The following is a 144,179-nucleotide window of genomic DNA, read 5'->3' on the forward strand; positions in this document are numbered from 1 at the left end:
AGCTGCTGCTGATTTAATAGAGAAATCGTTAGCTAGGCCAGTGTTCTGTGTCCACTCCAGTCCTCAAAGACTCATCTGATCTGCTGTAAGGACAGCGTCCTGACAGCACCTCAAAAAGCCCATTTTAGGGCTAGTACATCAGTCTGCTTTTTTTTTTTTCTCTGTAATCTAATTGCAGTTGCCTGCCAGCGTGTGTATCAGGCCCACAGCTTGTACTGTCCCCAGTGCTGCCAGTGCCCAGTGCCACCACTCATATCTGGTGTCACAGTAGCTTGCATTTAAAAAAAAAAAAAAAAAATTCAATGTAATATAATTGCAGTTGCCTGCAAGCGTGTGTGTCAGGCCCACAGCATGTACTATGCCCACTACTGCCAGTGCCCAGTTGCACCACTCATATCTGGTGTCACAGTAGCTTGCATTTAAAAAAATAAAACAATTTTTTCACTGTAATATAATTGCAGTTGTCTGCAAGCGTGTGTTTCAGGCACACAGCGTGTACTGTGCCCACTACTGCCAGTGCCCAGTGCCACCGCTCATATCTGGTGTCACAGTAGCTTGCACGCATAGTACAACTAATTGAAAAAGAAATGACAGGCAGAGGCAGGCCACCCCGCAGGGGCCATCGTGGTGCTGTGATTTCCTTTGGCCCTAGAATAATGCCCAGTGTTCAGAGGCCACGTACCCTGAACTCGAAAAGTTCTGAGGACATAGTTGACTGGCTAACACAGGACACCCAATCTTCTACAGCTTCCGCTCGGAACCTTGACGCACCATCCTCCGCCAGCTCAGCTCGGGCACCTCTCAAGATACCACTTGCCCGCCTGCCGCCACCACCAACATTAGCACCACAGCTGCTTCACTTGATCTGTCAGAGGAGTTATTTACACATCAGTTGAAAGAAATGAGTGATGCGCAACCATTATTGCCAGAGGATGTAGATAACAGGGATATGTCTCAGTCAGGCAGCATTACACACATGGACGTACGGTGTGATGATGATGATGTTGTACCCGCTGCTGCTTCCTTTGCTGAGTTGTCAGATACAAATTAAGCGGTTGATGATGACGATGTGTCTGTGGATGTCACGTGGGTGCCCGCTCGAAGAGAAGAAGAACAGGGGGAAAGTTCAGATGGGGAGACAGAGAGGAGGAGGAGACGAGTTGGAAGCAGGGAGAGGTCGTCGCAAGGAGCTAGTGGCACAGTCAGACAGCATGTATCGGCACCCGGGGTCAGCTAGACAGCATGCCAATCAACGCATGCTGTTGCCACCACCAGAATGCCGTCATTGCAAAGCTCAGCAGTGTGGCATTTTTTTTGTGTGTCTGCCTCTGATAACAGCGATGCCATTTGCAACCTGTGCCAAAAGAAACTGAGTCGTGGAAAGTCCAACACCCACCTAGGTACAACTGCTTTGCGAAGGCACATGATCTCAAATCACAAACGCCTATGGGATCAACACATGAGTACAAGCAGCATACAAACTCAAAGCCGCCATCCTCCTCCTGGTCCAGCATCTTCAGCCACGTCAACCACTGCTGTCCTCCTTGCCCCCTCTCAACCATCCGCCACTCCGCCTCTCGCCTTAAGCAGTTCCTGCTCATCTGCCCACAGTCAGGTGTCTGTCAAGGAAATGTTTGAGCGTAAGAAGCCAATGTCACAGAGTCACCCCCTTGTCCGGCGTCTGACAGCTGGCTTGTCGGAACTCTTAGCCCGCCAGGTTTTACCATACAAGCTGGTGGAGTCTGAGGCCTTCAAAAAATTTGTAGCTATTGGGACACCGCAGTGGAAGGTACCCGGCCGAAATTTCTTTTCACAAAAGGCAATCCCCAACCTGTATTCTATTGTGGAAAAGGAAGTCATGGCATGTCTGGCACACAGTGTTGGGGCAGGGGTCCATCTGACCACTGATGCCTGGTCTGCAAAGCACGGTCAGGGCAGGTATATCACGTACACTGCGCATTGGGTAAACCTGCTGACGGCTGCCAAGCATGGAATGCATGGCTCTGCAGAGGAGTTGATGACACCGCCACGAGTTTCAGGCAGGCCTGCTGCCACCTCCTCTACTCCTCCTACTCCATCCTCTTCGCTAACCTCCTCGGCTGAGTCCTCTTCTGCTGCTGCGTCTTGCTCCACATCAACTGCACCCCCCCAGCTCCCCAGGGGCTATTCCACATCCCGGATACGACAGTGTCACGCCGTCTTGGGGTTAACTTGTCTGAAAGCAGAGAGTCACACCAGACCAGCACTCTTGTCCGCCCTGAACGCACAGGTGGATCAGTGGCTGACTCCGCACCAACTGGAGATCGGCAAAGTGGTGTGTGACAACGGAAGCAATTTGTTGGCGGCATTGAATTTGGGCAAGTTGACACATGTGCTGTGCATGGCACATGTGTTGAATATGATCGTACAACGCTTTGTGCATAAGTACCCAGGCTTACAGGACGTCCTCAAGCAGGCCAGGAAGGTGTGTGGCCATTTCAGGCGTTCCTACATGGCCATGGCGCACTTTTCCGAAATTCAGCGGCGAAACAACATGCCAGTGAGGCGCTTGATTTGCGACAGCTCGACACGTTGGAATTGAACACTCCTAATGTTCGACCGCCTGCTCCAACAAGAAAAAGCCGTCAACGAGTATTTGTATGACCGGGGTGCTAGGACAGCCTCTGCGGAGCTGGGTATTTTTTTGCCATGTTACTGGACGCTCATGCGCAATGCCTGTAGGCTCATGCGTCCTTTTGAGGAGGTGACAAACCTAGTCAGTCTCACCGAAGGCACCATCAGCGATATCATCCCATTTGTTTTCTTCCTGGAGCGTGCCCTGCGAAGAGTGCTGGATCAGGCCGTAGATGAGCGTGAAGAAGAAGAGTTGTAGTCACCATCACCACCAGAAACAGCCTTATCAGCATCGCTTGCTGGACCTGCGGCAACGCTGGAAGAGGAGTCTGAGGAAGAGGAGTCAGAGGAGGAATGTGGCTTTGAGGAGGAGGAAGACCAACCACAGCAGGCATCCCAGGGTGCTCGTTGTCACCTATCTGGGACCCGTGGTGTTGTACGTGGCTGGGGGGAAGAACAGACCTTCAATGACATCAGTGAGGACGAGGAACGGGAAATGAGTAGCTCGGCATCCAACCTTGTGCAAATGGGGTCATTCATGCTGTCATGCCTGTTGAGGGACCCTCGTATAAAAAAGCTAAAGGAGAACGACCTGTACTGGATGGCCACGCTACTAGACCCCCGGTATTAGCAGAAAGTGGCTGAAATGTTACCGAATTATCAGATGTCAGAAAGGATGCAGCAGTTCCAAAACAAGTTAAAAAGTATGCTTTACACAGCGTATAAGGGTGATGTCACAGCACAACGGGAATCTAACAGGGGAAGAGGTGAAAGTAATCCTCCTCCTACCACGACCACGCCGGCAAGGACAGGACGCTTTACAGATGTGTTGTTGATGGAGGACATGCAAAGCTTTTTAAGTCCTACGCATCGCCACAGCCCTTCGGGGTCCACCATCAGAGAACGACTCGACCGACAGGTAGCAGACTACCTCGCCTTAACTGCAGATATCGACACTCTGAGGAGCGATGAACCCTTTGACTACTGGGTGTGCAGGCTTGACCTGTGGCCTGAGCTATCCCAATTTGCGATAGAACTTCTGGCCTGCCCCGCTTCAAGTGTCCTGTCAGAAAGGACCTTCAGTGCAGCAGGAGGTATTGTCACTGAGAAGAGAAGTCGCCTAGGTCAAAAAAGTCTATATTACCTCAACTTTATTAAGATGAATGAGGCATGGATCCCGAAGGGACGGACAGTGGGCGATACATTTGACTAAAAATGGCCTGATCATGAAATGAGCTGCCTAGGGCTAAAAATGGTCCACACGCTGCTGTATTTTATCTCTGCATGCTGGATGACTTGCGTGACTTCTCCGCCACCAACTAGGGTTCAAGTCAAAATGTTTTAGTGCACTTTCTACCTGCAAAACATCAATTTTTCCGGCCGCTGCTACAGCGGCTGCAAGAATACCTAATTTTTCAGGCATGTGTACATGCCAAATTTTTCTGGCCTCTGGTGCTGCACTGTGGCTGTAAAAACAAAACAAAAATAAAAGGCACATACATGTGTCAATTCCCCTTCGTGATCGTTACCTTGTTGTGGTGAAGGGGCTTGCGTATCACAATGAAGCGATCACCTCTATGAGTGTTTTGGCAATGGCAATGTTGGCACACCCCAGATGAGATAATTTCGTTGCTTCATTGTGAACAGACCAAAAGCGATCGGCTGGATAATTTTTCATAGAAAAAACATTAATTTTCTTTGTGATCATCTAAGGTGATCATTAAAGCCTACTAGGCCAACAATGGGCCCACACTGCAGAATCATTGTTTTCTGGGCCACTTAACTGTCACTGAACTACCTCAGCACGACCATAGGCTTTGAAAAACCGCCATCGCCTGCAATCTGCCAAACGTGCGCATGAGCACAGTCATCACTACACCAAGATTGACGCATAGAGGAATAAAATTTATGTCATGAGTGTGTCAACTATTGACAACTCTTTGCGGTTGTCTAAACTCTATACCATACACGTCCCCTGATAGGGGACGTAACAGGGATTAAACTGATAGGGATTGTACTACTTAACATAGCACAGTATATTGCACGGCGCACGCACAGTGCCCCAAATTGGAAGTGAGAGGACCGACCAAGCATCTTTTTCCATCTCCCGGTTCCTAAAATCTATTCCATACACGTCCCCTGATAGGGGACGTAACAGGGATTAAACTGATAGGAATAGTACTACTTAACATAGCACAGTATATTGCACGGCGCACGCGCAGTGCCCCAAATTGGAAGTAAGAGGACCGACCAAGCATCTTTTTCCATCTCCCGGTTCCTAAAATCTATTCCATACACCGGCCCCTACTTAACATACCACTCATATCTGGTAGCACAGTAAATTGCACGGCGCACGCGCAGTGCCCCTAATTGCAAGTAATAGGACCAACTGTCACGGCGGACAGGATACAAGATGCACAGAATATAAACAAACAAATGTCTAGGCAAGAAGCTGGGGATGAAGGTCACCTCCTGACAAATCCTTACCAGCTCTCCCTAGACTTCTATGCCCACGTTCAGACCCTGAAGGTGGGAATGACCGTGTCCCCGTGCCTAGGCTGAAGATATCCTAAAATCCCTAAGATGGTGAAAGGGGGAAAGAGGCAGCCTGCTCCCTCAGACCTGGAGGGGGCAGGTGTCTCCCTAACAGCCTAGACAGTCAACCACAAGAAAGCAACACCAACTTATCTTTCTGAGCAGGAACAGCAAATCCTTCCTTCCTTCCTCTGAGCCAGACAAAAGCTATAGCCCGCACAGGACACTGGGAGTGGGGGCGTAATTTAAACTCAAACCAACAACCCCACCCAGTGCACCTGAAGGGAGGCGGATATAGCTCAACTCCAAACAAAAACAAAAGGCTACACACGTGCTGCTAATCTGGCAGTCCTCCGCACATAGCCTGAGCAGGGCATGACACCAACCAAGCATCTTTTTTCATTTCCCGGTTCCTAAAATCTATTCCATACACCGGCCCCTGATAGGGGACGTAACAGGGATTAAACTGATAGGAATAGTACTACTTAACATACCACTCATATTGGGATTGCATAGTACATTGCACGGCGCACGCGCAGTGCCCCAAATTGGAAGTAAGAGGACCGACCAAGCATCTTTTTCCATCTCCCAGTTCCTAAAATCTATTCTATACACCACACCGGCCCCTGATAGGGGACAAAACAGAGATTAAACTGGTAAGAACAAATTTTTTTAATAAAAAAAAAAAGAGGACAGCCTCTGCGGAGCTGGGTATTTTTTGGCCGCGTTACTGAACGCTCATGCACAATGGCTGTAGGCTCATGCGTCCTTTTGCGGAGGTGACAAACTTGGTCAGTCAAACCCAAGGCGACATCATCGACCTCATCCCATATGCGTTTTTTCTGGAGCGTGCCCTGCGAAGAGTGCTGGATCAGGCCGTAGATGAGCATGAAGAGGAAGAGTTGTGGTCACCATCACCACCAGAAGCAGCCTTGTCGTCGTCGATTGCTGGACCTGTGGAGTCTGAAGAAGAGGAGTCAGAGGAGGAAGGTGGCTTTTAGGTAGTGGAAGACCAACCACAGCAGGCGTCCCAGGGGGCTTGTTGTCACCTTTAGGGGACCCTTGGTGTTGTACGTGGCTGGGTGGAGGAAGAGACTTTCAATGATGTCAGTGAGGACAAGGAACGGGACATGGCTAGCTTGGTATCCAACCTTGTGCAAATGGGGAGTTTGCGGTTGTGCAAATGGACTGTTTGCGGTTGTTTGCGGTGTGTTAAACGGGGAGTTTGGTCTGTCACTGTGGAGCGGGTGTAACCCTTACACTACCTGATCGATACAACATAATACCTGATGTTTTAAATCACGTTATTGCAAACAATTTTGGAATGTTAGGTGATTTATGCCCTTTATGGATTAAAACCCGACTCTGCGTCAACTACGTAATTTTCCATGGGAGTTTTGCCATGGATCCCCCTCCGGCATGCCACAGTCCACGTGTTAGTCCCCTTGAAACCACTTTTCCATCACTATTGTGGCCAGAAAGAGTCCCTGTGGGTTTTAAAATTCGCCTGCCTATTGAAGTCTATGGCGGTTCGCCCGGAAAGTCGCGTTCGCCGTTCGCGAACGAAAATTTTATGTTCGCGACATCTCTAACAGTGACCTGTAATACTCACAGCAAGTACTGTAATACGCACAGTGATTCGACAGCTAACAGAAGGAATTAAAAAGCATGTGTCTGGACTGCCACAACATGAATTAAAATAACTTTTTCTCCACTACTTTATTGGCTCCATTTCTTTATTTGCTTCCACTAAGGAGCCATTTGGACACAGCTTCTGCCGGGGGCGCGCACATTTTTTTAGTTTTATTTTTTATTTTTTGTTTTTGCTTTACTGAAGGGTGCTGTATGCTTTTCGTTTGTTTAACATGAGGGATTATCTATGAATCTTGCCTCCTGCAGTCTCACTGCACTCTCCCTGCAGTTTAAGTTCCAAGCCTTAACATTGAGATTGGGCCACCAATGGAGAGCGCATGTCATTAGGCAGAGTGGCCTGGGTATACCTGATTTCTCAGGATTCGTGATGAATTAATTTAGAATGAATTGAATTTCTTGAAGAACTTCAGTGAATCGTCCAAATCAAATGTTTCATCTCTACCTTTGTTGTCACCACGTTGGTGTTTTTTTTTTCTTTTATGAAAATAAAACTTTGTTAACTTCTGAAAACTTGTGTTTCTTTGGTGATTAAGAGGTACTGGGATGGTGGGATAACATGAGCACATAATGTTAACAGATAAAATGGAACTTTGTCCTTTTGTATGTGTAAGTGTGTAAGCAGTGTACCAAACGAAAGTAGGTTGTTCCCATGCCTCACATTCTGTGCTTGCTGCTTTTACCTCCAGTTTAGATGGGCATTGTAAACTGCTATTTGACATGCTAAGGTAGGATAACCACATTCAATTTCAAAATGTATTCTAATTTTACACATTTCATACAAAGCGTATTCACACTGGGAAGTACGTTCTGAGTGACAGCATCATTTTCTGGACTGAACACTGCTCTTCCTACATGAACTGACAGTATCATAATGATGCCGCAGGTGTGGCAGTGTGTCACTCTATAACAAAGGCAGAAATCCCGAATCTGCATGCTTATAGATACTGGTCTTCCATGCAGCGTAGCATTCAAAAGGTCTGTCGAGGACGGGATACTTTGTGGAAGATCTTCCACCGACATGGATCCTGTGGGTTGGATTTAAAAAAGCCAATTAAATGTATCTGTTTTAACATCCATTTTTAATACACATTATAAAAAATGTATGCAAAACACAAGTTAAAAAATGGATAGACGGCCAAAAAATGGATGCACACACTGATGCAAAATGGCCATAAAAAATTGCAGGTAGGAAAAAATTATTGGGAAACTATAAATTGATTATTATGTTGTGTATTTTACTGTTTGTTCCTGTCTGTCACTACTAGCAAGGAATATTTGGCAAAAGTTGGCAGGAACAGGGTTAACCACCTTGTTTATCCTTTTTGATAGGAGTGGGCTGGTCCTACTTCCTGACAAAAAGGGGAGTTACTGCCTAGAAACACAGAGGAGATAACCTGCAGTGCTCCTCATACAGATTCTCTAGAGAGAACTACTTCAATTATCCTCAAGTAAACCTTTGAGATTCCAGACAGCAGTGTGAACTGCTACATCAGCATCTACAAACACTGCTGTGTAGTGAGAGACTACAGCCAAGCCACCTATCACCAAACAACCATTAGGCCAGTATCACCTAATTACTGAATTGCCACTTACCAACCTGCCTTCATATCCTTGCTGGTGCCAGATAAGAACTGCACTAAAAGCCTGTTGATACTGTATGTATTTCAAGTTCTATGTTGCACTTAGTTTTCCACTGCACCGATTCCCAGGGAATAACGGCCTGAGGTAGTACACCATGACACAACACTTCATCAGGGCCACTAATACTCCAATCCTCAAAACCGGCTCCTCAGGGGGTCACTGCAGTGCCAGTCTTTGAGCCAAAGTCAGTAAATCCAACAGACAGGAGAGACAAAAGTCTCTTTTTTATATTTTTTATTCTTTTCTCTGACCCACTTCTTTCTTTAGCTCAAAATATTCCACAAAAACCTAAGTGTGAACCCACCCTAATGTGGGGTTTGCAATATTTCATGTTTGTCACAGTGTGGCATTGATGAAGTGCATCAAAAACATTTCAAGTGTAAAGATATTTACGAAGACCCATGTCATAACAGCATTAGAGAGAAATATATACAGAATAATGGCTACAATACAGATATGTACAACACACCAAATCAAAATAGAAAAGTTTAATTGCAAATGGAACCAGTTTACTTACAACTTGTATAAACTAAGAACTTTAAAATATACATGATAATACATGATAACAAACTTGATCAATTAGAAATAAAATATATCAGACTTGACAGTTGACATTTGCAGCAGTAGTAGTCAGTGTGATTATGGTATACTGCTTCTACCTTCAGTTATGCAACATAAGTAATGTGTCTTTTTATCGATATCATAAACTGTAATTTTGGTTGCACACATAGAATATATACAGTGGATATAAAAAGTCTACACACCCCTGTTAAAATGTCAGGTTTCTGTGATGTAAAAAAATGAAACAAAGATAAATAATTTCAGAACTTTTTCCACCTTTAATGTGACCTATAAACTGTACAACTCAATTGAAAAACAAACTGAAATCTTTTAGGTAGAGGGAAGAGAGAATATAAAAATAAAATAATATGGTTGCAAAAGTGTGCACACCCTTAAACTAATACTTTGTTGAAGCACCTTTTGATTTTATTACAGCACTCAGTCTTTTTGGGTATGAGTCTATCAGCATGGCACATTTTGACTTGGCAAGATTTGCCCACTCTTCTTTTGCAAAAACACTCCAAATCTGTCAGATTGCGAGGGCATCTCCTGTGCACAGCCCTCTTCAGATCACCCCACAGATTTTCAATTGGATTCAGGTCTGGGCTCTGGCTGGGCCATTCCAAAACTTTAATCTTCTTTTGGTGAAGCCATTCCTTTGTTAATTTGGATGTATGCTTTGGGTTGTTGTCATGCTGAAAGATAAAGTTCCTCTTCATGTTCAGCTTTCTGGCAGAAGCCTGAAGGTTTTTTGCCAGTATTGAATGGTATTTTGAACTGTTCATAATTCCCTCTAGCTTAACTAAGGCCCCAGTTCCAGCTGAAGAAAAACAGCCCCAAAGCATGATGCTGCCACCACCATGCTTCACTGTGGGTATGGTGTTCTTTTGGTGATGTGCAGTGTTGTTTTTGCGCCAAACATATCTTTTGGAATTACGGCCAAAAAGTTCAACCTTGGTTTCATCAGACCATAACACCTTTTCCCACATGCTTTTGGGAGACTTCAGATGTGTTTTTGCAAAATGTAACCTGGCTTGGATGTTTTTCTTCGTAAGAAAAGGCTTTCATCTTGCCACTCTACCCCATAGCCCAGACATATGAAGAATACGGGAGATTATTGTCACATGTACCACACAGCCAGTACTTGCCAGATATTCCTGAAGCTCCTTTAATGTTGCTGTAGGCCTCTTGGTAGCCTCCCAGACCAGTTTTCTTCTCGTCTTTTCATCAATTTTGGAGGGCCGTCCGGTTCTTGGTAATGTCACTGTTGTGCCATATTTTCTCCACTTGATGATGTCTTCACTGTGTTCCATGGTATATCTAATGCTTTGGAAATTCTTTTGTACCCTTCTTCTGACTGATACCTTTTAACAATGAGATCCCTCTGATGCTTTGGAAGCTCTCTGTGATAGTTATTGCTGAGGGATGCGACTAAGAAAATTTCAGGAAAGACCAAATAGAGCAGCTGAACTTTATTTGGGGTTATTCAGAGGCACTTTAAATGATGGCAAGTGTATGCTGACTCCTATTTAACATGATTTTGAATGTGATTGCTTAATTCTGAACACAGCTACATCCCCAGTTATAGGAGGGTGTGCACACTTATGCAACCACATTATTTTATTATTATTATTTTGTTTCTTCCCTCCACCTAAAAAAATTCAGTTTGTTTTTCAATTGAGTTGTACAGTTTATAGGTCACATTAAAGGTGGAAAAAGTTCTGAAATTATTTATCTTTTTTCTAATTTTTTTACAGCACAGAAACCTGACATTTTAACAGGGGTGTGTAGACATTTTTCTATCCACTGTAAAAACTGAAAGGTTATTTAAAGGGATTATCCAAGTTTAGACAGACCTAGTCCCAGCTGCTGCGTTCGGTGGCTAATAATTCTGGGCCCGTTCTTCCTTTCCCTGCTGCACTGAGATCAACATCCGTTGACGGGGGACACACATGACTACTGCGCTACTGGTCACGTGACACACAAGGTGAGCAGGTCACCGCTGCAGCCTTAGATTAGCTGCTGCGGCCATGGGTTCCCAACATTAATGGAAGTTGATTTCAGCACAGCAGAGAGAGGAAGAGTTGGCCCAGGAGTGTTAGACATCGAACCCAGAGTTGTGAACCAGGTAAGTACTGCAGGTTGGCCATTCTCGGAGGTCTGTCTGATTCTTGGATAACTCTTTTAAGAAATAACGAAAAGGAAACAATAAACAACAATGAATCTGGATTATAGATTGCTGATCCTTATCATGCCCTTAGAGGTTGGATCTCATTATTGTGTCAGAACCAGTGTTGAGCGAACTTGTGTTTTCAAGTTCGGCATACAAGGTTCGGGTTATCTAAGAATTCAGTTATAATTCTCTCGTAACCCGAACTAGAACTTTGTACGCTGAACTTGAAAACACAAATTCCCTCATCCCTAGTCAGAACCCAATGAAAAAATCATGTGAAGAGGGGAACAATATACATGTTCTGTATCAAACACACTGCTACAGTATAATAGCAATGCAGAAACATTGCCTTATTATGGATTTAAGTGGCCATATCAGGTTGGTTGTCCATATTCTCTTAAAAGTACAGTAGCAAAACTTCAGCTCTTTGCTTCTCATCAGAGGTAGAAAGGGTTTCATATATGGTCAAGTCCAAGGAGTTCCTTGCTGTATGAACCCAAATTCACAGCAGTTATGCACCAACGCATATTGGTAAACCAAGGTGTGAACCACCCTGTGTAATTAAATAGGTAGCTGTCGTAGTGTTTTTGCCATTTTCATTCTTCTAGAAGGTTATAGTGAGGTGACTTTGCATCCACTCTATTAGAAGACAAAATTGATATTTGAGTCTAAAGCATAGTCTAGAGATGATTTACGACATCATAGTTTTTAAACTGAATATATTAAACAGTTCCTATACATTTATTTGATGTAGCTCACTTCTTGCTTAAATTGTACTGCCCTTCTTTAGAGCTATGGCTTTTCAAAATACTACAAGATACACTTGTCATTCTGATAAGGTGTATGTAGCAAATCATTAGAGAAAATATATAATATATTCTTGACTGTATGCAATTGTATGCAAATAAAGGAGGAATTCATCATGAGGGTAATATTTAGGCCCCTTGCAGACGAGCATGTTCGGATTAGGTCCGGATGCGTTGCGTCTGCGATCAGGGAAAATCATGCGAGTAGGTACGCAATTGCAGTCAGTTTTGACTGCGATTGCGTTTCGATGTTCAGTTTTTATTGCGCGGGTGCAAAACGCACGCGCGTGATAAAAAACTGACTGTTCGGGTTTGGGATCGGTGTTCTGTATATTTTATTATTTTCCATTATAACATGGTTATAATAAAAAATAATAGAATTCTTTCATTCAGAATGCTAAGTAAAAGGTCCATTGTGGGGTTAAAAAAATAAATAAAATGTAACTCACCTCATCCACTTGATCACGCAGCCGGACTCGTCTTCTTTCTTCTTCTTCTAAGGTTCTATCTTCATTCAGCAGGACCTGCGCTGACGTCACCGCGCTCACCACGTTATGAGCGTGATGACTTCACTGAAGGTCCTTTTCCAGTCAGATGCTGCAAGAAGAAGAAGAAAGAAGACGAGCCTGGCTGCGTGATCAAGTGGATGAGGTGAGTTAATTTTATTTTTATTTTTATCCCTACAATGGATCTTTTACTTAGCATTCTGAATTAAAGAATGCTATTATTTTCCATTATAACCATGTTATAATGGAAAATAATAAAGTAAATGGGGTCCCGGGTAACTCATCCCTGGTCTCCTTAGCAACCATGCATGAAAATCGCATGGCATCCGCAATTGCTTGCGGATGCTTGCGATTTTTATGCATCCCCATTCATTTCTATGGGGCCTGGGTTGCGTGAAAAACGCACAATATAGAACATGCTGCGATTTTCACGCAACGCACAAGTGATGCGTGAAAATCACTGCTCATCTGAACAGCCCCACTGAAGTGAATTGGTCCGGATTCAGTGCGGGTGCAATGCGTTCACCTCACGCATTGCACCCGCACGGAATTCTCGCCTGTGTGAAAGGGGCCTTAAGGTTCTTTTTGCCTGGTAAACCTACTACTTTTGTCTAGAAATGCTACTTTTTCTATGATACACGGTACTGGATTGGGTTTGTTACTTTTTTGGTGGCTTTTTTTTTAAGTCTCAATGATAAATTTAGAGTAAGGCCTCATGCACACGACCGTTGTTGTGGTCCGCATCCAAGCCGCAGTTTTTGTGGCTCGGATGCGGACCTATTCACTTCAATGGTGCCGCAATAGATGCGGACAGCACTCCGTGTGCTGTCCGCATCCGTTGCTCCGTTCCGTGGCCCCGCAAAAAAAATATAGCATGTCCTAATCTTGTCCATTTTGCGGACAAGAATAGGCATTTCTACAATGGGCCGCCTGTTCCGTTCCGCAAATTGCGGAAGGCACACGGGCGACTTCCTTTTTTTGCGGATCTGCGGTTTGCGGACCGCAAAAAACTGAACGGTCGTGTGCATGAGCCCTAATACTAATTAATATAGCTAACCATGCCCACTTTCCCACCCACTTTTCAAAACTGGAGCGAGTGGTGTAAAAATGCAAAAAGTCGCAAACTTTTTGTGCGAGAAAATCCAAATGGTCAGAAAGCCCTATTTTGCAACTTTTTGAAGCAATAATTTGTGTGCATGGTGTGATAAACTCAAAGAGGGAGATTTATCAAACTGGTATAAAGTAGAACTGGCTTAGTGTCTCATATCAACTAATCAGATTCCATCTTTTATTTTCCAAAGGAGCTATGAAAAATGAAAGGTGGAATCTGATTGGTTGCCATGGGCAATTAAGCCAGTTCTACTTTATACTAGTTTGATAGTTCTCCCCCAAAGTGTCCAGCGTATACACTGAAAGTTATATTGTGTAGAGCAGGCATGCTCAACCTGCGGTCCTCCTGCTGTTGCAAAACTACAACTCCCAGCATGCCCGAACAGCCTACAGCAGGGCATTGTGGGAGTTGTAGTTTTATAACAGCTGGAGGGCCGCAGGTTGGGCATGCCTGGTGTAGAGGATACAAGTATATTAATTTGGACTAGAGATGAGCAAACCAGTCAAGATTCGTTTCAGGTTTGGTTCGGACCCAAATCTGTTTGGGGCGAACCAAAGTTGCTCTAATTGCCCTGAAAGTTGCTATATAACCCCCTATAACCTCCTAGGACTCAGAATTTTTAGAGTGAATACAGAGGGTTCACCACAAGTTGTAAACCATTGGTGAGCCTCACAAACAGGAAGGCCAGATTAGAGTTTGCCAAACGACATCTAAAAAAGCCTTCACAGTTCTAGAACAACATCCTATAGATAGATGAGACCAAGATCAGAGTGATGGGAAGAGAAGAGTATGGAGAAGGAAAGGAACTTCTCATTATCCTAAGCATACCGTCTCATCAGTAAAGCATGGTGGTGGTAGTGTCATGGTGTGGGCATGTATGGCTGCCAATGGAACTAGTTATCTTGTATTTATTGATGATGTGACTGCTGACAAAAGCAGCAGGATGAATTCTGAAGTGTTTCAGGCAATATTATCTGCTCATATTCAGCCAAATGCTTCAGAACTCATTGGACGGCGCTTCGCAGTGCAGATGGACAATGACCCAAAGCATACTGCAAAAGCAACCAAAGAGTTTTTTAAGGGAAAGAAGTGGAATGTTATTTAATGGCCAAGTCAATCAGCTGACCTGAATCCAATTGAGCATGCATTTCACTTGCTGAAGACAAAACTAAAGGGAAAATGCCCCAAGAACAAGCAGGAACTGAAGACAGTAGCAGTAGAGGCCTGGCAGAGCATCACCAGGGATGAAACCCAGCATTTGGTGATGTCTATGCGTTCCAGACTTCAGGCTGTAATTGACTGCAAAGGATTTGCAACTAAGTATTAAAAAGTGAAAGTTTGATTTATGATTATTATTCTGTCCCATTACTTTTGGTTCCTTAACAAGTGGGAGGCACATATGCAAACTGTTGTATTTCCTACACCGTTCACCTGATTTGGATGTAAATGCCCTCAAATTAAAGCGGACAGTCTGCAGTTAAAGCACATCTTGTTTATTTCTTTTCAAATCTATTGTGGTGGTGTATAGAGCCAAACATGTTATAATTGTGTCGATGTCCCAATATTTATGGACCTGACTGTATAACCGCTGCACTGACTAACTGCTACAGCCGCTAGTTCTGTGAACCCCTGTACCACTACTTCCCGGCCAGGTAGGCTGCTGTGAAGCAGGTGCTCTACCCCGGGCACGTTTGGCTCCCAACCTCCCACTGCTGCCACCCTGCTGACTCCCAGCCTTGCTTTCAACACATATAGCCACCGACATGAACTGAGAATATATGTTTCTTTTTGTACTAAAATAGGCCAGTAAACGCTTTCAGCAGAAATAAATGCACCAGTGAAGTGCGTACCGTATTTTTCGCTTTATAAGACGCAACTGATGATAAGACGCACCTAGATTTTTGAGGAGGAAAATAAGAAAATATTTGAACCAAAAGGTGTGCTTTTGCTGGGTTTTGAACTAATGGTGGTCTGTGGATGACGCACTGTTATGGGGGGACCTGTGGATGACACTGTTATGGGGGGATCTGTGGATGACGCACTGTTATGGGGGGACCTGTGGATGACGCACTGTTATGGGGGGACCTGTGGATGACACTGTTATGGGGGGACCTGTGGATGACACTGTTATGGGGGGACCTGTGGATGACACTGTTATGGGGGGACCTGTGGATGACGCACTGTTATGGGGGATCTGTGGATGACGCATTGTTATGAGGGGGATGTGTGGATGATACACTACTATGGGGGATGTAGCATCATATATAGCATCTTATGTAATGGGGGTCACTATTCACACAGGGACAATATACTGTGACACATATGATACTGTGACCAGCATAAGATCATCTTATGCTGGTCACAGTATCATATGTGTCACAGTATATTGTCCCTGTGCGAATAGTGACCCCCATTACACCACAGGGCACACAGTAGACTTTATATGTAAAATCTTTTAATGGCTCTGCTTTCTTCTATACCAGTACTCACTATAAAAGCAGCAGTCCGGCCAGCACGTGACGTCACTCACTCAGTCACGCTCCTGCCAGCTTCATTAATGAAGTGGGAGGAGCATGACCGAGTGAGTGATGGACCGCTGCTTTCATAGTGAGTACTGGTATAGAAGAAAGCAGATTGTAATGAAGCAGTTTTTATATGTAAAGTCTATAATCTTCAAGCAGTATCTCTGCTTTTAACTAGGGCAATCCTCTGTAGTGCAACTCACTATGAAAGCGTCAGGCAGGGCGGCAGCGTAACCTCGCGATGCTCACTCATTCACGCTCCTCCCACTTCCTTAATGAATGAGTGAGCATCGCGAGGTTACGCTGCCGCCCTGCCTGCCGCTTTCATAGTGAGTTGCACTACAGAGGATTGCCCTAGTTAAAAGCAGAGATACTGCTTGAAGATTATAGACTTACATGTGAAAATTGCTGTGAGCGGGGCCCGATGTATTACAGTACAGTGACTGCATCGGGCCCCGCCGCGAGTGTTGCCAGCCTCCGTCCCCTCCTCCCACCCCTTTGATACATCGCGGCTTGCGATGTATCAGCGTCAGCAAAGTAAACATGGCAGTGTTCGCTTTATAAGACGCACTGCCATTTCCCCCCCACTTTTGGGGGGAAAAAAGTGCGTCTTATAAAGCGAAAAATACGGTATATACTTTTCTTTCTGTACTGAAATAGGCCACTGAATGCTTTTGCCGCAAATAAGTGCACCAGTGAAATGCGTATATATTTTTATTTTTTTACTGTAATACACCCCTATACGCTTTCAACAGAAATAGCTGCATAAGTGAACTGAGCATATATTTTTGGACTGAAATAGGCCACTATAAGCTTTCACCAGAATTAACTGCGGAAAAGCACTGAGAATATATTTTTCTTTTTTTTACTGTAATATGCGCCTATATGCTTTCCCCAGAAATAACTGCAACAGTGCAGTGCGTATATATTTGTCTTTTTTTTATGAAATACGTCCTATATGATTTCACCAGAAATAACTGCAGAAGTGACCTGAGAATATATATTTCTTGTTGGAATGAAATAGGCCACTATACACTTTAACCAGAAAACAATTAAATAGTGCAGTGCGTATATATATATTTTATTTTACTGAAGTAGACCACTATAATTTTCACCAGAAATAACTGCAACAGTGCAGTGCATATATATTTGTCTTTTTTTATGAAATACGCCCTATACGCTTTCAACACAAATAACTGCAACAGTGAAGTGAGTATATATTTTTCTTATTTTACTGAAATATGCCCCTATACGCTTTCACCAGAAATAACTGCAACAGTGCAGTGCGTATATTTTTTTCTTATTTTACTGAAATACGCTCATATACGCTTTTACCAGAAATAACTGCGCAGTGCGTATATTTTTTTCTTTTTTTAATGAAATACGCCCTTATACGCTTTCACCAGAAATAACTGTAGAAGTGACCTGAGAATATATATTTCTTGTTGGAATGAAATAGGCCACTATACGCTTTAACCAGAAAACATCTAAATAGTGCAGTGCGTACATATTTTTCTTATATTACTGAAATACACCCCTATAAGTTTTCACCAGAAATAACTGCAACAGTGCAGTACGTATATATTTGTCTTTTTTTTATGAAATACGCCCTATACGCTTTCAACAGAAATAACTGCAACAGTGAAGTGTGTATATATATATTTTATTTTACTGAAATATGCCCCTATACACTTTCACCAGAATTAACTGCAGAAATGCACTGAGAATATATATTTCTTTTTTTACTGTAATACGCCCCTATTGCAACAGTGCAGTGCATATATATATATTTCTTGCTGTACTGTAATATGCCATTATACGCTTTTAACAGAAATAACTGCAGAAGTGAAATGCGTATATATATTTTTCTTGTCGTACTGAATAAGATACTAAAATATAAGCCACTAAAGGCTTTCCAACATAACACTTGCAGCCCAATAACAAAAAGCTGCACTTGTAAATCACTTTTCTATCAATGTCCCTAGCGCCTTCTGCTGTCTCTCTCTGCACTAAGATGCTGTGAAATAATTCCTCCCTAAACTTTCCCTGCACTTATAAACCCTTTTTTTCAGTTTTTTTTTTTAAACATAGAGGTTTTTCCAATAGCTGTCTCTAGCGCCTTCACGCATCTGTCCCTGCACTCTGAATGCTGCCATATTTATAGGGCTGTGACATCACAGGGCTGGCTGCTGATTGACATGCCTGCATGCAGCCAATCTAGGTGATCCTGCCTTCCCAGAGTTCCATGCCCTATGTCCTCAGTCCTCACACGTGTAGCCGCCATTTTAGGAAAATTGTGATTTGTTACCACGAAGCACAAGGAAATTCGCATTCGTTGTGAATCAAATTTTTCCTGAAATTCTAAATGAATTCCACTTTGTCAGCTTCAATTCACTCATCTCTAATTCCAACCGTGTGCACATGGGATTCTCAAAAAGGGACGATTGAGGCTTGACACTCAATTTCACCTTAACACTCACAAGAAGATTGCTGCCCTAACCTTTGTACTGATGTAGTGATCATGTATATGTTCTGGTTTAATTAAATTTAACAATTTCTCCCCAAAAAATTACATTTTGACAGTATGGAAATGAAATTCATGGAAACGGATGACTGAGGCCTGACACTCAATTTGTTATTATCTATGCTATATAGTCCAAAAAATATAAAATTATGGAGAAATAAATGAACATTAACGGATGATTAAGGGCCAAGCGTCACAATCAAAATCACATTTGACTTACACTCACCTAAAGAATTATTAGGAACACCATACTAATAAGGTGTTGGACCCCCTTTTGCCTTCAGAACTGCCTTAATTCTACGTGGCATTGATTCAACAAGGTGCTGATAGCATTCTTTAGAAATGTTGGCCCATATTGATAGGATAGCATCTTGCAGTTGATGGAGATTTGAGGGATGCACATCCAGGGCACAAAGCTCCCGTTCCACCACATCCTAAAGATGCTCTATTGGGTTGAGATCTGGTGACTGTGGGGGCCATTTTAGTACAGTGAACTCATTGTCATGTTCAAGAAACCAATTTGAAATGATTTGAGCTTTGTGACATGGTGCATTATCCTGCTGGAAGTAGCCATCAGAGGATGGGTACATGGTGGTCATGAAGGGATGGACATGGTCAGAAACAATGCTCAGGTAGCCCGTGGCATTTAAACGATGCCCAACTGGCACTAAGGGGCCTAAAGTGTGCCCAGAAAACATCCCCCACACCATTACATCACCACCACCAGCCTGCACAGTGGTAACAAGGCATGATGGATACATGTTCTCATTCTGTTTACGCCAAATTCGGACTCTACCATTTGAATGTCTCAACAGAAATCGAGACTCATCAGACCAGGCAACATTTTTCCAGTCTTCAACAGTCCAATTTTGGTGAGCTCGTGCAAATTGTAGCCTCTTTTTCCTATTTGTAGTGGAGATGAGTGGTACCCGGTGGGGTCTTCTGCTGTTGTAGCCCATCCGCCTCAAGGTTGTGCGTGTTGTGGCTTCACAAATGCTTTGCTGCATACCTCGGTTGTAACGAGTGGTTATTTCAGTCAACGTTGCTCTTTTATCAGCTTGAATCAGTCGGCCCATTCTCCTCTGACTTCTAGCATCCACAAGGCATTTTTGCCCACAGGACTGCCGCATACTGGATGTTTTTCCCTTTTCACACTATTCTTTGTAAACCCTAGAAATGGTTGTGCGTGAAAATCCCAGTAACTGAGCAGATTGTGAAATACTCAGACCGGCCCGTCTGGCACCAACAACCATGCCACGCTCAAAATTGCTTAAATCACCTTTCTTTTCCATTCTGACATTCAGTTTGGAGTTCAGGAGATTGTCTTGACCAGGACCACACCCCTAAATGCATTGAAGCAACTGCCATGTGATTGGTTGACTAGACAATTGCATTAATGAGAAATAGAACAGGTGTTCCTAATAATTCTTTAGGTGAGTGTATATACGTATATATGCTGGTTTAATTAAATTGAACAATCCCCCCCAAAAAAATAAAAAATTCTAACCGCGTGGATATAGGATAAATGGAAATGGACGGTCGAGGCCTGATGCTCATATTCACGTTAACACTCTCAGGTAAATTGTTACCCTAGTATGTATTGGTGTACTGATCATCTATATGCTGGTTTGAGTAAATTCAATAACCCCCTCCCCCAAAAAAAAAATAATAATAATTAGGGGAGTCAATAAACTGATTTAACCCTAATATTTTGTTCTCATGCACTCATCACTGATATGGTTTTTCAAACTAGAACAAAAAATAATAAGAAAATGTGAGATTTGACTAGCTTTCAATATGCTATGCAAGATTGATGGTAGAACATACAGTTTTTGCTTATACAAAATATGTATATCTATTAAAAATTTTCTATTAAAAATTGTCATGTTTAAAGAATGAACCTAAAGGCATTCTATTATGCATACTGTTGTTGAATTGCATTATGTTCTTTCGTAACAGAACCCATAAAGCAATTCAGAGTAAACCCGAACTCGAACTTCAAAAACTGAAGTTCGCTCATCCCTACTCATATAAACACTTATTTAAGGCTACTTTCACACCTGCAATAGGTGCGGATCCGTCTGGTATCTGCACAGACGGATCCGCACCTATAATGCAAACGCTTAGATCCGTTCAGAACGGATCCGTTTGCATTACCATGAACAAAAAAAAAAAAAAAAAAAAATTAATTTTTTTGTTCATGATAATGCAAACGGATCCGTTTTGACTTTACATTGAAAGTCAATGGGGGACGGATTCGTCTGAAAATTGAGCCATATTGTGTCAACTTCAAACGGATCCGTCCCCATTGACTTACATTGTAAGTCTGGACGGATCAGTTTGCCTCCGCACGGCCAGGCGGACACCTGAACGCTGCAAGCTGCGTTCAGGGGTCCGCCTGCTGAGCGGAGCGGAGGACAAACAGTGCCAAACTGATGCATTCTGAGCGGATCCGCATCCACTCAGAATGCATTAGAGCTGGGCGGATCCGTTCGGGGCCGCTTGTGAGAGCCTTCAAACGGAACTCACAAGCGGAGCCCCGAACGCTAGTGTGAAAGTAGCCTAAGCCATATTCTTATCAAACTGATCAGAATTAAGCTATAATGTATTTTGTTAAGTGTAAGCACAATCCTACTTCATGCTGTTTAAATGCAGTTCTCTAAAAGTGAGTCACTCGTGGTATGTTATACATTTAAGTATTAAAGAAATTATTCAACTTACATTATGAACTGGTTTTGACTCTTCAGTATATTTTTTTGTATCTGTAATAGAAAATAAAAAAGTTATGAATCTACAGTTGATTCTGCTCAAGTAAGGACTACATATACTGTAATTTATGCAGCATCAGATTATACCACAATCAAAAGAGATAATACTCCTGGGGTTTCCATTATTTATGGACTTCTACTACTACATCCCTAGTGAGCATATCCCAATCAAAAATTCCATCCAAAGAAACTGCATGGTTGTAGCAATGCTATTATTCTGACTCTGTATTGTGATATTACTTTTACTACTAGGCTACCTGCACACATTGCTGATTACACACATTTTTTCCACGCTGATTCAAAACTGCAGCATAACACAGTACCAGCGAAGTACAGTATATAGTATATAGGATTACACAAATCTCACGTTTACTTTGTTTTTTCCTCACGTGGGGAAATTGACCAGCCTTCCGGATTCTTAAATCTGCAGCATGTCAATTCTTTGTGTGGTTCTTTTGTGTGGATTTCACACTTTCAATGCAACGATAACATCTAGCAAAACCACATCAAATCTGCACCAAAAACTGTAAGTAACACATGCAGAAACCCACAGAAATGAGCATGGCAATTTGTTTGATATTTGTGAAAGAAAGCCAAACCCAAGTGCAGGCAGCCTTATGCTTTAATTCTTTTGTAGGCTTCTTATGCCAGTTTTATGCAAAGTGTATTGATTAACCCCTTAAGGACTTAGGGCGTACCGGTACGCCCTATTTCCCAAGTCCTTAAGGACTCAGGGCGTACCGGTACGTCCTAACTTTTAATCGTGATTGTGGCGCGGCGGGGGTTAATCCGAACAGGATGTCCGCTGAAATCATTCAGCGGGCATCCTGTCACAACGCCTGGGGGGGTCATGTGACCCCCCCGCATCTGCGATCGCAGAAAACCGCAGGTCAATTCAGACCTGCGGTTTGCTGCGTTTCCGGTCCATTCGGGTCTCCGGTGACCCGATGAACCGGAAAAAGACTGTGATCGGTGGTGTGATTACACACCACCAATCACAGTCCATGCATTTGGGAGAGGCGGTGCTGGCCGTGGTGCTGATGCCTGCTGTCCAGGGTGCTGATTGGTGCAGGGAGAGAGGCGCGAGATTCAAACTTCCAGCGCTCCTCTCTCCCCTCCTCTTCCTGTTCAGCACCTGCACCCTGCAGCACCGTCCTCACCAGGCTCCTGCGATTCCCCATCGGCACCCATCACCCTCCTGCACCCATCACCCTCCTACCCTCTAGGTAGGTTAGGGTCAGTGAGGGAGAGGCACCGTTAGGCAGGGATAAAAGGGAAAAGTTAGTTCGGAAAAATAAAAATCACTTTTATCTAAACTTTTTTTTTTTCAGCTTTGAGACCCTAGACCCACCCTGCCACTTGCCCCCCCCCCCCCCACCACATTTTTTTTTGCGTGCGCTGACTGGCCAGCACTCTTAACGACCGGCCACTGTTAGCGCATCGCCCGCCCCACCGCTGATCAGCGTTGTACCGCTGATCAGCAAGTTTGAACTTTTTTTTTTTCTAACACTTCTCCATTTATTTATTTTTTTACTTTTTAGTACGCGAACACCCATGCCCCCACACACACGCACATACAATAAAGGTTTACACGCACGCACATACACACGCACATACACATACCCATGGTCTGCCGGATGTTCTCGGTGGAGGAGGCATACGCCCAGATTGCCTCCGACTTCGAGAGCCCCAGTGAGGATGACCCCACGTTCCTCTTGTCATCCGCATCCTCCTCATCATCATCTGATGACGATGAGCCCCCAAGGCGGCGGAGACGCCGCCAGGCGGAGCCAGGGGCCCCACATGCTAGGGACCCTGTGGCCCACCCTAGTACGAGCCGCCCTGGGGCTCATACTGGTTTCCCGGCCCACCAAATAAGCCCACCGGAGCCCCCTGCCGGTAAACTTAGCTGGTGTCCCCCAGTGGATTTTGTTGGCAATCCAGGAATCCAGATTCCCACAGTGGGGTTTACTGAAATGGACTTTTTTAGTTTTTTTTTCAGTAACCCATTTGTGAATCTGATGGTGGAGCAGACGAACCTGTTCGTTGCTCAGCACCCGGGCTCATTTTTGGCTAGACCCGGTGGCTGGACGCCGGTCAGTGCAGCCGAGATGAGGACATTTTGGGGCCTCGTGCTGCACATGGGTCTAGTGCAAAAACCCAGTGTCAGGCAATACTGGAGTTGGGACGTCCTCTACCAGACCCCACTCTACAGTATGGCCATGACACGTCCCCGGTTTGAGGCCATCCGGAAATGTCTGCATTATTCAGATAATGCAGCATGTCCCCCCCGAGGTGATCCTGCCCATGACCGTCTGTATAAGATACGGCCGGTCATCGATCACTTCGGGGCCAAATTTGTGCAGGCCTACGTACCTGGAAGGGAGGTAACGGTTGATGAGTATATCGTTGCATTCAAGGGGAGACTCAGTTTCCGCCAATACATTCCCGGGCGAGGTATGGCGTGAAAATGTACAAAATTTGTGAGAGTACCTCAGGGTACACTTACAAATTTCGTGTGTACGAGGGGCGAGATTCCCGTATTGATCCCCCAGAATGTCCCCCCACTCTGGGTGTTAGCAAGAAACTCGTGTGGGACCTTATGTACCCACTGCTAGATAAGGGTTACCACTTGTACATGGATAACTTTTATACTAGCATTCCCTTGTTCAGGTCCCTTGCCACCAGATCCACATTCGCTTGTGGGACCGTGCGGAAAAATCAACGCGGCCTCCTTACCTACCCCCCTCCAGGTACCTAACCCCAGAGGTGTGACCCGTGCCCTTACCAGTGAAAACCTGTTGCTGGTCAGGTATAAGGACAAGAGGGATGTCTTTTTCCTGTCCACAATCCACGGTAACAGCACCACCCCCGTCTCTGTGCGAGGTACCACGGCAACGGTCCTCAAGCCCGATTGTATCGTCGACTACAATAGGTATATGGGAGGAGTTGATCTCTCTGATCAAGTCCTCAAGCCATATAATGCCATGCGCAAAACACGGGCATGGTACAAAAAAGTTGCGGTCTACTTGGTGCAGGTTGCCATGTACAACTCTTTTGTACTATCCCGAAGCGCTGGCAGCACAGGGACATTCCTCCAATTCTATGAGGCAGTCCTCAAGGACCTGATCATTTCGGACCGGGAAAGAGCAGGCCGGAGTACCTCGGGAATTGGAGGCGCCCGGATCGTCCCTGGCCAACATTTTCCAGGTGTGGTCCCCCATACTGGAAAGAAGGGACGAACCCCAAAAAAAAGTGCAGAGTGTGTCGCAGTAGGGGGATACGGAAGGACACCACCACTCAGTGTGACACGTGCCCCGATCATCTGGGCCTCTGCATTATCGATTGCTTCAGGGAGTATTACACTTCCATGGAGTACAACATTTTTATAATCCCCAACAGTCCCCTAGAGAACATAAAAAACTATGTCTCTCAGAATTTGGAGACACGGAAACAATTTTTTTCCCCCAAAAAAATATTTGTTTTAGTGCAGGCATCCTCAAACTGCGGCCCTACAGATGCTGTAAAACTATAACTCCCAGCATGCCTAGACAACCTACAGCCATCAGCAGGGCATGGTGGGAATTGTAGTTGCACAATATCTGGAGGGCCGCAGTTTGAGGATGCCCAACCCCCCTCATCCCCCCCGGATGAACAGCATTAAAAAATAAAAAATGTGTAAAAAAAAAGCCATTTTTTGTCACCTAACATCACAAAAAGTGTAATAGCGAGTAGAGTTGAGCAACACCTGGATGTTCGGGTTCGAGAAGTTCGGCCGAACTTCCCGAAAATGTTCGGGTTCGGGATCCGAACCCGAACCGAACTTCGTCCCGAACCCGAACCCCATTGAAGTCAATGGGGACCCAAACTTTTGGGCACTAAAAAGGCTGTAAAACAGCCCAGGAAAGAGCTAGAGGGCTGCAAAAGGCAGCAACATGTAGGTAAATCCCCTGCAAACAAATGTGGATAGGGAAATGAATTAAAATAAAAATTAAAAAAATAAAAATTACCCAATATCAATTGGACAGAGGTCCCATAGCAGAGAATCTGGCTTCACATCAGCAGAGAATCAGTCTCTTCATGCCATAGCAAAGAATCTGGCTTCATGTCAGCAGAGAATCAGTCTCTTCATGCCATAGCAGAGAATCTGGCTTCATGTCACCCACCACTGGAACAGGCCACTGTCACATATTTAGGCCCCGGCACCCAGACAGAGGAGAGAGGTCCCGTAACAGAGAATCTGGCCTTATGTCAGCACAGAATCTGTCTTCATGTCATAGCAGAGAATCAGGCTTCACGTCACCCACCACTGGAACAGGCCACTGTCACACATTTAGGCCCAGGCACCCAGGCAGAGGAGAGAGGTCCCGTAACAGAGAATCTGGCCTTATGTCAGCGCAGAATCAGTCTTCATGTCATAGCAGAGAATCAGGCTTCACGTCACCCACCACTGGAACAGGCCACTGTCACACATTTAGGCCCAGGCACCCAGGCAGAGGAGAGAGGTCTCGTAACAGAGAATCTGGCCTTATGTCAGCAGAGAATCAGTCTTCATGTCATAGCAGAGAATCAGGCTTCACGTCACCCACCACTGGAACAGGCCACTGTCACACATTTAGGCCCAGGCACCCAGGCAGAGGAGAGAGGTCCCGTAACAGAGAATCTGGCCTTATGTCAGCACAGAATCTGTCTTCATGTCATAGCAGAGAATCAGGCTTCACGTCACCCACCACTGGAACAGGCCACTGTCACATATTTAGGCCCCGGCACCCAGGCAGAGGAGAGAGGTCCCGTAACAGAGAATCTGGCCTTATGTCAGCACAGAATCTGTCTTCATGTCATAGCAGAGAATCAGGCTTCACGTCACCCACCACTGGAACAGGCCACTGTCACACATTTAGGCCCAGGCACCCAGGCAGAGGAGAGAGGTCCCGTAACAGAGAATGTGGCCTTATGTCAGCACAGAATCTGTCTTCATGTCATAGCAGAGAATCAGGCTTCACGTCACCCACCACTGGAACAGGCCACTGTCACACATTTAGGCCCAGGCACCCAGGCAGAGGAGAGAGGTCCCGTAACAGAGAATCTGGCCTTATGTCAGCGCAGAATCAGTCTTCATGTCATAGCAGAGAATCAGGCTTCACGTCACCCACCACTGGAACAGGCCACTGTCACACATTTAGGCCCAGGCACCCAGGCAGAGGAGAGAGGTCCCGTAACAGAGAATCTGGCCTTATGTCAGCGCAGAATCTGTCTTCATGTCATAGCAGAGAATCAGGCTTCACGTCACCCACCACTGGAACAGGCCACTGTAACACATTTAGGCCCAGGCACCCAGGCAGAGGAGAGAGGTCCCGTAACAGAGAATCTGGCCTTATATCAGCACAGAATCTGTCTTCATGTCATAGCAGAGAATCAGGCTTCACGTCACCCACCACTGGAACAGGCCACTGTAACACATTTAGGCCCAGGCACCCAGGCAGAGGAGAGAGGTCCCGTAACAGAGAATCTGGCCTTATATCAGCACAGAATCTGTCTTAATGTCATAGCAGAGAATCAGGCTTCACGTCACCCACCACTGGAACAGGCCACTGTCACATGTTTAGGCCCCGGCACCCAGGCAGAGGAGAGAGGTCCCGTAACAGAGAATCTGGCCTTATGTCAGCACAGAATCTGTCTTCATGTCATAGCAGAGAATCAGGCTTCACGTCACCCACCACTGGAACAGGCCACTGTCACACATTTAGGCCCAGGCACCCAGGCAGAGGAGAGAGGTCCCGTAACAGACAATCTGGCCTTATGTCAGTGCAGAATCTGTCTTCATGTCATAGCAGAGAATCAGGCTTCACGTCACCCACCACTGGAACAGGCCACTGTCACATATTTAGGCCCCGGCACCCAGGCTGAGGGGAGAGGTCCCGTAACAGAGAATCTGGCCTTATGTCAGCACAGAATCTGTCTTCATGTCATAGCAGAGAATCAGGCTTCACGTCACCCACCACTGGAACAGGCCACTGTCACACATTTAGGCCCAGGCACCCAGGCCTAGGAGAGAGGTCCCGTAACAGAGAATCTGGCCTTATGTCGGCACAGAATCTGTCTTCATGTCATAGCAGAGAATCAGGCTTCACGTCACCCACCACTGGAACAGGCCACTGTCACACATTTAGGCCCAGGCACCCAGGCAGAGGAGAGAGGTCCCGTAACAGAGAATCTGGCCTTATGTCAGCAAAGGATCAGTCTTCATGTCATAGCAGAGAATCAGGCTTCACGTCACCCACCACTGGAACAGGCCACTGTCACACATTTAGGCCCCGGCACCCAGACAGAGGAGAGGTTCATTCAACTTTGGGTTGCCCCGCAATATAATGGTAAAATGAAATTAAAAATAGTATTGAATGAGGAAGTGCCCTGGAGTAGAATAATATATTGTTAAGGGGAGGTAGTTAATATCTAATCTGCACAAGGGATAGACAGGTCCTGTGGGATCCATGCCTGGTTCATTTTTATGAACGTCAGCTTGTCCACATTGGCTGTAGACAGGCGGCTGCGTTTGTCTGTAATGACGCCCCCTGCCGTGCTGAATACACGTTCAGACAAAACGCTGGCCGCCGGGCAGGCCAGCACCTCCAAGGCATAAAAGGCTAGCTCTGGCCACGCGGACAATTTGGAGACCCAGAAGTTGAATGGGGCCGAACCATCAGTCAGTACGTGGAGGGGTGTGCACAGGTACTGTTCCACCATGTTAGTGAAATGTTGCCTCCTGCTAACACGTTCCGTATCAGGTGGTGGTGCAGTTAGCTGTGGCGTGGTGACAAAACTTTTCCACATCTCTGCCATGCTAACCCTGCCCTCAGAGGAGCTGGCCGCGACACAGCTGCGTTGGCGACCTCTTGCTCCTCCTCTGCCTTCGCCTTGGGCTTCCACTGGTTCCCCTGGGACATTTGGGAATGCACTCAGTAGCGCGTCTACCAACGTGCGCTTGTACTCGCGCATCTTCTTATCACGCTCCAGTGTAGGAAGTAAGGTGGGCACATTGTCTTTGTACCGGGGATCCAGCAGGGTTGCAACCCAGTAGTCCGCACACGTTAAAATGTGGGCAACTCTGCTGTCGTTGCGCAGGCACTGCAGCATGTAGTCGCTCATGTGTGCCAGGCTGCCCAGAGGTAAGGACAAGCTGTCCTCTGTGGGAGGCGTATCGTCATTGTCCTGTGTTTCCCCCCAGCCACGCACCAGTGATGGGCCCGAGCTGCTTTGGGTGCCACCCCGCTGTGAACATGCTTCATCCTCATCCTTCTCCACCTCCTCCTCATCCTCGTCCTCCTCGTCCTCCAGTAGTAGGCCCTGTCTGGCCACATTTGTACCTGGCCTCTGGTGTTGCAAAAAACCTCCCTCTGAGTCACTTCGAAGAGACTGGCCTGAAAGTGCTAAAAATGACCCCTCTTCCTCCTCTTCCTCCTGGGCCACCTCCTCTTCCATCATCGCCCTAAGTGTTTTCTCAAGGAGACATAGAAGTGGTATTGTAACGCTGATAACGGCGTCATCGCCACTGGCCATGTTGGTGGAGTACTCGAAACAACGCAACAGGGCACACAGGTCTCGCATGGAGGCCCAGTCATTGGTGGTGAAGTGTGTCTGATCCGCAGTGCGACTGACCCGTGCGTGCTGCAGCTGAAACTCCACTATGGCCTGCTGCTGCTCGCACAGTCTGTCCAGCATATGCAAGGTGGAGTTCGGGAAGGCCGAAGTTACGCTGTAGCGCAGACAGGCGAGCAGCGGCAGGGTGTGAACGCCGGAAGCGCGAACAGACGGCCCGCACTTTATGCAGCAGCTCTGACATGTCGGGGTAGTTGCGAATGAACTTCTGCACCACCAAATTCAGCACATGCACCAGGCAAGGGATGTGCGTCAAACCGGCAAGTCCCAGAGCTGCAACGAGATTTTGCCCATTATCGCACACCACCAGGCCGGGCTTGAGGCTCACCGGCAGCAACCACTCGTCGGTCTGTTGTTTTATACCCCGCCACAACTCCTGTGCGGTGTGGGGCCTGTCCCCCAAACATATGAGTTTCAGAATGGCCTGCTGACGTTTACCCCGGGCTGTGCTGAAGTTGGTGGTAAAGGTGTGTGGCGGACTGGATGAGCAGGTGGAAGAAGAGGAGGAGGAAGCTGAGTAGGAGGAGGAGGAGACAGGAGGCAAAGAATGTTGCCCTGCGATCCTTGGCGGCGGAAGGACGTGCGCCAAACAGCTCTCCGCCTGGGGTCCAGCCGCCACTACATTTACCCAGTGTGCAGTTAGGGAGATATAGCGTCCCTGGCCGTGCTTACTGGTCCACGTATCTGTGGTTAGGTGGACCTTGCCACAGATGGCGTTGCGTAGTGCACACTTGATTTTATCGGACACTTGTTTGTGCAGGGAAGGCACGGCTCTCTTGGAGAAGTAGTGGCGGCTGGGAACAACATACTGTGGGACAGCAAGTGACATGAGCTGTTTGAAGCTGTGTGTGTCCACCAGCCTAAATGACAGCATTTCATAGGCCAGTAGTTTAGAAATGCTGGCATTCAGGGCCAGGGATCGAGGGTGGCTAGGTGGGAATTTACGCTTTCTCTCAAATGTTTGTGAGATGGAGATCTGAACGCTGCCGTGTGACATGGTTGAGATGCTTGGTGACGAAGGTGGTGGTGTTGGTGGTACATCCCATGTTTATTGGGCGGCAGGTGCCAACGTTCCTCCAGAGGCAGAGGAAGAGGCTGAGGCGGCGGCAGCAGCAGCAGAAGAGGCCGAGGCGGCGGCAGCAGCAGAAGAGGCCGAGGCGGCGGCAGCAGCAGAAGAGGCCGAGGCGGCAGCAGCAGAAGAGGTAGCAGGGGGAGCCTGAGTGACTTCCTTGTTTTAAAGGTGTTTACTCCACTGCAGTTCATGCTTTGCATGCAGGTGCCTGGTCATGCAGGTTGTGCTAAGGTTTAGAACGTTAATGCCTCGCTTCAGGCTCTGATGGCACAGTGTGCAAACCACTCGGGTCTTGTCGTCAGCACATTGTTTGAAGAAGTGCCATGCCAGGGAACTCCTTGAAGCTGCCTTTGGGGTGCTCGGTCCCAGATGGCGGCGGTCAGTAGCAGGCGGACTCTCTTGGCGGCGGGTGTTCTGATTTTGCCCACTGCTCCCTCTTTTGCTACGCTGTTGGCTCGGTCTCACCACTGCCTCTTCCTCCGAACTCTGAAAGTCAGTGGCACGACCTTCATTCCATGTGGGGTCTAGGACCTCATCGTCCCCTGCATCGTCTTCCACCCAGTCTTGATCCCTGACCTCCTGTTCAGTCTGCACACTGCAGAAAGACGCAGCAGTTGGCACCTGTGTTTCGTCATCATTAGAGACGTGCTGAGGTGGTATTCCCATGTCCTCATCATCAGGAAACATAAGTGGTTGTGCGTTAGTGCATTCTATCTCTTCCACCCCTGGGGAAGGGCTAGGTGGATGCCCTTGGGAAACCCTGGCAGCAGAGTCTTCAAACAGCATAAGAGACTGCTGCATAACTTGAGGCTCAGACAGTTTCCCTGATATGCATGGGGGTGATGTGACAGACCGATAGGCTTGGTTTTCATGCGCCATCTGTGCACTTTCTGCAGACGACTGGGTGGGAGATAATGTGAACGTGCTGGATCCACTGTCGGCCACCCAATTGACTAATGCCTGTACCTGCTCAGGCCTTACCATCCTTAGAACGGCATTGGGCCCCACCAAATATCGCTGTAAATTCTGCTGGCTACTGGGACCTGAGGTAGTTGGTTCACTAGGACGTGTGGCTGTGGCAGAACGGCCACGTCCTCTCCCAGCACCAGAGGGTCCACTAACACCACCACGACCATGTCCACGTCCGCGTCCCTTATTAGATGTTTTCCTCATTGTTCCCGTTCACCACAATTTTGAGAATGGCAAATTTGGGAATAGTTTTTTAACCCAGAACAAAAAGTGTGCTTTTACGGTCACTACAAATAACTTGACCAGCTAAAACAGTACAGATTTGGTTGAATAGAAATGTGAGGCCTGTTTTTTTTTGCGCTGTGTGACAGGTATAGGTTTAATCACATAATCAGACTTCTATCTGCACGGTAGCGTGTGTCTTAGGTTTTTCTAAATGACACTATCAGCACCTTCAATGTAAGATATCCTTTTTGGGATAGATTTCAAGTAGGCCTCATATAGTAGAAACTAGTTATTTTGAGAATGGCAAATTTGGGAATAGTTTTTCAACCCAGAACAAAAAATGTGCTTTTACGGTCACTACAAATAATTTGACCAGCTAAAACAGTACAGATTTGGTTGAATAGAAATGTGAGGCCTGTTTTTTTTTGCGCTGTGTGACAGGTATAGGTTTAATCACAGAATCAGACTTCTATCTGCACGGTAGCGTGTGTCTTAGGTTTTTCTGAATGACACTATCAGCACCTTCAATGTAAGATATCCTTTTTGGGATAGATTTCAAGTTGGCCTCATATAGCAGAAACTAGTTATTTTGAGAATGGCAAATTTGGGAATAGTTTTTCAACCCAGAACAAAAAGTGTGCTTTTACGGTCACTACAAATAACTTGACCAGCTAAAACAGTACAGATTTGGTTGAATAGAAATGTGAGGCCTGTTTTTTTTTGCGCTGTGTGACAGGTATAGGTTTAATCACAGAATCAGACTTCTATCTGCACGGTAGCGTGTGTCTTAGGTTTTTCTGAATGACACTATCAGCACCTTCAATGTAAGATATCCTTTTTGGGATAGATTTCAAGTAGGCCTCATATAGTAGAAACTAGTTATTTTGAGAATGGCAAATTTGGGAATAGTTTTTCAACCCAGAACAAAAAATGTGCTTTTACGGTCACTACAAATAACTTGACCAGCTAAAACAGTACAGATTTGGTTGAATAGAAATGTGAGGCCTGTTTTTTTTTGCGCTGTGTGACAGGTATAGGTTTAATCTCAGAATCAGACTTCTATCTGCACGGTAGCGTGTGTCTTAGGTTTTTCTGAATGACACTATCAGCACCTTCAATGTAAGATATCCTTTTTGGGATAGATTTCAAGTAGGCCTCATATAGCAGAAACTAGTTGTTTTGAGAATGGCAAATTTGGGAATAGTTTTTCAACCCAGAACAAAAAATGTGCTTTTACGGTCACTACAAATAACTTGACCAGCTAAAACAGTACAGATTTGGTTGAATAGAAATGTGAGGCCTGTTTTTTTTTGCGCTGTGTGACAGGTATAGGTTTAATCACATAATCAGACTTCTATCTGCACGGTAGCGTGTGTCTTAGGTTTTTCTGAATGACACTATCAGCACCTTCAATGTAAGATATCCTTTTTGGGATAGATTTTAAGTAGGCCTCAAATACCAGAAACTAGTTATTTTGAGAATGGCAAATTTGGGAATAGTTTTTCAACCCAGAACAAAAAGTGTGCTTTTACGGTCACTACAAATAACTTGACCAGCTAAAACAGTACAGATTTGGTTGAATAGAAATGTGAGGCCTGTTTTTTTTTGCGCTGTGTGACAGGTATAGGTTTAATCACAGAATCAGACTTCTATCTGCACGGTAGCGTGTGTCTTAGGTTTTTCTGAATGACACTATCAGCACCTTTAATGTAAGATATCCTTTTTGGGATAGATTTTAAGTAGGCCTCATATAGCAGAAACTAGTTATTTTGAGAATGGCAAATTTGGGAATAGTTTTTCAACCCAGAACAAAAAGTGTGCTTTTACGGTCACTATAAATAACTTGACCAGCTAAAACAGTACAGATTTGGTTGAATAGAAATGTGAGGCCTGTTTTTTTTTGCGCTGTGTGACAGGTATAGGTTTAATCACAGAATCAGACTTCTATCTGCACGGTAGCGTGTGTCTTAGGTTTTTCTGAATGACACTATCAGCACCTTCAATGTAAGATATCCTTTTTGGGATAGATTTCAAGTAGGCCTCATATAGTAGAAACTAGTTATTTTGAGAATGGCAAATTTGGGAATAGTTTTTCAACCCAGAACAAAAAGTGTGCTTTTACGGTCACTATAAATAACTTGACCAGCTAAAACAGTACAGATTTGGTTGAATAGAAATGTGAGGCCTGTTTTTTTTTGCACTGTGTGACAGGTATAGGTTTAATCACAGAATCAGACTTCTATCTGCACGGTAGCGTGTGTCTTAGGTTTTTCTGAATGACACTATCAGCACCTTCAATGTAAGATATCCTTTTTGGGATAGATTTCAAGTAGGCCTCATATAGTAGAAACTAGTTATTTTGAGAATGGCAAATTTGGGAATAGTTTTTCAACCCAGAACAAAAAATGTGCTTTTACGGTCACTACAAATAATTTGACCAGCTAAAACAGTACAGATTTGGTTGAATAGAAATGTGAGGCCTGTTTTTTTTTGCGCTGTGTGACAGGTATAGGTTTAATCACAGAATCAGATTTCTATCTGCACGGTAGCGTGTGTCTTAGGTTTTTCTGAATGACACTATCAGCACCTTCAATGTAAGATATCCTTTTTGGGATAGATTTCAAGTAGGCCTCATATAGCAGAAACTAGTTATTTTGAGAATGGCAAATTTGGGAATAGTTTTTCAACCCAGAACAAAAAGTGTGCTTTTACGGTCACTACAAATAACTTGACCAGCTAAAACAGTACAGATTTGGTTGAATAGAAATGTGAGGCCTGTTTTTTTTTGCGCTGTGTGACAGGTATAGGTTTAATCACAGAATCAGACTTCTATCTGCACGGTAGCGTGTGTCTTAGGTTTTTCTGAATGACACTATCAGCACCTTCAATGTAAGATATCCTTTTTGGGATAGATTTCAAGTTGGCCTCATATAGCAGAAACTAGTTATTTTGAGAATGGCAAATTTGGGAATAGTTTTTCAACCCAGAACAAAAAATGTGCTTTTACGGTCACTACAAATAACTTGACCAGCTAAAACAGTACAGATTTGGTTGAATAGAAATGTCAGGTCTATTTTTTAGGCGCTGGGTGACAGGCTCAACTTGCCCCTGATGTAGTATATGGCCAAAAAATAACCACACTATTGATGGTTAAATGCACTTGGGTGACACAGGCTCAGCCTGCACCAGATGTAGTATATGGCCAAAAAATAATTAGACTGTTGATGGTTAAATGCACTTCGGTGACACAGGCTCAGCCTGCAGCTGATGTAGTATATGGCCAAAAAATAACCAGACTGTTGATGGTTAAATGCACTTCAGTGACACAGGCTCAGCCTGCAGCTGATGTAGGATATAGCACAAAATAACCACACTATTGATGGTTAAATACACTTGGTGATAGCTTGTGCTGGCGCACCACAAGTCACAAAATGGCCGCCGATCACCCCAGAAAAAAGTGATCTAAAAACGCTCTGGGCAGCCTCAAAAAAGTGAGCAAGTCGATATTAGCACTTCAATGATCCACAGCTGCAGATCGATCACAGAATGAAGTCTTTTGGAGGAGTTAATCTGCCTAATCTCGCCCTAACGTCGCAGCTGCAACCTCTCCCTATGCTTGAATCAGCAGAGTGACGTGCAGTGCTACGTGACCCAAGCTTATATAGAGGCTGGGTCACATGCTGCACTGGCCAATCACAGCAATGCCAATAGTAAGCAAAGCTGTGATGGCCTCTTGGGGCAAGTAGTATGACGCTTGTTGATTGGCTGCTTTGCAGCCTTTCAAAAAGCGCCAAGAAAGCGCCGAACACCGAACCCGAACCCAGACTTTTACAAAATTGTTCGGGTTTCGGGTCCGTGTCACGGACACCCCAAAATTCGGTACGAACCCGAACTATACAGTTCGGGTTCGCTCATCCCTAATAGCGAGCGATCAAAATGTCATATGCACCCCCAATTAGTGCCAATAAAACCGCCATCTCATCCCGCAAAAAATGAGCCCCTACATTAGATAGTCGTGCCAAAAAAAATAAAAATAAATGTAGCTCCCAGGCTATAGAGATGCTAAAATAATTTTTTTGGGTTCCTAAAATGATAATATAGTGTAAAATCTAAATAAATTTTTAAATGTAGATATATTAGGTATCGCCGCAACCGTAAGAATCTGCCCTATAAAAATAACATTTGACCAAACCCCTCGGATGAACGGTGCCAAAACACCAATTTTTGGGCAAAATTTTCATTTGAATCCTTTTTTTCCGGTAATAAAGTAAGGGTTAACAACCAAACAAAACTAAATATTTATTTCCTTTATTCTGTAGTTTGCAGAAACGCCGCATATGTGGTCGTAAATGGCTATATAGCCACACGGCAGGGCATAGAACAAAGGGAACTCCATATGGTTTCTGGAAGGCAGATTTTGATGGACTGGTTTATTTACACCATGTCCAATTAGAAGCCCCCCCTGATGTAGCCTAGACTAGAAACTCCAAAAAAGTGACCCCATCTAAGAAACTACACCCCTCAAGATATTCAAAAGTTACTTTACAAACTTTGTTAACCCTTTAGGTGTTCCACAAAACTAAATAGCGAATGTAGAAACAATTTTAGAATTTACATTTTTTGTTACCTTGCCTCAAAAAAGTGTAATATAGAGCAACCAAAAATCATATTTACCCTAAAATAGTCCCAAAACAACAACCACATTATCCCGTAGTTTCCTAGATGGGGTCACTTTTATGGAGTTTCTACTCTAGGGGTGCATCAGGGGGCTTGAAAGGGTACATGGTGTAAATAAACCAGTCCAGCAAAATCTTCCTTCCAAAAACCATATGCGTTCCCCTTCTTCTATGTCCTGCCGTTTAGCCAAATAGTAGATTACGACCACATATGGGGTGTTTCTGCAAACTACAGAATCAGGGCAACCCATATTGAGTTTTGTTTGGCTGTTAACCCATTTTTTCCAGTAATTAAGTAAGAGTTAAAATGGAAAATTTTCCAAAAAATTGAAATTCCAAAATTGTTTCTCCATCTGCCATTAACTCTTGTGGAACACCTAAAGGGTTAACAAAGTTTGTAAACCTAGTTTTGAATACCTTGAGGGGTTTACTTTTTTAGATGGTGTTACTTTTTTGGAATTTATATTCTCGGGGGTGCAACGGGGGGCTTTAAATGGGACATGGTATAAACAAAACCAGTCCTACAAAATCTGCCTTCCAAAACCCATATGGCGTTCCCCTCCTTCTATGTCCTTCCGTTTGGCGAAACAGTAGTTTAGGACCACATATGGGGTGTTTTTGCAAACTACAGGATCAGGGAAACCCATATTGAGTTTTGTTTGGCAGTTAACCCTTACTTTATTACTGGAAAAAATGGGTTAAAATGGAAAATTTTCCCAAAAATTGAAATTTCTAAATTGTTTCTCCATCTGCCATTAACTCTTGTGGAACACCTAAAGGGTTAACAAAGTTTGTAAACCCAGTTTTGAATACCTTGAGGGGTTTACTTTCTTAGATGGAGTCACTTTTTTGAAATTTCTATTCTAGGGGTGCAACGGGGGGCTTGAAATGGGATATGGTATAAACAAAACCAGTCCTGCAAAATCTGCCTTGCAAAAACCATATGGCGTTCCCCTCCTTCTATGTCCTCCCGTTTGGCCAAACAGTAGTTTACGACCACATATGCGGTGTTTCTGCAAACTACAGAATCAGGGCAACCCATATAGAGTTTTGTTTGGCAGTTAACCCTTGCTTTGTTGCTGGAAAAAATGGATTATATTGGAAAATTTTCCCAAAAATCTAAATTCTTAAATTTTATGTCCATTTGCCATGAAGTCTTGTGGAAGACCTAAAGGGTTAACAAAGTTTGTAAAACCAGTTTTGAATACCTGGAGGGGTGTAGTTTCTAAAATGGGGTCATTTTTGGGTGGTTTCTATTACGTAAGCCTCACAAAGTGACTTCAGACCTGAACTGGTCCATAAAAAGTGGGATTTGGAAAATTTCTGAAAAATTTCAAGATTTGCTTCTAAACTTCTAAGCTATGTAACATCCCCAAAAAATAAAATATCATTCCCAAAATGATACAAACATGAAGTAGACATATGGGGAATGTAAAGTCATCAGAATTTTTGGGGGTATTACTATGTATTACAGAAGTAGAAAAAACTGAAACTTTGACATTTGCAAATTTTTCAAAATGTTTGGTAAATTTGGTATTTTTTTATGTAAAAAAAAATAAAAATTTGACCCAATTTTAGCAGTGTCATGAAGTACAATATGTGACGAAAAAACAATCTCAGAACGGCCTGGGTAAGTAAAAGCATTTTAAAGTTATCAGCACTTAAAGTGACACTGGTCAGATTTGCAAAAAATTGCTAAGTCCTTAAGGTGAAATAGGGCTGAGTCCTTAAGGGGTTAAAATTTAGAAGAACTGCGATTTTCATTGACATTTTTCATTGGCAAAATGGGATGTGGTCCCTGCATGTTTTACCTAGAGGCCTTCACAGACCATGATCCAGCCATGAAATTATTAATTGACAAAAAAATGGTCCCGTATCCTCTATTTCAGGGGTACTCAACTAGTTTTATTAAAGGTCCACATACCTGGGTCTGCAGTCAGGTGAAGGTCCGAGCTGAACGCCAACAGTAAAGATGCCATGCGATCATGTGATCCATGCGCGTGGGGCGCTCTGAAGTTATAGTGGAGCGCCCCGGGTAAGTCCCAGAATTAGTAATGGCCACATTAGTGGCCAGTAAGAATAATGCCCCCAGTAAGAGTAATGCCCCCTTTAGTGCCCCCCTTCTCTGCTTTTGCAAAAAAAAAAAATAATTTGCATTCACCTGGCTGCGGTGAACATTCGCTGCTGACTGCAAGCTCAGGACCGGTGCTCCAACGTGATGACGTCTTATAGGTCCTGTCCTAGTCAGCAGGGAGTGTTCTCCACAGCGTGAGCAAATGGAGGTGGAGGTACTGTAATTTTATTTATTTTTTTACTAGCACAAGTAGCGGTGGAGGTAAAGGCTGTACTAATGGGCGTTCCATGATGGAAGCGCTCATTAGTAAGGGTACTTTCACACTTGCAGCAGGACGGATCCGACAGGCTGCTCACCCTGTCAGATCCATCTTGCCACTACTTTGCCGTGCCGCTGCTCTGTGCCCATCGACTATAATGGGGATGGGGGCAAAGCTACGGCGCAGCACGGTGAGAGGCCGCCAGACTAAAAGTACTACATGTCCGACTTTTTCGTCTGGCAGCCTCACGCCGTGCACTGCAATGCTGCGCCGTAGCTCCACTCCCGCTATAGTCAATGGGGAGTGGCGGTCCGGCGAAATAGCGGCAGGACGGATCTGACAGGGTGAACAGCCTGTCGGATCCGTCCTGCCGCAAGTGTGAAAGTAGTCTAACAGTCCTTACAGGAAAATTCTGACACCGGCAAGGGAACTAAAATACCAGCCTTGCTGGTGAACTACTGGCCGGGTGGCAACCCAAGCCACAGAACAGACATATGATAGTTTTGTTCCGCATCCAATTCCCATTATTGGGGGATTAGATGCGGCTCCTTAATTACAATGGGGCCACAAGAGATGCAGACAGCACACTGTGTGCTGTCTGCATCTTTTCCGCTCCATTGAAACTAAGGGGTCCGCATCCAATGCCCCAATAATGGGAATAGGATGCGGAACAAAACTATCATGGTTTGATGGGGCTTTATCACTTTATTTAATCAGGTTACCTTTAATTTCAAAGAAGATGGCCCAGGATAGATGGGAACACGACACTGACTGGAGTCCTTTCCTGCAGTCAGTGACGTGTTCCCGCCTCTCTGTAGCCCTCTCCACGCCCCCCTTCCTTCCCAAATGTGACATTTATTTCATTGGTGGCAGCGGTGATGTCCCTCCCCTCTCCAGCAGCACGTAAGTGTCCTTTGGAGCTTGAAGCTCCCTTACGTGCTGCCGCTGCTGCAGGGGAGGAGGGACCTGTGAGCGCACTGAGGGAGAAAGCTCCCTCCACCTGCAGGTGCCGGATGAAAGCACCGGTGCCTGCATGTGGAGGGAGCCGTCTCTCACTGCGCCCCTGGGAAGGAGGAAGTGCGCCGGTAAGCTCCTCCTCCTGCATGTACCAGAGTGTGCAGGAGAGGAGGAGCGCTACATGTTTCACTGCGCTCAGCGCTCTGGGAGTGGGACAGGAGGAAGTGTGCCGGTAAGCTCCTCCTCCTGCACGGTACAGTGTGCAGGAGAGGAGGAGCGCTCTGAAGGATGGCCGGGGTCCGGACAACTGGCGGCCGCGGTCCGTATTTGGACCGCGGTCCGCCAGTTGAGTACCCCTGCTCTATTTGAATGGCGCAAAGGTCATAATACCTGCAGATTGCCACTCCATTTCAAGTCTATGGGAGTAATGAATATACGTCATTTAATCAAAGCGGGATCTGTTGTAGGAAATTAAATTCAGTTCACCTCCATAGACAAAATATCATGGATTTGTGAGGGAATATAAGTTCTCCGAGTCATGCAATCATTTTATCAGAACGGTTTTGTTCCCAAAGGGAGCCATTCTAAAATTATGTATATACTGTATGATTCTTCTATGACAACACTGTTATTACAAGTGCCTAATATTTTTATGATTGCTGTAGTTTTCACTTTACTGTGGTTGTAGTGAGTAAATCTTACCTTTCTTGGCCAACAGAACCCAGTAGATTAAACCAATAATTACAAGCAATACGGCTATCCCAGCACCAACTCCAAAGGCTATTAGCCATAACAAAGATCCTTCTGAGGAAAAAAAATACAAAGTCAAATCTTTATAGGGAGATTAACCACTTCAGCCCCCAGTGCTTAAACACCCTGAAAGACCAGGCCACTTTTTACACTTCTGACCTACACTACTTTCACCATTTATTGCTCGGTCATGCAACTTACCACCCAAATGAATTTTACCTCCTTTTCTTCTCACTAATAGAGCTTTCATTTGGTGGTATTTCTTTGCTGCTGACATTTTTACTTTTTTTGTTATTAATCGAAATTTAACGATTTTTTTGCAAAAAAATGACATTTTTCACTTTCAGTTGTAAAATTTTGCAAAAAAAAACGACATCCATATATAAATTTTGCTCTAAATTTATTGTTCTACATGTCTTTGATGAAAAAAAAATGTTTGGGTAAAAAAAAAATGGTTTGGGTAAAAGTTATAGCGTTTACAAACTATGGTACAAAAATGTGAATTTCCGCTTTTTGAAGCAGCTCTGACTTTCTGAGCACCTGTCATGTTTCCTGAGGTTCTACAATGCCCAGACAGTACAAACACCCCACAAATGACCCCATTTCGGAAAGTACACACCCTAAGGTATTCGCTGATGGGCATAGTGAGTTCATAGAACTTTTTATTTTTTGTCACAAGTTAGCGGAAAATGATGATTTTATTTTATTTTTATTTTTTTCTTACAAAGTCTCATATTCCACTAACTTGTGACAAAAAATAAAAAGTTCTATGAACTCACTATGCCCATCAGCGAATACCTTGGGGTCTCTTCTTTCCAAAATGGGGTCACTTGTGGGGTAGTTATACTGCCCTGGCATTCTAGGGGCCCAAATGTGTGGTAAGGAGTTTGAAATCAAATTCTGTAAAAAATGACCTGTGAAATCCGAAAGGTGCTCTTTGGAATATGGGCCCCTTTGCCCACCTAGGCTGCAAAAAAGTGTCACACATCTGGTATCTCCGTACTCAGGAGAAGGTGGGTAATGTGTTTTGGGGTGTCATTTTACATATACCCATGCTGGGTGAGAGAAATATCTTGGCAAAAGACAACTTTTCCCATTTTTTTATACAAAGTTGGCATTTGACCAAGATATTTATCTCACCCAGCATGGGTATATGTAAAAAGACACCCCAAAACACATTCCCCAACTTCTCCTGAGTACGGAGATACCAGATGTGTGACACTTTTTTGCAGCCTAGGTGGGCAAAGGGGCCCATATTCCAAAGAGCACCTTTCGGATTTCACAGGTCATTTTTTACAGAATTTGATTTCAAACTCCTTACCACACATTTGGGCCCCTAGAATGCCAGGGCAGTATAACTACCCCACAAGTGACCCCATTTTGGAAAGAAGACACCCCAAGGTATTCCGTGAGGGGCATGGCGAGTTCCTAGAATTTTTTATTTTTTTTCACAAGTTAGTGGAAAATGATGATTTATTTTTTTTTTCCATACAAAGTCTCATATTCCACTAACTTGTGACAAAAAATAAAAACTTCCATGAACTCACTATGCCCATCAGCAAATACCTTGGGGTCTCTTCTTTCCAAAATGGGGTCACTTGTGGGGTAGTTATACTGCCCTGGCATTCTAGGGGCCCAAATGTGTGGTAAGGAGTTTGAAATCAAATTCTGTAAAAAATGACCTGTGAAATCCGAAAGGTGCTCTTTGGAATGTGGGTAAGGAGTTTGAAATCAAATTCTGTAAAAAATGACCTGTGAAATCCGAAAGGTGCTCTTTGGAATATGGGCCCCTTTGCCCACCTAGGCTGATAAAGTTGGCATTTGACCAAGATATTTATCTCACCCAGCATGGGTATATGTAAAAAGACACCCCAAAACACATTCCTCAACTTCTCCTGAGTACGGAGATACCAGATGTGTGACACTTTTTTGCAGCCTAGGTGGGCAAAGGGGCCCAAATTCCTTTTAGGAGGGCATTTTTAGACATTTGGATACCAGACTTCTTCTCACGCTTTGGGGCCCCTAAAATGCCAGGGCAGTATAAATACCCCACATGTGACCCCATTTTGGAAAGAAGACACCCCAAGGTATTCAATGAGGGGCATGGCGAGTTCATTGAAAAAAAAAAATTTTGGCACAAGTTAGCGGAAATTGATTTTTTTGATTTTGTTCTCACAAAGTCTCCCTTTCCGCTAACTTGGGACAAATATGCCCCTCAGCGAATACCTTGGGGTGTCTTCTTTCCAAAATGGTGTTATTTGTGGGGTGTTTGTACTGCCCTGGCATTTGAGGGTCTCCGCAATCATTACATGTATGCCCAGCATTAGGAGTTTCTGCTATTCTCCTTATATTGAGCATACGGGTAATGAGATTTTTTTTTTCCGTTCAGCCTCTGGGCTGAAAGAAAAAAATGAACGGCACAGATTTCTTCATTCGCATCGATCAATGTGGATGAAAAAATCTCTGCCAAAAAAAGAAAAAGGAGGGGAAAGGCGTCTGCCAGGACATAGGAGCTCCGCCCAACATCCATACCCACTTCAGCTCGTATGCCCTGGCAAACCAGATTTCTCCATTCACATCAATCGATGTGGATGAATAAATCATTGCCGGGATTTTTTTTTTTATATATACAAAGTGTTTGCCAAAGTATATGAACACCGCCACCTCCTCAGCTCATATGCCTCGGCAAACGTATCTTTTACTGCAGAGGAGAAATCTCGTCTTGCAGCGCCGCATACACCGACTTGCGTGTAATCTGACAGCAGCGCAATGCTTCTGTCCGAATGCACATCAGTGCTGCAGCTAGTCGATCGGTTGGTCCACCTGAAAGGTAAAAAAAACAAAACAAAAAAGAAAAAACCAGGCCGCAAAGCAATAACTTTATTAACTGTTGAACAGAACATAGAAACTTTTTTTAAACTTTTTTAACTGAACGTTTAACTTTTTTACTTACTGGTATTTTTTTTTTTGTTTAGTTTTTTTTACCTTTATAGAACAAACCTCTCCTTCCCCATGGGACAATGTGCAAAGCGCAAATCGCCCAAAGATGTGGCGAAGTACGTTATGCACTTTATCCCAGGTGAAAGGAGAGGTTTGCAGCAGCTGTGAGTGAATGGGCCCTAATAGCCCTGTGTGCCTGTCCTGGTGAGATGTGATCCCTATGCTAGGTGTACCTGTGTGTGGTACTTCCGGAAACACTCTCCATAGCATAGGGCAGGGTGGTCAGCACAGTCAGGACAGAAATAGCGGGTGTCACGCCTTATTCCACTCCTGCTACAGACACGACATCTTTTTCGGGGTGACGGTTGGGTTGAGGTACCAGGAACGACACTGGGGAAATGTCGCTCGTGTAGACGGCTAACTACACTGGTGGATGGGGCCACGGAACCTCCTGGGTAAAGGAGGTTCTCGATGATCTCTTCCTGGAATTTGAGGAAGGATCCTGTTCTCCCAGCCTTACTGTAGAGAACAAAACTATTGTACAGCGCCAATTGAATCAAATATACAGACACCTTCTTATACCAGCGTCTGGTTCTGCGGGAAACTAAATACGGAGACAACATCTGGTCATTGAAGTCCACCCCTCCCATGAGCGCATTATAGTCGTGGACACAGAGGGGCTTTTCAATGACACGAGTTGCTCGCTCAATTTGGATTGTCGTGTCTGCGTGAATGGAGGAGAGCATGTAAACGTCACGCTTTTCTCTCCATTTCACCGCGAGCAGTTCTTCGTTACACAAGGCAGCCCTCTGCCCCCTTGCAAGACGGGTGGTTACAAGCCGTTGGGGGAAGCCCACGCGACTAGTTCGCACGGTGCCACAGGCGCAAATCCGTTCTAGAAACAAATGCCTAAAGAGGGCCACACTTGTGTAGAAATTGTCCACATAAAGATGGTACCCCTTGCCGAATAAGGGTGACACCAAGTCCCAGACTGTCTTCCCACTGCTCCCCAGGTAGTCAGGGCAACCGACCGGCTCCAGGGTCTGATCTTTTCCCTCATAGATCCGAAATTTGTGGGTATAGCCTGTGGCCCTTTCACAGAGCTTATACAATTTGACCCCATACCGGGCACGCTTGCTTGGGATGTATTGTTTGAAGCCAAGGCGCCCGGTAAAATGTATTAGGGACTCGTCTACGCAGATGTTTTGCTCAGGGGTATACAAATCTGCAAATTTCAGGTTGAAATGGTCTATGAGGGGCCGAATTTTGTGGAGCCGGTCAAAAGCAGGGTGGCCTCTGGGACGGGAGGTGGTGTTGTTGCTAAAATGCAGAAAACGGAGGATGGTCTCAAATCGTGTCCTGGACATAGCAGCAGAGAACATGGGCATGTGATGAATTGGGTGCGTTGACCAATATGACCGCAATTCATGCTTTTTTGTCAGGCCCATGTTGAGGAGAAGGCCCAAAAAAATTTTAAGTTCGGAAATTTGGACTGGTTTCCACCGGAAAGGCTGGGCATAATAGCTTCCCGGGTTTGCGGTTATAAATTGTGTGGCATACTGGTTGGTCTCTGCCACGACTAAGTCCAAGAGCTCCGCAGTCAAGAACAGCTCAAAAAATCCCAGGGCCGAACCGATTTGAGCCGTCTCAACCCGAACTCCAGACTGGGCGGTGAAAGGGGGAACTACTGGTGCGGCTGAAGTTGGTGACTGCCAATCAGGATTTGCCAGCACCTCAGGGACTCTAGGGGCTCTACGGGCCTGTCTGTGCGGTGGCTGCGACGGGGTAACTAGTGCACGTGCCACCGTACCAGCTTCAACTGCCCTTCTGGTGCTCGCTACTTCACCAGGTTGTACGGCAGTGCTGGTACTAGGTCCAGGAAGGGCTGCGCTGCTGGTGTATGCCTCACCACGTGATCCGGCAGCGACAGCCCTACTCTGCTGCTCTTGAAGCGGATCCTGCGTAACCTGTGGTCTAGCGACATGGGGCCGGGTACGCCTGGTGCTGCCAGGGACCTCCACCTCCTCGTCCGAACTTTGGGTCAGAGAGCCACTGCTTTCCACAGGTTCATATTCTGACCCGCTAGATTCGTCAGATGAGGGTTCCCACTCCTCATCCGACTGGGTCAGAATCCTGTAGGCCTCTTCAGAAGAATACCCCCTGTTTGACATTTTGGACTACTAAATTTAGGGGTATTCCCTGAGACTACCCAAGAAAAAAAAGCAAGCCTGTCTTACAAATGGGAGGCTAGCGAAGTACCGGAAGCCGCTGCGGTTGATAAAAAATATCAAAACTGATTTTTTTATCGCCGCAGTGCGTGTAAAATGAATGTGCAGTGATCAAAAAATATATATTTTTTGTCACTGCGGTGGGGCGGGCGTGGGTGAACGCACGTGTGGGCGACCGATCAGGCCTGATCGGGCAAACACTGCGTTTTGGGTGGAGGGCGAGCTAAGGTGACACTAATACTATTATAGATCTGACCGTGATCAGTTTTGATCACTTACAGATACTATAAAAGTACAAATGCTGATTAGCGATACGCTAAACAGCGAATAAAAGTGACTGCGGTGCGGTGGGGTGGGCGCTAACTGACGCTAACTACCTAACCAAGGGGCCTAAACTATCCCTAAAACCTAACAGCCAATACCAGTGGAAAAAAAAAAGTGGCAGTTTACACTGATCACTTTTTTTCCTTTCACTAGTGATTGACAGGGGCGATCAAAGGGGTGATCAAAGGGTTAATTGGGGTGCAGGTGGGTGATCTGGGGCTAAGGTGTAGTGTTTGGTGTACTCACAGTTCAGTCTGCTCCTGTGCTGGATCCAACCGACGAAAAGGACCAGCACAGGAGCAGACAAGCCATATAACAGATCATATTTACTAATATGATCTGTTATATGACTTTGGATTGGATTTTTTGAAAATCGCCAGCCTGCCAGCCAATGATCGTTGCTGGCAGGCTGGTGACGAAATACTTCTTTTAATTTTGCCGGCCCGCGATGCGCATGCGCGGGCCGGCTTTGAGCGAAATCTCGCGTCTCGCGAGATGACGCGTATATGCGTGACTCTGCGCAGCGCTGCCACCTCCGGATCGCAATCCTGCGTTAGGCGGTCCGGAGGTGGTTAAAGTGGTTTTACTGGAGTACAATATTGATTTCCTATACTCAGGATAGGTCATCAATATCAGATCAGTGGGGTCTGACTCCTAGCACCCCGATCAGCTTTTTGAAGAAGTCACAGGTATTTGGTGAGTGCTGTGGGGCCTCCAAAGACCAGTGCCATCTCGTTCATCACCACATGGCCTATGTGCAGCTCAGTACCATTTAAGTAAATGGGCCTAGGCTACAGTACCAAGTACAGCCACTATACAGTGTATGACACTGGTAAGAGACAGTGCCGAATGTCAGACCACCTCAATCAGATATTGATGACCAATCCTGGGTTCCTGGAAAACTCTTTTAAAATCCTTGAATTAAGCTTCAAACACAATTTCTATTAGTCATGTGTTGATTAAAGGGGTTGTCCAGGGTTTTTTGATGACCTATTTTCAGGATAAGTCATCAATATCAGATCGGTAGCAATCCGACACCAGGCACCCCCGCCTATAAGCTGTTTGAAGAGGAGGTGGCCCTCCATGAGAGCACTGCTTCCACTTCATTACACAGCATATCATCTCACTTGCATCGGCGGCATAATTTTATTACAAGTACTCACTCCATTCAAGTGAATGGAACGAGTACTTGTACTTACACTGTGTTCCGAGACAATGGGCAGTGTAATGAAGAGGAAACAGTGCTCTCAGTGCTGATTGAGGGGGTTGCTGGAAGTCAGACCCCCACAGATCAGATATTGATGACCTATCATGAGGATAGGTCATCAATATATATTGATGCACAACCCCTTTAATTATCAGAATTACTGTTAACATAAGGAAGTTTCTTACTTGCTACCACAATAATCTCAATTTGAGGACTCTTTGGTGACAGCAATGAGCGTCCCTTTATTTCTGCTGTGTATTGGCAGAAGTACTTGATAGTTGAAGTGCCATTGCTTTTCCTCATGTTGATGGTTACTGCTGCTGGTCTCTTTTTGTACGTGGGTACAGTTGTTATTTCATCTTTATCATTGAAAAAGTGGAATCTAGTTCTTTCATACTCCTCAGGGGCTGTACAGTATAATGTTACATTGCCTCCATCCCAGATCCTACCACTAGGAGGATCTACAAAGAACAATGGGGGGCGTAAAGGATCTGTCAATGAAAAGAAAGGCACAAACATCAGGCTAACACAATAATCAATGTAATCATGTATAATGGCTTTGTGAGATGTCCACATCAAAAGCAGAAAACTATTATCCCATTTTAGATATGGTGGCCATTGGCCAACATTTACTAATGCTAGTAAACCTAGATTTTGACCTAAATAGCACCACAAAGTGACAAATGTTGCTGCATCCAGGTTTAGAGATAGCTTCTGCAGTTAGTCCGAAATGGGGTGTGGATAAACTAGAAAGGGTATACCTTTTATAGAAGGGGTATGGCCTATTATTATGTGCCATTTTGTACTGTAAGCATATCATAAGATATTGTGATTAATCTGGTGCAGGTCTAGACACCCGAAGTTTACGCCATCTATAGAATTAGTAAATCTGCCCCAGTCAGCTCCAATCATTATAAATAATATTTTACTATTACTTTTTAGCTATGTCTTTTAACTGTCCCATAGCTGAAAGTAAGAAGCCTAGTTGAATGGTAGGTGCATACATTTGTAGTCTCATGACAGAAGATTGAAATGTTGCACTATTACATCGCACCTACATAATGTTAGTGAATGTAGTCACGTTTAGACCTGAAAGGTGTCACGCCCATGACCCGACAGTCGGCAGAAATACAACCTTGCTGGATTTGTCCTGGATTTGTAAGGCTACTTTCACATTAGCGTTTTTTGCGGATCCGTCATGAATCTGCAAAAACGCTTCCGTTACCATAATACGACTGCATGCATCCGTCATGAACGGATCTGGTTGTATTATGTCTTCTATAGCCATGACGGATCCGTCATGAACACCATTGAAAGTCAATGTGGGACGGATCCATTTTCTATTGTGTCAGAGGACACGGATCCGTCCCCATTGACTTACATTGTGTGTCAGGACGGATCCGTCTCGCTCCGCCACACATCGTGGACAGAAAAACGCTGCAGGCAGCATTTTGGTGTCCGCCTCCAGAGGGGAATGGTGACTGAACTGATGCATTCTGAGCGGATCATTTTCCACTTAGAATGCATTAGGGCAAAACTGATCCGTTTTGGACCGCTTCTGAGAGCCCATGACGGATCTCAGAAACGGAAAGCGTGTGAAAGTAGCCTAATTCACTGTTATTAGCTGTGACTGGCAGTATGACCCTTGTGATCTTAATGTGAGTAAAAGGTGATTCTAATTTTACAAAAGTCGCTGTGTAGACCTAAAGCTTTATCACTATATCCGTAAAAAGACTTTCTAATATATTTTCAGCATTTGCCATTTTCAAGATATTTCTACCATATTCAACATACACTCACCTAAAGAATTATTAGGAACACCTGTTCTATTTCTCATTAATGCAATTATCTAGTCAACCAATCACATGGCAGTTGCTTCAATGCATTTAGGGGTGTGGTCCTGGTCAAGACAATCTCCTGAACTCCAAACTGAATGTCAGAATGGGAAAGAAAGGTGATTTAAGCAATTTTGAGCGTGGCATGGTTGTTGGTGCCAGACGGGCCGGTCTGAGTATTTCACAATCTGCTCAGTTACTGTGATTTTCACGCACAACCATTTCTAGGGTTTTGTCACGGCGGACGGGGAACTCAGACACACAGATAAACCAACAACCAGGCTCTAGGCGAGAAGCAGGGGAAGGGTAAACCCTGACCTCTTTCCCTGCACTGCTCAGCCCACATTCAGACCTTGAAGGTAGGAATGATGTGTCCTCGTGCCTGGGCTAAAACACCCTAGATTCCCTGAGATGGTGCAAAGGGGAAAAGTAGCAGCCTGCTCGCACAGAACCTGGATGGGAAAGATGACACAAACACAACCTAGACAGCAATCAACAAAAACTGAAACCACACTTATCTTTTCTGAGCTGGAACAGACAACCTTCCTTCCTTGCTTCCAAAGCCAGACTGATTTCTATAACCCGCTCAGAACACTGGACTAGAGTGATATTTAAACCAATGACCCCACCCAGTGCACCTGATGGGAGGCTGGACCAGCACGACTCCAAAACAAAACAAAACTAAACACGTGCTGCTATTCTGGCCGACCTCCGCACATAGTCAGAGCAGGGCATGACAGTACCCCCCCTTCTACGGGTGACCTCCGGACACCCCGGACCAACCTTATCTGGATGGGATCTATGAAAAACCCTTACCAATCGGCTGGCACTGACATCGAGCACCGGAACCCACGTCCTCTCCTCAGGGCCGTATCCCCTCCAGTGTACCAGGTACTGAAGGGAACCCCGAAGAACTCTAGAGTCGAGAACCCTAGAGATCTCAAACTCCAAATCGAACTTCCATCGACCAGAACGGGAGGAGAAGGCTATGGCGATGGTTCCACCGGTTTCACGTATTTTTTTTAGTAAAGACCTGTGGAAAACATCATGGATCCTCCAAGTCTGTGGAATATCCAGCCGAAACGCTACTGGATTGATCACCGCAGATATTTTGTACGGACCGATAAATCTTGGACCCAGTTTCCAAGATGGCACTCTCAATTTAATATTTTTAGTGGACAACCACACCAGATCACCCACACACAGGTCCGGACCAGTCACACGTCTCTTGTCAGCCATTCGCTTATACCTCTCACCCATCTTCTCCAAATTTCCTTGGATCCTCCGCCAGATAGAGGACAAGGCAGAAGAAAATCTCTCCTCCTCTGGCATCCCAGAGGAACCAGTCCCAGAAAAGGTACCAAACTGAGGATGAAAACTGTAGTCATCAAAAAATGGTGACTTACCCGTGGACTCCTGCCTACAGTTATTCAAAGCAAATTCTGCAAGAATGAGGACCAGTCCTCCTGATTCTCAGCCACAAAGCACCTCAAGTAGGTCTCCAGGTTTTGATTAGTACGCTCTGTCTGTCAATTCGACTGCGGTTGAAAAGCCGAAGAGAACGAAAGTTGAATGCCCAGCCGAGAACAGAACGCCCTCCAAAACCTGGAGACAAACTGCATGCCCCTATCAGAGACCACATCCGAAGGAATACCATGCAATTTCACAATATTATCCACAAAAATCTGCGCAAGAGTCTTGGCGTTAGGCAGACTAGTTAAAGATATAAAATGAGCCATTTTACTGAAACGGTCAACTACCACCAAAATTACTGTTCTCCCGGAGGAACTCGGCAGATCCGTAATAAAGTCCATAGACAAATGCGTCCAAGGACAAGACGGAATTGACAATGGAAGAAGTGAACCAGCCGGTCGAGTATGAGCAACCTTTGACCTAGCACAGGTCTCACAAGCTGCCACATAATCTTTAATGCTCTTACATAATCCTGGCCACCAGAACCTCCGAGACACCAGATCACAGGTGGACTTACCACCAGGATGTCCAGCAAGGACAGTATCGTGATGTTCCTTGAATACCTTGTATCGCAGGCCTTCAGGAACAAACAACCTCCCTGGGGGACAAGAACCTGGAGCCCCCTCCTGAGCTCCCAACACCTCCATCTCCAATTCGGGGTACATCGCGGAGACCACCACCCCATCAGCTAAAATCGGAGCAGGATCCTCTGAATCACCTCCCCCAGGTAAGCTGCGAGACAAGCAATCCGCCTTGACGTTCTTAACCCCTGGGCGAAAGGTAACCACAAAATTGAACCTGGTAAAAAACAGTGACCATCTGGCCTGTCTAGGGTTCAGACGCTTGGCAGATTGCAAGAAAGCCAAATTCTTATGGTCTGTATATAACGTAACGGGATGAGACGCCCCCTCCAACCAGTAACGCCATTCCTCAAAGGCCAACTTGATAGCCAGCAACTCTCTATCTCCAACATCATAATTCCTCTCGGCGACCGAGAGCTTCTTGGAGAAAAAAGCACACGGGACCCATTTGCCAGGAGATGGACCCTGTGACAGCACCGCACCAACCCCCACTTCAGATGCATCAACCTCCACTACGAATGGCTGAGACACATCAGGCTGCACCAGAATGGGAGCAGACGCAAAACACTCCTTAATAGCCGAAAAGGCCTGCAATGCCTCATCCGACCAGACAGAGACGTCGGCGCCCTTCTTAGTCATATCAGTGAGAGGTCTTACAATGGTAGAATAGTTCGAAATACATTTTCTATAATAATTAGTAAACCCCAGGAACCTCATCAAAGCTTTCTGATTCTCTGGTCGGTCCCACTCCAGAACCGCCCGGACCTTTTCGGGGTCCATACGAAAATCAGAGTCAGAAAGCAGATATCCCAAGAACGGAAGCTCCTGCACCGAAAACAAACATTTCTCCAATTTAGCATATAATTTATTCTCCCGAAGGATCGTCAAGACCTGTCTCACATGATCCTGATGGGTCTTCAGATCAGGAGAGTAAATTAAAATGTCATCCAAATAAACCACCACGAATCTCCCCACCAAATGATGAAAAATATCATGACGAATCGCTGAAATACTGCTGGCACGTTCGTCAACCCAAAAGGCATTACCAGATTCTCAAAATGACCCTCGTGCGTATTGAAGGCCGTTTTCCACTCATCCCCCTCCTTGATTCTGATCAGATTGTAGGCCCCTCTCAAATCCAATTTGGAGAACACCTTGGCTCCAACAATCTGATCAAAAAGGTCAGAGATCAAAGGCAGGGGATATGGATCCCGGACCGTAATGCGTTTCAATTCTCGGAAATCCAAACACGGTCTCAGCGATCCATCCTTTTTTTTTTACAAAGAACAAGCCTACTGCCACCGGAGACTTAGATGACCTAATATGACCTTTTGGCAAACTCTCGGCGATATACTTTCGCATGACCTCTATTTCGAGTTGAGAAAGGTTGTAAAGCCGAGACTTTGGCAACTTAGCCCCTGGGATGAGATTAACTGGACAATCATAGTCATGATGAGGGGGCAATTCCTGAGCCCCACCCTCCGAAAAGACATCCGCAAAATCTGAGAGATACTGAGGTAAAGCCGTAGTGGACACACCAGCGATAGATGTGCCAAGACAATTATCCAAACAAAACTCACTCCAACCAATGATTTGTCTCGCTTGCCAATCTATAATTGGGTTATGTTTAGTCAACCATGGTAACCCCAAAACTATAAGAGCTGGCAAATCCTTCATGACAAAACAAGACATAATCTCAACATGTGAATCACCCAACCTTAAGTGAATACCATGAACAATGTGAGTAAGACTCCTTTGAGAAAGAGGGGAAGAATCAATTGCAAAAACCTGAATCTCTTTTTCTAAAGTGCAAGTACTTAGACACAGATTTTGAAGAAAAAGAGAGTCAATTATGTTTACCCCAGCACCACAGTCAAGGAATACTTCAACAAAAATCTTTCTTGACTTTAGCGCCACCACAGCTGGAAGGAGAAAACGGGAACTGCAGGGAGCTTGCATACCTGCCTGCTCCACCACACCATTCACGCCACCAAGAGTCAGGAAAGTTTTTTTTTTCTTTTTCTCTTCCACCTGCGGTTTAACAAAAGGACAAGCAAAAATAAAATGACCACTTTTCCCACAGTAGTAACACAGTTTGTGCAATTTTCTAAAGTCTCTACTATCAGAACGGCAAGAAACCTTACCCAGCTGCATGGGTTCCTCCGCTACCCCAGAGCTACCTGTAACATCACCCTGGGAAGCAGTAGAGACGAAACCACTCACAGAAGGGATCCCTAGCGCGGAGGGAGCCCTACACCTTTCTCTAATACGTCTATCTAACCGTACTGCTAAAGACATTGCATTCTCCAAAGAATCTGGGTACTCATGAAAAGCAAGGGCATCTTTCAATCTCTCAGATAACCCCTGACAAAACTGACTACGTAACGCCTGATCATTCCACTCTGATTCGGTAGCCCATCTCCTAAACTCAACACAGTAAGCCTCTGCAGTATGTTCATCCTGAAATAAATTACGGAATCTCGATTCCGCCATCGAGACCCGATCTGGGTCATCGTAGATTAATCCCAGGGCCTTAAAAAATTTGTCCACCGACCAGAGGGCCTGAGAACCGGGCGGCAGAGAAAAGGCCCAGGATTGCGCGTCCCCTTTAAGCAGAAAAATGATTATACCTATCCTCTGACTCTCATCACCTGACGACGATGGACGCAGCCGAAAATACAATTTGCAAGACTCTCTAAAACTGATAAAGTCATCCGTACCCCCTGCAAATCGATCAGGAAGAGCCACTTGTGGCTCCACACAAATTTGACCTGCACCTGAAGCCAGATCATTCTGACACCGTGTGACCGAACTACGCAGACCCGCAACCTCTATGGATAATCCCTGCATGCGGTCAACCAGTGCATCAATTGACGCCATCACAAAACCACAGAGTAATGGCAGTCACAGTATGGCGGGTTATAATGTCACGGCGGACGGGGAACTCAGACACACAGATAAACCAACAACCAGGCTCTAGGCGAGAAGCAGGGGAAGGGTCACCTCCTAGCCAAACCCTGACCTCTTTCCCTGCACTGCTCAGCCCACATTCAGACCTTGAAGGTAGGAATGATGTGTCCTCGTGCCTGGGCTAAAACACCCTAGATTCCCTGAGATGGTGAAAAGGGGAAAAGGAGCAGCCTGCTCGCACAGAACCTGGATGGGAAAGATGACACAAACACAACTTAGACAGCAATCAACAAAAACTGAAACAACACTTATCTTTTCTGAGCTGGAACAGACAACCTTCCTTCCTTGCTTCCAAGGCCAGACTGATTTCTATAACTCGCTCAGTACACTGGACTAGAGTGATATTTAAACCAATGACCCCACCCAGTGCACCTGATGGGAGGCGGGTCCAGCACGACTCCAATACAAAACAAAACTAAACACGTGCTGCTATTCTGGCCGACCTCCACACATAGTCAGAGCAGGGCATGACAGGTTTACAAAGAATGGTGTGAAAAGGGAAAAACATCCAGTATGCGGCAGTCCTGTGGGCAAAAATGCCTTGTGGATGCTAGAGGTCAGAGGAGAATGGGCCGACTGATTCAAGCTGATAGAAGAGCAACGTTGACTGAAATAACCACTCGTTACAACCGAGGTATGCAGCAAAGTATTTGTGAAGCCACAACACGCACAACCTTGAGGCGGATGGGCTACAACAGCAGAAGACCTCACCGGGTACCACTCATCTCCACTACAAATAGGAAAAAGAGGCTACAATTTGCACGAGCTCACCAAAATTGGACTGTTGAAGACTGGAAAAATGTTGCCTGGTCTGATGAGTCTCGATTTCTGTTGAGACATTCAAATGGTAGAGTCCGAATTTGGCGTAAACAGAATGAGAACATACATCCATCCTCTGATGGCTACTTCCAGCAGGATAATGCACCATGTCACAAAGCTCGAATCATTTCAAATTGGTTTCTTGAACATGACAATGAGTTCACTGTACTAAAATGGCCCCCACAGTCACCAGATCTCAACCCAATAGAGCATCTTTGGGATGTGGTGGAACGGGAGCTTCGTGCCCTGGATGTGCATCCCTCAAATCTCCATCAACTGCAAGATGCTATCCTATCAATATGGGCCAACATTTCTAAAGAATGCTATCAGCACCTTGTTGAGTCAATGCCACATAGAATTAAGGCAGTTCTAAAGGCAAAAGGGGGTCCAACACCGTATTAGTATGGTGTTCCTAATAATTCTTTAGGTGAGTGTAGTTCTACCACCTTGCAAATTAGTAGTCAGACTGCTCAGTCAGTACTGCGTACAGTTACATAAGTTTCAAGTAAGGCTGGGTTCACACGAGCGTGTCCGGATTAGGTCCCGGTGTGTTGCGGCAAACCCGCGCGAGAAGGAATGCAATTGCAGTCAGTTTTGACTGCGATTGCGTTCCGATGTTCAGTTTTTATCGCGCGGGTGCAATGTTTTTTGCACGCACGTGATAAAAAACCGACTTTGGTACCCAGACCCGAACTTCTTCACAGAAGTTCGGGCTTGGGATCGGTGTTCTGTAGATTGTATTATTTTCCCTTATAACATGGTTATAAGGGAAAATAATAGCATTCTGAATACAGAATGCATAGTAGGTGATCAATTGAGGGTTAAAAAAATAAAAAAATTAACTCACCTCCTTCGCGTAGTTCCCGGTCTCTTCTTTACTTCTTTAATGATGAGCTGTCGGCTAAAAGACCCAGGGCCGTTTCTTGGGGCGGGCGGGCCGGGCAGCCGCCCGGGGCGCTGTCAGAAGGGGGGCGCCGGCGGGGCACAGCAGGAGATGAGCGCTGCGCTTCCATTGTGGAAGCGCTCACTCATCTCCAAAGTCATCTCATCTGTATCGCCGTCCTCAGGACGGCGATACAAATGTCTGTAATGCGGCAGGGCAGGGAGAGGTGTGTCCCCTCCCTGTTCCTCTGATAGGCTGCCAGCACTAGGCCAGCAGCCTATCAGAGGCCGGTCGCGGCGCGATGACGTCATCGCGCCGCCAGAGCCAACGAGGGACACATCCCGGAAGAGGCCTGCATCGCATCCTGGAGGAGGTAAGTATAAGTTTATTATTATTTTTTTATATGTAAAAATCACAATCCTGGCACATAAGGGGGGCTGCTGGGCTGGCACAGACATAAGGGGGGCTGCTGGCACATAAGGGGGGATACTGGCTACTGGCACTTAAGCGGGGCTGCTGGCACATAAGGGGGGCTGCTGGGCTGGAACAGACATAAGGGGGGCTGCTGGCACATATGGGGGGCTACTGGCACATAAGGGGGGCTACTGGCACATAAGGGGGGCTTCTGGCACAGACAGGAGGCTGCTGGCACAGACATAAGGGGGGCTGCTGGCACATAAGGGGGGCTACTGGCACATAAGGGGGGCTACTGGCAAATAAGGGGGGCTTCTGGCACAGACAGGAGGCTGCTGGCACAGACATAAGGAGGGCTGCTGGCACATAAGGGGGGCTACTGGCTACTGGCACATAAGGGGGGCTACTGGCAAATAAGGGATAAGGGGGGATACTGGCACATAAGGGGGGCTACTGGCACATAAGGGGGGCCACTGGCACATGATAGGAGGCTACTGGCACATAAGGGGGGGGCTACTGGCACTTGATAGGGGGGCTACTGGCACATGATAGGGGGGCTACTGGCCCTTGATAGGGGGGCTACTGGCACATGATAGGGGGGCTACTGGCCCTTGATAGGGGGGCTACTGACACATGATAGGGGGCTACTGGCACATGATAGGGGGGCTACTGGCACATGATAGGGGGGCTACTGGCACATGATAGGGGGGCTACTGGCACATGATAAGGGGGCTACTGGCACATGATAGGGGGGCTACTGGCACATGATAGGGGGGCTACTGGCACATGATAGGGGGGCACTCAGGCTACTGGCACATGATGGTGGGGGGCTCTTATTAATGGCACATGATTGGGGGGCATCTATGGGGGCACATCTTACTGGCACATCATTTGGGGGCACATCTTACTGGTACATGATTGGGGGGCATCTATTGGGGCACTTATTACTGGCACATTATTGGGTGGCACTATAGGGACATCTACATAGGCTGAAAAGAAGGGGAATTTTATATGGGGGCTCTGTATAGGGGCATTTTATACTGGGACACATTATGGTGGGTACTATGGGGAAGGGGGGAGGAGTACTATGGGGTCATCTATTTTATATTGGCACATTATGGGAACATTAGCTCAACTGGGGGCATTACAAGGGGGTATGTTTTGCACATTATAAGGAGAATTATTACTACTGGGGGGGCATTATGGTGGGCTTTATTACTCCCCCATGGTATGACCCCCTAGTAGCAGCACCAGCCTCTCTCTGCTCTGCTATCCCTCTGCCCCTCAATCCTTATTATGAAATCTTTCTCATTAGGATAAAACACATCAGCTCCACCGAGCCCCCGGCCAAAGTGTGGAAGTGGCGTCCGAGATCCCCAAGGGCCAAGCCAAGTAACTGTAAGTTTTCATGTGAAATATATTTATGTTATACACACATAGCCTACACTGTGCCACACAATATACAGTATACCTCTACACTATGTAGGGGTTAGGCTCCATTTCACACGTCCGCAAAATTGGTTCGCATCCGTTCCGCAATTTTGCGGAACGGGTGCAGACCCATTCATTCTCTATGGGGACGAAATGGATGCGGACAGCACACAGTGTGCTGTCTGCATCCGCAATTGCGGAGCGCGGCCCCGATCTTCGGGTCCGCAGCTCCGCAAAAGATAGAGCATGTCCTATTCTTGTCCGCAGCTGCGGACAAGAATAGGCATTTCTATAGGGGTGTCGGGCGGGTGTGTTGTGGACCCGCAATTTGCATAAAAAAAAATATATATATATATATATATATATGGTGAGACGGTTGCAAGTACTCTTCTGATATGATTTTATCGAGCAGTTTTTTTGACACTCGCCCTGAGAGAAATTTTACCTAGAAACTGCACTGAAAAGACCTTTGGTGACGTCAGATCACATGCTCCAATCACATGGTACATAACCACGGTGATGGACCATGTGATTGGAGCATGTGATCTGACGTCACCAAAGGTCCTTTAGCCGACAGCTCATCAGAAGAGACTGGGAACTACGCGATCAAGAGGAGAAGGTGAGTTAATTTGTTTATTTTTTTTTAACCCCTCCAGCGCTATTTTACTATGCGTTCTGTTTTCAGAATGCTATTATTTTCCCTTATAACCATGTTATAAGGGAAAATAATACAGTGAATAGACTGTCACCTAGCAACCATGCGTGAAAATTGCACCGCATCTGCACTTACTTGCGGATGCTTGCGATTTTCACGCAACCCCATTCACTTCTATGGGGCCTGCGTTGCGTGAAAAACGCAGAATATAGAGCATGCTGCGATTTTCACGCAACGCACAAGTGATGCGTGAAAATCATCGCTCATCTGAACAGCCCCATAGAAATGAATGGGTCCGGATTCAGTGCGGGTGCAATGCGTTCACCTACCGCATTGCACCCGGGCGGAAAATCTCGCCCGTGTGAACGCAGCCTAAGACAAAGCAGAGCTTGAGCAGATTCTAAGGATAGGAGTACAAGTAATTAATGGAATGAGTGGAAAAGTTATCAAAATTGGCGTTATTGAGTTAAGAAAATATCTATGAGGAAATATATTAAAAAATAGATGTAAATATATTGAAGGTCCATATGGATGCAATGATTTATTTATACCCAGGAATATATAAGGAGGAATTTACTATATCTAGAGAAAAAAACTTGGTGTCTACATTGTAATAGAAGATTCTTCAGTGAGATGTTCAGGCCTTGATAAAGTGTTAGATTACTGGAAGTGGGTTGTTGATCTCTGTTGATTATGGCTGGCAAGTAAGATTTTGTTCCTTTACTGAAGTATAAGGCACAACAATAATTTTTGTGCTCTGATCATTGGTTGTTAAATGTGACCTCTGGATTGTAGGTTGATCACCCCTGAACTGGATGTGTTTATGTCTTCTTTCAACATTACTATGCCAGTAAATGAGAACATTTTCTGTTATATCTAGTGGATGAAAACCTGTACAGGCTCAGTCCTATTTCAGCATCACCTGTATAAAAAAAAATCAACAGAAGTTGCAAAATCTCAGCTAGTTTGCCAATCGGTGTCCTGACTGTTTAGGTCACAAGCATTGCCTACAATAGATACAACTGTATTTATTTTTCAGAACTAGATATATATAGCTAGCAAATACAGTCAGGTCCATAAATATCACAAATCTTACATTTTTGGCTCCATACACCACAACAATGGATTTGAAATGAAACAAACAAGATGTGCTTTAACTGCAGACTGTCAGCTTTAATTTGAGGGTATTTACATCCAAATCAGGTGAACAGTGTAGGAATTACAACAGTTTGCATATGTGCCTCCCACTTGTTAAGGGACCAAAAGTAATGGGACAGATTATAATCATAAATCAAACTTTCACTTTGTAATACTTGGTTGCAAATTCTTTGCAGTCAATTACAGCCTGAAATCTGGAACACATAGACATCACCAGACGTTAGGTTTTATCCCTGGTGATGCTCTGCCAGGGCTCTACTGCAACTGTCTTTAGTTCCTGCTTGTTCTTGGGGCATTTTCCCTTCATTTTTGTCTTCAGCAAGTGAAATGCATGTTCAATCGGATTCAGGTCAGGTGATTGACTTGGCCATTGCATAACATTCCACTTCTTTCCCTTAAAAAACTCTTTGGTTGCTTTTGCAGTATGCTTTGGGTCATTGTCCATCTGCACTGTGAAGCACCGTCCAATGAGTTCTGAAGCATTTGGCTGAATATGAGCAGATAATATTGCCCGAAACACTACTGAATTCATCCTGCTGCTTTTGTCAGCAGTCACATCATCAATAAATACAAGAGAACCAGTTCCATTGGCAGCCATACATGCCCACGCCATGACACTACCACCACCATGCTTCACTGATGAGGTGGTATGCTTAGGATCATGAGCAGTTCCTTTCCTTCTCCATACTCTTCTCTCCCATCACTCTGGTACAAGTTGATCTTGGTCTCATCTGTCCATAGGATGTTGTTCTAGAACTGTGAAGGCTATTTTAGATGTCGTTTGGCAAACTCTAATCTGGACTACCTGTTTTTGAGGCTCACCAATGGTTTACATCTTGTGGTGAAACCTCTGTATTCACTCTGGTGAAGTCTTCTCTTGATAGTTGACTTTGACACACATACCCCTACCTCCTGGAGAGTATTCTTGATCTGGCCAACTGTTGTGAAGGGTGTTTTCTTTACCAGAGAAAGAATTCTTCGGTTGACCACCACAGTTGTTTTCTGTGGTCTTCCGGGTCTTTTGGTGTTTCTGAACTCACTGGTGCGTTCCTTCTTTTTAAGAATGTTCCAAACAGTTGTTTTGGCCACGCCTAATCTTTCTCTCTGATGGGTTTGTTTTGTTTTTTCAGCCTAATGATGGCTTGCTTCACTGATAGTGATAGCTTTTTGGATCTCATCTTGAGAGTTGACAGTAACAGATTCCAAATGCAAATAGCACACTTGAAATGAACTCTGGACCTTTTATCTGCTCATTGTAATTGGGATAATGAGGGAATAACACACACCTGGCAATGGTGTGTGTTAGAAAAAAAATACTTTTTTGGCAATCTACAACATCTGTATTAGTCAGTGTGTAATTTAAGGTAGAAATACACCCATCATTTTGTGGGGTTTGAAAAACACACTTTTTTTTTTCCAAAAAAGAGTATTTTCCAGATATGGAAGTGTTAAATTCAAGTTTAATATATGCAGCTTTCATATTCTGTTAGCAAAAAATGACTTTTTTTTTGCAATCTACAACATCTGTATTAGTCAGTGTGCAATTTAAGGTAGAAATACAAACATCATTTTCTGGGGTTTGAAAAACTCACTTTTTTGACAAAAAACACTATTTTCAGGCCTTGCAGCATCAGCACGTGTGAAATTACAGGCTTATATACTGCTGTCAAATTCAGTTTTTAAACAAACATTCATTTGGTCATAAAAAATTTAGTTGGCAGCCTTTGATGCAGATGTCATTGTGCGATACACACTTAATACATTTGGGTTACATTCAGAGATTTTAAATACCGCCATTTGGTGCACCAATATTGAATTCAGGCCTACACTGGTTCAGGCCCTGTGAGATACACGCTCTACATACAGGGGTTTGAATTAGACATTTGAAATACAGCCATTTGTAATACAGCCATTTTGTGCAAAGATATATTTACTGCAGGCCTACATTGGTTCCGGGCGTGTGTGATCCCCCCTATATATACACAGGGGTTTGAATTAGGCATTTGAAATACAGCCATTTCAAATTCAGCCATTTTGTGCAAAGATATATTTACTTCATGCCTACAGAGGTTTAGGCCCTCTGAGATACCACCTCTACATACAGGGGTTTGAATTAGGCATTTGAAATACAGCCATTTCAAATACAGCCATTTTGTGCAAAGAAATATTTAATTGAGGCCTAGTCTGGTTTAGGCTGTGTGAGATACACCCTTTACATACTGTCGTTCTTTTCTACTATTAATTAAACACCCATTTAGGGCAAGATCCTAAATTAAAAAAATATGAGGAGAGCGTCAAATAAGGGACGTGGCCCAGGTCGTGGTGCTGCTGGCGGAGCTCCTGTTGCAGGGAGAGGACGTAGTCGATCTGTGCCAGCTACCTGCACAATTGAAACCCCTTCCTCAGGTGTGAGTAGGCGACAAAACCTGCAGCGGTATTTGGTCGGGCCTAATGCTGCTCTACGAATGGTGAGGCCTGAACAAGTACAGGCGATAGTAGATTGGGTTGCTGACAGTGGATACAGTTCCTTCACATTGTCTCCGACCCAGTCTCCTGCTGAAAGACCACAGTTGGCACCTGCAGCCGATGTCCATCAGTTTTTCACCTCACCCCCTTGCAAATCAGCCAAGCAGTCTTAGCCCCAAGTCATGCAGCAGTCTCTTCTGCTTTTTGATGACTCTGTTAGCAGGGTTTCCCACGGCCATCCACCTAGCTCTGCCCCAGAAGTGGAAGATATTGAGTGCACCGATGCCCAACCACTTATTTTTCAAGATGAGTTCATGGGAGGACCATCGCAGCACGTCTCGGATGATGACGAAACACAGGTGCCAACTGCTGGGGCTTTCGAAAGTGCGCAGACCGACAAGGAAGTCAGGGGTGAAGACTGGGTGGAAGATGATGTGCATGACGATGAGGTCCTCGACCACACATGGAATTATGGTCATGCGAGTTACCGATGTAGTTCGGAGGAAGAGGCGGTGGTTGCACAGAGCCACCAGCACAGCAGAAGAGGAAGCAGGGTGCAAAAGCGGAGCGGCCGTCCCCTAGACAGTAGGCCTGCTACTGCCCACCGCAGTAAGGGACCATGCACACCAAAGCCAGCTCCAAGGAGTTCCCTGGCGTGGCAGTTCTTCAGACAATGTGCTGATGACAAGACACAAGTGGTTTGCATGCTGTGCGATCAGAGCCTGAAGCGAGGCATAAACGTTCTCAACCTAAGCACAACCTGCATGACCAGGCATTTAAGTGCAAAGTGCGAGCTGCAGTGGAGTAAACACCTCAAAAACCAAGAAAGGTCTGTGGCTCCTCCTGCTTCCTCTTCTGCTGCAGTCGCGGCCTCTTCATCCACCTCTGGAGTGACAGTGCCACCTGGCACCCCACAAACAGAGGCTCTGCCAGCAACAACAACACCTGGGTCACCAAGCATCTCCACAATGTCCCACGCAAGCGTTCAAGCTCTCCATATCCCAAATGCTGTAGAGGAAGAGGAAGTACCCTCCTACCCACCCGCGATCCCTAGCCCAGAATGCCAGAATTTCTAAATTACTTTCCTTTGAAATGCTGTCATTCCGTCTGGTGGAGATGGATAGTTTTAAAGGCCTTATGGCGGTGGCTGTCCCACAGTACGTCGTGCCCAGCCGCCACTACTTTTTAAGACGAGCCATCCCTTCCCTGCACAACCAAGTAGGGGACAAAATCAGGTGTGCACTGCGCAATGCCATCTGTGGCAAGGTGCACCTGACTACGGATACGTGGACCAGTAAGCACGGTCAGGGCCGTTATATCTCCATAACAGCACAATGGGTAAATTCAGTGGCGGCTGGGCCTGAGGCGGATAGCAGTTTGGCGCATGTCCTTCCACCACCGAGGATTGCAGGGCGCTACAGTTTGCCTCCTGTTGCTTCCTCGTCCTACTCTGCTTCCTCATCCTCTACCAGCTCCTCATCCGGTCAGCGTAACACCTTCACCACCAACTTCAGCACAGCCAGGGGTAAACGACAGCAGGCAGTTTTAAAACTTATCTGATTGGGGGACAAACCCCACACCGCGCAGGAGCTGTGGACGGGCCTTGAACAACAGACTGATGAGTGGTTTGTGCCAGTCAGCCTCAAGCCCGGCCTAGTGGTGTGCGATAATGGGTGAAATCTCGTAGCAGCTCTGGGACTAGCCGGTTTGACGCACATCCCTTGCCTGGCGCATGTGCTGAGATTCCTTAAAAATTACCCCGACATGTCAGAGCTGCTGCATAAAGTGCGGGCCACCTGTGCACGCTTTAGGCATTCTCACCCTGCTGCTGCTCGCCTGTCAGCGCTGCAGCGTAACTTCGGCCTTCCCGCTCACCGCCTCATATGCGACGTGCCCACAAGATTAGACAGGTAAAAAAACAAAAACATTTGTCAGTTACATTTTAGGGTCAAATTCACCAATTTTTGGGTGTAATATACCCCACCTCTACCTAGTTGACAGCTTAATAAATTTCAATAATTTTTATTTTACATTTTCGGATGACAATAAACAATTGTTTTCTGTCATAGACCCCTGCTCTACCAAGTAGACAGGTTAATTAATTTCTGTAATTTTTCTGTTACATTCTTGGGTTGACATTATACAATTTTAGACGTGAATAAACCCCTGCTCTGCATAGGTGACAGGGAATAAAATTTCTGAAATGCTTCTTTAATTGATGCGCGCCACCTCCTTTGATTCAATGCTTAAACTTAAGCATGTTGTACCACATTTAAGCTTCAATACTTTGTCCCACATTTCCACTTTACTCTTTTGGTCAACATTTGCACCTCAATAGCTTTTCCCACAATTCCGCTTGACTCTTTTGGCCCACATTTGGGCTTCTGTAATTTGTCCCACATTTGCGCCTCAATAACTTTTCACACATTTCTTCTTGATCCCAAATTTTTAAAAAAAATTTATCTCCCTTAAATTTTGTCTCTTTTTCTCACGCTCCCTCTCCGGCCTGGAACCCTGATTCACCGCCACCCGTAATTTCCATGGTAGGCGCATAAAAGAACATCGAAAGTTGATAGAGCAGATATCAAATTGGATTGTGAACATCACGGGGACGTGCGACATGGTGGGTGGGGCAGTAAGTATGCACACGCCTACACAAACTAACTGACAGGGGTCAGCCCCTGCAACTTCTGGGTCTCCAAATTGGGCACATGGCCTGAGCTTGCCCTTTACGCCTTGGAGGTGCTGGCCTGCTCTGCAGCCGGTGTATTGTCTGAACGTGTGTTTAGCACGAATGGAGGGTTATATTTCCCAATGTTTTGGGGTGTACCCTAATTTAAAAAATAAAAATAAATTTAAAACCAAAAAGCAGTGTAGGCTACCTCCTCCTCCTCCACCGCCACTTCCACCTACACCGCCACATCCACCACCTCCTCAACCTCCTTCTCCATATGGACCTGGTCCTCCTAGATCAAGATTATTATTTTTTATTTTTACGTATTTTATGTTATTTTAAGTCATTTTCCTATCCACATTTGTTTGCAGAGTACTTGCCATTCTCTTAACCACATTTTGATTACATTTGCAGCCCTCTAGCCCTTTCCATTACATTTCTGCAGCCATTTTAGCGCTCAAAAGTTCGGGTCCCCATTGACTTCAATGGGGTTCAGGGTTAAGTTCGGTTCAAGTTCGGGTCTTGAACTCGAACTTTTTTCCGATGTTCGGACGAACCCGTCGAACCCGAACATCCAGGTGTCCGTTCAACTCTATTCCTGAGATATTTCTCAAAAAATGCAGTAGCCAATTGAAGCCTGGTCACATGACCCTTATCAGCCAATAGAAGCTTGCAGGCTCTTAGTCTACACATTCACACAGTTTTACACCAGGTTTCCATATCAACCCAGCCATTTTTCTTCACTGATGTAGGTCAGCTTTAAATGGGCAGGGCCCTGTGGATGACACTGTTAAGTGAGCGGAGTGCTGTGGAGGTCACATTCCAGGGGCAGGTAGTGTGGCCTTTCAGGCCACCCTCAAAAGATGGACTTAAAAACCCCACCCCGAGGTCCCACTAAGCCATGCCCCGACCCGGTTAGGCCACTCCTCCTCCCACTCCGCAACCGACGGGGATTGAAAAAATTAAGGTAAAAATAAACTTCTGTCAGCTGCAGGGGTGGTAGGGAGGGTGACTTTGTCCCTGCAGCTCATGCTTAGACAGCACAGTGCTGCTGTCTGAGAGTGAGCTGTTCAAAAGGACATCCATGTGTCCATTCAGGCCCTGTTCTGGACGGAGGACAGGGAGTCCGAAAGCAAGACTGTCCAGCCTAAAACCGGACCTCTGGCCACCCTAGGGGACGTTCCGCTATGGAAGTCAGTGTTAAGGGGCAGATTGCTGTAGAGGCCACAGGGGCAGGGAATGGTGGAGGTCACAGTTAAGGCGATGGTCCGCTATGGAGGTAAGTGTTAAGGGGCGTGGTTATGTAGAGGTCACTGTTAAGGGGGAAAGGTGTTGTGGAGGTTACATTTTAAGGGAATGGAGCTCTGTGGAGATCACTGTTAAGGGGGCGGATTATTGTTGAAATCACTGTTAACAAGTCGGGGTACTAGGGAGGTTACTAATAAAGGGATGGCCGCCGTGGAGGTCACTGTTTAATGGGAGGCCGATGTGGAGGTCACTGTTAAAGGGGCGGGGTACTGTAGATGTCACTGTTATAGTGGATATTGTCGATATCTTTTAACGACACACACAAACATTAAATGAAATTGATGAAATATACCCGTCCAAAGCTGGGTCCTTCTGCTAATATATATATTTTTATATATATATATATATATATATATATATATATATATATATAGTTATACACTCAACCAAAGTTGTAAAACTTGTCATTTAAACAGGGATTAAAGGGCTTTTCCATTAATTACAGTGGTGCCTGAAAGTTTGTGAATCCTTCAGAATGATCTATATTTCTGCATAAATGTGACATCTGATTTTCTAAAAGTACTAAAAGTGAATAAAGATAATTAAATAAAAAATGTGTCAAAATATAAGTCATTTATTTATTGAAGAAAGTGATTTGATATCACGTCTGTGAGTGACAAAAGTATGTGAACCTTTAGGATTAACAGATAATTTAAAGGTGAAATTCAGGTGTTTTCAATCAATGGGATGACAATCAAGTGTGAGTGGGAGATCTGTTGATAGATCAGGGATCTCTCAAAGTCTTATCTTCACAACACGTTTGTGGAAATGTATCATAGCACAAACAAAAGATATTTCCAAGGACCTGAGAAGAGGAGTTGATGATGCTCATCAAGAGTTAAGCAAATTCAAGGCCATTGTTGGTCAGTGACTGGTGTTGATCGAATCGAAGTGAAACAAATTGAATTTGATCCAAATTTCAGGAAAACTTTGATTCACAATGAATACGAATTTCCTCTTGCTTCGTTCTAACAAATAAATTTTCTTCTAAAATGGCGGCTACATATGTTACAAAGGGAAAGTAAGAAGCCCAGGAAGGAAATATAACCCATAATGCTGTGCAGCCAGCCAATCAGCCATCCGCTATGATGTAACAGCCCTATAAAAATCCTAATGCCGCCCGCTTTCTGCCATTTTACAGTGAACTGAGCATAGGGACAGATGTGCCAAATACTAGGGACAGATCTTGCATAGGGACAGTGTAAGGACAGTGTAGGGAGATCGTAGGGAGAGTTTTTAGACACTGTAGGGAGAGCATAGGAAGAGCATAAGGAGACTGTAGGGACAGTGCAGTGACAGTGCAGGCTCTGTGTAATCACCCTCTGCATCTTAGTTCACTGCTGTGCCATTCATTCTAATCTGTTCTGTTATACATAGACTGTGTATCAGTCTTAATCTCAACAGCCAGTCTAATATATAGGCGTGTGTACCTAGTTAATCTGTTGCGCCTTTAATAATAAATCTGTTCAGTTATACTTAGACATATGGTGCATCAGACTCATTGTCAACAGGTGGTGTAATATAGGCATGGTTATATAGTTAATCTGCTGGGCAATTTATATTTAATCTGTTGTAGTCGGTTGGTTGCTGCCTCAGCGCCCCATCGCCCATCCTCACGAAGGTCTAACCGGGGGAACTCTGTGAGCTCACGCTCCACTGCCATGACTGCTGGAGGTGGGGTGAGGGGCCAGGAGCAGCACCAGCTCAATCAGCAGCAACTTAATTAACTCTTAAGTCTCTGATGAGCACTTTTCTTCACCTGCCTAGTGAAGAGACCACTCAGCAGCGGCAGCATGACATGGAGCAGAACCTGAACCAGCAGGTGGTGTCATATAACCTGTCAACCGAGATCCAAGATCCTCTGAACTAATGGGCAGCCTACTTGTGGCCGCCTCTAGCCGAGTTTGCCCTGAGCAAGCTTTCTTGTCTGGCCAGTAGTGTGGCATCAGAGCGGGTGTTTAGTCCCGCGAGTGGCATAGTTACCCCACAGAGAACTTGCCTTTCAACCCAAAATGTTGAGAGACACCGGTGCTTGATACAACAGACTAGATAATTCTGGCAGTAATGATCTGATTGTAGTGTATGGTCACACCAGAACATGGTGACAAATAACCTGTTACTTCTGCCCATGTCCTGCTGCCACTATTATTGTGACCCTTCATGCTGTTACCACCCTCACTACTCTTTTACGGGGACGCTTTTTTGAATCTTTATGCTGTTGCCACCCTCACCAATCTGTTATGGGGCCACTAATGTTCCTGTTTGGCCATGTTGACATCACTGTTTATTCTTCTGTTCTTCTGATCTGTCAGAAGAACATAAAAATAACCACAAAAAAAAGTCCTGTCGTTTCAGAATCCAGAAGGCTTCTATCACATGGTCAGTATTTTACATCAAGATTTGATCATGATTTGGAAGTCAAAAGCAGGAGTGTGTCTGAAACACAGAAGAAATGCAAATTTTTCCATCACATGTTATCTCTGTTTTGGACCCACTCCTGTTTTGCCTTACCAATACTGATCAAATGGTGACCAAATACTGATGGTGTGAAGATGGATGCTCAAACTACAGGATCCACAGGATATTTTGGGACGTTCTTCTGACGTATCAGAAGAACGGAAAAATAAACTGTGATGTTAACACAGCCTTACTGCTGACACCCTCCCTACTGTCATGGGGGCACTCCTTGAATTTTGGGCCACTGCACAGTTAAATCCACGTCGATAAATTAGAGCTGGCTCTAATATTGACCTGTAAGGTGGAGTTCCCACTTCTGTTATTTGGTCACTTATTTCCATCACCAATTGTGAGGCAAATTCAGAAGCCAAGCATACTCTTTGATTATGTATCAAGAATAGATCTGCACCTGTGGTTTTGACCTCCACCTGCTTTGGGCTGACAATTACTGACCAAAAAAAATGAAGCGTGAACTATGCCTAATAGTGACACAGAGTCATTCTACACCTAACAGAAGGGATTCAAATGCATGTGTTTGCACTGCCATAACATAACTTTATTGGCGCTGCTTCCATGTCCTTATTTTGTTTCATTAAAGAGTCATTGGGAGACCTTCCGGGGTGAGCAGTGTTTCTTTCTTTTTTTTTTGCTTTACTAAAGGATTTTGTATGCTTTTTTTTGTTTAGCTAGGGGTTAGCTAGGAATATTGGTGGCCTGCACGATGATGTGCACAGCCATGTATGTGGTATTCCTGTCATTTAGACTGCAGGCTGGGATCGACCGGATTTAACACTCTTTATGATGAATTAATTTGGATCAAAGCAATTTTTTCAAAATATTTTGGCGAACCGACTAAATCGACCAGAAAGGACTAGCTATGCATGTTGCTGCGCTGCACAGTGATGTACACCAGGATATATTTTCCCTAAAGTTTAACTGCAGGCTGAGATCGACCTGATTTAACGCTCTTTATGATGAATTAATTTGGATCGAAGCAATTTTTTCTAAATATTTTGGCGAACCGACTAAATTGAATTTTTGAAAACTTCACTCATCTCTATTAGTCAGCCACACCCAAGGAGTGGTTGACCAACAATGAAAAACATCAAGGAGTATTAGGCTAGGGCTACACAATGATATTTATATATAGACTATCATTATAAAAATTGTCGCGCGTCATTGGCTAGGGCTAGGGCAACACTGTGACATTTTGTAGCGTGACTGATTGATTTTAACTATTGAACTAGAGCTCCAGTCGACAGGACTGCAGCTGTAGTTCAATAGTTAAAATCAATCAGTGTAGCCCTAGCCTAATAGTCCAAGAGGTTGTAAAGGAACCCAAGGTATCCTTTAAGCAATTAAAGGCCTTTCTCACATTAGCTAATGTTAATGTTCATGAGTCCATTATCAGGAGGACACTGAATAACAATGGTGTGCATGACATGTGCTGCCCGTGACCGCATTTGCGGATGCAATACACGGGCGCCGTTCTGTGGGCATTCCGCATCACGGATGCGGACCTATTCACTTCAATGGGTCCGCAAATCCGGAAATGCGGAATGGTGCGGAACGGAAGCACGGAATGGAACCTTACGGAAGCACTATGGTGAACATGTCCTATCTTTTTGTGGAACGGGTGGATCGTGAACCCATTAAAGTGAATGGGTCCGCAATCCGCTGCGGCTGCCCCACGGTTGGTGTTCGTGCATTGCGGCCCGCAATTTGCGAGCCGCAGCACAGCCACGGGGCGCACACGTTCGTGTGCAAGAGGCCTAACAAGGAGAATGCCACTGCTGCCTGTATAAATATCACATTTCAAGCCAAGACGATTGAAAAAATGTTTTGTGAATGGGTGAGACCAAAATAGACATTTTTTATTTAAATGAGAAGTGTTATGTTTGGAGAAAAATCTCATCCCATCTGTAGAATACAATAGTGGTGATATCATAGTTAGGGCCAATTTTGCTGTGTCTGAGTCAGGACCGCTTGCTATCATTGATGAAACTGGGGAATTCGGAATTATACCTGCAAATCGTAAAGGAAAATGTCAGGACATCTGTCCATGAGCTGAATCTCAAGAGAATGTAGGTCATGCAGCAAGCTGACCCTATGTGCAAAAATCGTTCTACCAAAGAATGGTTAAGGAAGAAGTTAAGAATTTCACCCTCGGTATTACAATAACATGATACACTGCTGGAGGGGACCACACACAAGCCATGAGTTCCTCTCTCAAGAACTGGGAAAGCTGAGTGAGAACCTATGACCCCCCCCCCCCCCCCCCCCAATCACACACACACACACAAGAGCAGGGACCCATGATCGATGAATATAACTTTATAATGTTTTATTTAGGCTACTTTCAAATATGTGATTTCCTTTCCGGTTTTGAGATCAGGCAGAGGATCTCCTAAGGACACCGATACAGTTGAATATTGAGAGGGGTTTTTCCTTTCTATGCACTTTCTCTGTACAGAGGCACCCGGGCCCCCCTTAGCCCTCTGCGTCTGGGGCACATGTTCCGCCTGCCCAGACTCACAATGCCCCTGGTGAATGGAAGGAAACCTACGAACATAACAGAGTTGGAGCTGTTTTATATTGAGAAATGGACATGGCAACCTCTTCATACAGAAAAAAATAACTATTGGGCAACACCTGGAAGGTGGGATGTCAGGGGACACTCGAGGGAGGAGGCCCGAGTTGGGTGGACAGGCCAAGGCCTATGGTGCACTTAATCTGCAGCTGCTCACTTTACCTATGCCCTCTTGCCTGCATTGCTATTGAAAGATTCATACATACTGCTCTCAACCACACCAGTCCTGTGTGGCTCCCATTCCTCTATTTTTGAGTCTCCAGCTTGCTTTCTTCCAGTGAGCTGCCATTGACTGGCTTCGGTGGTGATATATTCCCAAGAGAACAGGAGCCAGAACACTGGATATCATGGCAGGAAGCAGGTTCTGTAAGCATGGATGTTTCAATAGGCGATGTAGGCTACAAGGCATAGGTAAAATGAATATAATTACTGGAAAACCCTTTAATCTTTTACACAGGCTAATTATCAGGAAGAGAGTTTATACAAACGCTCATCCCTGATAATCTGCCAGATAATCCATCCATGTAAAAGGACCCTAAGGCCAAGTTCACACGAACGTGTGTGACCCGTGCCTGTGCTTTGGAAAATAGCGGGCCACAGTGCACAATCGCCGACCGTAGGTCAGCCGCATCGGATCGCGGTCCCATTCACTTTAATGGGTCCGCGATCCGCCCGTTCCGCTAAAAGATAGGACATGTTCTATATTTTTGCGGAACGGAAGTATGGGACGTAACCCCACGGAAGCACTCCATAGTGCTTCCGAGGCGTCCCGTCCCGTGCGGCCGTTCCGCGATTCCAGATTTGCGGACCCATTGAAGTGAATGGGTCTGCATCCGTGATGCGGAATGCGCACGGAACTGTGGCCGTGTATTGCGGCCCGCGATTTGCGGGCTGCAATACGGCCACGGATCACACACGTTCGTGTGAACTTAGCCTTACAGATGAAATCTCATCAGTGTATCATCTGTATTGCATCGGTGTTACTGATCAGAAATACTGACCTTGAGAGAAGGACCGACACTCACTTAGTAGTTGAATCTTATTTCTGTTATTGTCACATGGATACAATATAGTGATGCATTTTTGGCCCTTACAAGAGCCTTCTTCAAACATACAAGATGTAGAACACGTGTCTCTATATTGTATCCATGTGACAGTAAAAGAAATAAGATTCAACTACCAAGTGTCCTACTCTCAGAATTAACCTGTGGGATGCCTTCCCTTGACACATGCACCATGCCATCCATGAAGTGCCAACTGAAACTCCTGGCACATAAATACTGTCTTCTAGGCAGGAAATTGAACTACATCAGAAATAAGATACTTTGAAAAATGGATGCAATATGGCTGAAATACTGATACAATACAGATCAAATATGGATGCAACTGTATTTTAATAACTCTTCCAGAGACGTCATTGGGAATTGAATGGACGGATGAAAGTAGTGCATGCTAGGGATAGATGAAATACTATGAAAAATATGTTCATGTGAAAGTGACCTCAGAGATATAGTTATATGCTTCTTATAAATACAGTATTTTTTGGACGATAAGACTCACTTTTTTAGCAAGAAAAACGCTTGCTAAAAAGCGTCTTATAGTTATCAATCAGGGTTCTACAGCAGTTTAAGATCCCTCTGGCTGCTTCTGACTGTGTATTTAACATGTGTTGCAGTCTTGTGCATGTATACCATGCATGCCAGAGAGCTGTGTGTGTGCGTGCTAGTATAATGTCGCGGCCATGGATAAAGTTAATGAAATACTTATATAACGATCATTGGCAAGATTATAACATAGATCATGACCCCTCACCTATTACATAAAGCTCTTTTGTAGGACTCTGAGTGGATGGGATCTCTCTGTTGCTTTTTGGGCTCCAGTACATACAAGTATACTCGGCTTCATCTTCTTTCGTGATGTTCTGCAATGTGTAGATTCCTCTGTGTGATGACGGCCCTTTCAATTGCTCTCCCTCCTTGTAGAAGCGATACAGAGTAACATAAACTGGTGAAGGAGCTTCACATTCCATGGTTAGGTTTTCTCCATTTATAAATGTTCCGTAGGAAGGCTGGAACTTCAACAACGGGGAACTAGATAAAGCTGGACAATGATTTCATACTTAGTTTAAAAAGCAGCAAAACAATTGTATTATGAAAGCACAAATGACATTTTGACTATTCTGCCTCTACCTCCATCAAATAGTAACACAATAAATGTATGAACTAACACACAAAGGAGAAGAAAGTAAAAAAACATTGGTGTATTCTAGTAATATCCAATCAATGTGTCCTGAAACTATCCTTTTAATGTGATAAAGTGTTTATAGATGTCAACCATACATTTTTCTTTCTTTGAATGGCAAATGTATGATGTGTGTGAATAAGAAAACATTATTTTCTAGGCACATATTGGTCTTCCCCTATAAAAACTAACAGGAGAACTTATCTTGTTGCCCATAGTAATTAATCATAGGGTCAGATTTGCTTTGTATCATATTTATCAAGGCATTTATTAGGCAGTTTTGCAACCTTTTTATGCCAATAAGGGGAATGACTTAACCAAAGGGGGCATGGCTTTAACACGCCTTCATACGGCAAAAAAATGCTACAAAATTTGGGCCCAATTTTGGATGAAAACTAAGCCAACTTATAGGTGGCATACACTTAAACTAGAAAGTCTAAGGTTGTTTAAGGCTGTCTAGTCTAGGTTTACAATGATTTACTTTTAGACAACATTAGTAATCGCGATGCTGAGTCATCTGCTATCTCCCCAGTTAGTGGTAAAAATATCAAAGTTCTAAAACTTGGAGAGAATTCTGGAGTGAATTTCGCACATCATTTGTGATACGTGAAATTTATAAAGGTCCATGCACCTGAATCATAAATTTGTCTAATGTCAAGACTGGGATTTGTATTCTTGGACCGTGCAAAGTTTAACAGCATTAATAAATCTGCCCCATGGTGCTTTCACTTTGAGATGTAACCCTTAGGCCACCCGCGGCTAAACGCGCATAAAATCCATACAAATTTTTTTGGGGAATTATGTGCGTTTCTGCAACATAGCTGCATCAAAATCTGCAATGTCTACTTGCAGGTTTTGGGGCGTATTAGATGCGGTTTTGGCACAGATTTTACCCTTCCATTGAAAAGCATGAAATCCACATCAAAAACCGTAAACATAATTGACATGCTGCAGATTTGGAAGTCTACACGGCAGTTCAATTTCCGCACAGAAAAAGTCTGCACAAGTGTACATGACATTTGTGTGATCCCATACACTTTGCTGGTACTGTAATATGCAGCGTTTTTTCCGCACAGGAATCCACATGGAAAAACACATGTAATCCACAATGTGTGCAGGTGGCCTTAACACAAAATGACATGCACTTATGGCAAGTGTCAGAAGTGTAAGGCCCCTTTCACACGGGCGAGTATTCCGCGCGGATGCGATACGTGAGTTCAACACATTGCACCCACACTGAATCATGACCCATTTATTTCTATGGGGCTATGCACACGAGCGGTGATTTTCACGCATCACTTGTGCGTTGCGTGAAAATCGCAGCATGTTCTATATTCTGCGTTTTTCACGCAACGCAGGCCCCATAGAAGTGAATAGGGCTGCGTATAAATCGCAAGCATCCGCAAGCAAGTGCGGATGCGATGCGATTTTCACGCACGGTTGCTAGGAGACGATCGGGATGGAGACCCGATCATTATTATTTTCCCTTATAACATGGTTCTAAGGGAAAATAATAGCATTTTGAATACATTCTGTATTCAGAATGCTATTATTTTCCCTTATAACCATGTTATAAGGGAAAATAATACAATCTACAGAACACCGATCCAAAGCCCGAACTTCTGTGAAGAAGTTCGGTTTGGGTACCAAACATGCGCGATTTTTCTCACGCGCGTGCAAAACGCATTACAATGTTTTGCACTCGCGCGGGAAAAATTGTGCATGTTCCCGCAACGCACCTGCACCTTTTCCCGCAACGCCCGTGTGAAACCAGCCTAAGGGTACGAACACATGGCACGGTCATGATGCTGTCACGATGCAGGTAGGAACCAGAGGATCTCATTTCCCAGCAGAAGTTAATGGGAAAATAGGTTTCTGACATAGACCTGGCACTTTCAAAGTTGTGATGACTGCACCTGATTGACAGCACGTAAGACATGTCCTGCTGCTTGCAGCTGCTGACGGCATGAGAAATACAGTTGAGTAGCCGCTTGCAGTATTCGCTTTACACAGTTGTTATTATTTGAAGTTAATTAGAATGCTAAAGATCCAGGGAAATTCACAGTTCAAGCAACAGTGACAGACAAAAAAACGCACCCTAAATGCATGATTGGGCATGTGGTAACTGTATGAACTCGGACGGATGCGTGTGGTTGTACACTTATACAGCTTACACCCACCCCCAGTGACCAGAATCTGAGATAACTTCTATACTGGTCATTTAATCATCAGATGTTGTGGTCAATAGTGCACGGTAAACGCTGTAAAAGTAAAACCCAAAATATCATGGCAGAATTGCATTTTCTGCAATTTTCTATTTCATCCCACAAGCAACGTTTTCCCATTTTTCAATAAAAGATATGGTAAATTAAATGGTGCCATTAAAAAATACTACTTGTCCGGAAAAAAAAACAAGAGAACAGTGAACAGAACCGTAACAAAGTTATGGCCCTTGGAAGGCTTGGAACAAAAAACAAACATGAAAAAACTAAAATTTGTCAGATCCCTGGGTGACAAGGAACATTTTTTTTTTAATGAGACAAAATGTATTTTTGCTTGTGATGGTTTTTTATGTGTATTTTTGACTCCAAAGCCATTTTCATGCTTCAATTGCTGTTTTTTAGGTATATTTTTCTTATAGACACCCCCTGCAGCTTTTGATCCATGTTTAGGTCACTGGACACACACTGCATCATAAGAGACACATACGATGTATGAAAAAAATCACAGCTCATAAAAAAAATAAAAAAACAGGTGCATTTTTTATATTCTTTTTTCCAAAACATCCATCTATAGGAGAAAATGCCAGAAAAATATCACATCTGATAAAAAAGACACATATTTCTCCAGCAAAAACAAAAGTATATAAGGAAAATAAAAGTGGTAAAATATGGTGCAGAGGTCTAATCTAGCCTAAGGCTCAGGTCTAAAAATACACAGCAAAAATGTCTTATAGGTTCCTTTCCCTCAGCTTTTCCACCAAGGCAGTTGAAAACTTTATTCAAGAGACGGATATAAGAAAAGGTTCCTAAAACTACTGTATTTCAATAAAAAAACTGTTATAAATGTGGTTTCCTGCTATGTATTTTTCCCTTTGAAGACAAAGGAGAAGAAATGCAGAAAAGTAACAACAAATAGGCCACTTTCATGGATTTCACACAGATGAAAAATACGGTTGTGTGCATGGAGTCTAAATGTGACAGCATGAGTACTTGCTAGCAGTTCACGAACCACTGTTGCCAAGTCTACTGTCCAACCTCTGAGGTGTCTCCTGAAAAGCTTCCAAGCAGGAGAGAATTCAGGTATTGTATGAATACTTCGCCAATAGTGTCACCTGATGTCCACTTGCATTTCCCATGGTCACATCTAAATTTCTGTCAGGAGATTAGATTTTGTGGAAAATCAGAGGTACTCTTAAATTATTCTGTTACAAAACATAAGTATAATGTAAATGGAAATATAATTTACATTTGTGTAGCATTTAGAGGTGATGTACCCTAGAATGGAACTTGTATGGCAGTGAACGGACCCTATACTGCAACTTTAGTATGGAATACTACAGTTATTGTGAACTGCTGTATAGACTTCATCAGATTGCCTGTATACAGAGATATTTTCATTTAGAAGGGTACTTTGAGGGGAAAATACGACAGATAAAGAGTCTGAAGGTGTATGACACTATTTTTTTTACATACAAATACGTTTTTGCCAGATACGTACCTGTGTGTTTCTGCATGAAATTGGAGTTATACAGAAGTATAGAAGAAGACTCATGCACCTTTATGGAAGCCCTACTATCACTCCATACAAAACTGAGCCCTAATATGGCCATAGAATTCAAATGTGGAAGGTTGGACTGCGCACCCCAGTTCTTGGGATCTTGGCAGTGCAACTGCTGAGACAAAATTATATGCCATAAATGTTCTTTTAGATTTATCTTAAATATGCCCTATGATTTTTATTTTACTAGTTTTGATTTTAAGAAAAAAACTATGTAGATAAATAGAAATGTAAAGGAAACAATAAATGACAAAAAGAAAGCAGTTAAAATCACAAAATAGAAGGGTAGCAAGGGAGCATTGAAAAACTATAAAGAAAAAAATTTAATATGTAAATGACAAATAAAAGCAAACAAACTTGAGACAGAGATATTCATTGCCAAATAGAATAAAACTAACCGTAAAATGTTCTTCAATTATATAAATGGTAAAAATTTTAAATCTGAAGGTGTCGGCACTTTACAGAGCAATGAAGGGAGAGTTGCAGAGAGCGATGAGGAGAAATTACATCTGTCATGGATAAACTGTTTGAAGGTTTTCTAAGAGATGCTATCTTGGAGTACCTCAATGAAAATAAGCGAATAACACCGTATCAGCATTGCTTCATGAGGGATCGGTCATGTCAAACTAATTTAATCAATTTCTATGAGGAGGTTTTAGACTTGACCGTGGTGAATCAATGGATATCATATATCTTAACGTCTCCAAAGTATTTGATACTGTGCCACATAAAAGGTTAGTATATAAAATGAGAATGCTTGGGCGGGGAGAAAATGACTGTATGTGGGTAAGTAACTTGCTCAGTGATAGAAAACTGAGGGTGGTTATTAACTGCACACACTCAGATTGGATCACTGTCACTAGTGGAATACCACAGGGGTCAGTATCGTCCCTATTCTCTTGAATATTTTTATTAATGATCTTGTAGAAGGCTTGTACAGTAAATAGTGTTGATCGAGCACCAAAGTGCTCGTGTGCTTGAGTAGAACACTTTGTGATGCTTGGGTGCTTTACCGAGCACAATGGAAGTCAATGGGAGAACCCAAGCATTAAACCAGGCACCCCCTGCTCTGAATAGGGGAGGGTGTTGGGACTCTAGTTTGGCTTAGGAGTCCCTGCTCTGACTCCATATATAGCTATGTTCATATATGGAGTCAGTGCTTGGGGACACCCCAGTGTATTTAAATCTAATTTAACCTGTATTTCAGAAAAGTTTCTGCCAGAAATTGAACTCGCGACCTCTGTATCATGCACATCATGATTATTGTCTCTAATGCAAAAGGTTGTGAGTTAAAATCCCGGCAGATGCATTTCAAAAATAGAGATTAAATATATATATTTTATATGTTATTTAGTAATTTAAAAAAAAATGTATGGCACAAAATAAATGTGTAATAAAAAATAAAAAAATAAATATATATATATATATATATATTTTTTTTTTTTAAAGTAATTAGTAATTACTAAACAAAAAAAATATATATTATATATATATACCTGTATATATATTTTTTTTGTTTAGTAATTACTAATTACTTAAAAAAATATATACAAACCGGATTCCAAAAAAGTTGGGACACTAAACAAATTGTGAATAAAAACTGAATGCAATGATGTGGAGATGGCAAATGTCAATATTTTGTAATAGAACATAGATGACAGATCAAACGTTTAATCCGAGTAAATGTATCATTTTAAAGGAAAAATACGTTGATTCCAATTTTCACGGTGTCAACAAATCCCCAAAAAGTTGGGACAAGTAGCAATAGGAGGCTGGAAAAAGTAAATTTGAGCATAACGAAGAGCTGGAAGACCAATTAACACTAATTAGGTCAATTGGCAACATGATTGGGTATAAAAAGAGCTTCTCAGAGTGGCAGTGTCTCTCAGAAGCCAAGATGGGTAGAGGATCACCAATTCCCACAATGTTGCGCAGAAAGATAGTGGAGCAATATCAGAAAGGTGTTACCCAGCGAAAAATTGCAAAGACTTTGCATCTATCATCATCAACTGTGCATAACATCATCCGAAGATTCAGAGAATTTGGAACAATCTCTGTGCGTAAGGGTCAAGGCCGTAAAACCATACTGGATGCCCGTGATCTCCGGGCCCTTAAACGACACTACACAAACAGGAATGCTACTGTAAAGGAGATCACAGAATGGGCTCAGGAATACTTCCAGAAACCATTGTCAGTGAACACAATCCACCGTGCCATCCGCCGTTGCCAGCTGAAACTCTACAGTGCAAAGAAGAAGCCATTTCTAAGCAAGATCCACAAGCTCAGGCGTTTTCACTCGGCCAGGGATCATTTAAAATGGAGTGTGGCAAAATGGAAGACTGTTCTGTGGTCAGACGAGTCACGATTCGAAGTTCTTTTTGGAAATCTGGGACGCCATGTCATCCGGACCAAAGAGGACAAGGACAACCCAAGTTGTTATCAACGCTCAGTTCAGAAGCCTGCATCTCTGATGGTATGGGGTTGCATGAGTGCGTGTGGCATGGGCAGCTTGCATGTCTGGAAAGGCACCATCAATGCAGAAAAATATATTCAGGTTCTAGAACAACATATGCTCCCATCCAGACGTCATCTCTTTCAGGGAAGACCCTGCATTTTTCAACAAGATAATGCCAGACCACATTCTGCATCAATCACAACATCATGGCTGCGTAGGAGAAGGATCCGGGTACTGAAATGGCCAGTCTGCAGTCCAGATCTTTCACCTATAGAGAACATTTGGCGCATCATAAAGAGGAAGGTGCAACAAAGAAGGCCCAAGACGATTGAACAGTTAGAGGCCTGTATTAGACAAGAATGGGAGAGCATTCCTATTTCTAAACTTGAGAAACTGGTCTCCTCGGTCCCCAGACGTCTGTTGAGTGTTGTAAGAAGAAGGGGAGATGCCACACAGTGGTGAAAATTGCCTTGTCCCAACTTTTTTGGGATTTGTTGACACCATGAAATTCTGATTCAACATATTTTCCCCTTAAAATGGTACATTTTCTCAGTTTAAACTTTTGTTCCGTGATTTATGTTCTATTCTGAATAAAATATTAGAAGTTGGCACCTCCACATCATTGCATTCAGTTTTTATTCACGATTTGTATAGTGTCCCAACTTTTTTGGAATCCGGTTTGTATATATATATATATATATATATATATATATTTTCTAATTACACATTTATTTTGTGCCATATATTTTTTACAATAAAAAAATATATAAATTTAATCTCTATTTCTGAAATGTACCTGCCGGGATTTGAACTCACAAGCTTTTGCATTAGAGGCAATAATCTTAACAACTGGGCTATGCAACCCAATGATATAGTGTGCTGGAAAAACCTCATAGTAGTTTTTGTATCAGTAAATCATACAGAAGTTGTGAGTTCAATTCCTGGCAGAAACTTTTTGGAAATACAGACTAAATTAGATTTAAATACACGGGTGTCCCCAAGCACTGATATATGGACATAGCTATATATGGAGTCAGAGCAGGGACTCCTAAGCCGCGGACTCACACTGAGGGAATCCCTCACTGTACAGCAATATTCTGCATAGAAATAGAGGCTAAATTAGATTTAAATACACTGACTCGATCAGTTTGGTCAAACTCCGCAATGTGCCGAGCTGAACTGGTGTGATCGCTCAACACTAACAATAAACTATAAATTTTTGCAGATGACACTAAATTGTGTAAAGTAGTTAACGCGGAAGAGGGCAGTATACTGCTACAGATGAATCTAGATAAATTTACTAAAAGAGTCCAGGGGCCTGGAATATTTCTAAAGTATAATATCACAGGTTATAGTAGTTACTAGAATTCTAAAGAAGGGTCGTTGATCCAGGGAGTTGTTCTGACTGCTTCGAGTCAGGAAGGAATTTTTTTCCCCTTATATGAGGAAAATTGGCATCTACCTCGCAGAGTTTTTTTTTACCTTCCTTTGGATCAACTTGCAGGATAACAGGCTGAACTGGATGGTCAGATCTATTTTTCAGCCTTACAAAATATATTACCATGTTACTTGTCATACCTGTGACCGTAATAGTTTGTTGAGTGCTTTTGCCAGATGGGATTGTCCTCTGGTGTCCTAACACCAAGTATTCGCAGTCATAAGTACCAGAATCCTTGGTAGTCAAGCTGGAAATGTGGTGTTCAGACTTTGATGTGTCAAAGTAACTGCTTAGTCTGTTTGTATCTTTGTAAAAATAGTAGGTAATCTGGGAATTTATGCTTGGATGTTCACAATCCAATGTCGCAGCTTCTCCTTCAAAGTACAGGGCTTGTTGAGGCTTGACCAACAGAGAAGGTGTAGATGGCTGATCTGAAAGAAATAAAAGAAAGTCTAAGGCAGTCACACATAGTTCTCTATGCACTGAAGTCTATGCAAAATATCAAATGCAACAAACATGCATTTTTTGGTAATGCAACATTAAAAAAAATTTCATTAACACCTAGTGCTAAAACACACTATACAGTATAAGCAAAACATCTGAAAAAACTCAAAAAGATAACACAAAAAGCTTCAAAATCAAGAGTTTTTATTTTTTAAGACTTTTTTTGGCCACAAAAATGCCAGGAGAAAAAAAGGAGGGTTAAGGAGTCCTAAATGTCACAGTACACAGTGCACCATATGAAGAATTAGCTCTTTCCAATTGTGAAACAGAGCCATTCTAATGCATTTATGGCTAATCATAGTTATTAAGCAATAGGAGTGTAAAAACATAATATTTATTGAGAATGATACTATAATATAAAAACATAAACTACACTATAAACATAGGCTCTGTATCCCCCTAGGGCACCTGTGCAGAAGAATATACTGGAGTACAATAGAGGTGTATCTTCTATCACTTTCTGCAACCTTCCCCTTGGCCTTTCATAGGGTTTCTCCCTCTTAGTGCCTACATAAGGCTACCTTTAGACTTACGTTGTTGTTTTCCAGTATTGAGATCTGGTAAAGGATCTCAATACCGGAAAAAAATGTTTCAGTTTAGTCCTCATGCATTCTGAATGGAAAGAGATCCGTTCAGGATGCATCAGGATTAGAGTTGAGCGAACACCTGGATGTTCGGGTTCGAGAAGTTCGGCTGAACTTCCCGGAAAAGTTCGGGTTCGGGATCCGAACCCGACCCGAACTTCGTCCCGAACCCCATTGAAGTCAATGGGGACCCGAACTTTTCCTCACTAAAAAAGCTGTAAAACAGCCCAGGAAAGAGCTAGAGGGCTTCAAAAGGCAGCAAAATGTAGTTAAATCCCCTGCAAACAAATGTGGATAGGGAAATGAATTAAAATAAAAATAAAATAAATAAAAATTAACCAATATCAATTGGAGAGAGGTCCCATATCAGAGAATCAGGCTTCATGTCAGCAGAGAATCAGTCTTCATGTCATAGCAGAGAATCAGGCTTCACGTCACCCAAAACTGGAACAGTCCATTGTCATATATTTAGGCCCCGGCACCCAGACAGAGGAGAGAGGTCCCATAACAGAGATTCAGGCTTCATGTCAGCAGAGAATCAGTCTTCATGTCATAGCAGAGAATCAGGCTTCACGTCACCCACCACTGGAACAGTCCATTGTCATATATTTAGGCCCCGGCACCCAGACAGAGGAGAGAGGTCCCATAGCAGAGAATCTGGCTTCATGTCAGCAGAGAATCAGTCTTCATGTCATAGCAGAGAATCAGGCTTCACGTCACCCACCACTGGAACAGTCCATTGTCAGATATTTAGGCCCAGGCACCCAGGCAGAGGAGAGAGGTCCCATAGCAGAGATTCAGGCTTCATGTCAGCAGAGAATCAGTCTTCATATCATAGCAGAGAATCATGCTTCACGTCACCCAACATTGGAACAGTCCATTGTAATATAATTTAGGCCCCGGCACCCAGACAGAGGAGAGAGGTCCCATAACATAGAATCTGGCTTCATGTCAGCAGAGAATCAGTCTTCATGTCATAGCAGAGAATCAGGCTTCATGTCACCCACCACTGGAACAGGCCACTGTCAGATATTTTTAGGCCCCGGCACCCAGACAGAGGAGAGAGGTCCCATAACATAGAATCTGGCTTCATGTCAGCAGAGAACCAGTCTTCATGTCATAGCAGAGAATCATGCTTCACGTCACCCAACATTGGAACAGTCCATTGTCATATAATTTAGGCCCCGACACCCAGACAGAGGAGAGAGATCCCATAACATAGAATCTGGCTTCAGGTCAGCGACTCGGCAGAGAATCAGTCTTCATGTCATAGCAGAGAATCAGGCTTCATGTCACCCACCACTGGAACAGGCCACTGTCAGATATTTTTAGGCCCCGGCACCCAGACAGAGGAGAGAGGTCCCATAACAGAGATTCAGGCTTCATGTCAGCGACTCAGCAGAGAATCAGTCTTCATGTCATAGCAGAGAATCAGGCTTCATGTCACCCACCACTGGAACAGGCCACTGTCAGATATTTTTAGGCCCCGGCACCCAGACAGAGGAGAGAGGTCCCATAACAGAGATTCAGGCTTCATGTCAGCAGAGAATCAGTCTTCATGTCATAGCAGAGAATCAGGCTTCACGTCACCCACCACTGGAACAGTCCATTGTCACATATTTAGGCCCAGGCACCTAGGCAGAGGAGAGAGGTCCCATAGCAGAGAATCTGGCTTCATGTCAGCAGAGAATCAGTCTTCATGTCATAGCAGAGAATCAGGCTTCATGTCACCCACCACTGGAACAGGCCACTGTCAGATATTTTTAGGCCCCGGCACCCAGACAGAGGAGAGGTTCATTCAACTTTGGGTTGCCCCGCAATATAATGGTAAAATGAAAATAAAAATAGGATTGAATGAGGAAGTGCCCTGGAGTACAATAATATATGGTTAAGGGGAGGTAGTTAATGTCTAATCTGCACAAGGGATGGACAGGTCCTGTGGGATCCATGCCTGGTTCATTTTTATGAACGTCAGCTTGTCCACATTGGCTGTAGACAGGCGGCTGCGTTTGTCTGTAATGACGCCCCTTGCCGTGCTGAATACACGTTCAGACAAAACGCTGGCCGCCGGGCAGGCCAGCACCTCCAAGGCATAAAAGGCTAGCTCTGGCCACGTGGACAATTTGGAGACCCAGAAGTTGAATGGGGCCGAACCATCAGTCAGTACGTGTAGGGGTGTGCACAGGTACTGTTCCACCATGTTAGTGAAATGTTGCCTCCTGCTAACACGTTCCGTATCAGGTGGTGGTGCAGTTAGCTGTGGCGTGGTGACAAAACTTTTCCACATCTCTGCCATGCTAACCCTGCCCTCAGAGGAGCTGGCCGTGACACAGCTGCGTTGGCGACCTCTTGCTCCTCCTCTGCCTTCGCCTTGGGCTTCCACTTGTTCCCCTGTGACATTTGGGAATGCTCTCAGTAGCGCGTCTACCAACGTGCACTTGTACTCGCGCATCTTCCTATCACGCTCCAGTGCATGAAGTAAGGTGGGCACATTGTCTTTGTACCGTGGATCCAGCAGGGTGGCAACCCAGTAGTCCGCACACGTTAAAATGTGGGCAACTCTGCTGTCGTTGCGCAGGCACTGCAGCATGTAGTCGCTCATGTGTGCCAGGCTGCCCAGAGGTAAGGACAAGCTGTCCTCTGTGGGAGGCGTATCGTCATCGTCCTGCGCTTCCCCCCAGCCACGCACCAGTGATTGGCCCGAGCTGCGTTGGGTGCCACCCCGCTGTGAACATGCTTCATCCTCATCCTCCTCCACCTCCTCCTCATCCTCGTCCTCCTCGTCCTCTAGTAGTGGGCCCTGTCTGGCCACATTTGTACCTGGCCTCTGCTGTTGTAAAAAACCTCCCTCTGAGTCACTTCGAAGAGACTGGCCTGAAAGTGCTAAAAATGACCCCTCTTCCTCCTCCTCCTCCTGGGCCACCTCCTCTTTAATCATCGCCCTAAGTGTTTTCTCAAGGAGACATAGAAGTGGTATTGTAACGCTGATAACGGCGTCATCGCCACTGGCCATGATGGTGGAGTACTCGAAACAGCGCAACAGGGCACACAGGTCTCGCATGGAGGCCCAGTCATTGGTGGTGAAGTGGTGCTGTTCAGAAGTGCGACTGACCTGTGCGTGCTGCAGCTGAAACTCCACTATGGACTGCTGCTGCTCGCACAGTCTGTCCAGCATGTGCAAGGTGGAGTTCCACCTGGTGGGCACGTTGCATATGAGGCGGTGAGCGGGAAGGCCGAAGTTACGCTGTAGCGCAGACAGGCGAGCAGCGGCAGGATGTGAACGCCGGAAGCGCGAACAGACGGCCCGCACTTTATGCAGCAGCTCTGACATGTCGGGGTAGTTGTGAATGAACTTCTGCACCACCAAATTCAGCACATGCGCCAGGCAAGGGATGTGCGGCAAACCGGCTAGTCCCAGAGCTGCAACGAGATTTCGCCCATTATCGCACACCACCAGGCCGGGCTTGAGGCTCACCGGCAGCAACCACTCGTCGGTCTGTTGTTCTATACCCCCCCACAACTCCTGTGTGGTGTGGGGCCTGTCCCCCAAACACAGTGGCGTCTCTAGATTTCAAATTTTGGGGGGGCACACTGGGGGCCAGAACAAAAGTAGGGGGGACAGCTATAACAACGATACATTTACACAAGTACGCTTAGAAATGCTGCGATACTTTACCCAATACCTAAAACCGCAACAGGGAAGAAAAGTCCTGCTGTCTGTGGTTTAAAAAAAATAAAAATAAAAAATCACTCAGATTTCAACATGTCCTAGCTGCCTGTGCATGACACTTTTATAGGGAGGGGGATCTGTGGATGACACTGCTATAGGGGGGATCTGTGGATGACACATACCGTATATAGCATCTTATGCTATATGTGTCATCCACAGATCCACCCCATGACAGGGTCATCTCCATTTCCCCCTCTATAACAGTGTCATCCACAGATCCCCCTCTCTATAACAGTGTCATCCACAGATCTCCCTCCCCGCCGCTCACAGGAGTGTACATTTGACATTTCTAAACTGTAATTCATATCCTGCAGTAACTAACTTTAAATCCGGATTCAAGGGCCGCTCATCTCTACTAGTACCTTAACCTTACACCACTCGGCTAGCTTCGGTAACAGGGCCAGGCTACAGCCTTCAGGTACTGTCTGTTAGTTGTTACCGAGCGAGTGCTGATTTCTGCAGGTCAGAGGATACGGATTACAGTTTGGAAGAAATGTACACTCCTGTGAGCGGTCCAGTGGCGGATCCAGAGCCTGGTCTCGGGAGCAGCACTTCCAGATTATTTTCTGTCCACCGCCACAGAACAAGGGTGCTTATAGAACAGACTCCACAGTGTAGAGGTATACTGTATATTGTGTGGCACAGTGTAGAGGTATGTTGTATATTGTGTGGCACAGTGTAGAGGTATACTGTATATTGTGTGGCACAGTGTAGAGGTATACTGTACATTGTGTGGCACAGTGTAGATGTATACTGTACATTGTGTGGCACAGTGTAGAGGTATACTGTACATTGTGTGGCACAGTGTAGCGGTATGCTGTATATTGTGTGGCACAGTGTAGAGGTATAGTGTATATTGTGTGGCACAGTGTAGCGGTATACTGTATATTGTGTGGCACAGTGTATCGGTATACTGTACATTGTGTGGCACAGTGTAGCGGTATACTGTACATTGTGGGGCACAGTGTCCCGCGCTGTATGGCTCAGGCGGCGCGATGACGTCATTGCGCCGCCTGCGGCCTCTGATAGGCTGCCGGCCTAGTGCCTGCAGCCTATCAGAGAAAGGGGAAGGGACACGCCTCTCCCTCCCCTGACTCAGCACACAGGTCGGCAGATGAATATGGAGATGAGCGCAATGGAAGCGCTCATCTCCCTGGCTGTGCCCGACTGCGGCGGCTAACTTGGGGGGGCACGGGCATTTTAGTTGGGGGGGCACAGCATGATGTAGGGGGGGCCGTGGCCCCCTCTGGCCCCCCCCTGGCGACGCCACTGCCCAAACATATGAGTTTCAGAACGGCCTGCTGACGTTTACCCCGGGCTGTGCTGAAGTTGGTGTTGAAGGTGTGTGGCTGACTGGATGAGCAGGTGGAAGAAGAGGAGGAGGAAGCTGAGTAGGAGGAGGAGGAGACAGGAGGCAAAGAATGTTGCCCTGCGATCCTTGGCGGCGGAAGGACGTGCGCCAAACAGCTCTCCGCCTGGGGCCCAGCCGCCACTACATTTACCCTGTGTGCAGTTAGGGAGATATAGCATCCCTGGCCGTGCTTACTGGTCCACGTATCTGTGGTTAGGTGGACCTTGCCACAGATGGCGTTGCGCAGTGCACACTTGATTTTATCGGATACTTGGCTGTGCAGGGAAGGCACGGCTCTCTTGGAGAAGTAGTGCCGGCTGGGAACAACATACTGTGGGACAGAAAGCGACATGAGCTGTTTGAAGCTGTCTGTGTCCACCAGCCTAAATGACAGCATTTCATAGGCCAGTAGTTTAGAAATGCTGGCATTCAGGGCCAGGGATCGAGGGTGGCTAGGTGGGAATTTACGCTTTCTCTCAAATGTTTGTGAGATGGAGAGCTGAACGCTGCCGTGTGACATGGTTGAGATGCTTGGTGACGCAGGTGGTGGTGCTGGTGGTACATCCCATGTTTGCTGGGCGGCAGGTGCCAACGTTCCTCCAGAGGCGGAGGAAGAGGCCGAGGCGGCAGCAGCAGAGGAGGTAGCAGGGGGAGCCTGAGTGACTTCCTTGTTTTTAAGGTGTTTACTCCACTGCAGTTCATGCATTGCATGCAGGTGCCTGGTCATGCAGGTTGTGCTAAGGTTCAGAACGTTAATGCCTCGCTTCAGGCTCTGATGGCACAGCGTGCAAACCACTCGGGTCTTGTCGTCAGCACATTGTTTGAAGAAGTGCCATGCCAGGGAACTCCTTGAAGCTGCCTTTGGGGTGCTCAGTCCCAGATGGCGGCAGTCAGTAGCAGGCGGAGTCTCTTGGCGGCGGGTGTTCTGCTTTTGCCCGCTGCTCCCTCTTTGTCTTTTGCTACGCTGTTGGCTCGGTCTCACCACTGCCTCTTCCTCCGAACTGTGAAAGTCAGTGGCACGACCTTCATTCCATGTGGGGTCTAGGACCTCATCGTCCCCTGAATCGTCTTCCACCCAGTCTTGATCCCTGACCTCCTGTTCAGTCTCCACACTGCAGAAAGACGCAGCAGTTGGCACCTGTGTTTCGTCATCATCAGAGACGTGCTGAGGTGGTATTCCCATGTCCTCATCATCAGGAAACATAAGTGGTTGTGCGTCAGTGCATTCTATCTCTTCCACCCCTGGGGAAGGGCTAGGTGGATGCTCTTGGGAAACCCTGCCAGCAGAGTCTTCAAACAGCATAAGAGACTGCTGCATAACTTGAGGCTCAGACAGTTTCCCTGATATGCATGGGGGTGATGTGACAGATTGATGGGCTTGGTTTTCATGTGCCATCTGTGCGCTTTCTGCAGAAGACTGGGTGGGAGATAATGTGAACATGCTGGATCCACTGTCGGCCACCCAATTGACTAATGCCTGTACCTGCTCAGGCCTTACCATCCTTAGAACGGCATTGGGCCCCACCAAATATGGCTGTAAATTCTGGCGGCTACTGGGACCTGAGGTAGTTGGTACACTAGGACGTGTGGCTGTGGCAGAATGGCCACGTCCTCTCCCAGCACCAGAGGGTCCACTAACACCACCACGACCATGTCCGCGTCCCTTACTAGATGTTTTCCTCATTGTTACCGTTCACCACAATAAGAAAAATATTATTCGGGCCAATGTATTGAATTCAAATTCAGGCCTTTTTTTTACAGACACCTAACACTATCTGGCTATCTATTTAGGTACCGTATAACACTAATACAGGCACACCAGTAATGACAGATTTAGCTGAATATAAATTTGAGACCTATTATTTAGGCGCTGGGTGACAGGTATACGTTTACGGACAGAATTAGACTTGGATCTGCACAGTAGCGTGTGTGTGAAGTTTTTGAGAATTACCCTATCAGCACCTTGAATCTAATATACCCTTTTAGGGATAGATTTAAAGTAGGCCTGATACAGCAGAAACCACTAATTTAGAGAATTGCAAAATTGGGAATTGTATTTCAACCCAGAACAAAAACTGTGCTTTGACGGACACTAAATAACTTGACCAGCTAAAGCAGTAATGACAGATTTGGATGAATAAATAATTGTGAGGCCTATTTTTTAGGCGCTGGGTGACAGGTATACGTTTAATCACAGAATTAGACTTGGATCTGCACAGTAGCGTGTGTGTGAAGTTATTGAGAATGACCCTATCAGCACCTTGAATCTAATATACCCTTTTAGGGATAGATTTAAAGTAGGCCTGATACAGCAGAAACCACTAATTTAGAGAATTGCAAGACACAGTTTTACCATTTTCAATGGAAACAAGGCAAATTAACTGTAATTGGTTGAAAATTTGGACTCGAGGTGTGTCAGGGGAAGAACAGTCATGTTTGTTCAGTGCTTTATTTTTTTATTTTTTAAACGCATTAGTTAAAGTAATGGATAAAAAGGATTCTATTGTATGAAATGGTGTGCAAGCTGCTTTCTCTTCAAAGTTTACCTGCATGCCGTCTCCTTTATGTCAGCGGAGCAGTGTAAACACAACAACTGCTTCCCCTTTCACCTAAGTGTGATGGGCAGTTGTAATTATACTGCACAGCCTCTACACTGGAGACAATGCACAGGTAAACTTTGAAGAAAAAACAGCACTCACACAAGCACAAGACCTCTTCATACAGCAAATCAACGAGGGTGCTGAGAAGATATGAGTGAACCAGTCGGGATTCATTTCCGATACGGTTTGCCGTTCGGACCGAACCGAAGTTGATCCAATTGCCCTGAAAGTTAGTACATAACCCTCTCTAGGAAAACTTGTCTCTTTTTGTTCATTTTTTGTAATTTGTTTCTCTTCCCCTTCCCCATACTCTGGAAGGCAATGGCAGCAATAGTAAATGATGTCTGAGTGACACTGACATACATAGTTATGGGTAAACGTACACTTGATGTTGTTATCATACAGCATGTTTAACCCCTTAAGGACACATGACGTACTGGCACGGCATGTTTCCCGAGTCCTTAAGGACACATGACGTACCGGTACGTCATGTGTTGTTCCGATCACCTCCGCCCGGCGGTCTGTGATCGGAACAAGGTGCCTGCTGAAATCATTGAGCAGGCACCTCGGCTAAATGTGCGGGGGGGTCCCGTGACCCCCCTGTGTTGGCGATCGCCGCAAACCGCAGGTCAATTCAGACCTGCGGTTTGCGGCTTTCTATAGTGCGGCGGCGGTGCCATTGGGTCCCCATGGGGCTGTGGGGGGGACCCGATGGCATGGAAGGCAGCGCTGCCTTCCGGTGAAGAGCATGTGAGATTCCAATACTTCTTTATTGGAATGCATTGTAAAGGAATATACCCCCAAAAGTTCAAGTCCCAAAGTGGGACAAAAAATAAAGTGAAAAAAAAAGTTGAAAAAATAAAGTTTTTCCCAAAATAATTAAAAGTTTCAAGTAAAAATAAACAAAAATGTCATTTTCCCCAAATAAAGTTAAAAAAAATTGGTAAAAAATAGGGGGTAAAAAAGTATACATATCAGGTATTGCCGCGTCCGTATCGACCGGATCTATAAACATATCCCATGACTTAACCCCTCAGATGAACACCGTAAAAAATAAAAAATAAAAACTGTGGTAAATAAACCATTTTGGGCTTTTGCCCACCAAAATTGTACCAATCTAACCGTCACCTCATCCCGCAAAAAATGAGCCCCTACCTGAGACAATCGCCCAAAAAATAAAAAAACTATGGCTCAGAATATGGAGACACTAAAACATAATTTTTTTTATTTGAAAAAAGCTGTTATTGTGTAAAACTTACATAAATTTTAAAAAAGTATACGTATTTGGTATCACCGCGTTCGTATCGACCGGCTCTATAAAAATATCACATTACCTAACCCCTCAGATGAACACTGTAAAAAATGCAAAATAAAAACTGTGCTAAATAAACCATTTTTTGTCACCTTACATCACAAAAAGTGTAATAGCAAGCGATCAAAAGGTCACACACACCCCAAAATAGTGCCAATAAAACTGTCATCTCATCCCGCAGAAATCATACCCTACCCAAGGTAATCGCCCAAAAACTGAAAAAATTATGGCTCTCAGACTATGGAAACACTAAAACATGATTTTTTTTGCTTCAAAAATGAAATCATTGTGTAAAACTTACATAAATAAAAAAAAGTATAGATATTAGGTATCGCCGCATCCATGACAACCTGGTCTAAAAAAATATCACATGATCTAACCAGATGAATGTTGTAAATAACAAAAAATAAAATCAGTGCCAAAACAGCTATTTCTTGTTATCTTGCCTCACAAAAAGTGTAATATAGAGCAACCAAAAATCATATGTACCCTAAACAAGTACCAACAATACTGCCACCCTATCCCGTAGTTTCTAAAATGGGGCCACTTTTTTGGAGTTTCTACTCTAGGGGTGCATCAGGGGGGCTTCAAATGGGACATGGTGTAAAAAAAAACAGTCCAGCAAAATCTGCCTTCCAAAAACCGTATGGCATTCCTTTCCTTCTGCGCCCTGCCGTGTGCCCGTACAACTGTTTACGACCACATATGGGGTGTTTCTGTAAACTACAGAATTAGGGCCATAAATATTGAGTTTGGTTTGGCTGTTAACCCTTGCTTTGTTACTGGGAAAAATGGATTAAAATTGAAAATTTGCCAAAAAATTGAAATTCTGAAATTCCATCTCCATTTGCCAATAACTCTTGTGGAACACCTAAAGGGTTAACAACGTTTTTAAAATCAGTTTTGAATACCTTGAGGGGTGTAGTTTCTTATATGGGGTCACTTTTATGGCGTTTCTACTCTAGGGGTGCATCAGGGGGGCTTCAAATGGGACATGGTGTAAAAAAAAACAGTCCAGCAAAACCTGCCTTCCAAAAACCGTATGGCATTCCTTTCCTTCTGCGCCCTGCCGTGTGTCCGTACAGCGGTTTACGACCACATATGGGGTGTTTCTGTAAACTACAGAATCAGGGCCATACATATTTAAATGGTTTGGCTGTTAACCCTTGCTTTGTAACCGGAAAAAAATTATTAAAATGGAAAATCTGCCAAAAAAGTGAAATTTTGAAATTGTATCTCTATTTTCCATTAATTCTTGTGGAACACCTAAACGGTTAACGACGTTTGTAAAATCAGTTTTGAATACCTTGAGGGGTGTAGTTTCTTAGATGGGGTCACTTCTATGGAGTTTCTACTCTAGTAGTGCATCAGGGGGGCTTCAAATGGGACATGGTGTCAAAAAAAACAGTCCAGCAAAACCTGCCTTCCAAAAACCGTATGGCATTCCTTTCCTTCTGCACCCTGCCGTGTGCCCGTACAGCGGTTTACGACCACATATAGGGTGTTTCTGTAAACTACAGAATCAGGGCCATAAATATTGAGTTTGGTTTAGCTGTTAACCCTTGCTTTGTAACTGTAAAAAAAATATTAAAATGGAAAATCTGCCCAAAAAGTGACATTTTGAAATTGTATCTCTATTTTCCATTATTCTTGTGGAACACCTAAAGGGTTAACAAAGTTTGTAAAAATCAATTTTGAATACCTTGAGGGGTGTAGTTTATAGAATGGGGTCATTTTTGGGTGGTTTTTATTATGTAAGCCTCGCAAAGTGACTTCAGACCTGAACTGGTCCCTAAAAATTGGGTTTTTGAATATTTCTGAAATATTTCAAGATTTGCTTCTAAACTTCTAAGCCCCAAAAAATAAAATATCATTCCCAAAATAATCCAAACATGAATTAGAAATGTGGGGAATGTAAAGTAATAACTCTTTTTGGAGGTATTACTATGTATTATAGAAGTAGAGAAATTGAAACGTAAAAATTTGCAATTTTTTCAAAATTTTTAGTAAATTTGGTATTTTTTTATAAATAAAAATTATTTTTTTTTACTTCATTTTACCAGTGTCATGAAGTACAATATGTGACGAAAAAACAATCTCAGAATGGCCTGGATAAGTCAAACCGTTTTAAAGTTATCAGCACTTAAAGTGACACTGGTCAGATTTGGAGTTAAAGGAGTTAAAAAGACACTCCACAGGAAAATGTCTCATGCTTTGTCCTTTTTGAAATATTCCAAAAATTGTACCATATTGGGGGCAGATGATGTTTAAACACACTCGGTGTTATTAGTGGCATTATCAGTATAATGCAGGTTGAAGCAGCCATACACAACGTGATGGTAGGTAAGCAGACAGACAGCAAAAGGAAGGCACCCCTCTAGAAAGAGGCACTGAAAGCCTTCTTTAGGGCTGCAAGGAGGAGGAAAAATGCTGTGACCACTGGCTCCGAAGTTGCTTCCATGTCATCCTGTTGTGACTGAGAGGGGGAGTGAGCTATCCAATCCTCAGTCATCCTCTTTCTCCTCAACTATAATGTTGCGCCTTACCGAAGCCAGCAAGGACAACTGCAGCCTTCTATTACCACAACTGTTGACCTGATAGATGGTGCTGCTACTACCCACATTCTGGCTCTTGGTCTTTCGTTTGGAACCTTTACATAGCCCAGACATTTTTGGGCATCTCAGATAATGTTGTGCACTACCCTGTGTATTGGTGTAGCAAACACTTATATATGCTGCTAGTTTGAATATAATCACTACAGATTGGCGTGGTGTTAGAAAGCAGGAAGGGCTCAACCCCATATGCAGTGGTGCATCTATACAGGGGGAGCAGATCCTGCACTTGTGGTCCGCTGCTAATGGCAATCCCCAGCAAAAATGTATACAATGGAGGATGCCTGCAGCGGACCACAAGTAACACAATGGACATCCTACACAGGATAGCAAATGTGTGGATGTAATAAACAGTAAAAATAATATAACAAAAACAAAAACAGGTGCACACTGCGGTCTTACTAACCATCATACTGGTGTAAAATTGAGAGATTAGCCAGCATATTCTGCTTGGAGGACATGTCTGAGCCTGAGCACCGCGCCAAGGTCCCGTGACGCTTCTGATGCCTGTGATGTCACCCGCGATGCCAGTGATGCTCGTTCCCGTCGCGGCCTGCTATTGGCTGCCCCCGTTGCCAGATGTTTTCATCCTCGCGACAGGGATATGCAGCGCAGCCGTGCCCGCATCAGAAGCAACATGGGCGCTGGGGAGCAAGATGAGTACAATCTGTTTGAGGAGCCCGGGCACATGGGGGGGAATTATAGGTTTTGGATAACCCCTTTAAATTCCAACCTTATGGAAATAGAATTCATGGAAATGGACAATTGAGGCCTGACACTCAGTTTCTCCTTAATACACACAGGTAGATTGCTGCTATACCTTGTGTCATGTAGTAATCACATATATATGCTGTTTTAATTAAATTTAACAATCCCAAAAAACATTTAAATTTCAACCGTCTGGAAACTGAAAATACATAAACGGACGATTGAGGTGTGCCACTCAGTTTCAACTTGACATACTGCCCCTTCCTAGGATAGAAACTACCACAGACTGCTGCATTTGTGACCCCGTGATGAGCGACAGGGGCAATATTCGAATTTGTAATATATCACGAATATTTAGGCGAATATTCGCCAAATATTCGTGATATTCATGATATTCTTTTCGATTGCGCTATTATGCACGCATGTACGCACGCACGCACACACTATTAGCTACATAAGTGAGGAAAATGGTTGGCAGCAACTATCGAGATAGTGAGGTAGAACTCCTGATCACGGTAAGTAATTGTACATTACAGCACTATTTTAGATTAAAATTCCATGCATGTCATAACAATAGATTTATATGCAGATAGAGTTTTTCAAAGTATTCGAGATCGCGCAAATCGCCACTATTGATTCGAATATTTTAGCGCAATACATACAACTTCACCTTTAATCAGGTCTGACAATATTAGGCTACTTTCACACTTGCGTTCGGGGTTCCGCTTGTGAGTTCCGTTTGAAGGCTCTCACAAGCGGCCCCGAACGCATCCGTACAGCCCCAATGCATTCTGAGTGGATGCGGATCCGCTCAGAATGCCTCAGTCTGACTCCGCTTGGCCTCCGTTCTGCTCAGCAGGCGGACACCCAAACGCAGCTTGCAGCGTTCGGGTGTCCGCCTGGCCATGCGGAGCCAAACGGATCCGTCCAGACTTACAATGTAAGTCAACGGGGACGGATCCGTTTGAAGATGACACAATATGGTGCAATTTCAAACGGATCCGTCCCCCATTGACTTTCAATGCAAAGTCTGGACGGATCCGTCTGACTAACTTTCACACTTATTTTTTTTTCTGAAATATAATGCAGACGGATCCGTTCTGAACGGATCCCATCGTTTGCATTATAGGAGCGGATCCGTCTGTGCAGACACCAGACGGATCCGCTCCGAACGCAAGTGTGAAAGTAGCCTAACACTGATTGTTGAACTTAGTATTGTTGGGACATCACAGCACCATTTCTGTAGCATGTATGTATGGACAGCAGAGAAATCTCTCTCACATGGACATAGCACATTTATTTTCCTGCCATACACTATAACCTATACTATCTAACACTAGCTATGTGGATTATATATTTCAGCTAACTATCTCTATAACCTACACTACACCCTGCAGTGGACCCTATCAGCTATTCAGCTACACAATTCCCTATTACTATCTAACACTAACTATCTGGATTATTTATATGTGATTTTGAATGGAATTTGAAAAAGCACAGTGCAGTATTCAAGCTCCTCTCTCTCTCTCACATGCAACTCCACAAAATGGCTGCTGGGGATTGTCTTAATTTATATAGTGAAGGGGTAGGCAACTTTTCTATTGGTTGCTAGGGATGTTGCTAAACTGTGACAAAGCCTTCTCATCAGCCCCCAAGCTAGAAGAAGGGAGGGATGATCACCTGATGTGTACTGTGTTAAAAAACAAACCAAAAAAAACGAATATTCGCCATTACACTATATTCTAATTGCGAATTCTCGAAGTGCCGATATTCGCGAAAAAAATTTGTAATACGAATATTTGTGCTCAACACTAATGATGATTTCTTGTCTGCAGTGGTGTCTGAATTAGTTTGTATATACACTCACCTAAAGAATTATTAGGAACACCTGTTCTATTTCTCATTAATGCAATTATCTAGTCAACCAATCACATCGCAGTTGCTTCAATGCATTTAAGGGTGTTGTCCTGGTCAAGACAATCTCCTGAACTCCAAACTGAATGTCAGAATGGGAAAGAAAGGTGATTTAAGCAATTTTGAGCGTGGCATGGTTGTTGGTACCAGACGGGCCGGTCTAAGTATTTCACAATCTGCTCAGTTACTGGGATTTTAGCGCACAACCATTTCTAGGGTTTACAAAGAATGGTGTGAAAAGGGAAAAACATCCAGTATGCAGCAGTCCTGTGGGCAAAAATGCCTTGTGGATGCTAGAGGTCAGAGGAGAATGGGCCGACTGATTCAAGCTGATAGAAGAGCAACGTTGACTGAAATAACCACTCGTTACAACCGAGGTATGCAGCAAAGCATTTGTAAAGCCACAACACGCACAACCTTGAGGCGGATGGGCTACAACAGCAGAAAACCCCACCAGGTACCACTAATCTCCACTACAAATAGGAAAAAGAGGCTACAATTTGCACGAGCTTACCAAAATTCGACTGTTGAAGACTGGAAAAATGTTGCCTGGTCTGATGAGTCTCGATTTCTGTTGAGACATTTAAATGGTAGACTCCGAATTTGGCGTAAACAGAATGAGAACATGTATCCATCCTCTGATGGCTACTTCCAGCAGGATAATGCACCATGTCACAAAGCTCGAATCATTTCAAATTGGTTTCTTGAACATGACAATGAGTTCACTGTACTAAAATGGCCCCCACAGTCACCAGATCTCAACCCAATAGAGCATCTTTGGGATGTGGTGGAACGGGAGCTTCGTGCCCTGGATGTGCATCCCTCAAATCTCCATCAACTGCAAGATGCTATCCTATCAATATGGGCCAACATTTCTAAAGAATGCTAGCAGCACCTTGTTGAATCAATGCCACGTAGAATTAAGGCAGTTCTGAAGGCAAAAGGGGGTCCAACACCGTATTAGTATGGTGTTCCTAATAATTCTTTAGGTGAGTGTATATTCATAAGCACTTCCTACTTTGCTCTTGCTATACATATGCTATGAACTGTGAATAGTAATGCTTCCTAGTGCAATGTGTTTCTTTTTTCTACTATAATACTTTAATTTACAGTGCTGCCCATAATTATTCATACCCCTGGAAAATTTTTACTTAAAGTTACTTTTATTCAACCAGCAAGTAATTTTTTTTACGGGAAATGGCATAGGTGTCTCCCAAAAGATAATAAGACAATGTACAAGAGGCATTATTGTGGGAAAAAAAACATTTCTCAGCTTTTATTTACATTTGAGCAAAAACTGTCCAGTCCAAAATTATTCATAACCTTCTCAATAATCAATAGAAAAACCTTTATTGGCTATTACAGCAATCAAACGCTTCCTATAATTGCAGACCAGCTTTTTGCATGTCTCCACAGGTATTTTTGCCCATTCAGATTCTTTAGCAATGAGCTTCAAATCTTTCAGGTTGGAGGGTCTTCTTGCCATCACCCTGATCTTTAGCTCCATCCACAGATTCTCAATTGGATTCAAGTCTGGACTCTGGCTGGGCCACTCCAAAACGTTAATGTTGTTGTCTGCTAACCATTTCTTCACCACTTTTGCTGTGTGTTTTGGATCATTGTCATGCTGAAATGTCCACTGGTGCCCAAGGCCAAGTTTCTCTGCAGACTGCCTGATGTTGTCGTTGAGAATCTTCATGTATTGCTCTTTTTTCATGGTGCCGTTTACTGTGATTAGGTTCCCTGGTCCATTGGCTGAAAAACACCCCCAAAGCATTAGGTTCCCACCACCATGTTTGACAGTGGGAATGGTGTTCTTTGGGTTGAAGGCTTCTCCTTTTTTACGTCAAATGAAGGAAACATCATTGTGGCCAAATAATTCCATTTTTGTTTCATCTGACCATAACACAGAAGACCAGAAGTCTTCTTCTTTGTCCAGATGAGCTTTTGCAAAGGCCAAGCGAGCTTTTTTGTGCCTTATCTGGAGAAGTGGCGTCCTCCTTGTTCTGCATTGTGCAGTGTCCGTTGGATTGTCTGCCTTGAGACATTGCCACCAGCAGAGCCCAGATTCACCAGGATGGCCTTGGTGGTGATCCTTGGATTCTTTTTCACCTCTCTAACTATCCTCCTGGCCAGCACAGGTGTCACTTTTGGCTTCCGACCACGTCCTCTGAGATTTTCCACAGTGCGGAACATCTTGTATTTTTTGCTCAAATGTAAATAAAAGCTGAGAAATGTTTTTTTCCCCACAATAATGGGGTATGAATAATTATGGGCAGCACTGTAAATGTCAGTTCTTTGTTCCTCTGTCCATGGTATTTAGGATTGCTCCAAACAACATTTCATTGTATTGTGCATTGTATTTATTGTATTGTATAGTGACAATAAAGGCATCTTATCTTATGTAGATTGCTGCCACACCATGGATATTGCTGCAGTAATCAAGTATACTGATGTTGTAGAGTTAACACACATGCTTTATGAGACATGTTATCTAAACTAAATGCATTAAGCAAACACCTTCAATTGCTTTTCAATGGATTTTGTCTTAAGATAACGCAAGTTAAGAAATTTGAGTTGAGTTTGTGTGTTAACCCTGCTACATCTGTATATGCTGCGTAATTAAATTGAAAGAACCCCCCAAAAAAGTAATGAAATTGCAACCACCTGGAAACTGAACATGGACAATTAAAGGCATGACGCTCAATTTCAACTTAACACACACAGGTAGATTGCTGCCACACCATAGGTATTGCTGCAGTAATTATATATATATATATATATATATATATATATATATATGTATATATATATATATATATACACAGATGTAGCAGGATTAGCACTCCAGCTCTTAACTCAAATTTCTTAACGCATCGCATTATCTTGAGACAAAAGCCATTGAAAATCAATTGAAGGTGTTTGCTTAGATTATTAGATAACACAACTCAGAAATCTCAGAAAACAGGAGTGTTAACTCTACTCCATCCGTATATATAAAATGGTTAATTATATTTTGAACCCCACAAAGAAAAAAGGATTTCCGTGAAAATGGGAAAACAAAATAAAAATATTTGCTTGCAGGTAGCTGCTTTTGAGGTGCACCTGCACTCCTGATAGCAGACACAGCCACAAGTCCTGCCTCCTCTCTCCCTGTCCGTCAGCTGCCCTGCTTCATTCTAATATACACAACAAATTCTATTCTTCTTTGCAATCCTAGACTTTTTCTTTGCTTTTCCTGTCAATAAGCTTGAATGATTGATTTCTGACTGTCCTTGATTGATTTGTCCCTGACTCCCTAAGATCATTTTCCTGGCAGACTCTGTAAGGCCCAACCACCCTCATTCACAGCCCAGCACAGAATGACATTCTGCTCATTCTGCCAGGACACCTCCCTGCCTGCTGCAACACTGATTGGCTCATCCAGGCTGTCCGTCAGCCAATTCCCCCCCTTCCTCGAATGGTCATATGAGAACACTTCTTTTTCCTCCCTAGTGCTTTTTTCCTGCCGACATGTGCACTAAAATGGCACTATGTGGCTTTTTGGTGGATTCGTCTGAAACAAACCCGGAAAGATTCGGGTTTGTCTGCCGTCCGAAAAATAGCAACCTTTGGACCGAATTCGGTTCGGACTGAACCAGTTCGCTCATCCTTCTTGCTGGGAGTGAAACCCCCAACAATCTGATATTGCTGGCATTCTGAGGATAGGTCCTTAATTTTACTCCACTGCATGCATCTTTAACTAAGGGTACTTTCACACTTGCGGCAGGACGGATCCGACATGCTGTTCACCATGTCGGATCCGTCCTTCCGCTATTTTGCCGTGCCGCCGCTCCGTTCCTATTGACTATAATGGGGACGGGGGCGGAGCTCCGGCGCAGCACGGCGGTGCACGGCGAAAGCCGCCAGACTAAAAAGTCCTGCATGTCCGACTTTTTAGTCCGGCGGCTTTCGCCATGCACCGCCGTGCTGCGCCGGAGCTCTGCCCCGTCCCCATTATAGTCAATAGGAACGGAGCGGCGGCACGGCAAAATAGCGGATGGACGGATACGACATGGTGAACAGCATATCGGATCCGTCCTGCCGCAAGTGTGAAAGTACCCTTATCCTCCTGTTATTTTCAATAGGTTTTTTACCTGATATCAACTGAAGGCACCACATTGGTTTTCTTTTTTTACTGGGTGATAAAACATCCTTGGTCTCCTATCCAGTTGAAATAACTGTCAGGAATGCAGATTAGACAAAATGGATGCACTTTTGGCATTTTTTTTTTTAAAGAAATCTATGTAAATTAAACTCAATTTAACTGAAACAAAAAATGTGTTATGAAAGAGGCCTGGACATTTTTTGTAAAAAAGACGGCAGGAAGTACCATCATAGTTAATGTTTTTTTTATTTTCATTAGCTTCTTATTGTTTAACCCTTTCAGGACCAAGCCATTTTTCACCTTTCAGCCCAGGGCATTTTTAGCAAATCTGACATATGTCAATTTATGTGGTAATAACTTTAAAACACTTTTACTTATCCAGGCCATTCTGAGATTGTTTTCTCGTCACATAGTGTACTTCATGACGGTGGTAAAATTGAGTCAAAAAATTTCATTTTATTTTTTTAAAATTACCCAATTTACCAAAAGTTTGGAAAAATTTGCAAATTTGCAAATTTCAATTTCTCTAATTTTACAATAGATTGTAAAAACTCCAAAAAAGTTACTACTTTACTTTCCCCATATGTCTACTTCATGTTTGGATCATTTTGGGAATGCCATTTTAGTTTTTGAAGACGTTAGAAGGCTTAGAAGTTTAGAAGCAAATCTTGACATTTTTTTAAGAAAATTTCCAAAACCCACTTTTTGAGGACCAGTTCAGGTCTGAAGTCACTTTGTGAGGCTTACATAATAGAAACAACTGAAAAAATGACCCCATTTTAGAAACTGCACCCCTCAAGGTATTCAAAACTGATTTTACAAACTTTGTTAACCCTTTAGGTGTTCCACAATAATTAATGGAAAATGGAGATGAAATTTCAGAATTTCACTTTTTTGGCATTTTATGGCATCCATTTTAATCAATTTTTTCCCACTAACAAAGCAAGGGTTAACAGCCAAACAAAACTCAATATTTATGGCCCTGATTCTGTAGTTTACAGAAACACCCCATATGTGGTCGTAAACTGCTGTATGGGCACACAGCATTGCGCAGAAGTAAAGGAATGCTATATGGTTTTTGGAAATCAGACATCACTGGGATAATTTTAGGCTGGGTTCACACGAGCGTGTCCGGATTAGTTCCGGATGCGTCCCGGTGTGTTGCGGCAAACCCGCGCGAGTAGGAATGCAATTGCAGTCAGTTTTGACTGCGATTGCGTTCCGTTGTTCAGTTTTTATCGTGCGTGTGCAATGTGTTTTGCACGCGCGTGATAAAAAAACCGACTGTGGTACCCAGACCCGAACTTCTTCACAGAAGTTCAGGTTTGGGTTCGGTGTTGTGTAGATGTTATTATTTTCCCTTATAACATGGTTATAAGGGAAAATAATAGCATTCTGAAAACAGAATGCATAGTAGGTGATCAGTTGAGGGTTAAAAAAAATAAAAAAAATTAACTCACCTTCTCCGTTTGTTCGCGTAAGTCCCGGTCTCTTCTTTACTTCTCAAAAGATGAACTATGGGCTAAAGGACCTTTGATGACGTAAGATCACATGCTCCAATCACATGGTCCATCACCGCGGTGATGGACCATGTGATTGGAGCATGTGATCTTACGTCATCAAAGGTCCTTTAGCCCATAGTTCATCTTTTTAAAGAACTAAAGACCGGGAGAACTACGCGAACAAGAGGACAAGGTGAGTTAATTTTTTTTATTTTTTAACCCTCAATTGACCTTCTACTAAGCATTCTGTATTCAGAATGCTATTATTTTCCCTTATAACCATGTTATAAGGGAAAATAATACAGTGTATAGACAGTCACCTAGCAACCGTGCGTGAAAATCGCACCGCATCCGCACTTGCTTGCGAATGCTTGCGATTTTCACGCAACCCCATTCACTTCTATGGGGCCTGCGTTGCGTGAAAAACGCAGAATATAGAGCATGCTGCGATTTTCACGCAACGCATAAGTGATGCATGAAAATCATCGCTCATCTGAACAGCCCCATTGAAATGAATGGGTCCAGATTCAGTGCGGGTGCAATGCGTTCACCTACCGCATTGCACCCGCGCGGAAATCTCGCCCGTGTGAACGCAGCCTTAAGCTGCCATGTCAAATTTGAAGACCCCCTGAGGCACCCCTAGAGTAGAAACTCCAAAAAAGCGACCCCAATTTAGAAACTACACCCCTTAACGTATTCAAAACTGATTTTACAAACTTTGTTAACCCTTTAGGTGTTCCACAACAATTAATGAAAAATGGAGATGAAATTTCACTTTTTTAACAGATTTTCTATTTTCTATTTTAAAAAAATTCCCACTAACAAAGCAAGGGTTCACAGCCAAACAAAGCTCAATATTTATTGCCCTGATTCTGTAGTTTACAGAAACACCCCATATGTAGTTGTAAACTGCTGTACAGGCACACGGCATGGCGCAGAAGGAAAGGAACGCCAACGCCATATGATTTTTGGAAGGCAGATTTCACTGGGATAATTTTAAGCTGCCATGTCACATTTGAAGACCCCCTGATGCACCCCTAGAGTGGAAACTCCAAAAAAATACCCAATTTTGGAAACTACGGGATAAGGTGGCAGTTTTGTTGGTACATTTTAGGATACATATGATTTTTGGTCGCTCTATATTACACTTTTTGTGAGGCAAGATAACAAAAAATAGCTGTTTTGGCACCGTTTTTTTTTTATTTTATTTACAATGTTCATCGGACAGGATAGATCATGTGGTATTTTTATAGAGCAGGTTGTTACGGACGCGGTGATACCTAATATGTATAATTTATTTTACTTATTTATGTTCAACACGATAACAGCATTTAAAAAAAATAAAAAATCATGTTTCAGTGTCTCCATATTCTGAGATCCCTAGTTTTTATTTTATTTTGGAGGCGATTGTCTTAGGTAGAGCCTCATTTTTTGCAGGATGAGATGTCGGTTTGATTGGCACTACGTTAGGGTGCGTATGACTTTGGTATTACACTTTTTGTGATGCAAGGTGACAAAAAATTGCTTTTTTGACACCGTATTCATTTTTTTTTTACGTTGTTCACCTTAGGGGTTAGGTCATGTGATATTTTTTATAGCAGGTTATTACAGACATGGCAATACCTAATACGTATACTTTTTTTATTTATGTAAGTTTTACACAATGATATCTGTAACGGGGCGTAACAGACCTGCTGCTTAGCTTCGGGAGCAAGGATCTGTGTTTGGCCTCATTCCCAGGGCGGCTTTGCTAGCTGGGAGGCTCCCTGCTCCTAGGTCTGCCTTGAGCGCCGAGCTGATCACTCAGTGCTCAACTTGTCTGTCTGTCGGTCATGTGATGCTGGCCACGTCACATGACCCTCACTCCCCACTATAAATACAGGCGGCCTGCTGGCTACAGGTTGCCTGTGATTTTTGTCCTATAGGCTGTGTACTTTATTGTTATTAAGCTACTTCTGGAATTGAACCTCGATCCGCCTCTTGACACCTCTTCTGCCTGCTCCCTGTACCTTGACGCTACCTCTCGGATTTTGACCTCGGCTAGTTTACGGATTTGTCTTTGCCTCTTCCCTTGTTCTGACGTGACCTTCTGGACTGACCTCAGCTAGTTGACCCGCCTCACCTTCAGTTTTTGTTCTACCTCTTGTCCGCTTATTGTAATTTCTCAGTGGCTGTCCTCTTCCCTGCTGTCTCTTTCTCTCTGCTTGCACTTAGTAGGTTAGGGACTGTCGCCCAGTTGCGCTCCGTCACCTAGGGCGGGTGGTGCAAGTAGGCAGGGACAGGGGACCGGGTGGCAGCTCAAGGGGTATACCTCCGCTCTATCTTGATTCCCATCACTGCACCCGTGACAGTTATCATTTAAAAAAAATATATACTTTTTTAATGTCTCCATAGTCTGAGAGACATAGTTTTTTCAGTTTTTGGGCGATTGTCTTAGGAAGGGTATGATTTTTGCGGGATGAGATGACGGTTTGATTGGCACTATTTTGGGGTGCATATGACTTTTTAATCACTTGCCATTACACTTTTTGTGATGGAAGGTGACAAAAAATTGCTTTTTTGACACCGTTAAATATTTTTTTTTTACTGTGTTCATCTGAGGGGATAGGTCATGTGATATTTTTATAGAGGAGGTTGTTACGGATGTGGCAATTCCTAATATGTATATGTTTTACACAATGATATCATTTTTTTAAACAAAAAAAATCATGTTTTAGTGTCTCCATAGTCTAAAAGCCATAGTTTTTTCAGTTTTTGGGCGATTGTCTTAGGTGGGGTATGATTTTTGCCGTATGAGATGACGGTTTTATTGGAACTTTTTTGGGGTGCATATGACTTTTTGATCACCTGCTAGTACACTTTTTGTGATGTATGGTGACAAAAATGGCTTTTTTAACACCGTTTTTTTTTTTTTTTTTACGGTGCTCACCCGAGGGGTTAGGTCATGTGGTATTTTTATAGAGCAGGTTGTTACAAACGCGGCAATACCTAATATTTCTACATTTACATTTTTTACATTTAACACAATGTTTTATTTACCACTGTTTTCTCCTTCCTTGGATTCCCCCGCCCCCCCCCCACAGTTTTCTCCTATCCTCCTATCCCCCATTTTTAAATCCTACTTACTGATTTGTCATGTAACAACTGCTGTCCCATCACGCCTTAGGAACAGTGAGATGTGTCCTGACATCAACACAAGTGGTATGGCCACTTTTACACATACAGTGTTTGGTCAGTGATTTCCATCACCGATTGTGAGCCAAAATCAGGTGCAGGGCAAAAATACAGAACAGCTTATACCATATCTATGTGGAGGCTTCACTACTGATTTTAGCTTACAATCACTGATGAAAATAACTGAACCAAACACTGCCTGTATTAAAGCAGCCTTAGGGTACACTCAAACGTAGTTGTATGTTCTGCAACAAAATTTGCAGTTGTGGATTTTTCAAAGTTGTTTTTTTTATTAAGGACTAGCAGAAGGACCCGGCTTTGCATGGGTATATTTCATCTATTTCATTTTATGTTTCCGTGTTTAATAAAATGATATCAACAGTTTCCCCGATAACACTGACCTCCACAGTGCCCGCCTCTTTAGAAGTGATCTCCACAATGCCTGTCCCATTTTGGCACCATAGAGATATAAACCAAAAGGGGCCCAGCATGCATGTGGGACCTACACTTCCTGAATTTCATGGTCGCTGGTATGGCACTCAAGAAGTGAGTTTAGTGTTAGGACCCGTCTTATAGAGATCGCCTTGGCGTGCGGCAGACGGGCTCAAATAATTTTGTACAAAATGTATTTGCTAAGCATCTCTAATTTATTAGCATAGCATTTGCAATACAATATACATTTGTACTTTATTTGGTTTGTAGAGTGTTGTTGCATTATGTGTTGTTCACAATCCCCGCTCCTTTAACATTGACCTCCAAAGTGGCCGCCCCTTTAACATTGACCTCCACAGTGCCTGCCCCTTTAACAGTGACCTCCACAGTGCCTGTCCCTTTAACATTGACCTCCACAGTGCCCGCCCCTTTAACAGTGACCGCATCTTTATCAGTGACCTGCACACTGCCAGCCACTTTAACAGTGACCTCCACAGTGCCGGCCCATTTAACAGTGTCCTCCACAGGGCCCGATCCTTTAACAGTGTCCGCCCCTTTAACATTGACCACCCCTTTAACAGTGACCTTCATAGTGGCTGCCCCTTTAACAATGAACTTCACAGTGCCCGCCCCTTTAACAGTGACCTCCGTACTGCATGCCCTTTTAACAGTGACCTCTACAATGCCTGCCCCTTTAACAGTGACCTCCACATTGCCCATCCCTTAAATAGTGACCACCCATTTAACAGTGACCTCCACAGTGCCTGCCCCTTTAACAGTGACCTCCACAGTTTCTCCCCTTTAACATTGACCTCCACAGTGCCCGCCCCTTTAACAGTGATTTCCGCAGTGCCTGTCCCTTTATCAGTGACCTTCTTAGTTCCCACCCCTTTAACAGTGAACACCACATCGCCCGTCCGTTTAATAGTGGCCCCTGCCCCCATGCATGTAGCAGTGTAGTTGTGCCGTCATACGTCATATGACTTAATATTTAACGACCTGCGAACTGCTAAAACCTGTGATCAATTATGGCAACCTGGAGTAGGACCTGCGAGCTTCTATTGGCTAATAAGGGAGATGTGACCGTGTAAATGGCAGTTCGGATTTAAGTGAAAGGCTTGCTGGCTTCTATTGTCTAATGCAGGTAATTTTTTGGGAATATCTAAGGAACGGTAAGTCCTAGAGATCTAAAACCTTTCCAGACACCTGATGCACCTGTGTGCCAAATTTGGTGAGGATCGGTCCAGTCGTTTGGTCATGCATGCAAGAACGTCCAGACAGACAGAAACTCATTTTTATATATATATGATTATGCTGGGGGTTTTGTTGCAGATTTTTCCTCAATGGAATAGGATGGATATTTTGTTTGTAAATTATGTTGCGGATTTCTGTGTGGTTTACATTCAGCCGTAGAAAATCAGCAACAAAACCTTATTTGCAGTAGTTGCATTAACATTCCGCAGAGGAACAAAACGCAAGTATTGACACTTGTCATGACCATAGACTAACATGAGTGATGTCTTTATGGTGTATATTTTGTTGCGGAAAATTCAACCTTGTGAGAGTGCACCCTTAGGCCCCTTTCACACGGGCGAGTATTCCGCGCGGATGCGATGCGTAGGTGAACGCATTGCACCCGCACTGAATACCGACCCATTCATTTCTATGGGGCTGTTCACATGAGCGGTGATTTTCACGCATCACTTGTGCGTTGCGTGAAAATCGCAGCATGCTCTATATTCTGCGTTTTTCACGCAACGCAGGCCCCATAGAAGTGAATGGGGTTGCGTGAAAATCGCAAGCATCCGCAAGCAAGTGCGGATGCGGTGCGATTTTCACGCATGGTTGCTAGGTGACAGTCTATTCACTGTATTATTTTCCCTTATAATATGGTTATAAGGGAAAATAATAGCATTCTGAATACAGAATGCTTAGTAGGTGATCAATTGAGGGTTAAAAAAATAAAAAATAAATTAACTCACCTTCTCCTCTTCGCGTAGTTCCCGATCTCTTCTTTACTTCTCAAAAGATGAACTATCGGCTAGGACCTGTGGTGACGTCAGATCACATGCTCCAATCACATGGTCCATCACCACGGTGATGTACCATGTGATTGGAGCATGTGATCTGACGTCACAAAAGGTCCTTTAGCCGATAGTTCATCTTTTGAGAAGTAAAGAAGAGACGGGAACTACGCGAAGAGGAGAAGGTGAGTTAATTTTTTATTTATTTTTTAACCCTCAATTGATCACCTACTAAGCATTCTGTATTCAGAATGCTATTATTTTCCCTTATAACCATGTTATAAGGGAAAATAATAACATCTACACAACACCTAACCCAAGCCCAAACTTCTGTGAAGAAGTTCGGGTTTGGGTACCAAACATGCGCGATTTTTCTCACGCGAGTGCAAAACGCATTACAATGTTTTGCACTCGCGCGGAAAAATCGCGGGTGTTCCCGGAACGCACCCGCACATTTTCCCACAACGCCCGTCTGAAAGAGGCCTAAGTCAACAGTATTATAGTTTATGACTTGCTTATAGACAAAACACTAAAAATGCCTAATATCCATGAGTTCTCATAGCAAAGCATAGTTCAAACACATGCAAAACTTCCAAAAACCTGTACTGTAGTATGTTAATGTTGCACCTGCTCCTTACCTATTATAGACAAAGACACAGGGAAGCTGATTTCTGATTCTTGCTTTCCTCTGCTATCTGACAGCCAGTAGAGACAGGTATAGGATCCAGCATCATTTCCTTTTGCTGCTCTTATCTTATACTTGTTCAGAGAAGGTGCTTCCATTCTACGAACTTCTTGATTATTTTTGAAGAATTTATATCCATGTATTGTGAAGTCAGTTGCGGCTTGACACTCTAGAAACACAGCTTCTCCAGTAAGGTATGTGGCATAACTGGCTGAAAAGAAGATTTGTGGTCTCTGAAGAACAGCTGAAAAAAATAAAATATTTTAGGATACTTTTTTCTCTCGTATATGCTGGCTATAAAGAAGGCTTATATTATATTCTGTGCTGTGGTTATAGCACAAGCTATTACGTTAATTTTTAGGGTATGTTCACATCTGCGGCATGTCTGATCTGGGACCTTGATCCAACACAAATGTTGGCTGTTGGGTTTTGTCTGGCAGAAAGCGTCTGGATCACCGCTGGACCCATTATCGTTTAGGGTTAGGGTACTTTCGCACTAGTGTTAGAAGAATCCGGCAGACATTTCTGTTGCTGGAACTCCCTGTCGGATCCGGAAATCCGTATGCAAACGCATATCATTTTCTCCGGCCAAATACCGTAAAAGGGACTGAACTGAAGTCATTCTGATGCATACTGAACGGATTGCTTTCCATTCAGAATGCATTTGGACAAAACTGATGCGTTTTTTTCCGGTATTGAGCCCCTCTGACAGAACTCAATACTGGAAAACTTTAACGCTAGTGTGGAAGTACCCTTATCTTGTAGAATCTGGCAATGCCAGATTGGTTAAAATTCTGCAGGCTGCTCCATGTTGAAGGAACAGCCTGCTGGATCTGCTGCTGCAGATGCAAATGTACCCTAACATAGGAAGTCTAAAGAAATTCAAATCTGATCTACACAGAAAGGAGAACATGGGTGGGATATGGGATGTCCCTAAAGATAACATTTTACAGTATAGTGTTGTGGTTATTCTAACTAAGCAACTAAACCATCATAATTTTCATTCATACAGAATATAATTACTATAATATTAGAGATTTTAAGAGCAAAAAACAAATTTTTAACCACAACCTTGTTGTTTCCAATATCTCAAAAGATAATGTGTAATTGTTTTAGGGCCCCAAGTCAAAGAGCAGTGATGTAAATGAAATCTAAGCATGTTACATCTGCACTGTGGATATAGTGCTCTGAGATTCAAATTTGGATTGTAGTGTGAACCAAAACCCATGTAGTCATCATTAGGGTTGAGCGAATCGACTTTGGATGTTTCACCCGAAGTCGATTCGCTCATCCCTAGTCATCATAATGAAAAATAAAAGGCATAGTAAAGTGTATTAGTTCACTTACCTTCACACAGATTGAGCTCCACTAAAAGATAAAGCAATAAAAGCAAGCATGCTGGGAGCATGTTATACATGGCGTTGGGATAAGGCAGTGTCCAGGCAAGTCAAAACATCCTTGGGGTTACATAAAAAATGTAAGTCCTTTATTGAAGCCCTATAAGTAGAAAAAAAACAAAATTAGTTGGCAATGAAACAAGCATTTTACATAAATGACACAAAAATATTATGAGCTATAATTCTTAGCCAATTTTTCATCAATTACCTATACAGCCTGAAATGACTTTCTCGGTAAAACTTAGATTTATTTGCGACGTTAGCTTTGTGTATGATGTGATATTTCTTTGGGGTGTTGGTTACAGCCCCTTCCCTGTTTACACACATGGGACTGCGGCCAGGAACAAGAAAGATTCAGGCGAAGCTGAATTGTTACAAAGGAATCTCCTGCTGGCAGCTTGGGCCGGTGAACCAAAACAGGAAGGGAAGAGCAGAAGAGGAAACTTGATAATAACAGGAGTACTGCGGAAAGACACACTTGTACAGCATATACATTTTATATGCCCATATACCAAAGGGCATCCTTCCTAAATTCCTGAATACATATAGAATACAGAAGAAGAAAGAACAAAACCATATTTATTATACTATTAGTTTCTTCTAGTTTGAGATTTGTGATAAAATTTAAATTTTCAAGAGAACAAAACATTTTCAGATTCAAATATGTTGAGAGGTCAAACTAAACAATACAGATTATTAAAAAAAAAATTCTATAAATGCCACAACCTCACTCGCACCTTTGTTTTGGTGCAAAACAGTGTCCAGAAGAGAACATCCAAGATGCCAACCTGCCAAAGTCATATTTTTTACTTGTTATTTCTAATTGCTTTCTTGCCATACAGGTGAAACTCGAAAAATTTGAATATAATGCAAAAGTCCATTTATTTCAGTAAAGCAAATTAAAAGGAATTGCATTAATGCAGCTTAAAATTAGAATTTTGTGAAAAGGTTCAATATTCTAGGCTCAAAGTGTCACCCTCTAGTCAGGTAATTAATCCATACTCCCTGAGCAAAGGGGACCTCAAAATTGAGACTTTGGGGTTTCATAAGCTGTAAGCCATAATCATCCAAATTATAACAATTAAAGGCTTGAAATATCTCGCTTTGCATGTAATGAGTCTATCTCATATGTTAGTTTCAACCTTTTACGTTGCTTTACTGAAATAAATGAACTTTGCACAATATTCACATTTTTCGAGTTTCACATGTATACTGTTGCATTTGCTACTCTATAATTCTTCAATGCTGTACTCCAAGCAGCAGCAATTAAGTCTTTACAGGTTTTTGTTTATTGACCCTTGCCTCTGACATGAACTTGGAACCTCATATGAGAATGACATAGACTCAGGAACAATGCGAACAGCTGTTTACTCAGTATTGAGGCAACCAGTGTGGAGGATACAGTCTCTCTCATAGTTTTTTACTGAAGCACAATGCTTGGTGAATACACACCCCGGTGGGGCACTGTGCTTGCTGGTTACACTCTTTGGCAGAGGCACTATGCTTGGTGGTTACACAAGCTGGTAAATAGTCTTCTTATAACTGCCTTCTGTGTGTGAATTAGACAGCAATCCAGTTAGGACCCACTCTAGTCACACACCCCAAAATGTGATTTGTTGCATATAAGTGGGCCACAGTACAGTTCATGGTACACCATCAGGGCAGTATTAAGTTACAGGCCTCAAAAAATGTGTGCATAGTTGTGGGCCACAGTTCTGCATACAATATCACTCAGTCTCAGTGCAGTTTGCTTCACCACATTGTGTCAATATACTTTTTTAAATTCTCAGGCACTCAACAGGTGAAAAGAATGACTGGTCACGCTCTGTGCTCTCAGGTCAAAATTACCAAATGTCTGGTCTGATTACACACTATAGTATATAACCCTCACTAGCTACTGTCACAAGATGTTCTGGGTAAAGTTGAGCGGACACCTGAATGTTCGGGTTCGGCAGGTTCGGCCGAACTTGAAAAAAAAGTTCGGGTTCGGGACCCGAACTTGACCCGAACTTGACCCCGAACCCCATTGAAGTCAATGGGGACCCGAACTTTTGGGCACTAAAATGGCTCTAAAATAGTCCTGGAAAGGGCTAGAGGGCTGCAAAGGCATCGAAATGTGCTTAAGAGCATGGCAATGTTCTGCAAACAAATGTGGATAGGGAAATGACTTAAAATAACATAAAATACAGAAAAAATTAAAATAACAATCTGGATCTAGGAGTAGGAGGTTGAGGAGGCGGTGGATGGGTGGATGTGGCAGTGTAGGTTGACGTGGCGGGGTAAGTGGAAGCGGCGGTGAAGGAGGAATAGGTAACCAACACTGATTTGTGTTATTTTTTATTTTTAAATTGGGGTATCCCCCAAAATATTGGGACATATAACAAAATAAAACTAAGAATAAGTGCACTTGAGTACAAGAATGCATGGTTGAGGCTGGTATAAATGTCTATTCTGCACAAGGTACGGACAAGTCCTGTGGGATCCATGCCTGGTTCATTTTAATAAATGTAAGCTGGTCCACATTGGCTGCGGCCTGTGATAATGCTCTCTGTCGTGCTAAACACACGTTCACACTATACACTGGCTGCAGGGCAGGTCAGCACCTCCAAGGATGACAAAGCTTTTCCACATTTGGGCCATGCTAACCCTGCCTTCTCAGGTGCTGGTGGTGCCCCAGCTGCGTTGGCGACCTCTTCCTCCTCCTCTGCCTTCACCTGGTGCTTCCACTGTGCCCCCACTGTCAGGTGAAAAAGCTATCATCAGCGTGCGCTTGTAGTCGCGCATCTTCCGATCAGTAACAGATGTTTTCACTAAATTTAGTTCCCTGTCAGCAATGCAGAGCAGGGGTTCATTCACGGCAAAAGTGGGTTCATGTCACCCAGCAATAGAACAGAGGATTTTGAGAGAACGAGGCCCATGTCACGCAGGGACAGCAGGGGTTCATTCATGGCAAAAGGGGGTTCATGTCACCCAGCAATACAACAGAGGATTTTGAGAGATTTAGGCCCCTGTCCCCCAGGCACAGCAGAGGTTTGTATTTGCCAAAAATTGTAAAATGTCACCCGACAATTGAAAATAAGATTTTTTTTAATTTAGGGCACTTTTTTTTAATTAAAATGGCTCTAAAATAGTCCTTGAAAAGGCTAGAGGGATGTAAAAGGCAGTAAAATGTGCTTAAGAGCATGGCAACTGCTCTGCAAACAAATGTGGATAGGGAAATAACTTAAAATGAAATAAAATAACTAAAAATTACAAATTATTAACCTATAACTCAGAGAAGGAGGTGGATATGGAGTCGGAGGTTGAGGAGGCGGTGAATGTGGTGCTGTAGGTGGAGGCAGCAATGGAGGAGGAACAGGTAGCCAACAATGTTTATTTTATATTGGGTAGGTAGCCCCCAAAATATTGGGACAAATAAAAAAAAATAAAACAAAGAATCATTGCACTTGACTTGAGTACAATAATGTATGTTTGATGGTGGTATAAATGTCTATTCTGCACAAGGTACAGACAAGTCTTGTGGGATCCAAGCCTGTTTCATTTTAATGAACGTGAGCTTGTCCACGTTGGCTGTGGACAGGCGGCTGCGTCTGTCTGTAATGAAGCCTCCTGCCGTGCTAAATACACGTTCAGAGAGAGTACACTGGCTGCAGGGCAGGCCAGCACCTCCAAGGCCTACAGGGCAAGCTCTGGCCATGTGGACAATTTGGAGACCCAGAAGTTGAATGGGGCAGAACCATCAGTCAGTACGTGTAGTCGTGTGCACAGGTACTGTTCCACCATGTTGTTCAAATGCTGCCTCCTGCTAACACACTCCATATCAGCAGTTGGGGCCGGTTGTTGCGGCGAGGTGACAAAGCATTTCCACATGTCGGCCATGCTAACCCTGTCTTCTGAGGTGCTGGTGCTGACAAAGCGTTGGCGACCTCTTCTTCCTCCCCTGCCTTCGCCTTGTGCTTCCACTTGTCCCCCGGCGTCAGTCAGGAATGCTCTCAGGAGCGCGTCTACCAGCGTGCGCCTGTAGTCGCGCATCTTCCGATCACGCTCCAGTGAGGGAATTAAGGATGGCACATTGTCTTTGTAATGGGGATCCAGCAGGGTGGCCACCCAGTAGTCAGCACACGTTAAAATGTGGGCAACTCTGCTGTCGTTGCGCAGGCACTGCCCATGTAGTTGCTCATGTGTGCCAGGCTGCCCAGAGGTAAGGACAAGCTGTCCTCTGTGGGAGGCGTATCGTCTGCATCCTCCGTATCCCCCCAGCCACGCACCAGTGATGGGCCCGAGCTGCGTTTGATGCCACCTTGCTGTGAACATGCTTCATCCCCATCCTCCTCCTCCTCCTCATCCTCCTCCTCCTCGTCCTCCAGTAGTAAGCCCTGGCTGGCCAAATTTGTACCTGGCCTCTGCTGTTGCAAAAATCCTCTTTCTGAGCCACTTCTAAAAGACTGGCCTGAAAGTGTTAGAGATGACCCCTCTTACTCCTCCTCGTCCTGGGCCACATCCTCTTCCATCATCGCCCTAAGTGTTTTTTCAAGGAGACATAGAATCGGTATTGTAACACTGATAATGGCGTCATCGCCACTGGCCATGTTGGTGGAGTACTCGAAACAGCGCAACAGGGCACACAGGTCTCGCATGGTGGCCCAGTCATTGGTGGTGAAGTGGTGCTGTTCCGCAGTGCGACTCACCCGTGCGTGCTGCAGATGAAACTCCACCATGGCCTGCTGCTGCTCGCACAGTCTCTCCAGCATGTGCAAGGTGGAGTTCCACCTCGTGGGCGGGAAGGCCGAAGTTACACTGCAGCGCTGACAGGCGAGCAGCAGCAGGGTGAGAACGCCGAAAGCACGCTGTCCTAACCAGACAGCTGAGAAGCTCTGACAGAAGCCTTTCAGAACCTCCTCCTTGAATTTTCTTTGTTTTGGTTTCAGTTCCTCATCTCGTTAGCCTCTCTCAGCTGTCATGCAGTTGGACTGATTGCTTCCCATTAAATTTCTCCCCATAATGCAGTAGTGTGCGGCTTATACAACTTCCTGGAGTGTGTGTGCATGCTGTTCCTATATCCCAGTCTTCTGCAAGATAAGTGCTGTATATTTATTTGTGATTTTCTGTTTGCTGGATCTTAGGAGACCCTGACTCCCTCCGTGTCTAGTGTAGGGAGCCGGTGGTCGTGTCCCCTCACTATTGTAGGGTCTTCAGGCGTTAGATAGTCGAGGTACGTGGATATGCGACCATCCACCTTTGGGGTGTTCGCATAGGCTGAGCAGTCAGGGAGAGTGTGCCAGGTCTCATGCAGGGGTCTCCCTTTTGTTCCTTAGTTGTGGATCCAGTGAGTCATAGATTATTTTGCATTGTCTTGTTTCCTGTACACCATCCGTGACACATGCACAGACGGCCAGCACTTTATGCAGCAGCTCAGACATGTCGAGGTAGTTGTGAATGAATTTCTGCACCACCAAATTCAGCACATGCGCCATGCAAGGGATGTGCGTCAAACCGGCTAGTCCCAGAGCTGCAACGAGATTTTGCCCATTATCGCACACCACCAGGCCGGGCTTGAGGCCCACTGGCAGCAACCACTCGTCGGTCTGTTGTTCTATACCCCGCCACAACTCCTGCGCAGTGTGGGGCCTGTCCCCCAAATACATCAGTTTCAAAACGGCCTGCTGATGTTTACCCCTGGCTGTGCAGAATGTGGTGAAGGTCTGTCGCTGACCGGATGAGGAGGTGGAAGAAGAGGAGGAAGCCGGGTAAGAAGAGAAGGCAACAGGAGGCAAAGAATGATGCCCTGCGATCCTTGGCGGCGTAAGGACGTGCGCCAAACAGCTCTCCACCTGGGGCCCAGCCGCCACTACATTTACCCAGTGTGCAGTTAGGGAGATATAGCGTCCCTGGCCGTGCTTACTGGTCCACGTATCTGTGGTTAGGTGGACCTTGCCACAGATGGCGTTGCGCAGTGCACACTTGATTTTATCCAATACTTGGTTGTGCAGGGAGGGCAAGGCTCTCCTGGAGAAGTAGCAGCGGCTGGGAACGACGTACTGTGGAACAGCAAGCGACATGAGCTGTTTGAAGCTTTCCGTCTTCACAGCCTGAATGACAGCATTTCAAAGGCCAGCAGTTTAGAAATGCTGGCATTCAGGGCCAGGGATCGAGGGTGGCTAGGTTGGAATTTACGCTTTCTCTCAAAGGTTTGTGAGATGGAGAGCTGAACGCTTCTGTGTGACATGGTGGAGATGCTTGGTGACGGAGGTGGTGTTGTTGGTGGCACGATCTCTGTTTGCTGGGCGGCAGGTGCCAACGTTCCTCCAGAGGCGGAGTAAGAGGCCGAGGCAGCAGCAGAAGAGGGAGCAGGAGGGGCCTGAGCCCTTTCTTGGTTTTGAAGGTGCTTACTCCACTGCAGCCCGTGTCTCGCATGTAGATGCCTGGTCATGCAGGTTGTGCTAAGGTTCAGAACGTTAATGCCTCGCTTCAGGCTCTGATGGCACAGCGTGCAATCCACTCGGGTCTTGTCATCAGCACATTGTGTGAAGAAGTGCCATGTCAGGGAACTCCTTGAAGCTGCCTTTGGTGTGCTCGGTCCCTGGTGACGGTGGCCAGTAGCAGGCGAACTGTTTTGGCGACGGCTGCTCTGCTTTTTCACCCTGCTCCCACTTTTGCTACGCTGTTGGCTCGGTCTCACCACTGCCTCTTCCTCCAAACTCTGAAAGTGAGTGGCACGACCTTCATTCCATGTGGGGTCTAGGACCTCATCGTCCCCTGCATCATCTTCCACCCAGTCTTCCTCCCTGGCCTCCTTTTCGGTCTGCACACTGCAGAAAGATGCAGCAGTTGGCACCTGTGTTTCGTCATCATCAGAGACGTGCTGAGGTGGAATTCCCATGTCCTCATCAGGAAACATAAGTTGTTGTGCGTCAGTGCATTCTATGTCTTCCACCCCTGGGGAAGGGCTAGGTGGATACCCTTGGGGAACCCTCCCAGCAGAGTCTTCAAACAGCATAAGAGACTGCTGCATGACTTGAGGCTCAGACAGGTTCCCCGATATGCACGGGGGTGATGTGACAGACTGATGGGCATGGGTTTCAGGCGCCACCTGTGTGCTTTCTGCAGAAGACTGGGTGGGAGATAATGTGAACGTGCTGGATCCACTGTCGGCCACTCAATTGACTAGCGCCTATACTTGCTCAGGCCTTACCATCCTTAGAACGGCATTAGGCCCGAACAAATATCGCTGTAGATTCTGGCGGCTACTGGGACCTGAGGTAGTAGGTTCCGTAGGACGTGTAGCTGTGGCAGAACGGCCACGTCCTCTCCCTGCACCAGAGGCTCCACCAACACCACCACCACGACCATAACCGCGTCCCTTATTAGATGTTTGCCTGATAGTTAGCGTTTACAAAGCAAAGAAAAAAGTGGTTAGGTCTGTTAAAAAAAAGAACCGCCAATAAAAACCCTGATGTAGGGTATTGCACAAAAAATTTTTTTTTAACTCTATATGACAGCGGTATTTGTGGCCTAAATGTGACACTCACTTATGCACGTCTTATCCCAGATGTGCAGTAAATCAGAGGCTTTTTTCACCCCAGTAACCAAAAAGGCGTATTTCTGGCCTAAATGTGACACTCACTTATGCACGTGTAATCCCAGATGTGCAATATATAAGAGGCTTTTTTCACCCCAGTAACCAAAAAGGCGTATTTCTGGCCTAAATGTGACAATCACTTATGCACGTGTAATCCCAGATGTGCAGTATATCAGAGGGTTTTTTCACCCTAGTATGACAAAGCAGGATTTCTGGCCTTAATGTGACAATCACTTATACACGTGTAATCACAGATGTGCAGTATATCAGAGGGTTTTTTCACCCCAGTAAGAAAAAAGCTGTATTTCTGGCCTTAATGTGACAATCACTTATGCACGTGTAATCCCAGATGTGCAGTATATCAGAGGGTTTTTTCACCCCAGTATGCCAAAGCAGGATTTCTGGCCTTAATGTGACAATCACTTATGCACGTGTAATCACAGATGTGCAGTATATCAGAGGGTTTTTTCACCCTAACCAAAAAGCTGTATTTCTGTCCTAAATGTGACAGTGACTTATGTACGTGTAATCACAGATGTGCAGTATATTAGAGGCTTTTTTCACCCTAACCAAAAAGCTGTATTTCTGTCCTAAATGTGACAGTCACTTATGCACGTGTAATCACAGATGTGCAGTATGTAACCAAAAAGCTGTATTTCTGTTCTAAATCTGACATTGACTTATGCACGTGTAATCACAGATGTGCAGTATATTAGAGGCTTTTTTCACCCTAACCAAAAAGCTGTATTTCTGTCCTAAATGTGACAGTCACTTATGCTTGTCTAATCCCAGATATGCAGTATATTAGAGGGTTTTTTCACCCCAGTATGCCAAAGCTGTATTTCTGGACTTGCAGATAGCCTATGCTGGTGCACTATCGTTGCATAAAATGGCTGCCGATCAGGTATTGATATTGATGAAATGAAGAAAAAATGTTAGTTTTCAGCAGTAGTTGGCTCAGGGCAGGCTTAAAAAAATTGTGCACTGCACCCACAAAACCCTTTTTCTGTAGATCGTTGAGTACATAAACCACTTGATAAGATCGCTCCCTGATCTCTCCCTCACAGCAGCTGCAGCCTCTCCCTACACTAATCCGAGCAGAGTGACGGGCGGCGCTAAGTGACTCCAGCTTAAATAGAGGCTGGGTCACATGCTGCAGTTGGCCAATCACAGCCATGCCAATAGTAGGCATGGCTGTGATGGCCTTTTGGGGAAAGTAGTATGACGCTTGTTGATTGGCTGCTTTGCAGCCTTTCAAAAAGCGCCATAAAAATCGCCGAACACTGAACTCAAACCCGACTTTTTATGTAAAAGTTCGGGTTCGGGTCCGGGTGCCGAAAAACCAAAAATTCGGTACGAACCTGAACTTTACAGTTCGGGTTCGCTCAACTCTAGTTCTGGGCATTCTTCTTGCATAACTTTGTCCCTCTTTACAGGGCTTCCATGGGGCCAAACTTAGCATGCTCCATATTTGACCAAGACTCAGTACTGCATGCCAATGCCTTAAAACAATAGTGAATATATACAAGAATCACATGCATTTACAGTTATATGCCACCGATATCCTACAAATAAAGTACACATTATAGCAATATGTACATTATCAATTAGTGCTATGTACAAAATAGTGTATCACATCTACAAAATATGATAAAATGTTACATGCAGTTCAATGATACAGTAGTCAGTAGAGAATCGTGAGGTACAGTTACATTAGTTTCACATCAGATTCAACCCTCTTACAAACACATACATACCGTACCATACATCTGCTGTGAACTAGGAAAGGTGCAATGATTAAACTATTAACAGCTCAGTCTTGTTCCCTTCCCTTTGTGTACTTTTCAAGAAACCAGATAAAGAATGGCAAAAATATATATATATATATATTCTATATTAGGAGGGCAAAAAAATGGTGCACTTTCCTAAATGTGCCACCAAATCAACAGTGTCTCATAAACATAATAGGTGATGTCCTAGATACAACTTCGCAAATGTTACCAATTAGACCTGAGCCCTCTCTGCCCATGATGTCACTGTTACCATGGTGGAATGGGCATAAATCATTTTTGGAGGAGAGAAACATTTTCTTTTATCGAAGGTGCTAGTGGTGTTCTTAAAGGGGCTGTCTCATTTCAGCAAATGGCATTTATCATGTAGACACAGTTACATATTTACATAGTTAATACGGTTGAAAAAAGACATAAGTCTATCAAGTTCAACCAGATAATACAAGGCATTTACAAATGTATTGTGATTGTTCATATTGTCTCCTCTGTTGGCTTGATTCATTTTTCCATCACTTTATACACTGCTCGTATCCAGGGGTTCGTATCCACACTATATGAAAAATTACAATCCTATATGTAGGTTCCCATAGTCCTGGCCATCAGAGAGACAGGTGCCTTTTCCTATAGTGTGCAAACATGACCACTGCTGATGGATTGCAGGGTGGTTGTAACCATGGAAACATAAAGTGTATAGTGTGAATCCAGCCAGCAAAGGAGGCAATATGGACAATCACAATACATTAGTAAGTGCCTTGTATTAACTTTCTCTACATAATAAATGTCACTTGCTAAAGAGAGACAACCCCTGTAAGCTAATGAGCAACTGTACACCTAGAAGAGTTTGCTCCTATGTTTGGTCAACAAGTGATAACAGAGATTTTCTGAGCTCTTGACAGTTTTAGTACTGGTCAAATAGATACTGTACATAAGTATCTGCCTATGCCTAGAGTATACAACCCTCTGGCTGGACAGAGCCAAGTCCTCACAAAAAGTGCTCAGTATAATCTACTGATTTACATTCTTGTAAAGTGTGTTTTTGACAGCCAAAAAAATGGAACTGTCCTGAAAACAACCTTGTCAGGTCTATAGTTCTCTGGCTGATAGAGCCTGAATTTAATGTACCCTCTGATGTGATGGCAACAAGGAAGGCTATTTTTAAGGTGTGCAGAAAAAAACTATGTGCATTTTGCTTATAGGCAAGCTTATGATAATGGAGTGGTGCATTTACATATACTCAAAAAATACAGATTGGCTGCAGACCAAAAATATGGTTATGTTCTTGAGGCCATAACGTGTAGGTTTAGGCTTCTTTCATATCAACATTATTAGTTTCAGCAGGCTGTTCCAGCATAGAACAGTCTACCAGAGCTCTCTGAATCTGGAATTGCTGGATGTTACTGTCATGCCCGCCGGCCCAATTGATGATTATGGGATCTAGCAGAGATCTGGAGGTACCCGGCAATTTGCCGGGATTCTGCCGAACGAAAACTGCTGTGTGCATACTTATGCAGAATTACTGAAAAATCAGACAGGTTCACTTTAAGGGCTCATGCATAGGGTTGAGCAAACACCTGGAAGTTTGGGTTCGCCGGGTTCAGCCGAACTTCGCTGCAAAGTTCAGGTTCGGGACCCGAACTTGACCCTGAACCCGAACCCCATTGAACCCGAACTTTGGGGCACTAAAATGGCTCTAAAAAAGTCATAGAAAGGGCTAGAGGGCTGCAAAAGGAAGCAAAATAAGGGTAAGAGCAGGACAGGAGGAACTAGGAGGCTGAGGTCAAAGTGGAGCCGGAGGTTCAGGAGGCGGTGTACGTGGCAGTGTAGGTGGAAGTGGTGGTGGAGGAGGAGGAGGAGGTAGCCAACACAATTTTTGTAGTTTTTTAAAACATATTTTTTTTAAATAAATTTAGGAAGACCCCAAAACATTGGGGAATATAAAAAAGAAAACAAAGAGAAAGTGCGCTGGAGTATAACAATGGCTGGGTGCGGCCGGTATACTTTTCTATTCTGCGCAAGGTACAAACAAGTCCTGTGGGATACATGCCTGGTTCATTTTAATGAATGTGAGCTTGTCCACATTGGTTGTGGACAGGGCGGCTGCGCTTGTCTGTGATCACCCCCCCCTGCCATGCTCAACACAAGTTCAGACAATATAGTGGCCGCAGGGCAGGCCAGCACCTCCAAGAAGTAAAGGGCAAGCTCAGGCCATGTGCCCAATTTGGAGACCCAGAAGTTGAATGACCCATCAGTCAGTATGTTCCATATCAGCTGATAGTGCTGGTTGTTGTGGCGTGCTGACAAAGCTTTTCCACATTTCGGTCATGCTAACCCTCCCTTCTGAAGTGCTGGCAGTGCCCCAGCTGTGTTGGCGACTTCTTCCTCCTCCTCTGCCTTCGCCTTGTGCTTTCACTGAGCCCTCAGTGTCAGGTGGGAATGCCATCAGCAGCATGTCTACCAGCGTGTGCTTGTACTCGCGCATCTTCTGACCACGCTCCAGTGATGGAATTAAGGACTGCATGTTGTCCTTGAAGCGGGGATCCAGCAGGGTGGCTGAAGGGTTCTATTTCAGTCCAAATCATATATTTTTTATATAAGCTTATATTACATCATGTTCCATACATTAATATATTACGCGAGCATGGACACGTAGCAGGTTAAAGTCCATATGATAGCTATTACTAAGAGGTTTTTCTCGTATGTATGAATAGCCTTGGACTCTGGTAGAAGATAAGATAATTAGCTGGCTAAAAACATGTGTTACTGTTTAACTTAAACATCACGTCTTGGAGGCCAGCACCTCCAAGAAGTAAAGGGCAAACTCAGGCCATGTGCCCAATTTGGAGACCCAGAAGTTGAATGACCCATCAGTCAGTATGTTCCATATCAGCTGATAGTGCTGGTTGTTGTGGCGTGCTGACAAAGCTTTTCCACATTTCGGTCATGCTAACCCTCCCTTCTGAAGTGCTGGCAGTGCCCCAGCTGTGTTGGCGACTTCTTCCTCCTCCTCTGCCTTCGCCTTGTGCTTTCACTGAGCCCTCAGTGTCAGGTGGGAATGCCATCAGCAGCATGTCTACCAGCGTGTGCTTGTACTCGCGCATCTTCTGACCACGCTCCAGTGATGGAATTAAGGACTGCATGTTGTCCTTGAAGCGGGGATCCAGCAGGGTGGCTGAAGGGTTCTATTTCAGTCCAAATCATATATTTTTTATATAAGCTTATATTACATCATGTTCCATACATTAATATATTACGCGAGCATGGACACGTAGCAGGTTAAAGTCCATATGATAGCTATTACTAAGAGGTTTTTCTCGTATGTATGAATAGCCTTGGACTCTGGTAGAAGATAAGATAATTAGCTGGCTAAAAACATGTGTTACTGTTTAACTTAAACATCACGTCATTGAGTACTATATATATGTCTAAAAGGGTAATAAAATTCAGAGTCATTTTGAAATTGCACAGCACTGTGTCTTGCTTCATTATCACTCTCTCTGACGTCAGATATAAGAATCAAATCAAGCTGAATACCGAAGTCTTGTACCTCAGGTGCAAAATAAGGGAAAGATAAGAATATTTCCTTACAATTTGGGGGCTTTCGTCCGGAATTGGGAAGGTCATCCCTGATGTTTGGTAAGAAGAGACACTGATTTTTGTCCTTTAGGCCATTCCAGGGGCACTGACCACATCTCGATTCAAGTAAGTACATAAGGGACCCTTAGATAGACTTCGAAGTACTGTGTCAGGGATACAGTAAGCATAACTCAGGGAGCTTTTGCCTTAGTATTCAGGGAATCCAGTAACAAGACAAGTGCACTTCAGAGGGCTCAGGGAGCCCCGAAAAAAATCTGTTCCGGGAGCAGAAAGGATTCAGGGAATCCAGTAACCAGGAAAGTGCACTTCAATGGGCTCAGGGAGTCCCGTAAAAGATCTGTTTAGGAAACAGAAGGTTTAACAGCTTGATTTGATTCTTAATAAGATAATTGTAGTAGTTTTTGCATGATAAGTTGTTTGATAATTATAGAAGTTCTGCATGATAAGTTGTTTTGTCTAATAGTTATATCAGGGGAAGTGACAGACTGGGTCTTAAGTGTACAGCTGTCGTCCCAAGACTAACATTCTGTGTTTTGAATTCTTTTTGTAAGAAAATAAGTTTTAATAATGGGTAGTCAAAAATCTAAGATAGAATACCCTAAACCAGAACCAGGAGAAACATGTAAATAATATGTTGCCCTAGTCAGTCCTACAAATTATTACCTTGTTAACTCATGGATACATAATTTGGAAGAGTGGACAGAGGCAATGGAAGCGGTAGACCCCTTTCCCAGGGAAGGAGACAATAGCATATATCACATGGACATGGTCAAGGGTCTATGCTTAGGCGACACTGCCGCCTGACCGTATTTTGAACCTGACCCTTCATGAGATATTGATTATATGCAGAAAGGAGATAGAAAAACACATGATAGAGGTATTTAAACAAAAGTCTTCACTCCCAGTAGCCGTAGCATGTAAGCAAAAACCCTCAGAAAGCGTTATTGATTTCTGGAGATTTGTGGATTGCTGGAAATTGGAGGCAGGGCTACTGGTTCTCCAGAATGACAGTCTAATTATTTCCACATTTATTAACAATCTGATAGACTAATGCTTACCATAAAAAAGAACGTCTCCACGTGGACTTCAGACAGCATCAGTTAATGGATAAGAATTGTATGTATCTAGTGTGAGCTATAGAAATCCACTTCCCCCGCCTATACACAAACACATTCCTGAGATAAGGGAAGCGGCCAGGAAATCATGCAGAGTAAGTAATGTGTAATATATTATACAAGATAAAGAATTGTTCGGTCATTTTCCTGCCCAAGCAGTGTAATGTGGGAATCCAGCTTTTAACAAAATGACTTTGATTATAACATGTATATTGTCTTCGTATAAGAGTTGATTAATCACAGAGGGAAAACCAGAAGAGATTGGAAAATGCAGCAACAATCTGTGTGTGGTGTGGCTATCTGTTTCCAGGAAAGCTGTGTTTGTCTGTGCTGCAAGTTTCGGGATGAAACAATGTGGGTTGGAAGACATAAATGATTCAGTGGAATGTGAATGGGTGTGGCTTTGAGTATTAAATTGAGGCGAATATGTGTGAAGACTGATTATGAGCTGTTTTAAGTACATGAAAATGTATGTGAATGTGTATGGAATACGGTATTTGTTTTTATATAATATGCGCATTGAGAATTTTATTTTTATTTATTTTTTGGAAGTTTTTGGTTTTTATTGGTGCCAACAGCATTGATCAAGCTGTAAATTTTTTTTATTGAAGTCAATGAAAAAATTTTATGGGCCCTTTGTGTGTTCATGTCTGTATTGTCAGATCTGTTTGTTTCAATGTTTTCAGTTATGTGTTACATGTTAAGTGTTGTGCTAAACATCTGAGCTCTGTTCTTTTGGACAGCTAGGAGATTACTGACAGACAAAAAGGAGGACCACAGCGTCCGACTGAAAGGGGTGGACTTAGATGACTAAGAGTGGGAGGAAGGAAGTGTGAGCCTTCTATGTGAATTAATGGGGTTTTGACAAAACCTTTAAAAACTGACTCACTACCACTCGAGACCATGGACAGGGAATACGTCACAGATCATGTATTCAGCATTATACCAGATTGCCAAGTCAGCCTGTTAGGGAGAGATTTGTTCATTAAGCTTGACTTGCAGGTATCAGCAAAGAATCAGGGCATAAGAGTACACTCAGATCTCATTCCAGTCTCTACACCAGTGCCACTGATTCTTGCAAACATACAGGACCACCCAGAACTTAATAACATTAACCCTGCATTATGGTCTTCAAATGAATATGACACAGGATTCATAGATTGTACACTTTACAAAGCTACTGTGAAACCAGGTGTCATCTCAGTGTTCCAGAAACAATACCCGCTGTTAAAAGAGAAACTTGACGGACTTAGGCCAATGATAGAAGAATTCCTACAAAAGGGAATCCTGGCAGAGGTGATTTCACCCTACAGCACGCCTGTGAATCCAGTGACAAAGGCAGATGGTGCTACCCGCTTTGTACAGGATTTAAGGGCCATCAACAACATCATTGTGCCTATAGCCCCTGTTGTACCTGATGTCACTCAATTATTATCTGCCATTCCAGCAGACGCTGTTTGGTTCAGTGTAATAGATCTGAAAAATGCATTCTTTTCTATCCCAGTTGATAAGATAACTAGGGATGAGCGAACCCCAACTGTATAGTTCGGGTTCGTACCAAATTTTGGGGTGTCCGTGACACGGACCCGAACCCGAACATTTTCGTAAAAGTCCGGGTTCGGGTTCGGTGTTCGGCGCTTTCTTGGCGCTTTTTGAAAGGCTGCAAAGCAGCCAATCAACAAGCGTCATACTACTTGCCCCAAGAGGCCATCACAGCCTTGCCTACTATTGGCATGGCTGTGATTGGCCAGTGCAGCATGTGACCCAGCCTCTATATAAGCTTGGGTCACGTAGCGCTGCACGTCACTCTGCTGATTCAAGCATAGGGAGAGGTTGCTGCTGCGACGTTAGGGCGAGATTAGGCAGATTAACTCCACCAAAAGACTTAATTCAGTGATCGATCTCCAGCTGTGGATCATTGAAGTGCTAATATTGAATTGCTCACTTTTTTTAGGCTGCCCAGAGCGTTTTTATATCACTTTTTTCTGGGGTGATCGGCGGCCATTTTGTGGCTTGTGGTGCACCAGCACAAGCTACCACCAAGTGCATTTAACCATCAATAGTGTGGTTATTTTTTGCTATATCCTACGTCAGCTGCAGGCTGAGCCTGTGTCACCGAAGTGCATTTAACCATCAACAGTGTGGTTATTTTTTGGCCATATACTACATCAGGTGCAGGCTGAGCCTGTGTCACCCAAGTGCATTTAACCATCAACAGTGTGGTTATTTTTTGGCCATATACTACATCAGGTGCAGGCTGAGCCTGTGTAGTGACCGTAAAAGCACAGTTTTTGTTCTGGGTTAAAAAACGATTCCCAAATTTGCCATTCTCAAAATAAGTAGTTTTTGCTATATCAGGCCTACTTTAAATCTATCCCAAAAAGGATATCTTAGATTCAAGGTGCTGATAGTGTCATTCTGAAAAACTTAACACACACGCTACCGTGCAGATACAAGTCTAATTCTGTGATTAAAGGTATATCTGTCACACAGCGCGAAAAAAATAGGCCTCACATTTCTATTCAACCAAATCTGTACTGTTTTAGCTGGTCAAATTATTTGTAGTGACCGTAAAAGCACAGTTTTTGTTCTGGGTTCAAAAACTATTCCCAAATTTGCCATTCTCAAAATAAGTAGTTTCTGCTATATCAGGCCTACTTTAAATCTATCCCAAAAAGGATATCTTAGATTCAAGGTGCTGATAGTGTCATTCTGAAAAACTTAACACACACGCTACCGTGCAGATACAAGTCTAATTCTGTGATTAAAGGTATATCTGTAACACAGCGCGTAAAAAATAGGCCTCACATTTCTATTCAACCAAATCTGTACTGTTTTAGCTGGTTAAATTATTTGTAGTGACCGTAAAAGCACAGTTTTTGTTCTGGGTTGAAAAACTATTCCCAAATTTGCCATGCTCAAAATTGTGGTAAACGGGAACAATGAGGAAAACATCTAAAAAGGGACGCGGACGTGGACATGGTCGTGATGGTGTTAGTGGACCCTCTAGTGCTGGGAGAGGACGTGGCCGTTCTGCCACAGCCACACGTCCTAGTGAACCAACAACCTCAGGTCCCAGTAGCCAGCAGAATTTACAGCGATATTTGGTGGGGCCCAATGCCGTTCTAAGGATGGTAAGGCCTGAGCAGGTACAGGCATCACGTTCACATTATCTCCCACCCAGTCTTCTGCAGAAAGCGCACAGATGGCGCATGAAAACCAAGCCCATCAGTCTGTCACATCACCCCCATGCATATCAGGAAAACTGTCTGAGCCTCAAGTTATGCAGCAGTCTCTTATGCTGTTTGAAGACTCTGCTGCCAGGGTTTCCCAAGGGCATCCACCTAGCCCTTCCCCAGGGGTGGAAGAGATAGAATGCACTAACTCACAACCACTTATGTTTCCTGATGATGAGGACATGGGAATACCACCTCAGCACGTCTCTGATGATGACGAAACACAGGTGCCAACTGCTGCGTCTTTCTGCAGTGTGCAGACTGAACAGGAGGTCAGGGATCAAGACTGGGTGGAAGACGATGCAGGGGACGATGAGGTCCTAGACCCCACATGGAATGAAGGTCGTGCCACTGACTTTCACAGTTCAGAGGAAGAGGCAGTGGTGAGACCGAGCCAACAGCGTAGCAAAAGAGGGAGCAGTGGGCAAAATCAGAACACCCGCCGCCAAGAGACTCCGCCTGCTACTGACCGCCGCCATCTGGGACCGAGCACCCCAAAGGCAGCTTCAAGGAGTTCCCTGGCATGGCACTTCTTTAAACAATGTGCTGACAACAAGACCCGAGTGGTTTGCACGCTGTGCCATCAGAGCCTGAAGCGAGGCATTAACGTTCTGAACCTTAGCACAACCTGCATGACCAGGCACCTGCATGCAAAGCATGAACTGCAGTGGAGTAAACACCTTAAAAACAAAGAAGTCACTCAGGCTCCCCCTGCTACCTCTTCTGCAGCTGCCGCCTCGGCCTCTTCTGCTGCTGACGCCGCCTCGGCCTCTTCCTCCGCCTCTGGAGGAACGTTGGCACCTGCCGCCCAGCAAACATGGGATGTACCACCAACACCACCAGCTGCGTCACCAAGCATCTCAACCATGTCACACGGCAGCGTTCAGTTCTCCATCTCACAAACATTTGAGAGAAAGTGTAAATTCCCACCTAGCCACCCTCGATCCCTGGCCCTGAATGCCAGCATTTCTAAACTACTGGCCTATGAAATGCTGTCATTTAGGCTGGTGGTCACAGACAGCTTCAAACAGCTCATGTCGCTTGCTGTCCCACAGTATGTTGTTCCCAGCCGCCACTACTTCTCCAAGAGAGCCGTGCCTTCCCTGCACAACCAAGTGTCCGATAAAATCAAGTGTGCACTGCGCAACGTCATCTGTGGCAAGGTCCACCTAACCACAGATACGTGGACCAGTAAGCACGGCCAGGGACGCTATATCTCCCTAACTGCACACTGGGTAAATGTAGTGGCGGCTGGGCCCCAGGCGGAGAGCTGTTTGGCGCACGTCCTTCCGCCGCCAAGGATCGCAGGGCAACATTCTTTGCCTCCTGTCTCCTCCTCCTCCTACTCAGCTTCCTCCTCCTCTTCTTCCACCTGCTCATCCAGTCAGCCACACACCTTCACCACCAACTTCAGCACAGCCCGGGGTAAACCTCAGCAGGCCGTTCTGAAACTCATATGTTTGGGGGACAGGCCCCATACCGCACAGGAGTTGTGGCGGGGTATAGAACAACAGACCAACGAGTGGTTGCTGCCGGTGAGCCTCAAGCCCGGCCTGGTGGTGTGCGATAATGGGCGAAATCTCGTTGCAGCTCTGGGACTAGCCGGTTTGACGCACATCCCTTGCCTGGCGCATGTGCTGAATTTGGTGGTGCAGAAGTTCATTCGCAACTACCCCGACATGTCAGAGCTGCTGCATAAAGTGCGGGCCGTCTGTTCGCGCTTCCGGCGTTCACACCCTGCTGCTGCACGCCTGTCTGCGCTACAGCGTAACTTCGGCCTTCCCGCTCACCGCCTCATATGCGATGTGCCCACCAGGTGGAACTCCACCTTGCACATGCTGGACAGACTGTGCGAGCAGCAGCAGGCCATAGTGGAGTTTCAGCTGCAGCACGCACGGGTCAGTCGCACTGCGGAACAGCACCACTTCACCACCAATGACTGGGCCTCCATGCGAGACCTGTGTGCCCTGTTGCGCTGTTTCGAGTACTCCACCAACATGGCCAGTGGCGATGACGCCGTTATCAGCGTTACAATACCACTTCTATGTCTCCTTGAGAAAACACTTAGGGCGATGATGGAAGAGGAGGTGGCCCAGGAGGAAGAGGAGGAAGAGGGGTCATTTTTAGCACTTTCAGGCCAGTCTCTTCGAAGTGACTCAGAGGGAGGTTTTTTGCAACACCAGAGGCCAGGTACAAATGTGGCCAGACAGGGCCCACTACTGGAGGACGAGGAGGACGAGGATGAGGAGGAGGTGGAGGAGGATGAGGATGAAGCATGTTCACAGCGGGGTGGCACCCAAAGCAGCTCGGGCCCATCACTGGTGCGTGGCTGGGGGGAAACACAGGACGATGACGATACGCCTCCCACAGAGGACAGCTTGTCCTTACCTCTGGGCAGCCTGGCACACATGAGCGACTACATGCTGCAGTGCCTGCGCAACGACAGCAGAGTTGCCCACATTTTAACGTGTGCGGACTACTGGGTTGCCACCCTGCTGGATCCCCGGTACAAAGACAATGTGCCCACCTTACTTCCTACACTGGAGCGTGATAGGAAGATGCGCGAGTACAAGCGCACGTTGGTAGACGCGCTACTGAGAGCATTCCCAAATGTCACAGGGGAACCAGTGGAAGCCCAAGGCGAAGGCAGAGGAGGAGCAAGAGCTCGCCAACGCAGCTGTGTCACGGCCAGCTCCTCTGAGGGCAGGGTTAGCATGGCAGAGATGTGGAAAAGTTTTGTCACCACGCCACAGCTAACTGCACCACCACCTGATACGGAACGTGTTAGCAGGAGGCAACATTTCACTAACATCGTGGAACAGTACCTGTGCACACCCCTCCACGTACTGACTGATGGTTCGGCCCCATTCAACTTCTGGGTCTCCAAATTGTCCACGTGGCCAGAGCTAGCCTTTTTTGCCTTGGAGGTGCTGGCCTGCCCGGCAGCCAGCGTTTTGTCTGAACGTGTATTCAGCACGGCAGGGGGCGTCATTACAGACAAACGCAGCCGCCTGTCTACAGCCAATGTGGACAAGCTGACGTTCATAAAAATGAACCAGGCATGGATCCCACAGGACCTGTCCATCCCTTGTGCAGATTAGACATTAACTACCTCCCCTTAACAATATATTATTGTACTCCAGGGCACTTCCTCATTCAATCCTATTTTTATTTTCATTTTACCATTATATTGCGGAGCAACCCAAAGTTGAATGAACCTCTCCTCTGTCTGGGTGCCGGGGCCTAAATGTGTGACAGTGGCCTGTTCCAGTGGTGGGTGACGTGAAGCCTGATTCTCTGCTATGACATGAAGACTGATTCTGTGCTGACATGAAGCCAGATTCTCTGTTACGCGATCTCTCTCGGGTGCCTGGGCCTAAATATGTGACAGTGGCCTGTTCCAGTGGTGGGTGACGTGAAGCCTGATTCTCTGCTATGACATGAAGACTGATTCTGTGCTGACATGAAGCCAGATTCTCTGTTACGGGACCTCTCTCCTCTGTCTGGGTGCCGGGGCCTAAATATGTGACAGTGGCCTGTTCCAGTGGTGGGTGACGTGAAGCCTGATTCTCTGCTATGACATGAAGACTGATTCTGTGCTGACATGAAGCCAGATTCTCTGTTACGGGACCTCTCTCCTCTGTCTGGGTGCCGGGGCCTAAATATGTGACAGTGGCCTGTTCCAGTGGTGGGTGACGTGAAGCCTGATTCTCTGCTATGACATGAAGACTGATTCTGTGCTGACATGAAGCCAGATTCTCTGTTACTGGACCTCTCTCCTCTGTCTGGGTGCCGGGGCCTAAATATGTGACAGTGGCCTGTTCCAGTGGTGGGTGACGTGAAGCCTGATTCTCTGCTATGACATGAAGACTGATTCTGTGCTGACATGAAGCCAGATTCTCTGTTACTTGACCTCTCTCCTCTGCCTGGGTGCCTGGGCCTAAATATGTGACAGTGGCCTGTTCCAGTGGTGGGTGACGTGAAGCCTGATTCTCTGCTATGACATGAAGACTGATTCTCTGCTGACATGAAGCCTGAATCTCTGTTATGGGAACTCTCTCCTCTGCCTGGGTGCCTGGGCCTAAATATGTGACAGTGGCCTGTTCCAGTGGTGGGTGACGTGAAGCCTGATTCTCTGCTATGAAAATGAAGACTGATTCTCTGCTGACATGAAGCCTGAATCTCTGTTATGGGACCTCTCTCCTCTGCCTGGGTGCCTGGGCCTAAATATGTGACAGTGGCCTGTTCCAGTGGTGGGTGACGTGAAGTTTGATTCTCTGCTATGACATGAAGACAGATTCTCTGCTGACATGAAGCCTGAATCTCTGTTATGTTACCTCTCTCTTCCGCCTGGGTGCCTGGGCCTAAGGGTGCCTGGGCCTAAATATGTGACAGTGGCCTGTTCCAGTGGTGGGTGACGTGAAGCCTGATTCTCTGCTATGACATGAAGACTGATTCTCTGCTGACATGAAGCCAGATTCTCTGCTATGGCATGAAGAGACTGATTCTCTGCTGACATGAAGCCAGATTCTCTGCTATGGCATGAAGAGACTGATTCTCTGCTGACGTGAAGCCCGATTCTCTGCTATGGGACCTCTGTCCAATTGATATTGGTTAATTTTTTTTTTTTTTTTTTTTTTAATTCATTTCCCTATCCACATTTGTTTGCAGGGGATTTACCTACATGTTGCTGCCTTTTGCAGCCCTCTAGCTCTTTCCTGGGCTGTTTTACAGCCTTTTTAGTGCCGAAAAGTTCGGGTCCCCATTGACTTCAATGGGGTTCGGGTTCGGGACGAAGTTCGGGTCGGGTTCGGATCCTGAACCCGAACATTTCCGGGAAGTTCGGCCGAACTTTTCGAACCCGAACATCCAGGTGTTCGCTCAACTCTAAAGATAACCAGACTACTTTTTGCTTTTTCCTTTGACGGACGCCAACTGACCTGGTGCAGACCCCAGGGATATGCTGATTCACCTGTAGTGTACAGCATAGTCCTCCAAGCAATGTTAGAATCATGGTACACCCCCCCAAGGTTCTGTGCTGCTGCAATATGTCGATGATTTGTTACTGTGTAGCATGTCAGCGGAGGCCAGCATTCAGGATGGTTTATCACTGTTATAATGATTGTCAGGATATGGTCACAAAGTGACACTTAAGAAAATGCAATGGTGTAAAATGCAGGTTGAATACTTGGGCTTTGTCCTCACAAAAGGTGAAAGGAGAATCAGCATAGAAAGAGTCCAGTCTATTGCGGGTTTGGTCGCCCCGCACACCAAGAAAGAAATGTTATCTTTCCTTGGTATGATAAATTACTGTAGACAATGGATTCCTGATTGCTCCCACTATTGACAATGTTTTGAGGCAAGCCACTCTGGAAGAAAATCCAGATTTGATTAAATGGTCTTCTGAAATGTACAATGCATTTGATTATCTGAAATGTTTACTCATGTCGAGTCCAGGGCTGGGCCTCCCTGACTATAATATGCCCTTCCACATGTTTGCACGCCAAAATTGTAAAACCATTGCGGGTGTACTGACACAAGAAAACGGAGGCAAGTTGCGTCCTTGTGTATTTTTCTCAAAGGTAATGCCCACCCCTGTTCAAGGGATGCCTGCATGTCTGTGTTCTCTTGCAGCCTGTGCTATGATGGTAGAGTTGGCAACTCCTTTCACAATGTACATTACACCATTTTGCACACCACTCATGATGTTGTAGGCCTACTCAAGGGCATCCACACTCAACACAGCAGGCAGCTGAGCTCATTGCACTCACTAGAGCATGTATTCTACATACTGATAGACCTGTCACCATTTATACTGAGAGTAGGTACACACATGGGGTAGTGTGGGACCATGGTATGATCTGGCAGAGGAGAGGATTCATGCCAGCAGATGGTAAGAATCATGTCTCACAGGGCAATGCGCTGGCAGATAAGGTGGCGAAACGAGTGGCCAAATGCAACCTCACAGGTTTGTGTAACCATTGGGAGATCCCATGTCTGGCACCTCCAACCCCTGAGATGTTGCAAATACTTACTGATCTTCAGTGGTATGCCACTGAACAGGAACAGCAAGACTGGTGTTATCCAGTATTGCAAGAAAAATCCTAAGACAGGATTAGAATTAGTCTGCAAAGAGGGGAAGTTATGCATTCCCCCAATACAGTGCTTCCATCTTAATAGCACATTTCTACGGAGTAGGACATAACAGCATTGAAATCCTTATGAGTAGGCTTTTCCAACTCCTTGGGCAAGTCACCCCCTAGTGGTACAGGAAGGCAACATAGACCAGATTAGGGAAGACTATGTCACCAAATTAATACAGGTACTTAACAAAACTGAGGACAAAGTTGCTTGTAAGTCTCCCTCTTTTCCACAGGAACCCACCCACCCATACAGGGTGGGGGATGAGATGGTGGTCGAAACACTAAAGAAAGGAAGAGCTCAAGGTGATTTTGTATATGGCCCACCTACTACCGTCGTTGCAGTAACCAGAACAGCTGTGCTGACTGAACAATCTCCAATTTGGATCCACGCCACCCGAGTGAAGCTTGTGAGAGAAAGAGAGGAGGCAGGAACGGAGGCAGACAGCCTTGGCCTTGAAGAAGGACAGGAGGTACTAACGGAGGCAGACAGCCTTGACCTCGAAGAAGATACAGAAGGGGTACTAACGGAGGCAGACGGCCTTGACCCCCAACGAGATGACGCAGTCGGGAAATTCCTCGAGATGGCTGAAATGTAGTGCCTTGATAATTGCAGTCCCCACCCCAGTAGCTGTATGGACGGGGCTCCTACGTTCCCAATCAAATGACACAGATTTGCAGGATCATGATGTTAAATATGGATATGTAAATCCTTATCATGCTTGTTATAACTGTCTCTGCAAAGTAATATGATAGAAATCCAGAAAGTTGTAAAAAGATAGTATCAGAAAAAAAAAAAAATATATATATATATGCAATGTAATATTACAAAAACAGTACCATCCCTAGACAAACATGTTCCTCTACCAGCAGGATGGGTATTGGCCTGTGGAAATACTAGTCACACATATATACCAGCCAATATTACAGAGGGACCCTGTATAATAGCTAGGTTGACATTAGCAATGATACCACTATTCCCAGCAATGCAGACACGACACACGAGAGACTATTCCCTACAGTTACCAGAAAATTGTGATTATAATGTGAATCTCCTCTCTAGAGCAGAATACATAAGTTAAGGGGTATCTTTGATAGGAGTACCAGGGTTGGCCATATATAACCACAGGACAATATCAAAACTTGCCTGTTGTATGGTAAAACAGATAGACGTCACTAATGCAGTTCTGCAAGATATGCTGCTGGATATACAATCATATAAAAAGGCTATCTTGCAGAATAGGGCAACTATTGACTATTTATTGCTTCAACATGGTATAGGATGCTCAGCGTTCCAGGGATGTGTTGTTCCAATTTATCAGACCACTCCCGTGAAATAAAAGATAAAATAGGCCAACTAGAAGAGATGATAAAACATATAAAACAAGATGTTGACCAAGGGTGGTGGGACTGGCTTTTTGGCTGGATACCTGACTTTGGTCAAATAAGATATGTTTTAGGAGTGGTACTCGCCGTGGTCGCTGCAATAGTGTGTCTCTGCTGTTGTCCACGGTGTGTGCCCTCCCTTCTTACCATATGTAAAAATGTGTCCGAAAGATGGGTACACTCAACATTCCTCTATACTCCGGTAGAGGTAGAAGAGGCAAACACAAGCTCAACAAAGCCTCAGGATTATACTCCTAAAGGGTATATGAAATACCTAAAGGCTTACAAGCAAACTAAGGAAAAAACTAGAAGAATAGCAATGTAGCGGGGGCGCAGACCTAGCGGAATGCGTCTTGACTTGGGGGGGAGACTTCAGGCAAGGTAAGGGTTAAGTTTTTGCGAGTGTGGGAAGATGGGAGGTAGTTAAGGGGTGGAGCTGGAGTACGGTTTGGCGGGCATTATAAAAGAAAGAGAGGGGAGGGGCTCGGGGTAGTTGAAGAGAGCGAGGAAGTTATGGCGGACCTGGAGGCTTTGATGGCGGCGTTGAGAGACGCAGCGCGGCAGCACGGGACGGCGTGGCTGCAGGATCACCTGTCTGGGGATTTGAATGCGGTTCCTAATCCGAGTGGAGCGGTGGAGGTGAGGACCAGGACGCGCCGTTCGGTCCCCCCGGAGCGGCTTAGCCCTGAGGCGACCCCTCGTATCAGGAGGCGGGTGCGGAGTCCTTCCCGCGGCCCACAGAGGAGAGAGGCGGTGCCGGCGTCCCGATCGGCACATCGGCGCAGCGAGAGGTCAGTGGCGGCTCGGGCCGGGTCAGCGGGGGGGCTCAGGCATCTGCTGGGTCTGCCCCCAGGTCCGTGAGGGAATCGCGCGGCGGTTTTAGGCCCCTGAGCGGGAGACAGAGGTCAACGGACTCACCTGCTGAGGCGGGGGGAGTCCTGCTGGATAGAGGAGATGCGGTCGGGCGGGAACCCGCTGCGGCCTTGCGCGAATTGGAGTGTGAGGATGGAGCGCGACCGGAGGCCTCAGCCGGGAGGAGGGGACAGGCGCTGAGGGCCGGCGACAGGACGATGGAGCGCTGTCTGGGGGTCCGGAAGTGCTTCCGCCCCCGGTGCGGCGGTGTGGCAGGAGTGGAGCGGCAGGAAATGAAGGGGAGACGGCGATATGTGGGTCAGTGGGGAATGCGGTGGCCGGGGCCAGGAGGTCCTTAGGCTCAGCGGTTCGACAAGGAGGCAGGGACCAGGAATCAGGTTCCCACACCCTCGCTAGGAGCCACAGCGGTGGGTCATCATCCGGACGGAGCATGGAGGAAGGAGAGCTTGAAGCGGATCCTCCACAGGCGGCAGGTGTCTTAGCAGAGGAAGAGGTGCCGGATGCTGTGCCATTATCGTGTGGGGGCCCGTCGGTGACATATGGTGGAGGAGCGACGGCTGCTAGGTCTTCTTCCCAGGGACGGCCAGGTGAGAGGTCATCTGGGCATGTTGCGGTGGGGGCAGGGATGGGGGATGCTGTGCCTAGTCAGGTGGGGGGAGGGGGTCCTGTGTTGTTAGCACAGGAACTGTTATCTGGTATGTTGACTCTATTAACAAAATTGGGGCAGGGAGCAGCGGTGTCGCCGGCGACGGTTTGGGAGCCTTTGCAGGGTGCCAGTAGTATGGGAGTGGTTGCTGGGGTGGAGCGCTTGGGTTCTCAACCTGGGTTGTCTGCGGGACCAGCAGCCGGGGAGTCAGCAAATCAAGGGAGTATGCTGGGTGATGGTGTGCGGTTGGCGGATGCGGCTAAGGGTGAAGTTTACGTTTGCTTCGAGGGTCCGTTGGGTGCGCACCTGAAGCAGGAGGTTAAGGAAAAAATATGGCGGGATGAATATGTGGAGATATTCTCCCTGCTTCCGTTAGAGAAGTTTAATCTGGATAGGGGTAAACCTGACGAAAGTAAGCGGGAGGAGGAGGAAAAACGGAGGTATAGGCTTATTCCGCGTACATTTCAGAATTGGCTCCAAGCGTTTGCCATTTTTGCTAGTGTGGTTGGGGAAAAGGCTCCGGAACATTGCTCGGCGTTGTTCGGTTATATGGATGTAACTACAAACACTGATTAGGGAGGTCAAACCGTAGTAAAAGGTCTGCGCTCCAGATTACCAGAGGTAAGGCATGATTCAGGAGGTGGGTAATCTAAAATTTAACATTTATTGATAATGCAGATAAAATAATTCCAAAATAAAGAGTGCAATAACAGACCTTGGGATAGAACAGATGAAAATACACTGGCGGACAGCCTAAGTGTCCATCCCAATTGAAAAATACATGTAAACACTAAAAATAGTGCACGGCGGCACCAGAAACCAGTTGTCCTACCGGTACCGTGAGACAGGAAACGGGACGTTCACCCTTGACAATGCTAATTAGCAGCTTCTCCATAGAAGATGAAAAAAAATGAAAAAGACAATGTCAGGCAGTGATACACAAGAGTGCAGGGTCCCTGTATACACCCTATAGCTGACTAGCGAACATGACCCTAATTCTAAGATTGGGTAGCAGCCTCACCACAGGGCACTCGTCCTTACAAGGATGACCCCGTCCGGAACCTGTCCCTGAAGATAAGACTAGAAGTCCCTAAAAGGATCTAGAAAAAAGGCTCCCTACACGCATGTTTCACTGCCTGCAGACAGATGTGTATATAACGCAGGTAGTTCATCAGGGGAGATAGAGAAAAGAACACCAGGGATAAGTATAAGATAAACACTAAATCCCTAGAGACCAGCCTGAACAGATTCGTCAGCCAGTGATGGAGATTTGCCCAGATGGTGGACAAATCCTGGGGCGGTCTCTATAGATGGAGAGACTGTGAATATGCAGCTAAATAATATGTAGTAAGCTACAACTGGGACGCCAACTATACTGGCGTGCCAGACACTTTTAAATAGTTTACCTGCTTGCCGCCTTCGCCGCCCACACTATGGTCAGGCCAATGGGCGCATCCGTGCGGTTGCACGTCATCGCCGCGCATGCGCCCATCGCGGAGACGGAAGCGAGGCTTGAGGCGCACGGAAGTGCTATGGATGCCAGCTACTTCCTGCGCATGCGCGGCATCGCCAAATATCGCGATGCCGCGGCTGCCAGCTGAGTTAGCCGCAGCAATACAGATAGGTAAGAATAATGGTCCTACCTGTAATCACTATTGGGTAACAGGGCGATCGGAACTCACCCCGCTCCCAAAGTGCAATGGTCCCCAATCGGACCATCAGAAAATACACAGTATTTGGGCAACCGGTCATATGAACCAGAATAAGACATCTGGACGATGACAGGCACCGACATATTGATGTGGTGGCCAGAAAATCGGACAAATTATAAAGCATTGTATTCAATACATAGGAGGAATAATAAAATGTGTTAGGGACACCCAAGACGTAGTATATACATACATGCAACCTCCATGCCAAATCAGTATATAAACATAAATTGGCTAGGTGGGCCTGAATGAACGCCGAAAACGTCTGTATAGAGCTAGACCCAGCTAGTCCCATCATAGGAAGCAGCTGAAATTCAACTGTTCATTCAGGCCCATCGGTACAACTGTGCGCAAGAGGAAAATCCAGCGGGCTTCTCGCTGTAATATGATTTTATCCCAGTCCCCTCCACGTTTTGGGGGGGAGACTGCCTCAATACCACAAACTTTGATAACCCGCGGGTCGCCTTGGTGGAAATCACACACATGACGGGCCACAGCCGTGTCCCGTCCTTTTTCTATATCAAGGAGATGTTCTCCAATTCGCCTTCGCAGCTCGCGCTTGGTCTTACCAATGTATTCTTTATTACAAATACACGTGATCTTATATATCACGCCTGCGGTTCTGCAAGAGATGAAATCTCTGATATCAAAGGTCCGTTTGAGATTGTTACTAAAGAAAGTTTTGCCTGTGGCAATCCTGTCACAGGCTATACAGCCGCTGCACCTGAAACTGCCAACCGGCCGCCGGCTCAGCCAGGTCTCAGGGGCAGCGGGTGGCGAGAGATGGCTATGCACAAGCAAGTCCTTGAGGCTCTTACCTCGTCTGTAGGTCACTTGTGGGTAGTCATGTAAAACATCACTGATGTCAGGGTCCATCATAAGAATGGACCAGTGACGATTAAGTATCTCCCTTGATTTGTTGGCTAAGCCATCAAAGGTGGTTATAAACCGTACCTTCTTCTCTGTCTCTTGTTTTTGCTTAGGGACTAGAAGTGTGTCTCTATGGATGTGGGCAGCTCTCTGAAATGCTTTTTTCAAAATGCAGTCGGGATAGCCTCTGGCCAAAAACCTTAGTCGGAGGTCTGCCGCCTGGACTTTGAATTCATGCTCCCCTGAGCAGTTCCTCCGTAGGCGCAGATACTGCCCATAGGGGATACCTCGCTTCAGGGGCAACGGATGGCTACTCTGCCAATGGAGGACTGAGTTGGTTGCCGTGGTCTTTCGATAAATGCTAGTAGAGAGTTCCCCCCCAGGGTTTTTGAATATACAGACATCCAGAAACGGAAGTTTTTCTTTGTTAATCTCAAACGTGAAACGGAGACCGATAGAGTTTATGTTGAGCGAGTCCACGAATAATTTAAAGGCTGCATGGCTGGAATTCCAAATGATCAGGATATCGTCGATGTACCGGGCCCATAGGGAAACGGGCCCGGTCATCGACTCCCCTTCTCCAAAGACGGTTACGGCCTCCCACCAGCCCAGGAGCAGATTTGCGTAGGACGGCGCACAGGAACAACCCATCGCCGTGCCCCTGAGCTGGTGGTAGAGACGACCGTCAAACATGAAGAAGTTGTGTGTAAGTAAAAATTTAAGCAGTTGTAGAACAAGCTCATTATGAGCCGCAAACTGTTGGCCTCGCATGCTCAAATAATATTCAACTGCTCTCATGCCCGCTTCGTGGGGTATCGAGGAATAAAGGGCCTCAACATCGACACTGGCCAGGTATGAGTGGTCGTCGATGCATACTCCATCTACCCGCTTCAATAGATCCATAGTGTCGCGGGTAAAGGACGGGAGGGCCGTGACGAAGGGCATTAGAATTTTATCAATATATACCCCTATATTTTGTCCTATACTACCAATACCGGCCACGATCGGTCTCCCCTTGAGTGGTTTTAGCCCTTTGTGGACCTTAGGGAGGCTATAGAACGTGGCCGCTACTGGATGTCGAGGGTACATGAAATCAAATTCCTCCTGGGATATAAGATTGTTACTTTTTCCCATAGACAAAATATCCCTCAATTCCACCAAATACGGAGCAGTAGGATTAAGAGTAAGTATCTGATAGCTGGTCTTATCCTTCAGAATCTGTTCACACATAGATTTATAGCTTTGTCTATTCATGATAACAGTATTACCACCTTTGTCAGACGGTTTTATAACTATGGTGGTATCCTCTCTCAAGGATTTAATAGCATCGAGTTCCTCTACAGAGCAATTATTATATCTACGGTTTTTCTGAAGTTCCATAAGATCTGCGGTAGTTAATTGTAAGAAGACATCTAAGCATGATACATCTCCTATCGGTGGCATTTTGTTGCTCTTGTTACGTAAGGGTGTGAATGGGCCCTGTCCTTTAAAAGTATGTACATCAGAAGACAGACTCTGCAGTAGTTCCACATCATGGAGTAAGTCTGTAGGTATTCCTAAATACTGACTCTTCCTCCTATCAATTACTTTGAATTGCTTATGCCAGCGAAGCTTTCGTATAAATAAGTGTAGGTCTTTTACCCATGTGAATGTATCATGTTGGCGAGTTGGAACAAATGAAAGTCCTTTTGATAATACAGCCATTTCACTTTTTGAGAGGGTGCGACTTGATAAATTAATTATCTCTGGGCCGACTGATCCCGGTTGTTTGGACGGTTTCTCAGGTGATAATTGACCCCCTGATCTAAAAAACCGCCGCGATTAACACCACCGGTTCCCCTGCCCCTGCCTTTCACCTTCTTATTAGACTTCTGCTTGCTTCTGTTAGGGTTGCCACTTATTTCCCTATCACTATCGGATAGATCTGTTTCCGTAGTAGAGATTTCGGAAATAACCTCTTTGGTAGGTGGCACCTCTCTCAGAACCAAGTAGGCTTTGTTTTCTTTGAATTCAGCTAGATCTTTATTAAATTGCCTATGCTTGCGTTCGCGCAAGTAATACTGGAATTTCTCAACAGTAGTTTGAAGTAATTTTTCTTTGTTGAGAAATTCCGGATCACCTGAAAAAGTCTTGGTAATTTCAACCTGACTTTTTAGTTTTTCAGTAAGGGTGGTGAGGTTTATTCGCTCTTCTTCCAATAGCAGTGTCATTAATTCCAATAGCAGTGTCAGTGTCTAGCTCTATACAGACGTTTTCGGCGTTCATTCAGGCCCACCTAGCCAATTTATGTTTATATACTGATTTGGCATGGAGGTTGCATGTATGTATATACTACGTCTTGGGTGTCCCTAACACATTTTATTATTCCTCCTACGTATTGAATACAATGCTTTATAATTTGTCCGATTTTCTGGCCACCACATCAATATGTCGGTGCCTGTCATTGTCCAGATGTCTTATTCTGGTTCATATGACCGGTTGCCCAAATACTGTGTATTTTCTGATGGTCCGATTGGGGACCATTGCACTTTGGGAGCGGGGTGAGTTCCGATCGCCCTGTTACCCAATAGTGATTACAGGTAGGACCATTATTCTTACCTATCTGTATTGCTGCGGCTAACTCAGCTGGCAGCCGCGGCATCGCGATATTTGGCGATGCCGCGCATGCGCAGGAAGTAGCTGGCATCCATAGCACTTCCGTGCGCCTCAAGCCTCGCTTCCGTCTCCGCGATGGGCGCATGCGCGGCGATGACGTGCAACCGCACGGATGCGCCCATTGGCCTGACCATAGTGTGGGCGGCGAAGGCGGCAAGCAGGTAAACTATTTAAAAGTGTCTGGCACGCCAGTATAGTTGGCGTCCCAGTTGTAGCTTACTACATATTATTTAGCTGCATATTCACAGTCTCTCCATCTATAGAGACCGCCCCAGGATTTGTCCACCATCTGGGCAAATCTCCATCACTGGCTGACGAATCTGTTCAGGCTGGTCTCTAGGGATTTAGTGTTTATCTTATACTTATCCCTGGTGTTCTTTTCTCTATCTCCCCTGATGAACTACCTGCGTTATATACACATCTGTCTGCAGGCAGTGAAACATGCGTGTAGGGAGCCTTTTTTCTAGATCCTTTTAGGGACTTCTAGTCTTATCTTCAGGGACAGGTTCCGGACGGGGTCGTCCTTGTAAGGACGAGTGCCCTGTGGTGAGGCTGCTACCCAATCTTAGAATTAGGGTCATGTTCGCTAGTCAGCTATAGGGTGTATACAGGGACCCTGCACTCTTGTGTATCACTGCCTGACATTGTCTTTTTCATTTTTTTTCATCTTCTATGGAGAAGCTGCTAATTAGCATTGTCAAGGGTGAACGTCCCGTTTCCTGTCTCACGGTACCGGTAGGACAACTGGTTTCTGGTGCCGCCGTGCACTATTTTTAGTGTTTACATGTATTTTTCAATTGGGATGGACACTTAGGCTGTCCGCCAGTGTATTTTCATCTGTTCTATCCCAAGGTCTGTTATTGCACTCTTTATTTTGGAATTATTTTATCTGCATTATCAATAAATGTTAAATTTTAGATTACCCACCTCCTGAATCATTCGGTTATATGGATGCCATCGGAGAGGCTCATCGGGTTTATGGGGGTGTGGCGTGGCTCAGATACGATGAGCAGTTTAGGCAGAGGAAGGCGGTCAGACCAAGCATTAGATGGGATCATAAAGACATTAGTCTTTGGATGAAATTGATGACGGCTCCAAAAGGTGGGTCTATGCCCTTTTGTCATGGTCTTACCTGCTTGCTGCTCTCCTTCGTTTGACATGTGCTGGCGGCCATCTTGGGTCCTGGGTTTCTTGTAGCCTTCCACCCTGCGGCTCCTCCTTCCCCTGGGAGGAGCTGGATGCCTAGCTCATATATATAGGAGGTCTGTGGCTTCAGTTCCTTGCTTGGTCCTCCTGTGTTCACATGCTTCTAAGACTGCTGCTGCTGCTGGTTCCTGATCCTGGCTTCGTCTGACTACCCTGCTGGTTCCTGATCCTGGCTTCGTCTGACTACCCTGCTGGTTCCTGATCCTGGCTTCGTCTGACTACCCTTCTGGTTCCTGACCCCTGGCCTCTCAAAGACTCTGCTTCGGTTTCACCATCCACTTGGACTTTTGCTTTACAGCTTTATTTTCAATAAAGCCTTCTTATTTTCACTTATCTCTTGTTGTACGTCTGGTTCATGGTTCCGTGACATTAGGACCAAGCCATGAATTCTGACGGTACAGGGCCATCCTCGCTACCCACGCTGGTTGCCAGACTTGATCAGCAGGATCACCTGTTGGGTCGGTTCGCTGTGGCGTTGCAAACCCTGCTTGAACGCACGGCTCATTTCGCTCCCGTTGCCGATGGGTCGGTTGTCGCTCCTGGGCTCGCTCCTACTGCCGCTCCGGTTGTTGCGCCAGAGTCTACCCCGACACCTGTTGTTGCGCCTGCGGTGTTTCGGGGTATGACCGGTTCTGCCCCTCTTCCACAGCGCTTTGGGGGAGAGCCAACTCAGTGCCGAGGTTTCCTTAACCAGGTGGGCATTTATTTCGAGTTGCTGCCACATGCCTTTCCTACTGAGAGATCAAAGGTGGGCTTCTTGATCTCGCTGCTCTCGGACAAGGCCTTGGCCTGGGCCAGCCCTTTATGGGAGAACAACAATCCGGTGGTTGCCGAGTTTTCCGGTTTTGTTGCTTCTCTTCGGAAGGTATTCGATGTGCCGGCTCGTGCTGCCTCTGCTGCGAAGCTCCTTATGTCCATCAGACAGGGTTCACGATCCGTAGCTGAATACGCCATTGAGTTTCGTACCCTGGCAGCAGAGGTGGGCTGGAATAATGAGGCTCTGGTCGCTGCTTTCTCTCATGGTCTCTCGGATGCCTTGAAGGATGAGGTTGCAGCTAAGGACCTACCAGTTGAGCTCGAGTCTCTTATTTCTTTCCTGATTTTGATTGACACCAGACTCAGGGAGAGACCTTCCTTTAAGGAGAACCTGCGGAGGTCTTCCAACAGATTGGTGCCTACGTTTGCTGTCCCACCCGTGCCTCCCTCTCCTCCCACGCCTCCTGGGGATGACTTGTCTGGGGGTGAACCCATGCAGCTGGGGTTTGCTCGCCTGTCCGAGGGGGAGAGGGCACTCCGGAGACGCGAGGGCCGATGCATGTACTGTGGTCTCGGTGGGCATTTTCGGTTGGCATGTCCGAACCGTCCGGGAAACGCTCGTACCCTGAGATCCTGTCGGGGGCAGATCTTGGGTGGAGTCTCCTCGTCCCCGGTTTCCCGTGTTGACAAACCACTGATCACTGTTGTCCTCTCCTGGGTCGGGGGCTCGGTGACGACCCAGGCGTTGGTGGACTCTGGTGCTGGTGGTTTGTTCATTGATAGTGTGTTCGCTGCCGCCAATTCCATTCCTCTGCAGGCTCGAGGTTCCCCACTGGCTCTTGAGGCGATAGACGGCAGACCCCTTCTGCCGCCACACGTGACTCATGAGACCCTTCCAGTGGGGATAGCCATTGGTGCCGTTCACAGAGAGTCGGTCTGCCTCCAGGTTATTTCGTCTCCACACTACTCGGTGGTCTTGGGGTACCCCTGGCTCCAGAAGCATAATCCGACTTTCGATTGGAGATCGGTCGAGATCCTCTCGTGGTCACCGCAGTGTGGGGCTAGTTGCATCCATGGGTCTGTCAAGTTGCTGTGTACTTCCTCGGACTCTCTGTTGCCTCCTGAATACGAGGAGTACCGGGATGTATTCGATAAGGTGCGCGCGGTTGCCCTACCTCCGCACCGCCCATACGATTGTGCCATAGAGTTACAATCTGGTGCCGTTCCTCCTCGTGGCAAAGTCTATCCACTGTCGGTAGCGGAGAATGAGGCCATGGAGGAGTACGTGAGGGAGGCGCTTTCACGCGGACACATTCGCAAATCTTCGTCCCCGGCAGGGGCTGGATTTTTCTTTGTGAAAAAGAAGGGCGGTGAGTTGAGGCCTTGCATCGATTACAGGGGTCTCAATCGCATCACGATCAAGAACGCTTACCCGATACCCTTGATTTCCGAGCTGTTCGATCGCCTTAAAGGGGCCACGGTCTTTACCAAACTCGACCTGAGGGCGGCATATAACCTGGTAAGGATCAAGGCGGGCGATGAGTGGAAGACCGCGTTTAACACCAGGACC

The 144,179-nt window shown here is 44.9% G+C and overlaps 1 protein-coding gene across 1 annotated transcript; it reads right to left on the minus strand.

Annotated features, from left to right (window-relative positions):
• Positions 1-10,683: 10,683 nt before the first annotated feature.
• Positions 10,684-109,455, minus strand: LOC120988980 (Fc receptor-like protein 5). The gene is made up of 9 exons (XM_040416802.1): positions 109,263-109,455; positions 109,005-109,154; positions 107,611-107,901; positions 80,519-80,809; positions 72,277-72,564; positions 46,936-47,241; positions 40,004-40,105; positions 21,367-21,407; positions 10,684-11,815 (listed from the first exon to the last, which is right to left on the minus strand). Exons 2-9 carry the CDS (start codon positions 109,072-109,074, stop codon positions 11,789-11,791), a joined length of 1,416 nt encoding a protein of 471 aa, XP_040272736.1. The 5' UTR covers positions 109,075-109,154; positions 109,263-109,455; the 3' UTR covers positions 10,684-11,788.
• Positions 109,456-144,179: the final 34,724 nt, after the last annotated feature.

This window comes from Bufo bufo, chromosome 2, assembly GCF_905171765.1.
Source record: "Bufo bufo chromosome 2, aBufBuf1.1, whole genome shotgun sequence".
NCBI classification, from domain to species: domain Eukaryota; kingdom Metazoa; phylum Chordata; class Amphibia; order Anura; family Bufonidae; genus Bufo; species Bufo bufo.

Coding starts and splice junctions, on each gene's coding strand:
- LOC120988980 (XM_040416802.1), bottom strand. CDS start 109,074: ATGTATAACATGCTCCCAGCATGCTTGCTTTTATTGCTTTATCTTTTA. Junction 107,902..109,004: donor GGAGCTCAATCTGTGTGAAG/GTAAGTGAACTA, acceptor TATTTTTTTCAG/CTGTTCTTCAGAGACCACAA. Junction 21,408..40,003: donor GGTTCTGTTGGCCAAGAAAG/GTAAGATTTACT, acceptor TTTCTATTACAG/ATACAAAAAAATATACTGAA.